Genomic DNA, 121,761 nt, shown 5'->3' with positions numbered 1-121,761 from the left:
ACACACTGTTTACTGGGCTAGAGTCTATCCGCATGCTTCTCATGCTAGCGCATGACAATATAGCCCGAAAAACCTACAACAACCCAGTGATTCCAGCCATGAAAGCCACCGACAATACGTCTTTAGCTTTCTTTGGCAAAGATGGCTGGTGCCTTACCAAATTCCACCTCCCAGGATTGCATAGCATTGAGCTATAACCTGTTAAAGGGAGGATCAAACTGTATTAATTTGCCAGTGTAGATGCACCCGGAGCCCCCGATGGCACAGTGGGTTAAAGCGCTGAGCTGCTGAAAGGCTGCAGGTTTGAATCCGGGGAGTGGTGTGAGCTCCCGCTGTTAGCCCCAGCTCCTGCCAATTTAGCAGTTTAAAAGCCTGCAAATGTGAGAAGATCGATAGGTACCGTTCCGGTGGGAAGGTAACAGTGTTCCATGCAGTCATGCTGGCCACATGACCTTGGAGGTGTCTATGGACAACACCAGCTCTTTGGCTTAGAAATGCAGATAAGCCTATACCCCCAGAGTTGGACACGACTGGATTTAATGTCAGTGGAAAGCCTATACCTTTTTAGATTTAAATTTAACTAATTTATGAGGCCATAAAGAAAGAAGACTCCGGGGAATGTGGAATGCGGAAGAACTTCATCGGTGTCGTTGATGGACGATGAAAAGCAGCAGCTCCCCCGGCGGCCAGAAAAAAGTTAAATAGCCTTTGTCTGTTAAATGTTGTTTGTCAAACTGGCATTGAATATTTGCCATATATGTGTTTACTGTAATCCGCCCTGAGTCCCCTGCGGGGTGAGAAGGGCGGAATATAAGAACTGTAAATAAATAATAAATAAATATTACACCCATAGAATCTCTTTTTCTTTAATAGGGGGATAATGATATTCAGGGGTGTCTGTGTTGGTAGAAAAGCGAAATACAACACAATCCTAAATCTGTGAGCAGCAGTACAGTTTTTAGAGTGGGCAGCTACAAAGCATAATATATAATCGTTCCTCCACATTTGAAGATTGAACTTTTGTGGGTTTGATTATTAATGAATTTGAGTTAATATGTTTTCTCTCGGTATCTCTAGAAGCTCCAGTTTTGTGCCATTCCAGTTAAAGTGAGATCAGAAAAAACGAAATTCAGAAAAAACGAAATGCAAAGATACAGAATGAGGGACGATGCCTTGCTTGAGAACAGTATGTGTGAAAAAGATCTTGGAGTCCTCGTGGACAGCAAGTTAAACATGAGCCAACAATGTGATGTGGCGGCAAAAAAAGCCAATGGGATTTTGGCCTGGATCAAGAGGAGCATAGTGTCTAGATCTAGGGAAGTCATCCTACCCCTCTATTCCGCTTTGGTTAGACCACACCTGGAATATTATGTCCAATTCTGGGCACCACAATTCAAGAGAGATATTGACAAGCTGGAATGTGTCCAGACTAAAATGATCAAGGGTCTGGAGAACAAGGGTCTGGAGAACAAGCCCTATGAGGAGCGGCTTAAGGAGCTGGGCATGTTTAGCCTGAAGAAGAGAAGGCTAGAGAGAAGATATGATAGCCATGTATAAATATGTGAGAGGAAGCCACAGGGAGGAGGGAGGGAGCTTGTTTACTGCTTCCATGGAGATTAGGACAAGGAACAATGGCTTCCAACTACAAGAAAGAAGATTCCATCTGAACATGAGAAAGAACTTCCTGACTGTGAGAGCCGTTCAGCAGTGGAACTCTCTGCCCTGGAGTGTGGTGGAGGCTGCTTCTTTGGAAGCTTTTAAACAGGGGCTGGATGGCCATCTCTCAGGGGTGATTTGAATGCAATATTCCTGCTTCTTGGCAGGGCGTTGGACTGGATGGTCCATGAGGTGTCTTCCAACTCTTTGATTCTATAAGCTGCACCCTCATATCTCCCTTCAGAAACTAATTTTGCAAAAATATATAGAGGGGCAAATCTGACCTCAGAGTGCATGTTTCCTATATCTAATCTAGAATGACCTCATTAAATGCTGCAAACTGAGGCCCAGTAGTGAGCTGCCCGCTGAAATCTGAGGCATCTGATGCAGCGATTGTGACAGGTTTCCCCCTCGAGAAACGGGTCCATCACTGAATCTAAGAAGCTGGAGGTGAAGACAGCTGAGGAGCTCTCTCTTTGAGTTGCTGGAAAATGAAGACAGATCCTCCTCCTTTGACGTCTGGAGAAGCGAAGGAGCAGTCCCATAGTGTCAATATTTCTTAACTAGCAAATAGCAGATTGACAACTGGAAAATAGAGGGAGAAAATGTGGAGGCCGTGACAGACTTTGTATTTCTAGGTGCAAAGATTACTGCAGATGCAGACTGTGGCCAGGAAATCAGAAGACGCTTACTTCTTGGGAGGAGAGCAAGGTCCAGTCTCGATAAAATAGTAAAGAGTAGAGACATCAGACTGGCAACAAAGATCCATTGCCTAGTCAAAGCCATGGTATTCCCTGTAGTCACCTACGGATGTGAGAGCTGGACCTTAGGGAAGGCTGAGCGAAGGAAGAGAGATGCTTTTGAACTGTGGTGTTGGAGGAAAGTTCTGAGAGTGCCTTGGACTGCGAGAAGATCCAACCAGTCCATCCTCCAGGAAAGAAAGCCCGACTGCTCACTGGAGGGAAGGAGACTAGAGACAAAGTTGAAGTCCTTTGGCCACATCATGAGGAGACAGGAAAGCCTAGAGAAGACAGTTGTGCTGGGGAAAGTGGAAGGTAAAAGGAAGAGGGGCCGACCAAGGGCAAGATGGATGGATGGCATCCTTGAAGTGACTGGACTGACTTTGAAGGAGCTGGGGGTGGTGACGGCCAACAGGGAGCTCTGGCGTGGGCTGATCCATGAGGTCACGAAGAGTCGGAGACGACTGAACGAATGAACAACAACAAACGCAGTTGGTATCCAGAGACGGGCACCTATTAATCTTGCATCAGCTGCTGGGAATGCTTGCTGTGCATATTCTGTCATCCCAGTGCTCGTGATTTATAGATGCTTAATAGGGCTGTGTGATCGATGAAAAAATGTTTCAAAACTCCTTACAAAAATAAGGGGCACTGGCATTTAGTTTCTAAAGTGTTTCTAAAGTATCTTTAGTGAAATTTCCATTACTATAATGAAAGCAATGAAATTTTGTTACTTTTTTGTTACAGTAACTCCACAAGTAGGGAAACTTCAGGGGTTCTTTCTCAATTTTTACAGCTATTGGGATGAAACTTGCTACAGTGGTAGAACACATTTACCACTGTTATCTCAGCAAGTTTCAGAATGTTTCACTTATTCACGAATTTCCACAGGATTTTGGCACAGCTGGCTGAGTGTCAGCTGCATTAAGATCACTCTGACCAAAAAGGTCATGAGTTCGAAGCCAGCCCGTGTTGGAGTGGGTTTCCAACCAATTATGTGTAGCATGTTGTCGACCTTTGCAACCCAAAAGACATTTGCATCTGTCAAGTAGGAAAATAAGGTACCACCTTAAAGTGTGGGGAGTCTAAACTAACTGATTTATGAGGCCATAAAGAAGACTCCAGCAAAGCATTCCAGCGGGGAAGCATGCGGGGAATGCGGAAGTGCTTCATCAGCGTTGCAGATGGACGATGAAAGCGACAGCTCCCCTGGCGGCCAGAAAAAGTTAAATAGCCTCTGTGTATGTCTGTATATGTTTGTATGTCAAAAATTGGCATTGAATGTTTGCCATATATGTGTACACTGTAATCCGCCCTGAGTCCCCTGCGGGGTGAGAAGAGTGGAATATAAAAGCTGTAAATGAATAAATAAATTTCTGGGGAATTTTCAAAGTTTTTATAAAAACATTTTTCAAAAAAACTACAAGAGCTATCTCCTTGAATTTTCTATACAATGACACAAGATAGCAGGGGATCATTACCCTCAACTTTCAGAAATATTTATACATCTACTGATTTTAGGGATTTTTTTAAAAAAAGTTTTGACAATTTTTTTTAAAGTCACAACACCTCTCATTGAATGTTTCTTTCATTAACCAGTAGAACTTCCATTGAGGGATTTATTCCTGGCCCAGCACAGAGATTAACATACTAGAAGTATCAGTTAGTCTTCCTCTTTGCAAATTCAACCATTTATTGGAACTCTGGCTGGCTGATGCTAGGGAGGGACACATCTCTCCCCTCTCCTGATTGGGGCTTTCTGATGCTGATAAGAATTCTGAGAAATGTAGTTTAGGGCAGGGCTTTTTGCATCCTCTGGCATAGGGCTCTTTGCCTTCCCAGACTACATTTCCCAGAATTCTGTGTTTTTTCAACCTCTTTCCCAGCAAACTATGATTTCTCCCTGCTACTTCCCTCTCCTAATGACAAGATGTCTTTAATTTAAAAAGGAAAGGCAGCCTTTTTGGCTTTACTTCCTTGTGCTGAAAATAAAACTGACTTTGGGAGGCTTCCAAAATTTACAAAAATCTAATGAAAAAGTATTGGATAAGTTTTGATTCTTAAGTTTTTGGCACAGGCCATATTTACATGTTGGATATGACGTCGTAAGTGTGAATTTAACGAATGTGATCCAACTTACAATGACAAATGAAAAATTTACAGTCCTAATGTTTAACCTCTGGACTGACTAGATTTGTTCTCCAGTGCAATTGTATGTAGTATTCTTCTGACAAATGTTGGCCATAGTGTTGCACAAAAGGAGCTAGACAAGCTGGAAAGCTCTTCTCTCTAGCCTTTTTCATCTCCTCCAATGTAATTTCATAATGGAATTTCTTCAGTTGAATTAGTACAGAATGTATCCCCTATAGTATTCTCGAAGGCTTTCATGGCTGGAATCACTAGGTTCTTGTGGGTTTTTTCGGGCTATAGGGCCATGTTCTAGAGGCATTTCTCCTGACGTTTCGCCTGCATCTATGGCAAGCATCCTCAGAGGTAGTGAGGTCACTACCTCTGAGGATGCTTGCTATAGATGCAGGTGAAACATCAGGAGAAATGCCTCTAGAACATGGCCCTATAGCCCGAAAAAATCCACAAGAACCTAGTTATCCCCTATAGATTTGGAGGTCATGCGGTATTTAAACATCGTGTTGTCCTTTTCTTTTTGCTTTTTCTTTTGTAGTGTCAGGAGCGACTTGAGAAACTGCAAGTCGCTTCTGGTGTGAGAGAATTGGCCATCTGCAAGGACATTGCCCAGGAGATGCCTGGATGAATTGATGTTTTATCATTCTTGTGGGAGGCTTCTCTCATGTCCCCACATGAGGAGCTGGATCTGATAGAGGGAGCTCATCTGCCTCTCCCCAGATTCGAACCTGTGACCTGTCAGTCTTCAGGCCAGCCGGCACAGGGGTTTAACCCACTGCCCCACCGACGGCTCCTCCTTTTGGCTTAATTATGTAGATATACAGCTTTGTGTGATGGCTTTTGGACCAACGGAGACCTTGCACCACCTTTCATCTGCATCTTGGATTATGTGCAAGACCAGGAGTGCATTGACTTACCTGTAGCTGCATCCTCTACCATAGAGCTCTCTCTTTAAACATCTGTTGCTTGCTGAGGGTGAAGGGTACATCCGGATTGTAGAATGAATGCAGATTGATGCCACTTTAATTGCCATGGCTCAGTACTATGGAATCCTGGGATTTGTGGTTTTACAAAATCATTGCCTTCTCTGCCAAGTGCTGGTGCCTCACCAAACTACAACTCCCAGGATTCCACAACAAGTAGCCATGGCAGTTCAAGTGGAGTGCATTAATAATGCATTAATAATTCTGGCCTTATTTCAAGTTAAAGTTGTTTTTCTATAAACTTGTTAATGTCTTCAGCATTGATCAAGACATCTAAAGAAGTGGTCAGACATTTTTTGTCCAATATTTAACATATGCATTCAGTGCATGGAAGTGCAGGTGAATATCTACTTCTAATGTGTATATGGATGAAAATCCATTTGTCCATTCAGTTATGTACTTAGGTGTGCATACAAAGATTTATGACATACTATTTTAAAGTATTTTTTTCAATTGACGTCAAATGATTTCAGAAAATGAGCTGTTTGATGACAGCTGTGTGTAGTTGGGATGTGAAAACATTCTAAAAAATTAGGAAAATGTTTGAAATACAAGTTTCTTAAGTGTTGAGGAACACTAATGAAAAGAATTCCAGACCGATGAAAATCTCCATTAGTATGTTGTCGAAGGCTTTCATGGCCAGAATCACAGGATTGCTGTGAGATTTCCAAGTGGTATGGTCATATTCCAGAAGCATTCTCTCTTGACATTTTGCCCACATCTATGCAGGAATCCTCACAATCTCTGAGGAGGCCTGCCATAGATGTGGGTAAAAAGTCAGGAGAGAATGCTTCTGGAACATGGCCATACAGCCTAGAAAACGCACAGAAGCCCAATTTCCATCAGGATCTTTAGAAAATGACATTTCTGAACAATTGAACTATTCTGTTCAAAATTTAAACATGGTTGTTTTGTGAAAGGGAGAAAATATTACTTCTGTACAGAAAACGCATAAAATGTTATGCTCACAATATATTCTGAGCAAAATTCCCATTTTTGGACAGAAAACAATATTATCTACACTGAAAAATAGCATTTCTGCACAGAAAATTCTCTCTTCTGTGGGAAATGCCTGTTTTGTGCAAAAATAGCACATGGAAAATTTGCACATAATATGGTTTGAATTCCAACTGGTCTTTGAAAACAATGCAGTTTCTCACAGAAGGTACAGGATTACTAAAATTACTCATTGCTTCTTTCCAGAAAATCAGCGAAGGATTACATCCTTGATGTGCAATGCCACCTCCTACCGCAAAACAGCGCATCAAAATGTACAAAGAATTATGGGCGACAATGGAAATATGTATGGTTGTTGTTGTTGTTTTGCAATGTAGACACTCAAACCAAAGTACAAAAAAGGCAATAAACATTTATTTGATACAGCTGTGGGTTTTTTTAAATACATACAGTACATAGATTTCTCCCTTCAAGGGTTTCAGTGGCGCTGATATTAATAATTATTTATTACAGTACTCAAGCTGAGGAATTTTTTTTAAATCAATGATTACCAAAAGGACAGATCGTCACAAATCAGGAGTGTATAAGATAGTTTACAATTAAAACATTTTGATTTTTTTTTGGATTATTTTTTGTTGGATTTTTTTTTGCAAATAAACACTTTTTAATATATATTTATATATATTTATTTATATATGGTTACAAGTGATAGACTGGAAATCTTTTTTTAAAAAGAATTTTTTTCAAAGTACACATATGCATTAATGCCTGGCATTTAAAAGAAAACGAAAATCAAACAACAACATTTTGGAAAGGTACCACAAAAAAAAAAAAAAAAAAAGAGGAAGGGACAGAAGGTTTTGTATACCAGTGTTCAACCTTTCTTTGCATGGGAAAGTGACATTTTTGGATTACAATGTCCAGAATCCCCACCCAGGGGATTTGGGGCATTGTAGTCACAAGTCATGTGACCATTCTCTGTTGGGATATTGACATGAAGGAGACTTATCTCAAATCACAGCTCAATAGAAGAAGCAAAGTTTTCTTACACATATTGAATCATTGACTTTGGCGGAGTGTCTTCTTCCTCCAATGGTGTTCTCAAGTCAGACGATTGTCAGTAGATCTGAATTGTATTACCTGGTCCTAGCTACAGTAGACACATGGAAAATATTGTCAAACTGTGAGTCAACATATGGGGAAAACTTGTCATGTGTTTATTCTGGTTGGAGAAGAGAGCCTGTATCTAAAGAGCCTAGATAAGGCATGGGCAAACTTTGGCACTCCAGGTATTTTGGATTTCAATTCCCACAATTCCACTTAAGGAAAGGGCCCGAGGCTAGGAATTGTGGGAGTTGAAGTCCAAAATACCTGGAGTGCCAAAGTTTGCCCATGCCTGGTCTAGGATCTTTAGATACAGACTCTCCTCTCCAACCAGAATAAACAAATGGAGGGCCAAAGCTTGCCCATGCCTGATCTGGGCTCTTTAGACAGAGTGGAATTGGGTTTCCATGGAAAACTTCAGTAGCCAAAAAGACTGTTGTACATACTCATGTAGACTCCAAGGGCAGATTTATGAGGTCATCACTGGTTCTAGGACAAGACTTTGGACTGGTTTGGGAGCCATCAATAGTTCTAACAAGACTTTGGCCTGAATTATATTGTCTGGCCTTAACTATGGTAGAAACATATGGAATAAATTGCTATAGTGAGTCAACATGTAAGCAAATTCCATTGATGCTATAGGTCTATTCTAGTTGGAAACCAGTAATAGTAATCAAGGTCTTTGGACTCTGTGGAACTGGATTTCCCATTGAAGCCATGGATCTATTCTAGATAGGGACCAGCAACAGACTTCAGGCTCTTTAGACCAGTGGTTCTCAACCTGGGGTCCCCAGATGTTTTTGGCCTACAACTCCCAGAAATCCTAACAGCTGGTGAACTGGCTGGGATTTCTGGGAGTTGTAGGCCAAAAACATCTGGGGACCCCAGGTTGAGAACCACTGCTTTAGACTCTGTGGAATTGGGTTTCCATGGAAAACTGCAGCAGCTAAAGGGACTGTCGTAGATACTCATATATAAGTCATGGGCAGGTTTTGGGGCCATCATTATGGATTTTATATGATCCATGGGTAAGTCAAGGATAATTTCATAAATTGGAGAAACGATGCCAGTGTTTCTCTGGAACCAAGCTCCTCTGGTTGCCACTGCAAACATTTTCTTACCCAGGCATTCAAAAAACTTTCAGAAGTGGCAGCATATTGGAGAGTATAATGGATTGGTGCATCTTTTAGGTTCTCTCAGGATGGACAATGTTCTCGCCTGTCACCACTCTACTTTGGAAAAGGGGATTGTTTCTTTTGGAAAGAGTTAAGACACAGTATGTACGCTGATCAGTGCAAATGACCCAAGCTTTTTGGGTTGATTTTTTGGACGAAAGATTCTAGACTTGTACATGAGTATACACAGGAATTTCCCTGCATTGGATCATCATCGTGCTGTTTGTAGACCAAACTTTACAGCAACATTGTCTTCAAGACCATCCAATATTAACTCTGCTAGTTCCTCCCTCCAATGCCCATTTTGCACATTTTGACTGATGCTTCTGTTTTCTCTCTCCTGCAACTCCTTTCACATTAAGCATATGTTTGCAATTGAAAGGCTAATCTTATGCACAGTTATGCCTACCAAAGGCCACTGAATCTGACTTTTTGTTTTCAGGTTAATCCTTAATTTAGAATTAGGATGGGACCTGTGCAATTTAGGCACATTGTTTTCATGAATTTTGGGACATGCAAACACTATTAGGGTCCTTCTTTGGAGGTCTGCCCCGGAGTGTGGTGGAGGCTCCTTCTCTGGAAGCTTTTAAACAGAGGCTGGATGGCCATCTGTCAGGGGTGATTTGAATGCAATATTCCTGCTTCTTGGCAGGGGGTTGGACTGGATGACCCATGAGGTCTCTTCCAACTCTTTGATTCTATGATTCTAATAGATGACTATTTGTCAAGAGGGCATGGCAGAATGGGGTTGGACTGGATGGCCCTTGGGGTCTCTTCCAACTCTATGAAGCTATGACTCGCCCAATGGAGAACCTGATTGTCAAAAATACACATAAAATATTGTATAGCTTCAAACAATTGCTTTCAACAGATCTTTGTAAGCCTCCTCCCCACTCAAAGTGAACATCTAACAGAAATGTGCCACGTGGTTTGTACAGGTTAAGTATCCCTCATCCAGAAACCCAAAACACTCCAAAATCATCAACATGGGTGTCTGAGATAACAATACCTTTGGTTTTTCATGAACCAACACACAGAAATTTTGTTTCTTGCACAAAAATATTAAAAACATTTGGACTATGTGTATCAGGTGTACATGACACAACAACGTTGTTTGTGTTCACACTTGGGTCTCATCACCATGATACCTCACTATGTATATACGAATATTCCAAAACTTGAAGTTCTCAGAAATCCAAAATATGTCTGGCTCAAAGCATTTTGTATAAGCGATACCAAATCTGTATGACTAGAATCCCACTGGAGTCTTACTCAGGTCTAACTTACCCTGCAGAAGACTTCACATTATTTTGGCTCAAAGTGGGATATCTACATTTGAGCTCAAGTTTGTGAAACCAGAGTTTCGAATATGGGCAAGTGTCATACACAAGTGCGGGCAGTTGTGCATATTTTTGACAATAAATAATGGACATATCTAGCTGATGATGGAGCAAACACAGTTGCATATGTGGCACTGCTGTGCATGTGCTAGCACATTATGTGTATGTGCCTTAAAGCTGCCTGTTGACTTATGGCAACCCCATGGATTTAATAGGGTTTTCCTAGGCAAGAAGGTGTTTTTGCCAGTTCCTTCCTCCGAAACATCACTTACAGCATTTGGTGTTCATTGGAGTCTCCCATCCAAGTACTACTCAGGATTGACACTGCTAAGCTGCCAGGTTCAGACCCAATCTGGAACTTTAAAGTACCAAATACAGCATCTAAATGCACTTTGCCTCTTTATTTTGCTATTGCACATTGGAATTGTACAAGGGTCACCAGCCATGTGAACTGACCACTAAAGTATATAAATTGCATCACGTTTCTATTCACTACAGTGGTTGCAGAAGAATGCAACTCTGCCGTAGGGTATCTACACTTTGCTGAAACAATGCATGATCTCATTCATGTCATTTATACACAAAGACACATGTCTTATGCTTGTAACCTCAGCAAATATGGAAAGTGGACTGTAGGTGCTTTAACAGCCTTAGACAGAATGAGCAAATGGCTACATTCACACCTATCCTTCTAAGAGCAGATAATTTCAGTCACATCAGTAATACAAAGAGATCCCCTCTCCACATCTGATGCTTCCTATTCTGTTAGGATTAACCTGCTGTTGTAATCTTTCTTTTACCTAAATGCAGAAAATAAAATGGTGGGTTTTTTTCCAACAAGACTTTTTTTTTGTCGTGTCAGGAGTGACTTGAGAAACTGCAAGTCGCTTCTGGTGTGAGATAATTGGCCGTCTGCAAGGATGCTGCTCAGGGGACGCCCAGATGTTTTGATGTTTTACCATCCTTGTGGAAGGCTTCTCTCATTTCCCCACATGAGGAGCTGGAGCTGACAGAGGGAGCTCATCCGCACTCTCCCTGGATTCGACTTATCCTATGAATCCTATAAATGAGTGACTTCGAAGAATCCCAGTTGCCAACTACCCTGCTCAAGTCTTACAAACTCAGGGCAATTGTAGTGGCGCAAGGTTAAACCATTGTGCCAACAGGACTGAAAATTGACAGGTCAGAGGTTCAAATACAGGGAGAGTGCGGATGAGCTCCCTCTGTCAGCTCCAGCTTCTCATGTGGCAACATGAGAGAAACCTTCCACAGGGATGGCAAAACAAAACATCCTGGTATCCCCTGAGCAACATCCTTGCAGACGGCCAATTTTCTCACGCCAGAAGCGACTTGCAGTTTCTCAAGTCGCTCCTGACATGAAAATAATAATAACAGGACAATTGTGGTTTCCTTGGTTGAACCCATCTACACATACTACGGTCTCCCTCTTTTCTGAGTGCCTTCCACTTTCCATAGCATTATGACATCTCAAAGTATGACAGCTTCGGTATGCCTATCCCATAATATTCCACCTTTGAAATGGATGCTCTCTCTCCAGTTTTTTATGTGCAGCAAGGCAGACAAATTATGCATCTGAATAGCTCATGCAATCTTTTACAAGTGCCCTTAGGGAAATAGCAGTAAACTGTCACTACTGGTAGTATGCTGCAGCAGTTTACTGGAGTGGTAAACAGTACTTTACTACAGTAATAAACTACCGCTAATTTCATGCAAGTTACCGCAGGTCAAATCAAAGCCTTAGGGCAGTAAAGTTCTGCTCACCCATAAATGACAAGAGTAAAACAGTGTACTCTTCTGCCAAAGTGTTACTAAACCCAATCAGGTCAACCTCTCTCAACCTATGTCTTGCTGGTATTTTAGATCACAACACTCATCATTCCTTCAGCCATTATGGTCATGGATGGATATAAACTGCAAGTACCACAGTCACTGGGAATAGGATGGCTTCATATCCTAAATGTCATGCTTTCCAGTTGGTTTAGCAATTCCTATGGCTATGACAATTTATGGAACACTGATGCACCTTCGTCTCAAAAATTATGACGATAGAGGACGATAGAGATTTTTTTTTTGTTGTATCAGGAGCGACTTGAGAAACTGCAAGTGGCTTCTGGTGTGAGAGAATTGGCCGTCTGCAAGGACGTTGCCCAGGGGACGCACAGATGATTTTGATGTTTTTATCATCCTTGTGGGAGGCTTCTATCATGTCCCCGCATGAGGAGCTGGAGCTGATAGAGGGAGCTCATCCACCTCTCCCCGGATTTGAACCTGCGACCTGTTGGTCTTCAGTCCTGCCGGCACAGGGGTTTAACCTACTGCACCACTGGGGGTGATAGAGATGCAAATATTTCACATTTTCATCCTTGCATATCAAGGTGAGTATTTTCCATAGCTTTCTTTCAACGGTGGAAGAAAACAAATACTTGCAGATTGTTTGCACATCCTGAAGTATGGCAAGACATTATTCTGTGAAGAAATACATGTCATAAAACCCAGGTTGTTTAGCAAAAAAACAACTTTTGATTTAAAAAAATATGGTAGCAATTTTTCAGAGATAGCCCCCATATAGTTCATCCTTGTGATCTCTTACAATCCTATGGTAGATTGGTGGTGGAGGCTCCTTCTTTGGAGGCTTTTAAACAGAGGCTGGATGGCCATCTGTCGGGTGTGCTTTGAATGCAATTTTCCTGCTTCTTGGCAGAATGGGGTTGGACTGGATGGCCCATGAGGTCTCTTCCAAATCTATGATTCTATGACTTATGGTGACCCTATAAATGAGAGAACTTCGAGACTCCAGTCACCTACTGTCCTGTTCATATCCTGCAAATTCAAGACAGCCATGGCTTCCTTGATTGAGTCAATCTACCTAAAATAATATGATAACTCAACATACAACTGAGTCTATTAAATTCTTAGAGCATCTAACCATACAAACATCATAGCCATTTAGGATAGCAGAAGCTGGAAATGGGTTGTTGTAGGTTTTTCTGGGCCATGTTCTAGAGGCATTTTCTCCTGACGTTTCGCCTGCATCTATGGCAAGCATTCTCAGAGGTAGTGAGGTAACCTCACTACCTCTGAGGATGCTTGCCATAGGTGCAGGCGAAACGTCAGGAGAAAATGCCTCTAGAACATGGCCATATAGCCCGGAAAAACCTACAACAACCCAGTGATTCCAGCCATGAAAGCCTTCGACAATACATTGAAGCTGGCAATGTTTACTTCCACAAATGCATCTTCCTTCTGTACATTTTATAGCAAAAAGAAGTGAGAGAAAGTCTTCTCCTGTTTCGAAAAAGGCCTTTCCTATGCATATTTTGGTCCAGGATATTCCCAAAAGATTGGTGCAAGCACCTTGTACATCCCGTTAGATCAGGGGTCCTCAAACTTTTTAAACAGAAGTCCAGGTCACATTCCCTCAAACGGTTGGAGGGCCGGATTATAATTTGAAAAATTATGAATGAATTCCTATGCACACTGCACATATCTTATCTGTAGTGCAAAAAAACCCCACTTAAAAACAATACAATAATTAAAATAAAGAACAATTTTAACAAATATAAACATTAGTATTTCAATGGGAAGTGTGGGCCTGCTTTTGGCTGATCAGATAGGATTGTTGTTGTTGTTGTGGTTGTGTGCTTTGAAGTCATTTCTGACTTAGGTTGACCCTGAGCAAGAGCCGGGTAAATGACCTTGGAGGGCCATATCTGGCCCTCGGGCCTTAGTTTGAGGACCCCTGCCTTAGATAGCACTTTGGGATCAACAAAATGTTTTTAAACCCCAGGAGCCACAAATCAGCCTATAGAACTATATAGTACAATATGGCTTCTGCATACCCTTAGGAGATATGATGCTGAATTTGCTTGGATATGCAAAACCCCAAATTATTGTGAGCTCTATTGGCCTAAGAACAAACTTTGCAATTCGGGACTTATTCTGTGTGGAAGCTTTGCCCATTTTTTGTGCAGAAAATGCTGTTTCTTGTGCAAAAAAAAATAAATCAATTTTATGTAGAACCAGTCCCAACAAAAGTATTTCCTATGCAAAAAATAAAATGTGCAAAATCTGCACAGAAGAAGTCTTGAACTGCAAACAGTATTTGAAAACTGAGATATGCAAAACCCAAAATTATTGTGAGCTCTATTGGTCTAAGAACAAACTTTGCAATTCAAGACTTATTCTGTGTGGAAGCTTTGCCCATTTTTGTGCAGAAAATGCTGTTTCCTGTGCAAAAAAAATATATCAATTTTGTGTAGAACTAGTCCCAACAAAAGTATTTCCTATAAAAAAAAAATGTGCAAAATCTGCACAGGAGAAGTTTTGAATTGCAAACAGTATTTGAAAACTGAGCCTTTCCTGCAATGGGAAGAATATTGCTAAAATTCCTCATTGCTTCTTTTCAGAACAAGTTGGGTGAAAAATTAGAATCCTGGGCAAGAATTTTTTCCTTCTGATTTTATGCACAATGAAACATTTTGTATTGTGAAGCCTTATATTGAGTGCTCTAGCCTTGAGCGCTCTAGCTGGAGGTCAGCTGTGACCAGCAGTGCTGTAGAATTTGAAGAGGCATGAACGGAGGGTGAAAGAGGAAAACATGCCAAGAGGAAGGCACATCAAGCCAAACCTGACTGGGACTGCCTTCCACATGGAAACCGATGCCCACACTGCGGGAGAACATGCAGGTCAAGAATAGGGCTCTACAGTCAGCTACGTACCCACAGCCAGGACACTGCACTTGGAGGACAATCTTACTCGGACAATGAGGGATCGCCTAAGTAAATAAGTAATATCCTCATAGCATTAAGTGGTACAGTGCTGATGAAGTTTTACAACTACAATGGGAACTAAGCACGTACATTTCCATAGCCAAACTCTGATGTTTTCCAAGGATGGGAAACAGCGCTCTTGGCTAATGCCAGAAACATTTTCTCCTAGAAATTTTCTGTGCCAGAATTATGACTGAACATATATACCAGGCAGTGCATACTGGCCCACAGTCATCTCATTCATCGTGTGAGTCGTGCAAGACTCACTGAAAAAGGTAACACCTTGGCTAGGCCACTGAAGCCTGAAAACAATGAATCAAGGAAACAGATATGCCAGGACATTGCCCACCACAAGCTCAGGATCCTATTCAGGAACATTTCCCATGCCCTATAGAAATCAACAGCTTTGAATAATTACTGTATATACTCAGGTATACTTCTAGGCATTTTAGTCATACAATCAACTCAGAAAATGCAGGCTTGTTTACCAATGGGTCAATGGGAATGCCATATCTTAACCCAGTGGTTCTCAACTTGTGGGTCCCCAGATGTTTTGGCCTTCAACTCCCAGAAATCCTAACAGCTGGTAAACTGGCTGGGATTTCTGGAAGTTGTAGGGCAAAACATCTGGCGACCCACAGGTTGAGAACCACTGCAGGCTTAACCCTTACCAAAGAGGAAATATTCCCTTCTCAGAGTAAAGGGAGAAATGTGAGGACTTTGATTGTCCTGGGAAGTCCTGAAAAAATAATTAGTCTCCTCTACTTTCTCTGTTGCTTTGTTTGTAAGTCAGAACAGGTACATTTTTAAGTGTAATCCTAGCCATGTGTGTATGTATATGTGTACACACATGCATGCATGCTCTTGCTAGCATAGTGAAGAGTGGATAGTCCTGAGGGGTTTCCTTTGCTGCCTGTGGCCCTGTTCACTTTCTGTTTCTGTGATAATTGGATTTTGAAAAATTTGGCTTGTTGCAGAAGCAAAGATTGGTGATAAAGCTTCTTTTGAGCCACTTTTTCCCCATAGTAATAACTCTGCCATGACTGAATTTCGCTCCCGAAGGGCAGATTTCTCTCATTCCCTGTTGTCTTACCCTCGTTCTTAACTATGAGTCGTTTATCAGTCGGATGTTTGCAACTTGGGACTGCCTATATAACTCATCCAAGTGGGTCAGTGTTTCTTTTAGGTTCTCCCTGGATGGATTAAGCTCTTGTCTTTCATCACCGTATTCAGAGAAGGAGATGGTCCCTTTTTTATAGGAGACAATACTGTGCCTTCACCAAAAAAAGGAACCATCTGCTTATCTCAGTAGAGTGGCAAAATGGCCTTTGTAAATGTCTGCCTGGGAAAATGTCAAGATCTGTGGTGACCAGGGGCTGCTGACCCTTTAAGGTGGGGCCAACACTTCCCCTCACCATGGAATGACCCTTGACTTACTATGGCTCCAAAATCCACCCTCAAATTACATATGAGGTCGACTTATCTATGGGTATATACAGAATTAACTTTTGTGGACAATTTAGTCCGCAAAAATCTGGGTTGCTGTGCGTTTTCAGGGCTGTATGGCCATGTTCCAGAAGCATTCTCTCCTGACGTTTCACCCACATTTAGGTTATGAGATCTGTTGGAAACTAGACAAGTGAGGTTTATTTATCTGTGAATGTCCAGGGTGGGAGAAAGAACTCTTGTCTGCTTGAGGCAAGTGTGAATGTTGCAATTGGACACCCTGTTTAGCATTTAATGGCCTTGTAGCTTCAAAGCCTGGCTGCTTCCTGACTGGGGGAATCTTTTGTTGGGAAGTGTTAGCTGGCCCTGATTGTTTCGTGTCAGGAATTCCCCCTTTTTTAGTGTTCCTTTTTAAATTCCAGGAGAGAATGCTTCTGGAACATGGCCATACAGCCCGGAAAACTCACAGCAATTCAATGATTCTGGCCATGAAAGTGTTGAAAATCCTTCCAAAAATATCTCAGTGCCAAAAGTCCACCCCTTCCCAAAAAAATCATTGTATTTTTGGGAAAAAGGCAGTTTGTCCACACTGAAACCCTGACATCCAAATTATAGCTCTCAAAACATTGGTAGCTGCTTGTCAATCAACCAGCAAATCAAAATGCAAAAGTAAGCTCAAAGTTAACTAATACAAGAAACAATAATCAACTCAATGGGCGGGGGAGGGAGAATTATTCTGAATTGTCCATTGTTAAACAATCTCATCAGACTTCTTCTTTTCTTTTTTTTAGAAAAAGCATTTCCTATGAAAATTATAAAAGAAAGCTGGTTCGTAACCACAATCACAACAATAATTTCATCATTCATAGATTTCCCACCAGCGCTACCTCCTAACACATGACTGCTACCTGAAAAGCAATCCACAAATAATAGTAATAAAAAAGGACGCGTATAACCAGCTTACACCTGGGTTCCTATTGCACTTTGCTCGCCCCTTTTGCACCCGTTTCCTCTCCTTTGTTGAGCGGAAGCAAGCAATGGACGCGGCTCCCCACCGGCAACCCTCTGATCCTTTTGACCCAACTGCGGAGGCAGCGTATGCGCCACAGGCGTGAGTACAGATACATATATACAATCTGTGGAGGTTCCCAAGAGAGAAATCATACCGGCCGTCTCGTTCGTTTTCCTCTTCCAGCGCGAAAACAAATGTCTGTGGTGATGCTGCAAAAGTGGTCTCTCGTGCTTTTTTTAAAAAAGGGGGGATGAGTAGATGGTGGAGGCATTGAGCAAATGGGGAGTGCTCCCCTCGCCCCCGTGACCCTGGGTTGTAAACTAATCCTTAAAGAGTGTTTTTACGCCCAGCTTCTTATTTCTCTGGCATTTTACTGGAACCCCCTTTCTTGCTCTGGGAGGGTTTGTTACCTTTCTCCCTCCCATCGGGGTTGCAGTCCACGGTCTGCCACAACTCCATGGCTTTCTTATGGTTAGTCTTTCCTGGCGTGATTTCTTTGATTTTGAGGGGAAACTCCGGGGGCCTTTCCTTTGGCTTCCGACCTCGTTTTTTCCCGTCTGTGCTTTGCTTTTTTTCTTCGCTGCCGGGAGGGCTGTGTTCCCCACTATCCTTCTTCTTCCGGATGGCCTCCGTAGATGTTCGGAACCAGTTCTGTATTTTGGAGAAGAGAAGGATGTGAGGACGTGAAAAGAGACACCATGATGTAATGCAGTGGTTCTCAACCTTCCTAATGCCGTGACCCCTGAATAGAGTCCCTCATGTGGTGGTGACCCCCAACCATAATATTGTTTTCGTTGCTACTTCATAACAGTCATTTTACTACTGTTATAAATCATAATGTAAATATCTGATATGCAGGGTGCATTTTCATTCACTGGACCAAACTGGACAAATACCCAATACACCCAAATGTGAATGCTAGTGGGGTTGGGGGAGGATTGATTTTGTAATTTGGGAGTTGTAGTTGCTGGGATTTATAGTTCACCTATAATCAAAGAGCATTCTGAACTCCACCAGTGATGGATTTGAACCAAACTTGGCTCCCATAACCAACGGAAAACACTGGAAGGGTTTGATGGGCATTGACCTTGAGTTTGGGAGTTGTAGTTCACCTATATCCAGAGAGCAGTGTGGACTCATGCAATGGTGGATCTGGACCAAACTTGGCACGAATGCTCAATTTGCCCAAATGTGAACACTGGTGGAGTCTGGGGAAAATAGATCTTGACATTTGGGAGTTGTAGTTCATTACAATCAAAGAACATTTTGAACTCCACCAACGATAGAATTGGGCCAAACTTCCCACATGGAATCCCCATGACCATTGGAAAATACTGTGTTTTCTGATGGTCTTTGGCGACCCCTCTGACACCCCCTTGCGACCCCCTCAGGGGTCCCGACCCCCAGGTTGAGAAACACTGATGTAATGGGTCAACTGGAAAGAAATGTGTCAGCAGCATGCCAGGGGCCAGAGTTCTGATTGGCTGCTGTCTCTGGCTTGCTGCTGAGACAAATGGTTTTAACTGTCATTTTCACTTTGGAGAGTGAAGGGAGTGCTGGCTGAAAACAGTCAGGAAGGAAATGGCTGCCAACTCTCTGAAACCTGATCATTTTTAAGGCATGAAGCATATTTTAAAGACTGTCCCACCTTCGTCACAAGCACGTTTGGCGGGGACGAGAGACGGCCTTCTCAGTGGTGGCCCCTCGGCTATGGAATGCCCTCCCTAGGGAGATCAGATCTGCGCCCTCCCTCTTGACGTTTCGGAGGCAAGTTAAAACGTGGCTATTCGAGCAAGCGTTTACAAATACAGAGTAGCTAATATAGGAAATCGAATGACCTGACAATGGAATTGAACAATGCTTGAGAATAATGAGACGCTGATTATGTTGCTTTTATTGCTTTTGTGATGTCTTACACTGTTTAATGTTTTTTATCTATTATGTTTTATGTATACTGATTTGTTGGAAACCGCCTTGAGTCGCCAATTGGCTGAGAAAGGTGGTATACAAATACAGTAAATAAATAAATATTGTTGCCGTGTTTGAACTTTTGAGTTGAAGTAAAGATACTATTACTTGTTGTACAAGCCCGACTGATACTTTATTATACTGCAGGCTATATCTTGGTTCAAAACTTTGATAATGCTTCTGTTTATTTACATTTACCAACCCCCACAAAGGCATTATTTTGATGAGCATATGAGGTGAACTATTGGATTATTATGCAAATGCTTAATGTACAGAAGACCTCAGCCACTTGTACCAAACCGTTTGACTTAGATAATCCCCCTTTAAAAAAGCAGTGTGCTTAAAAAGCCAAAGACAGGTACAACAGGAGGTAGAGCAAAGGTACACAAAAGGTAATGCACACAGGGTCTGAAAGCTTTATATCAACTACTAATCAAACAGCCACACCCATCAAAAAGGCATGCATGGAAATAATACTCAGAAACACCAGAATAACACAACAACATGAAACTTGCTTGAAGGAAAATCATACAGGCAAATCTTTAGTTGCAGGTATAAATCCAAAATACAGCAAGAAAAATACATGAGGCCTAAGGTGAAGAAGGAGGCCCCACCTAGAATGCAAACTACATTGCTCAAAATGGTAGCTCCATGCCAAATAGCAGGACTGCGAGGAGCAATAGGAAGTAGAAAGAGAAAAAGACGAATGGACAAGAGACAAAGCATTGCCTCTTCCTTTTATACATTTGTGCGATCAAAGAGCATGCCTATGTACATTGCCATCCACTGTCAATGGCGAAAGTTCCCCCAAACCCCACATGCAAAGTTTATGAGGGCCATAAACCTGTCAAGCACTCTTGCGATCCTACACAGGAACATACAAGGGCCTAACAATTTCAAATGTTTGCATGCAAGATTGCTAGTTTCTCCAACATGAACATATAGTGTGTTTTTGTTTTGTTTGTTTTGTGGTGTCAGGAGCCACTTCAGAAAATGCAAGTCACTTCTGGTGTGAGAGAATTTGCTGTCTGCAAGGAAGTTGCCCAGAGGATGCCTGGATGTATTACCATCCTGTGAGAGGCTTCTCTCGTGTCCCCTGGAGCTGAGAGATGGGAGCTCACTCCGCTCATAGAATCATAGAATCAAAGAGTTGGAAGAGACCTCATGGGCCATCCAGTCCAACCCCCTGCCAAGAAGCAGGAATATTGCATTCAAAGCACCCCTGACAGATGGCCATCCAGCCTCTGTTTAAAAGCTTCCAAAGAAGGAAGGCTCCCTGGATTCGAACCACCAATCTTTCAGTCAGCAGTCCTGCTGACACAAGGGTTTAACCCATTGTGCCACTGGAGTGAGGCATCCATATTATGGGTTTAACTCGTGTGGATTTTGATTAATGCGTTCTCTCTACGAATCTCTATAGTTAGCCACCCACAAAATAGCTTTAAAAGGAGGGGGCATGTTGTTGTTTATTCGTTCAGTTGCTTCCGACTCTTCGTGACCTCATGGATCAGCCCACGCCAGAGCTCCTTGTCGGCCGTGGCCACCCCCAGCTCCTTCAGAGCCAAGCCAAGTCACTTCAAGGATACCATCCATCCATCTTGTCCTTGGTTGGCCCCTCTTTCTTAAACTCAGCCAATTAATTTCCAGTGAACATTGGCGCAGGAAAGCTTTTTCAATGTTGTCTGCCCACAAAACCCACCACTTACCTCTGAGTGTGTCTTAATGATGTGGTATTTGACTCCGCTTTCCGAGCTAAACTCCTTCTGACACAGAAGACAACGATATTTCCCCACAGAGTGGTCTCCCTGCAAAGCAAATGACAGCGGTGAGAGTTCCCTTCTCCTACTGCAACCTTCATTTGTGGGTATTACAAAATCTTCTGGAGGTTATAATGTTGGCCTTAGAGCAGTGGTTCTCAACCTGTGGGTTCCCAGATGTTTTGGCCTTCAGCTCCCAGAAATCCTAATAGATGGTAAACTGGGTGGGATTTCTGGGAGTTGTAGGGCAAAACACCTGGGGACCTACAGGTTGAGAACCACTGCCTTAGAGAATAATAATAATATAATAGTAAAACTTTATTTGTACCCCACTACCATCTCCCCATGGGACTCGGTGCGGCTTACATGAGGCCAAGCCCACAGTACATCAATAAACAAAAGCAATAGCAATAATCAATACAACACAGTTAAAATAACTCAAAAACTGAAAATACACAATAAGCAATAGACAATAACAATATCAAAACATACACCATTTAAAAACCTATGGCCGGGCCAAATGTAATAATTCAAATTTAAAATCAAAAAGTGCTGGGCATGAACAAGGTAAGGCAAATTAGAATAGGGTTTTCACAGAAAGATAAGGGTGCGTAAAAGGTAAAGGTAAAGGTAGTCCCCTGACATTAAGTCCAGTCATGTCTGACTCTAGGGTGTGGTGCTCATCTCCATTTCTAAGCCGAAGAGCCAGCGTTGTCCGTAGACACCTCCAAGGTCATGTGGCCGGCATGACTACATGGAGCGCCGTTACCTTCCTGCCGGAGCGGTACCTATTGATCTACTCACATTTGCAAGTTTTCGAACTGCTAGGTGGGCAGAAGCTAGGGCTGACAGCGGAAGCTCACGCCGCTCCCCGGAATCGAACCTGCGACCTTTCGATCAACAAGCTCAGCAGCTCAGTGCTTTAACCCACTGCACCACAAGGGTGCGTAGACAATCCTAAGTCAGTATTAAAGTGCATTTGAGGACATATTGCTAAGAGTTTTCCTTATTCTGGGAAGGCACACTGGAACAACCACGTTTTCAGGCTCCTCCTAAAGACTGCCAGCATTGGGGCATATCTGATGTCCTTAGGGAGTGAATTCCAGAGTCGGGGGGTCTACCACCGAGAAGGTCCTCTCCCTTGTCCCCACCAATCACGCCTGTGAAGGAGGTGGGAGCGTGAGCAGGGCCTCTCCAGATGATCGAAGAGAATGTGTGGGTTCGTACACAGAAATTCGGTCACGCAGGTAGGCGGGTCCCAAACCATCCAGGGCTTTGTAGGTTAGAACCTGCACCTTGAATTGGGACCGGAAAATGGACGGCAGCCAGTGGAGCTCCTTAAATAGGAGGGTTGACCGCTCCCTGCAAGAAGCACCGGTTAGTAACCTGGCTGCCGTCCGTTGTACTAATTGAAATTGCCGGGCCGTTTTCAAGGGCAGCCCCAAGTAAAGTGCATTACAGTAATCCAATCTGGAGGTGACTAAGGCATGGACCATCCTGGCCAGATCCGACTTCACGAGGTACGGTCACAGTTGGCGCACGAGTCTTAATTGTGCGAAGGCCCTCCCGGCCACCACTGACACCTGAACTTCAAGCGTAAGTGAATAGCACTTTGGACTGTAGTTGGGTGAGCTTTCATGTCTATCTATCTATCTATTGTAAGACCTTTGGATCCATGGAGGATACATTCCATCCAGACCATGGTTACCTAAAACGGAATGTATTCCTGACTGGACCATGGGGGAAAAAGAAAGGGCCTGAGGCTGTTAGGAATTATGGGAGTTGAAGTCCAATACACCCGGAGGGCCCAAGTTTGCCCATGCCTGTGATATAAAGCAAATTAGCAGGTTCTAAGGCAAACTGGATATTTTGGTGACTATCCCCATGAAGTATCAGTAGAAAAAAATGATCACCTGAATAATCTGAATTCTACCTTTGGTACTTTGTATTCAATGCTGTTGGAAAAGGGAGACTGACAGAATCCGCAATCTCATTCTACTTTACAGATGTCTACAAGCTGCTGGGAGTTGCTCTAATTTACGACCACCACCTGATCAATAAAGCTTGGGTAATTTCTCTTTTAGGTTGTTGAGCACCTAATTAAAAGGCTGGATTCCCATTTCCACTGACCTTGTGAAAAATAAACTGCCTCAATCTACCGCTGAAAGAGCATGATCGATTCTTCATTGACAAGAATTTGATGTATGAGCTCCCAAAGGGAGTGGAGCCAAGGAACACACTTCAGGAATTGTTCTGCAGCTGGACTGAGACTATCAATCTCAACCAGACAAACTGGATGCATTTTCATGCAGTTTAAAGATATGATGGGCAAATTTATCAGAAGTGGGGAGTGATTTTTGTGACTGGAAGTGATTTTTCAGATTTTTTAGCCATTTTTTTCCCTATTTTGGAAGGGGAACTCATTGTGAGGCAAATCAACACAACCTGCCATGTTTCTGTTGGAAATAGGAACCTTCTTCAAGCCTCCACAAGTAATTTGTCTTATATATGATTCTGTTTGCTTACTATCTATATTTATAAAAATGCTCTGTGCATAATGAGTACCTTAAAAACAAAAGAACCAATGAACGAAACTTCCTCCTTTTTGATAGAATCACTGTGCCTAAGTACCTCCCCACTTTAACGTGGCACCTATTTATCTACTCATATTTCCGTTTTCGATCTTCTAGATGGGCAGGGAGCTGGGCTGAAGGTCAGGAGCTCACCCTGACCTGGGTTTCGAACTGCCAACCTTTCTGGGTTGTTGTAGGTCTTTTTGGGCTATATGGCCATGTTTGTGTTTGGGTGCTGTAGACTCCAGGAGTCTACTGAATACCATGCAGCTGTGGACAAGTCTACATAGGGACCACCAAACGCAGCAGCATTGCCCAAACGTGAACCAAGGAACATGAAAAGCACTGCAGACTACTTCAACCAGAGAAGTCAGCCATAGTAGAGCATCTGGTGAACCAACCTGGACACAGCATATTATTTGAGAACACAGAAATGCTGGACCACTCTCACAACCACCATGTCAGACTACACAGAGAAGCCATTGAAATCCACAAGCATGTGGACAATTTCAACAGAAAGGAGGAAACCATGAAAATGAACAAAATCTGGCTGCCAGTATTAAAAAAACCCACTAAAATTACAACAGCAAAACAACAGAGAGAAAACAATCAAGGACATCTGATCACCTCTCAACAAAAGATTGCTCCAGGCACTGCCAGGCCATCAAATGCTAATCAACGTGGTCAGTTGAAACATTCACACCTAGCTCCAGCAGACAAGAGTTCTTTGTTCCACCCTGGTCATTCCACAGATATATAAACCCATTTTCCTAGTTCCAACAGACCTCACTACCTCTGAGGATGCTTGCCATAGATGCAGGCGAAACGTCAGGAGAGAATGCCTCTAGAACATGGCCATATAGCCCGAAAAAACCTACAACCACCCAATGATTCTGGCCATGAAAGCCTTCGACAATACATGTCAACCTTTCGGTTGTCCAGATTTACTGCAGCTGGTGATTAACCTGCTGTGCAAAAGCCCAAGATGTAAAGAATTCATACAAATATTGTTGAGAATGGTGTCTTGACGCACCGAGACCTTGTATCAAGGCTCTGATGTCCCATCACAAAATGAAATTAAGTTTTTAAAAAATGCCCAAAAACAAAATGTGCAAAAAATAAAAGTCCTGACATGAGAAAAAAATTAGGAGAAACACATTAAAATTCTCAGGTATCTCTTCTAACAGGGAAATGCTCTAACGTTATTTTGACCTTAGAATTCAAGAATGAAATAAGTGAAGATTTATACTCCTTGACGAAGAGGGACTTCCAAGCTTTGAGTCAGTAGCTGGCATCAACCTTGGAGTTAGCTTACCTTGTTGCAATTGGCGAGGTGGGCTTTCAAACCAGAAACGCTGGAGTAAATGGCTGCGCAGCACTGAAACAGAAAAGAGGACAAAACAAAACAAGTGAGACAGATGGTCAATAGGAAACATATTGATTTATTGTATTCCTTATCTTGCTTTCCTCTGCCCCCAATGCTCCCATTAGCCACCTCCATGCTCTGATTAGCTAATAAATGTTAGTGAAAGCAAACAACAATAATGTAAAATTAGAGATCAATATTCATTGATTCACCTGTTATAATTGGGTGGGATCTTTATTAATCTTCTAAGCAAGTGGTCCGTAACTCAGTGGGGGCCAGGAGCCCATTCTTCCAAAATGCACTTATAGGCCATATCCCTCCAAAGCAAGCCGAAAATCTAAAATTGTGAAATTGACTCTCTTGCAGCTCGTGACATTTTTTAGGGGAAAACTGCTCAAAACTTGTACAATTTTTAAAACATGGACTAGGAGGAGCTGAAAGAACCATATAGGTGCAGTCCTATGGTAAATACAACCCATGGGCAGTACTATGCACACTCCTATTATACTATGTAAAAAAATTGAAGATTTTTTCTGTTCCTGGTTTGAAAATGTTGTTTCCTGTTTAATTGTGCGATACTTACTGTGAAAGAAGTTATTATACTCCATAAACTTAGTTTTCGCGGCTGCCACAAACTGTGCTGAATTGGTTGAGGCTCTATAAGATATTCACTGAGGTCATCTATTGGACAGATGGCAAGCTATTTCACCTCAGCAGACTTAAAACCAAGACTAAGAGGTCACAAGAATACCTATTATAGAACTCCAATATGCTGATGACAACGTAGTCTGTGCACATTCAGAAGAAGACCTACAAGCCACTCTAAACACCTTTGCAGAAGCATATGAGAAGCTCGGCCTCTCACTGAACATAAGGAAACCAAAGTGCTCTTCCAGCAGGCACCAGCCATTTCCTCTGCAATGCCAGAAATACAGTTTAATGGTGCAACATTAGAAAACATTGACCATTTTCGCTACCTTGGCAGCCACCTCTCCAAAAGTCAACACTGACACTGAAATAAAACACTGCCTGAGCTCTGCGAGTGCAGCATTTTTTCCAATGAAGCAGAGTGTTTGAGGCTCGGGACATCTGTAGGGAGACCAAGGTGCTTGTTTATAAAGCCATTGTCCTCCCAACCCTGCTTTAAGCCTGCGAAAAGTGGACGGTCTACACACGTCACATGCAACTCCTGGAACGATTCCATCATTGTTGCCTCTGAAAAATCCTGCAAATCTCTTGGGAAGACAGACGGACAAATGTCAGTATGCTGGAAGAAGCAAAGACCGCCAGCATGGAAGCAATGATCCTCCGCCATCAACTCTGTTGGACTGGCCATGTTGTCTGAATGCCTGATCACCATCTACCAAAGCAGTGATTATACTCCCAACTCAAGAAAGGAAAACAAAATGTTGGTGGACAGGAAAAGAGATTCAAAGATGGGCTGAAAGCTAACTTTAAAAACTGTGGCATAAACACAGAGAACTGGAATGCCCTGGCTCTTAAGCGCTCTAACTGGAAGTCAGCTGTGAGCATAAGTGCTGCAGAATTCGAATAGGCACGAATGAAGAGCAAAAGGGAGAAACGTGCCAAGAGGAAGGTGCATCAAGTCAACCATGACCAGGACTGCCTTCCACCTGGAAACCAATGCCCTCACTGTGGAAGAACATGCAGATCAAGAACAGGACTCCACAGTCGCCTACGTATCTACCGCCAAGACACTACACTTGGAAGGCCAACATACTTGGACAAGGAGGGATGAGCTTAGTCAAGTCATAGTGAAACGTAGTACAGGATGTCCCACAAAAACAAAGTTTTTGCAGTGTAATAAAGTTTTCCCCCATTTTTATGTCAGAACCAACTAGTAAATGACATTTATAGCTCAGAAACAAAAATTGTGTTACATAGTGTTATAAGCAGAGAAAGGGATGGGGTTTTCTAAGAGGAGCGAGAGATATTTTGACAGTTTTCTGTAGTCACCTCCTAGGTAATGTGGCCAGCATGACTGCATGGAGCACCATTTACCTTCCAGCAAAGCAGTACCTATTGATCTACTCACATTTGCATATTTTCAAACTGCTAGGTTGGCAGGAGCTGGGGCCAACAGCAGGAGCTCACCCTGTTCCACAGATTCTAACCACCAACCTTTCAGTCAGCAAGTTCAGCAGCTCAACAGTTTAACACGCTGCGCCACCACGACCCCCGCTTTCCCACATGCTGAAGCCAACCTCACAGCAAATAACATCAAAATTGGGCTATGCCAATCACATGACATATGGTTGAAGACTCGGGAAAGAACACTTTTGGTGGCTGCTCCCAGAGTATGGAGCATCAAGGCAACTTGAGTCCCATTATCAAGAAAAAGGAAGGATAGAAATGAATAAATATAAATAACAACAAGAGAAGATCACTTGTCCCCTTCTTTGCTCTGTTTTCGCTGGTAAGTTAAGACATTTTTATTGAAATGGACTTTCAGCATTTAACTACTTATTGGAGTCCAATGGGTGCATTGGATTTCAATGTGTACGACGTTTTAATATGTTCTTAATAGTTACAAATTAAGGTTTTTAAGTGGACTGTGGTTATTACAGATTGTTTTAGTTATGTTGTTTGAACATGTGACGGCACAACTGGTGCCACCTGTATGTAAAACTTTAAGTTGCAAAGGTTTGAACTGATGTAACATGCCCAGACTTGCCTGTTTACCTTGTAAATGTATAGTTGAATTGATTGGTTATCTACAACTGTCAATCAATGTTGTTTTACATCAATTGGCTTGCTCCCCCAGCTCAATTGTTTGGCTCCACCCTTCTTAGGGAGAAAAAAAACACTTTCGTTTTCATTCTTACCGCCAAAAGCTCAATAGATGGACGTGCGAAAGGTTTGGCTCAAAGCCGTTGGTCAAGTCATTTCTTACCACCAATTCTCAAGTTTATACCCTTAGGATTCATACTTCATGCGCAGCTCATCTGGACAACATTAAGGAATCTTAAGTGCCTTCAAACCAGTCTTTTGGCATCAAGAGGAAGACTTTGTGCCTTCAATATAGGCCATTGGACTGGGGTTCGGAGTGTTTTGACCTCATAGCCATTGAGAAAGAGGAAACTTGGAAGCTACTCAGCTGGAAAACTCCTTGGACCCAAGACAGCCAGAGACTGCAATGTATATTTTTTTTACCCTTTTTGGAACATCAAGTTTAATGCCTCAGAAAGAGAACTCTTTGTAAACAATAAGGCCTATTTTGAGTTATCCTCGAGAGATCTAGTTCTCTAAAGGAAGGCAAGAAGCAATCCCCTGGGGAAAAGTTGCCACGTCCTTGTTTTTTCACTAAGAACTATAGTTCCCCAAGCAGCGACGGCACAGAACACATTCTAATGTTTATATTTATAAGGAGCTTTGAATCCCATATGAGAGAAAAGTGGGGTAAGAAAGAGAGAAGAAAAGAAAGCTTGTAAACTGCGTTTGTTTTGGGTTGCTCTTCATCTTTTTTGATCTGGGAAATGACCCTGAAAATGTGTGTCAATTCTTCTCCTACCCAAATCCCAAACATTTCTTCCTCTATTCCAAATCCAAAGGGAATATCCCAGTCCTGGGAAAGAGGAGAGGTTGACAATTTAAACAGCTAACAAACAGCTCTTCACAGACGTCACACTAAGTAAGTGATGTGGCCTGGATGAGCAGAGAGCCTGGGAAAGTTACTTTTTGGAAACAGAATTCAAAATCCACCAACTAGCACTGCTTCTGGAATTGAGGACTGCTGCTGTTTCTGCAAAGCCATTTCCCCAGCTTTTCTGTCCGCAGCAGCAGCACGGATGATGCCAAATGCTGGAGAGAGCCAAGTGTGAGAAAGTTTTGTGAACTCCCAATTGGCTTTTTTCACAGTAATTAAAAATCACAGACAGGGGAGGAGATCTGAGTGGCAGAAAGCTGATTTGTATGTTTCTTTTCATCTTGTGTGTGTGTTTTTTTTCCTCTTGGCGAAAGCAAAAGGTGTTTGACTTGCTGGGAAGATTAAATGCAAAATCCCTTGAAAAGACTGGGGCTTTGAGCATGGAAAAGCAGCTAATCAGGAGAGCTTACATGCCAACAAAAGCACTCGATTTGAATAAGCAGCTCCTCTAATTGCATCCCCTGGATTTAACTAGCAATGCCCCCCCCTTTTTGCTTAATTAGAACGTTTGCATGCAATTTGTTGCTCAAAAGCATGTCGTTTTCACAGTGAGAAATGAGACCGTGAGCCTTCAGAGCAACTTGACACAATTCTGACGCAAACAGACTTCTCCCTGGCTCCAAAAGTTCCCCTTTTTGCACTACAACTCCCAGAATCTCTGAGCCATCAAGATCACAAAATGTGCCAGCTGGGGGATCTGGGGAACTGCAATCAAATTAAGTAATTATATTGAGCTTGATCACTCACACTGAAGACAGAACAGGCAAGGGAGTGGATTCCCAGGGAACCTCAGATGTCACAAACAAGTTACGTTTTAGCTTTGATTGTCTTGCCTTATGAACTAACATGGACCCCAAAAGATGCACCCTAACTCTTGCTCTAAGCCTTCTGGGTGAGTATAGAAAAGGTGTCCTCATGGCATCACTAGTACATTTTCTGCCTTGTATTGTCGAAGGCTTTCATGGCTGGAATCACTAGGTTCTTGTGGGTTTTTTCGGGCTATAGGGCCATGTTCTAGAGGCATTTCTCCTGACGTTTCGCCTGCGTCTATGGCAAGCATCCTCAGAGGTAGTGAGGTCTGTTGGGAATAGGACAATGGGTTTATATATCTGTGGAATGGCTGGGGTGGGGCAAAGAGCTCTTCTCTGCTGGAGCTAGGTGTGAATGTTTCAACTGACCACCTTCATTTGCATTTGAAGGCCTGCCTGAGCCTGGGAAAATCTTTTGTTGAGAGGTGTTAAGATGTGCCTGGTTGTTTCCTCTCTGCCGTTTTGCTGTTGTAATTTTAGAGTTTTTTCTGCCTTTTTCCGACATCCAAGGGGTGCAGCTGCCTTTTTGGGTACAGTGCAGAGATGGAAATAATATGCAATAATATGTGGAAAATGTCAAAATAAAAACCAAACAATTTCTTGAGTTTCAGAAAATCAGACAAGAAGAATTCTAAATGGACAGGAATCTTCACAGTTCAGAGTTTATTGGGTGCAAAATTGACTCAGGGTATTTTTGTGCAGAAAACAAGATTTTTCGAATAGGAAATGATAATTTTCTGTGCAGGAAATAATGACTTGATAAGAATACCATGTTTGGTGCAGAAAATATTATTTGATATACAACAAGATTAGTAAACAGCAAACAAGATTGATCACACATCTATGTATTTGATCACACATTGGACACTTCCCAAGTGACCAAGACTGTGTGATGTATTGGCGAATAATGCATACAGATCTGAGTAGGGTGGCCTTTAGCAGCTGACAGATGGTAATTTTGTCAGTGCCAATTGTTTTTAAGTGCAGATCAAGGTCTTTAGGCACTGCACCCAGTGTGCCGATCACCACTGGGACCACCTTGACTGACTTGTGCCAAATCCTCGTATTTTCCAGTTGCTTCTCATAAATTCTGCTGTCACCTGGGATTGCAACATTGATAATCCATACTTTATTGTTTTGTTTCCATGATCATGAGATCAGGAGTCCTGTGCTCCAAAACTCTGTCAGGCTGAGTTTGGCAGTACCAGAGTAGTTTGACGTGTTCATTTTCTGTAACTTTTTTCAGGCTTGTTATGATCCCACAGTTTTTTTGTTGCAGGCAGATAGTATTTGTGGCACAAGTTCCAATGGATCATCTGAGCAATGGTGTTATGCCCCTGTTTGTAGTCCGTCTGCTTGACCTTCTTGCAGCAGCTGAGGATGTGATCCGTAGTTTTTACTGCTTCCTTGTAGAATCTACACTTGCTTCTTCTTATCATCATCATCACTATTATTATCATCATCAGTAGTAGCCACAGCATTCATATTCCCCCTTTTCTCTCCCAAAGGAGATTCAAAGCAGCTAACACTAAAAATCATACAAAAATATTGTTTTCTGCACAAAAATGCTCTGTGTAAATTCTGTACAGAACAGGTCCCATCACTTTCCTTGAGAACAGAATTAATGAAGAGTGACACCCTTAGTCCAGGGGAAGTATTCTGGCTTCTTGGGCGAGATTTGGCAGGCCTCAATATCTGGCACTTGGGAAAAAAACCCAAACGGAAGCCCTGAAGCTCTCATTGCACCATAGCTTGGAAAAGCTTTCAGAATTAAAATCCTCAGAATCAAGTAGGGTCATCTGGTTGAGGATGTTGGGAGTCATAATCCAAAGGGTAACTTTTCCAAGTATACATTGCATACTATTTCTTTTTACACCTAAAATGGCACCAGAGTGCAGTTATCTTTGCCCATTGTAAAAAGCTATCTACCTATAACACTGAGAAGGCATCCTAGCTACCTAAATGCATTGGATTCTGATAAATTTTGCAAGGGAACAGAGATTTAAAAACTGGAAGGTATTTCAAATTACATCACAATTTACCTGCAAAGTCTAGTCCCGATTAGTATAAAACAGATGCATTATCTTCTATGTATATAATAAAAGTCAGTGTTTGTATGCGGAGGGAGGACGGTGTATGTGGCAGCTTTCTGAATGGCTGCCACTTTCATAGGCCACTTTGACCAGCACAGGTGATGAACCTGATTCAAACTTGGCACACATAACCCCCCATGACCCCCTTCACGTCCTGGTGAGGTTTGGGGGGGAGGATGGACAAAGGTTGATGTAATTTGTAGTACTTTCCCACCCTTCGGTTCCCACAGACTACTGTGGCCCCAAACAAAAACCGATAAAGACCAAACTTGGCACACAGAGCCCTCATGACCCACTCTACATCCTGGTGTGGTTTGGAGGAGAATGTACCATGGATGATGGGACTTGAAGTACCTTCACTCACTTCCCGAGACCGCTGCGACCCTCCCACGATGACTGATCAAGACCAAACTTGGCACACAAAGCCCCCATGAGCCACTCTACCTCCCGGTGCTGTTTGGAGGACGATGGACCATGGACGATGGGACTTGCCTTATCTTCACTCACTTCCTGAGAGCACTGCGAGCCACATAAATAACTGATAAAGACCAAGCTTGGCACACAATGCCTTTCTCAAATTACCCGGGAAGCGCCGGGTCCCCATGCTAATTATAAATAAAAATATAATGTTCGTTTTTAGGATTAACATAACTCCAAAACCACTGGTCAAATTGACACCAAATTTGGACACAAGACACCTATCAGGTTAACAAGTGACCATCACTCATAAAAACACTGAAAACACAGCGAAAGGGACTTAAAAAGCCAAAAAAACCATTACAACATATTCACAAAACCACATATATACGCAAACACACACATATACACATAACGTAAACATACAGAACACATACACAGACTGGGCCACAACAACGTGTGGCAGGGGATGGCTAGTATAATTTTAAAAAGCATAAAACACACACACTTTGGAAAAAAATAACTCTTAACATTCAACATCCTTTACTTTGTTCATGCCCATCAATACCCTTTACTGATTCAAACGTTCTCAGAGGAACTGTCGCCTAAATTTCATTCCTGCTAAAAACACGAAACTTACATTATTGGGGCAGTTGATGTGACCTTTTTCCTTGACTTCATTTTTCCAGGTTTCTAGGAGCCTCGGATTCAACTTTGGGAGTCCAGGACGAGTGTAATTTAGCTGCCAAAGAGACAATATTGTTATTAATTGGGAGAAGATAACACTAATTATTCCAGATCTCTTCTGTATCCTGATCTATCATATGGATCAATAGTTTGATAGCATTCTCCTAGTTATATACTGGGCAGTGTGCTGGTATGGCTGAACCAGGAGCTCCAACTTTATTTGCTTTGTATTAAATGTTTGCTTGCAGTCCAAGGTTTCAGGGATTCTGCAGAAAGGTTGCTGTCCTTTGGTTGCTGTCGTAGGGCAAGTCACTTGTCCATTATCGTTAAGTTTTGGTTCCGCCCCTTGTTCAGGGCAATTGGGAAGGGAAGGGAACCATTTTTAGTTAGTCTCAGTAAAGAAAGCTAATTTAGAGGACATGTACAAGCTTCTCCTGTACAAAAGCTTCAACCCTTAAGACTTTCCGGGAGAGAACAGTCTTAAGAGCATCCAAAGATTTCCAGGGAAGCAGCCCTAAAGCTTTGAGGAATTTCAGAGGGTAAACAGTTTGGAAGACCAAAGAACTCCAGCTGGAGAATCTACTGGCCTTAATGGTAGGTCCACTCGGTGCTTGAGACACAGTTTGACCCGGTAGCGGAGCCCACATAAGTAAAGATTAGATTACAGTTAGCATGGGAGAAGTTAAAAAGGATTTTTCCTTTAAAGTAAAGAAACAGTTATTGAAGACAATTGCCTGTCCCTCGTGGACATGATTAGGAAGCCAAAAGTTGCATAAAAGCCTGGAAGCATTTGTTTAACTTTATTGAAGACAAGAGAACTTTCTGTTTGATTGTTCACTAATAAAGGACTTTGTTATACTTCACAAGCCATTTAAAGACCATTTGTGGTGGAAAATCCTTGAGAACTTCTCTTCGGGGGGCCCTGGCTTCCTGCTGGGCAAAAGTTGCACGTCCTATTTTAAAAGCAATTCTGTACAGACCCAGCGCGTGACAGAACAGACAGTGTACTTCCATGCAAGGACCATAATCATGGTTCAAAGTGACTTAGTTTTGTTACAATAGGACACATCTATTCTGTAGAAATAATGAAGTTTGGCACCATTTTAACTACCGGGCTTAATGCTCTGAAATCATGGGAGTTGTGATTTTTCAAGGTCTTTGGTCTTTTTTGCCAAACAGTGCTAATGTTTCACAAAGCTACAACTCCCAGGATACTGAGCTGTGGCAGTAAAAGTGGGATCAAACTGCATTAATTCTGCAATGTAGATGGACCCAGAGTCTAAAATCCTGATCTTATGAGCCCCAACTGGATTAGAATTTTGGATATCTCCTTTAAAGTTTGTCCTGAAGATCAGAGGAGAGGCTGACCATAGAGGAGTCACACTGGAGGTCTATGAGAGCATTTTAATCCAATCCACAAATAATTAAATCCACAAAAGTCAAACCCGCAAATGTGGAGGGCCAAATGTAATGTGCTTCCTACTCATGCTTTTATTAATTTACCTCCTATGCCTGCAGGGGACTATTTCTGGAACTTCTCTAGGATCCCAACCTCTTTAGATTATTAAATTCAACCTTGTTCCTATCAAAATAAATCACACGTGCTCACTCACCCGTTTTGTTTCAGGGACCAGGTCATCCTTCATCCTCCGCTTGGTCCAATCCTTGGCCAGCTCATCTTCCGCTATCTCTTGCAAATGGAAGACGGCTACCTGGGCAGAGGTGCGCCGGATCCTGCCACTCGGAGTCCTCTCAAAATCTTCCATCGGGTTGGATTCAGGCTTTATTTCTTGCTTTTCAGGAGGCTGAGAAGGCAACAAGAGAGTGTTACCAGTATAAAGGCAGAAGGAGTAATAACTGCAGACACTTCAGTATAGACAGCCTTCCACATTCACTGGGATTACAGGCACAGGAAGTGAAAATGCAAATGAAATACCTGCTATTATTTTTACCCAAGAGAACACATCTCCAAATAATTTCTAGGTTCTCCAAGCCATACAACTGCATTGGAGGGCCTAGAGAGGTAGTCTATTGGGGCTGGAGGTTTAGCACAGCTGGTAAAGCAATTATAAGATCTATCAACCAAAAGGGTTGCAAGTTCAAAACCCCAGGTTGGCGTGAGCTGCCAACTGTCACCCTAGGTCACTGTTTACCTAAGCAATTCAAAAACAGCTCTAGCTGTAATTAGCAAAATTAGGTACCGCTAAAAAGTGGGGGAGGTGTTTTACGATGCCATAAAGAAAGAAGATCAGAAAATGCTGGGCAACCAAAAAGAAGGAGGAAGTCGTGACGGCTCTTCGTCATAGAGGATAGAACAACAGCACTCCCTGGACTCAAGCCCAACCTTCCATGGCACCAAAAACAGCTGAAACAAACCACTTCTCATTCTGTCTGCCTATATACTGTCTATACAAAAGTGACATTGAATGTTTGTCGAGCATATGTACTGTGATTTACTATTTCAGGCCATGGGTTGGTTGCTCGATTGTTGTTTTTATACTGTGTTATAAGTTGTTATTTTAGAGCTTTATGATGTTATTTTATGAATTCTATTGTGTGATATCATTTTTTTTTTACATTGCTGTAGTTGCTTGGTCAGTTTCTTTTTTTTTTTAACATTTTATTTTTTATTTTTCAAAGGACATTTTTTTTCAATACATCCAATCACCCAGTGCTAACCCTTCACCCCCGACCAGCCAATTACAATATTTATTCCCAAAAATCAGTTGTTTCTATTACAGGTTTGGTCCCCTTACCTTCTATATATACATATTCTATCAATTTCCCCCAAATCTTCCCAAAATCATCTTTTTTTGATAATCCTCTTTTAAACTTAATGTTTCCTGTCAGTTTATCATTTATTGCGATGTCTCAGATCTCCCTATACCACTCTTCCAATTGACACTCCCCTCCTTCTTTCCATTTTTTAGCTATTAATAATCTTGCTGCTGTGACCAGATTGGCAATTAATTCTTTTAGTTCTTTTGGTATTTTAACATTGTCAATAAATGACAGCAGTGCTATCTCCGGTGTTCCTGTTATCTCTATTTGGGTGATTTTTCTTATTTCTTGAAATACATTTTCCCAAAATTTTTGAACATATTTGCAAGACCACCACATGTGTATATATGTGCCAGTTTCTTGACAGCCCCTCCAGCACTGCTTAGAATGTTTCTTGTCAATTTGATTTAATCTGATTGGTGTGAGGTACCACCTCCACACCACTTTATAATAGTTCTCTTTTATTCTTATTGACATATTTTTTAAAATACGCATATTCCACATTCCTTTCCAGTTTTGTGGGTCTATTACTTTATTACAGTCTAACTCCCACATTCTTTTAAGGTGGTCCTCCTCCTGGACTCCTTCCAGCAGCATTTTGTAGATATCACTTGTTATACCTTTTGTTCTTTCTTTTCCTTCCTTACTTCCCCTTTGGTTAATCATTTCTTCAAATTTGGTAAGTTCTCTCTCTCCTTTATATTTCTTTCTTATTTCCCTTAACCATCTTTCAAGTTGTAGAACTTTGTACCATCCAATGTTCCCTCCTAATAACTGGACCTTTATCTCATCTATATTTTTCATCTTTGATTCCCAATCTTTTAATTTCGTTATTCCTTTTTCCTTAAATTCACTTTCCAACTCCTTTTTGAGATTTATGGGGAAATTATTTGTAATCAACACCGGTGTTAATGGGGATATCGATGGTATTAATTTTTCTTCATATTTAGACCATATTCCCAGTATGTTTTTTAGAAAAGGGTTGTCTATTTTGTTATACCATTTCTTGTCTAGATTCCTAGTTTTCCCTATAAAGAAAATATATTCTAGTTTCTTATCTATATCTTCACTCTCTTCTTCTAACCATTCTAAATCCTTTTGACCCATAATCCCTTCAACAATATACCTTAACTGGTTTGCTATATAGTATAGTTTTAAGTTTGGTATCCCCAGACCTCCCTTCTTTTGTAGTTTATACCATTTTGCTTTGTTAATTCTAACTCTTTTATTCTCGTTGCAGAAGGTGTTTATCATATTCTGCCACTTTGTAATTTCTCCGGCTGAGATTTTAATAGGTAGCATCCTAAACAAAAAGTTTATTTTAGGTAAAATTTTCATCTTTATTAGAGCTATTCTACCAAACCATGACAATTTGAGCTTAGCAAATTTAGCCAGAGTATCCTTCACATTTTTCCTTAATTTGATTAGATTCTCCTCTTCTAATTTATCAATTTCTTTAGAAATATTAATTCCTAGATACTTTATTGAGTTCTTTATTTTTAATCTGCCCAATCTCCCTTCTCTTAATTTTACTTCCTCATCTTTAGTGTGGTTAAATAATAAGATTTCCGATTTATCCCAATTAACTTTAAGGCCTGTAATTTCTCCAAACTCTGTTAAATGTGCTTCTATTCTTTTTATCTGTTCTAATGGATTTCTGAAGGTTAGTAGTGTATCATCTGCAAATAAACATATCTTGTATCTTCCCTCCTTCCCTATCCCCTTTATATGTTTATCCTCTCGTATCATATTTGCTAGCATTTCTATGACTATTGCGAACAGGGTAGGAGAGAGAGGGCATTCTTGTCTTGTTCCTCGAGTCAATCTTATTTTCCCAGTAAGGCCATCGTTTACTTGTATAGTTGCATAGTTGGTTGAATATAGTCTCTCAATCAGTCCTCTAAATCTCTCTCCTAAACCAAATTTTTCTAATATATATATATATATATATATATTTTAAAAAAATTGTGTGATATCATAACTATGTTGATTAGGCTTGTCCACATGGAAGCCGCTCCATGTCCCTTTGGGGAGATGGAGACGGGATACAAAAATAAAGGTATTATTATTATTATTATTATTAACAGTGCTTAAAACAATATAGAATTTAAAATCTAAAGACTATACACATTAAAACAGAATTAAACCAAACACTATTTAAAAGCAATCCATTAAGACCTGCTTAAAATACGTAAGACATCCAACCCCACACCTTGACTTTATTTTACAAACTTCCTTCTTCAAAATCTTGTCTGAAAAGAAAGATTTTAGGATGTTGGTAGAAGGATTTCATTTTCCACTTGATTTTCCATAGAAAAAAGAACACCGAGACCACCTTAGGAAATTGCACCTGGTTCAACCTAGATCGATCTTTTCCTTCTACAGAAACATTCCCTGTTTATTTCCAATTTATTTATAATTTATCTGCTTTGAAGGAAAATTTCGAGAGCTGTAGGTCCTCAAAGTGTTACTTGCCCAAGTTCAAGGTCAATAAAAACATGAGTCCTGATTCGGGAGAAAAGCGGGCTAGAAATAAATAAATAATAATGGGGAGCAAAGATGAGACAGAAAGTTCAACTCACAGCAGAAGGATGCTCAGACCTCAGGTGGTAATCGTGCCCAGCTTTTGACTTGTAGGTCTTCCCACAGTGCGGGCAGGTGAAAAGCGGCTTCTCGACTTCGGATGGTTGCTTCCCACACCGTTTCTGGTGGTATTGGTAGCCCATAAGGCTAGAGAAGGTGGCCGCACAGCCCTGGAATAAGAAGAACCAGAAGTTAGTTGGGGAATAGTAGGATTGTGATGTAAGCAAACTGACAATGGTATTGAAAACTTGCCTTTCAACCTTCCCCACATTTTGCAGCTGAAGGTTAAGGAAGCAGGAAGCTTGATTTCGCTGTATTTTCCTAAATCCCACTGTACTCAATTCTTCTATGGTTTGCAAGAGTTTGAGTTTAAATCCTGTATGGATTTAAATGGCAATAGGACTTTGAGACCACGGTTTAAATTCCTGCTCAGAAATGGAAACGGACTGAATGAGCTTAGGCAGGTCATGCTCTCTCAGCTTTAGAGAAAGGCAATGAGAACGACAAACTCCCTTCTTGCCAAGAAAACCATATTATAGAGCAGTGTTTCTCAACCTTCCTAATGCTGTGACCCCCTAATACAGTTCCTCATGTTGTGGTGACCCCTAACCATAACATTATTTTTGTTGCTACTTCATAACTGTAATTTTGCTAATGTTATGAATCATAATGTAAATATCTGATATGCAGGATGTATTTTCAAATCCCAAATACGCGATATGCTCGAATTTGAATACTGGTGGGATGGGGGTGATTGATTTTGTCATTTGGGAATGTTGGAGTTGCTGGGATTTATAGTTCACCTAAAATCAAAGAGCCTTCTGAACTCCACCAATGATGGAATTGAATCAAACTTGGCACACAGAATTCCCATGACCAAGAGAAAATACTGGGAGGGCCTGGTGGACATTGACCTTGAGTTTTTGGAGTTGTAGTTCACCTACACCCAGAGAGCACTGTGGACTCAAACAATGGTGGATCTGGACCAAACTTGGCACAAATACTCAATATGCCCAAATGTGAACACTGGTGAAGTTTGGGGAAAATAGACCTTGACATTTCGGAGTTGTAGTTGTTGAGATTTATAGTTCACCCACAATGAAATGGCATTCTGAACCCCACCAATGATAGAATTGGACCAAACTTCCCACACAGAACCCCCATGATCAACAGAAAATACTACATTTTCTGATGGTCTTTGGCGACCCCTATGACACCCCCTCTCGACCCCCACAGGGGTCCCGACCCCCAGGTTGAGAAACACTGTTATAGAGAGTCATCAGCATGTAGTTGGTCTTCTTTAGCACAGTAAGCTAATCATCAGCTGCAGCTGCAGTAAATCTTGCCAACCAAAAGGTTGACAGTTCACAGCCGGGTCAGGGTGAGTTCCTGACCTTCAGCCCACCTAGCAGATTGAAAATGGCAATGTGAGTAGATGAACGGGAATCACATTAAGTGGGGACGTATTTTAGGCACAGCATTCGGAGGAAAATTTACAAACAAAGGAAGCTCTTTGGCAAGGAGAGGGAGCGACAGCACCCCCTGTGGCCAGAACCGAGCACAACCTCCAAAAGATGCCAAATGATGAGAAAAGGCCTATATATACCCCTATCTTTTGTCTGTCTCGTCATTGTATAATCGGCATTGAATGTTTCCCATATATGTGTTCTGTGATTCTCCCTGAGCCCCTTTCAGGGTGATAAGGGTGGAATATAAGTACTGTAAATAAATCTATATAATTAAAAATGTAATGTTCGTTTGTGGGATTAACAGAACTCAAAACCACTGGACGAACTGACACCAAATTTGGACACAAGACACCTAACAACCCAATGTATGTCCTTCACTCAAAAAATTGATTTTGTCATTTGGGAGTTGTAGTTGCTGGGATTTATAGTTCACCTACAATCAAAGACCATTCTGAACCCCACCAACGTTTGAACTGAACCAAACTTGGCACACAGTTCTCCCATGATCAACAGAAAATACTGGAAGTGTTTGGTGGGCAGTGTCCTTTGGTTTTGGAGTTGTAGTTCACCTACATCCAAAGATCACTGTGGACTCAGACAATGATGGATCTGGACCAAACTTGGCACTGATACTCAATATGCCCAAATGTGAACACTGGTGGAGTTTGGGGAAAATAGAATCTTGACATTTGGGAGTTGTAGTTGCAGGGATTTATAGATCATTTACAATCACAGAGCATTCTGAACCCCACCAACAATAGAATTGGGACAAACCTCCCACACAGAATCCCCATGTGGGCCACAGCAACACGTGGCAGGGGACGGCTAGCAAATAAATAAATAAATAAATAAATAAATAAATATAGTGTTGTTTGAGTCTTTTACTTCGGAGTATGAATCTCCACTTGGCCACTGAGTGACTTCGGGTAAGTTGCACACTCTCAGCCTCTGAGGAAGGTAATGGCAAACCATCTCTAAAGAAATATTGCAAAGAAAACTCTGTGATACCTTAGGGTTCCTCAAGTTGGGAACAAGGTGAAGCCACAAAAGCACAGTAATGGACATCTGCATGCATTTTCCATACAGGTAAAACAATTATACACACCCCTCTTGAAAGAAACATATTATTGCATGTTTTTCAAGCATAATAAGACCCCCACATCCATGGGGCATATGTCCTCAGCTGGGCCATGATTACATGAACCTGTATATATGAACAAATACCATGCTTCCAGACCTTGCATGCCACAGAGTTGAGGTGGAATTTGCTAGCTTCTCTAACACAACCCTATGGCAACTTTCAGGGCACGTATACAATTTATTTATTTGTCGTGTCAGAACAACCAGTCAAATTATATTACATTTCTAACAGAACAGAGCAAACAAGCAGATTACAAAATTTGTGAGTATGAGAGTTGATTAAATGTCCTTTGACCAGTATCTGGCCACTTGGAGTGCTTCTGGTGTTGCTGCAAGAAGGTCCTCCCTTGTGCATGTGGCAGGGCTCAGGGTGCATTGCAGCAGGTGGTCAGTGGTTTGCTCCTCTCCACACTCGCATGTCGAGGATTCAACTTTGTAGCCCCATTTCTGAAGGTTGGCTCTGCATCTTGTGGTGCCAGAGCGCAGTCTGTTCAGTGCCTTCCAGGTCGCCCAGTCTTCTGTGTGCCCAGGAGGGAGTCTCTCATTTGGTATCAGCCATTGGTTGAGGTTCTGGGTTTGAGCCTGCCACTTCTGGACTCTTGCTTGCTGAGGTGTTCCAGTGAGTGTCTCTGTAGATCTTAGAAAACTATTTCTAGATTTAAGTCGTTGACGTGCTGGCTGATACCCAAACAGGGGATGAGCTGGAGATGTCACTGCCTTGGTCCTTTCACTATTGGCTGCTACTTCCCGGCGGATGTCAGGTGGTGCAATCCCGGCTAGACAGTGTAATTTTTCCAGTGGTGTAGGGCGCAGGCACCCCGTGATAATGCGGCATGTCTCATTAAGAGCCACATCCACTGCTTTAGTGTGGTGAGATGTGTTCCACACTGGGCATGCATACCATTGAAGCTCCTGGAGGACTTCTCAACCTCCAGAGATACCATTCTCTGTGAACCTCTTCCAGGAAAGTGAAACAGCAAATATAGGTTCTGGGTTTATAGGGTTATTGAAATAGCCACCACCATAATTTCATGATTATTTTTATATCCATCTCTCTCTTTCTGTTGCCACACATGGATTTCTGTGAACATTTTGAGATCTGTTGAAATGCACAGATGAACCTTAATTGTTTCAGACACATTTGGGGGGGGGGGCAGCCCCTCCGAGGCAATGTTGACAGTCGGTTAAATGTGACAGCCAACCTCCCACTCACCTGAAAAAGTGGAGAGCAGAAGATGCCACATTTCAGACAATCTCTGAAGCTGTCAGGAGGCATATGCACATGCCAGCACACATTACAGTTGGGACATCTGCTGTTCATATATCCACAGACACAAAATAACAGCGCAGCAGCTGAGACAATTTGTGGCTAACCCAGATGCTACAGTATTTATTCATTTATTTACTATATTTCTGTCCCAATCTCTCTCATCCCGAAGGGAACTCAGAACGGCTTACAGTTTGGCAAATTTCCATGCCACATTGCAATACAAAATACATAAATATATAAATATATAAATGCAACAAATTAAACAATAAAAACATATAAATACAGTCACCCTATTAAAACATAGCCTTGTAAATAGCCATCATTTATACTACTACATTTATGTCGGTTTGATATTGCTCTATTCCCCAGACGCCTGGTTCCATAGTAGTTTGTTAATTTTTCCTGAAAATCAGGAGGGAGGGGGCTGATGTAATATCACTGGTGAGGGAGTTCCATAACCAAGGGGCCACCACTGAGAAGGCCATGTCTCTTGTCCCTACCAGTTGCGTCTGCGAAGGGGGTGGGGACCAAGAGAAGGGCCTCCACGGCAGATCTTAACACTCTAACCAGCTAATAGGGAGATACACATTTGGACAGGAAAGTTGGGCCACAGCTGTTTAGGGCTTTATAGGCTAAAGCCAGCACTTTGAATTGTGCTCGATACCAAACTGGCAGCCAGTGGAGCTGACGTAACAGGAGGGATGACTTCTCCCTGTACACCACTCTGGTAGGCAGTCTGGCTGCCGTCCAGTTGACTACTTGGAGCTTCCGAACAGTCTTCAAAGGCCGCCCCGCATAGAGCACATTCTAGTAGTCTATTTGAGATGTAACAGGAGCGTGGACTACCATGGCCAAGTCTGGCTTCTTAAGATACAGGTGCAGCTGGTGCACAAGTTTTAATTGTGCAAAAGCTCACCTGGCCACCACCAAAACCTGTGGTTCCAGGCTTAGTGAAGAATCCAGGAGGACTCCCAAGCTGCATACTTGTGCTTTCAAGGGGAACGTAACCCCTTCCAGCACAGGCTGTAGCCCTATAACCTGCACAGCCTTTTAACTGACCAGGAGTACCTCTGATTTGTCTGGATTCAATTTCAATTTGTTCATCCTCATCCAGATCATCACAGCTGCCAAGCATCGGTTCAGGATCTGAACAGCCTCCTTAGAAACAGGTGGAAAGGAGTGATAGAGTTGGATGTCATCTGCATACAGATGGTATCAAACTCCAAAACTCTGGATGATCTCCCCCAGCAGCTTCATGTAGATGTTAAACAACATAGGGAAAAGAACTGAACCTTGTGGGACCCCACAGAATAAGGCCTGCGGTGCCGAGGAGGTGTCCCCCAGCAACATCTTCTGAGAGTGATCCTTGTGCTGTCGCACGCTGGGCCTGTGCATAAGACTGTAGACAGGACATAAATTCTGTGTGCCCAACAGGACGCTGGGGCTGCCTCAGATTAAAGGCCCTTGGATTTCCTTAAAACAGAGTCTTTAGATTGCTTAAAGGTTCGACAAAGTTCTTTATTAATGAAAACAAACAGGTACTTTAAGGCTTTCTTAACAGTCTATTGGCTCTCTCTCAATCTTGTCCACAGGGAACAGGCACTATCTTCTTAACTGTAACTAATGGGGAAATCCTTAACTTCTAATCTGGGCAGTCTGTCTTTGCCTCTGTTGGCGTGGAGCCCCTGCACCCGGTACCAACTGCGTCTGACTTCCGCGAGTGACCCTTACCAAGCAGAGCTTTGTAGACGTCCAGGGAAAAGGGAGTTCAGGTTTCAGTGATGGCTAACTGAAGTCCCGCAGTGAAGGAGCTGTAAGGCTGTATAACCCCGGTCAGGCTGTAGGCTGTATATCTCCCCGGCCAAGCCGTAGAAGACAAAGCTTTCTACAGGAGCTCTTGGTTTCATGTCCTGTGAAAGGCTTCTCTGTTTGGACTGAACCCAAACTGGCTCCTATTCCCTCCAAAACCCAAAAAGGGGCCGGGACCAGGGAACCTAATTATAATTGACAGGTGGCTTGCCCTATGATTGCAGACAAAAGAAGCCATCTATCTGCAGAGTCCCTGAAACTTAGGACTACAACAAACATTCAATGCAAAGCAAACAAAATTGGAGCTCCTGGTGCAGTTGTACCTGCACATACAATCCTCCAGGAATGAGGATCCTCCAGTAAACATGCAATTAATCTTCTCTTATTTCAAAAAGTCTCATCTACCATTGTTTCCGTTGTCAGTAGAGAAGTGAATCCATTCCAAGTTTTAGTCTAAACCAGGTTTGGGCAATCTATGGCTCTCCAGGTGTTTTGGACTTCGATTCCCACAATTCCTAACAGCCAATACACCTGGAGGGCCAAAGTTTGTCAAGTCTCGTCTAAACATAAACAGCTTTCAAGGTGGCAAATTCTATCCTTCCAAATAGAATCAGGTCTGGACTAAAACTCGGAGTGGATGTAGAATTTTACTGGCACAGGGAGACAGCAGAAACCATGTACGTGCTACTCAGACAACCATACTGCTTTAAAATAGATATTTAGTCATCCTCAGCAAGAAAAAAAAAATCTGAACAAAAGGAAGGTTTAAACCTCTCCCAATTGTGCATGATGCTCCTGACCCAAATCAAAATTGCCCAAATATGCATAACTGTACAAAAAAGGTTAGGAGAGCTATTTATTTATTTACTTACTACATTTATATCCTGCCCTTCTCACCCCAAAGTGGCCTTTAAAAAGGCAGTAATTCAGTGCCATAAATCGACTGCAGTATCATGCTGGGTGAGTACCCTGGAAAACATTGGTCAAATCGCTCCTTTGCTGCAGAAACCCAACTGGCAAATCTTGCCAATAATATATAGTGATAGATTTGCTTTAGGGATGCCATAAATCAGAAACAACTTGAAGGCACACACAGCAAGAACAATAAGGTTAGGAATGCAACAAACTACATGTTCTGTATTTAATTTAGTGGATAATTTCACTCTAGGAAGAGGTGTTTTGAAGGAATCCAGTGCCCAGTGTTTCTCTCTCTGGAGAGTTTACTGCACAGTGAGGAGGTGCCTATGACCATGAAGACCCACTTCCAGTATATTATTAATAATAATGATAGAGGAGGCTGATTTCAAACAGAGTCCCAGCAGGCAGGCTGTACGCCTAGCGGAGATGGCGGTGAGCCCAGACACTACCCAAAATGCGCCAACACTTCAGGCAGACATACCAAGCATCAGTTATAAACAGTCAATACAATACAATACAACACATATTTCTTTTTCTAATTTGTTCCCTTGGTTCTTCCACATATCTTGGAGCAGCACTCAGAGCATTCCCTAAACCACTCCTTTATCTTCACAATAGGGTTGCCAAGTTGGCTTCCTGAAATTTTATCCCTGACTAGATTGTGGAGCAGGATGGGGTACCATAAAATTCTGACAAGAAGAAGAAAGGCACCTGATCTGCCTTACCTTCCTTACTCCAGCTTTGAAGATCAGCTGCCTCCCACCCAACAATGCCTTCTGCATCTAGACAAAAAGAGTCTGGAGGAGTGCCCAGCTCTATTCTTGTTGCTGGTGACTCTGTGCCGCTACGCCAGCCTCTCCATGTGGCAAAGCAATGGCTATATTGTGAAGGGACCATTGAGACTGAACACTGCAATTTGGAAGATAAGGGAGGACAGGTACCTTCACCTAGATGACAAGGGTTTTATGATACAGTAAGATCTCCATATCTGTGAGTCTTCCCAACCTTGGTAACCTGAAACCATGGATATGGCTGAATGCCTCACTTTAATGCATTACACAGTTGCACCGGAGAATTTACAGATCCAAGAGCAGCTTTCTTGTCAGCAATCTAATTGCTGGGTTTTACACTACCATTGTCTTCAAGAGCAGCTCCACATACAGCACATTGCAGCAGTCGAAGTGAGAAGTTACTACAGGTTGGAAGCGTGAAATTCACTCCTTGTTGCCTTTCATGCATGCACACCATCTGTTGAGACAGTGGCGGATTTTGGTTTCTAAATACATGTGATGTTAAATTTTCTGGGTTTTAGTCTGGACTTGTAGGAGCTATCCACTGAAACCATTTTACTGCAATTTTGCCTTTTCCCACTGAAGTGGTACCTATTTATCTACTCATATTTGTATGTTTTCAAACTGCTAGGTTGGCAGGAGCTAGGGCTAACAGTAGGAGCTCACCCTGTCCTGCGGATTTGAACTACCAACCTTCTGGTCAGCAGTTCAGCAGCACAAGGGTTTACCCATTGCACCACCATGGCCCAAACCAGGTGAAAACCAGAGAGGAATATCCACAGTTTCCACTTTTCAAAACACGCTTTGGATAAAAGGAAGTACAGCTTTGTCTTCTCAAACCTGGTGCCTGGTTACTCTTGCTCTCCAAAACCCTAGTCAGCAAGGCAATTGCCACAAGTAAATTGGGGAATAATGGGAGTTGTGATTCAACACAGCTGGGGGTGTTAAGTCAAGAAAAAAACAGAATAAAGGGTTTGGCCACAGTTTAGCAAGACACAGGATTGTCCTGCAGAAATGTCCATGCTTTGCATTTCTTCCCGGACTGTGTTGACCATTTCTGCCTTTTGCTGACTAGGGTTTTGAGGAGCAAGAGTTGGACACATCTGAGTAGGTCCAGAATCATTGAATTCTGCATGCTTTTCTGCACCATCCATTGTTCACTGCTTTAACTCTGCATCAACATATACTTTATAGATGTATAGAAGTCAGTCTTAAGACAACATATTCAATGTTTGCAAGATTCAACTTTTTTGGGTAGATCGTTATCATGTGCAGAACATTGTTATTACTGGGAGTGTGAACTTAGTTGAAACTTAGTAGAAAAAGTGCAAAAGGCAATACCTCATTGGGGCATTTGAGTTTTCCCATCTGCTTTAGCACTTTCCTCAGTCTCTCCCGCTCTTCGTGTTCGGTCAGAGGAACAGCTGCTTCCACAGGAGGAGGCTGCAAACAAAGAACCAAAACAGGTCACAAGGTTATCTGGCCACTCACATTTTCCCAAAACCCATTTCCGTTTCCCAAAAGTCTGCTTGCAAGACGGCAAGCATCATTGCCTATGTGTCCAAAGGATTATGGGTTTGGACACTTGTTTTATCATTAAAAAGAGAGATGTGATCAGCAAAACATTTTAAGTCCTTCCACTTTTAATTATTTTTTTTCAGGCACAGTATTAACCATTGGAAAATGATCCTGGTTTCAGTATCTATTTATTTATTTGCTATTTTTATTTCCCACCTTTCTCAAGGCAATAATTCAATGCCTTAAAAACAATATACATCCAATATACAATTTAATAAACATTTCAATTAAAATGGTTGTTGTAGGTTTTTCGGGCTATATGGCCATGTTCTAGAAGCATTCTCTCCTGATGTTTCACCTGCATCTATGGCAAGCATCCTCAGAGGTTGTGATGTCTGAGGGCGCTTGCCATAGATGCAGGTGAAATGTCAGGAGAGAATGCTTCTAGAACATGGCCATATAACGCGAAAAACCTACAACAACCCAGTGATTCCAGCCATGAAAGCCTTTGACAATACATTTCAATTAAAAATTTAAACAAGATTAAGAGAGCATTAAAATTTATAAAACATTGCAATTACAATTATAAAAACCACATTATTCACAATCATAGGCTATTCTGGTAATCATTACACATAAATCCAAGACCATCTATTGCGCTGTGTTTTTTGCCAAAGGCTTGATCCCAAAGCCACGTTTTCACCCTCTTTCTGAAGGTCAGGAGGGAAGGGGCTGATCTAAATATCACTGGGGAAGGAGTTCCACAGCCGAGGGGCCATCACTGAAAAGGCCCTGTCTCTCATTTCCACCAATTGCAGCTGCAAAGGAGGTGGGACCGAGAGCAGGGCCTCTCCAGATGATTTTAATCTCCAAGATGGTTCATAGAGGGAGCTATGTTCAGACAGGTAAACTGGGCCGGAACGGATTAGGGCTTCATAGGCTAAAACCAGCACTTTGAATTGTGCTCGGTAGCAGACTGGTAGCCAGTGGAGCTGACGTAATAGGGGACTTTTATGCTCCATATATGACGCTTCGATGAGCAACTGGTGCACAAGTTTTAATTGGGAAAAAGCCCCCCTGACCACTGCTAAAAACTGGGGCTCCAGGCTCAACAATGAATCCAGAAGAGCTCTCAGACTGGAAATCTGCATCTTCAGGAGGAGTGTAACCCCATCCAATACAGGTTGTAACCCTATACTCTGTTTGGCCTTATGAATGACCATGAGGACCTCTGTCTTTTCTGGATTCAGTTTGAATTTGGTCGCTCTCATCCAGACCATCACAGCTGCCAAGCACCGGTTCAGGACCTGAACAACCTCCTTAGTAGCAGGTGGGAAGGAGTGATAGAGTTGGACGTCATCTGCATACAGGTGATATCACAGAGCATTTGGCCCAGCAAAAGATGGATTTTTCAAGTGTAATCCATACTGTTACATCTTTTTCCAAAATAATATGTTTTCTCCAACTAAACATTGACACACTTGAGCGGTGTAATGTTGGCTTCTTCAGCTTTACTCCTTTCATAACACACTAGCTGTGCCCTGCCACGCGTTGCTGTGGCCTATAGTAAAACTTATCAAAGTTGAGGTAGATATCTGGACTATTATGAAAGAGAGGTCCCTACCTATTCCTTCCCCCTTTTCCTCCCCCTTTTCTCTCCTTTCTTCCTTCTCTACCTCTTTTTTTCTTTCCTTCTTTCACTACTTGGTTTCATCCTTCTCTCTTTCCTTCATTCCCTCCCCCTTTCTTCCTTTGCCTTTCTTCCCTCCCTGTTTGCTTCCTTCTTTCACTTTTTATTTCCTTTTATTTCACCACCATCATAACAATAACAATAATGCAATGCATTGCCTCTGGGACCTGACACCTCTCCCATTCCCCCTAAAAGGGCCTCATAGGAACAATAGCATAATAACAATAATAGAAATAACAACCTTTACCCGCCACGTGTTGCTGTGGCCAACCTTCCCTCTTTCTCTCCTTCTTTCCCTCCTTCCTTCCTTCCTTCCTTCCCATCTTTCCTTCTCCTCTTCCTTCTCTATCTCTTTCCTTCCTTCCCCCTTTTTCTTTCTCTTCTGCTGTCTCTCTTTTCTTTCCTTCCATCTTTCCTTTTCTTTCCTTTTCTTCTTCCTCTAACTTTCCTTCCTTCCCCCTTTTTCTTTACCTCCCTTTCTCTTTCTTCCTTCTTTCCTTCCTTCCTGTCTTTCCTAGATTTTGACAGGGCGGGAAGGGGCGGGGTGGGGTTTGGAGGTGGCCTGAAGTAAAAGGAGGTAAGATTGGGGCAGGGGAGTGATGGAGCGTGGGGTTGCATGTGTGTGCGGCGGCGGGGGGAGTGATGGAGCCTGGGGTTGCGTGTGTGTGTGCGGCGGCGGGGGGAGTGGGGTTGCGTGTGTGTGCGGCGGTGGGGGGAGTGATGGAGCGTGGGGTTGCGTGTGTGTGTGCGGCGGCGGGGGGAGTGATGGAGCGTGGGGTTGCGTGTGTGTGTGCGGCAGGGTGTGTGTGTGTGCGGGAAGCGGCGCGGCGGGGCTTGGAGTGGGCATGGTTTCCGCAGAGGGAATGTTGGCCGGAAGGCCATGTGCGCGCGTGATGGAACTTGCAGCTGGGAGCCAATGCGCATGCTCAGTTGTTTTGCCGTTGTGAGTGTGTTGTGTTGTTTTTCATTTTGAGTAGATATGTTTGTACCTTGTGGGTTGTGTTATGGGCATGGGAATTTTGGTTAAGTTTCGTTGGGGTTTTTTTGAGTTTTGTTCTTTTGCCGTTTTGTGAGTGTGTTGCTGTGTTGTTTTTCATTTTGAGTAGATATGTTTGTACCTTGTGGGTTGTGTTATGGGCACGGGGATTTTGGCTAAGTTTCGTTGGGGGATTTTTGAGTTTTGTTGTTTTGCCGTTTTGTGAGTGTGTTGCTGTGTTGTTTTCATTTTGAGTAGATATGTTTGTACCTTGTGGGTTATGTTATGGGCACGGGGATTTTAGTTAAGTTTCGTTGGGGGATTTTTGAGTTTTGTTGTTTTGCCGTTTTGTGAGTGTGTTGTTGTGTTGTTTTTCATTTTGAGTAGATATGTTTGTACCTTGTGGGTTGTGTTATGGGCACAGGGATTTTAGTTAAGTTTCGTTGGGGGATTTTTGAGTTTTGTTGTTTTGCCGTTTTGTGAGTGTGTTGTTGTGTTGTTTTTCATTTTGAGTAGATATGTTTGTACCTTGTGGGTTGTGTTATGGGCACGGGGATTTTAGTTAAGTTTCGTTGGGGGATTTTTGAGTTTTGTTGTTTTGCCGTTTTGTGAGTGTGTTGTTGTGTTGTTTTTCATTTTGAGTAGATATGTTTGTACCTTGTGGGTTGTGTTATGGGCACAGGGATTTTGGTTAAGTTTCGTTGGGGGATTTTTGAGTTTTGTTGTTTTGCCGTTTTGTGAGTGTGTTGTTGTGTTGTTTTTCATTTTGAGTAGATATGTTTGTACCTTGTGGGTTGTGTTATGGGCACAGGGATTTTGGTTAAGTTTCGTTGGGGGATTTTTGAGTTTTGTTGTTTTGCCGTTTTGTGAGTGTGTTGTTGTGTTGTTTTTCATTTTGAGTAGATATGTTTGTACCTTGTGGGTTGTGTTATGGGCATGGGAATTTTGGTTAAGTTTCGTTGGGGTTTTTTTGAGTTTTGTTTCCTCATTGGATGCCCCTAACAAATTTATATATATAGATTAATTTTGTATAATTTATTTATTATTTATTTCCAACATTTGTACCCCGTCCTTCTCAACCCCCGAAGGGGGACTAAGGGCAAATTACAATGGCAACAATTCCATGCCACACATACAGAATACATACACAATATATCACAATATTACACATTAAATAAAACCATTAAGTTAAAATCCATTTAAAAAACATTATTAACAACCATTTAGCCAAATCCAATGTAATTCAACATCTGAAGACTTTCTCAGAGACTGTCCATTGGCAGTTCATGTAAATATTGCAATTGCTATCAAGCCTGCTCTCCAAATGCCTGGCCCCAGAACCATGATTTAGCTTCTTCCTGAAGAAGAGGAGGGATGGAGCTGACCTGATCTCACTGGGGAGGGTGTTCCAGAGGTGAGGAGCCACCACCAAGAAGGCCTTGTCTCTTGTCCCTGCCAACCGCATTTGCAAGGAACGTGAGACCAAGAGTAGGGCCTCCCTGGAAGATCTTAAAGTCTGAGGTGGGACGTAAAAGGAGATACGTTCAGACAGGTAAGCTGGGCCGGAAATATATAGGGCTTTATAGGTGAAGACCAGGATCAGAAAATCTTTGGTATTTCTAGATGGACATATTATTGTAAATTATACTTCTGTCATATGGAATTAAGCTTAGGTCATTGAATCCTGCATGCTTTTACTTCTGCAAAAATATCTACACTCTGAAACATTCACCATCCATCCATTGTGCAGAGAAGCTCACTGCTTTAACTACACATAAATGTGTATTTTATTGACGTATAGAACTCAATCTCAAGACAACATATTCAACATAATGCATTGCAGGATTCAACTTTTTTGTGCAGATTGATACCATGTGTAGAATGTTGTTATTACTGGGAGTGTCACCAACTTGAGTTTTGGAGCATTGATGAGGATGATTGAAAACAGGGAATTGTTCTCTTACTTTGTTGACATGTTCCGCCATGGTGTGATAATTCAATCCGGCTTTGGACTTGAACTGCTTCTTGCAATGCTGGCATTTCAAGGCATCCTGCAGCTGGGGAAAAACGCATGGAGGAGAATCAACTCATGTATTTCAAAAGGAGAAGCTTCAGGATTGATGAGATGAGCCTTGGGCGGAGGTTATAAATACAAACAAGAGACACTGCAGATTGAAATCAGATGAGGGGAAAGTCCGTGTAGGCAGCAGGAAGCTCACTTAAACATCCTTGCTAGTTCCCCACAAATGATGCAAAGGCATGAAGGGTTGTATTTCAGAACACCCAAAAACTAGGAAATGTTTGAAGACTGCAATGCTCTGGGCATTGTAGTTTTGCAAGGCACCATCACTCTTTGGCAGAGGAGGCAAAAGACCTTGTAAAATTACAACTCCCCAGAGTCCAGATCACTGAGGTGTTGCAGTTAAAGGGGTGTCAAAATTTTATTAATTCTTTTAATATTATTTTGTATTCAACAAAAAGACCAACAATGTGACGGCACGAGTGGCGCCACCTATGTGTAGAACTGTTAGTTGCAAGATTTAAACTGTTGTATCATGCTTAATCCCGCCTTTTTACCCTGCTTATGTATAGTTGGTTTGATTGGTTACTTATAGCTGTCAATCAGTATTGTTTGGCCCCACCTCTTCCTGGAGGAGGGGAGTGCTTCCCTTTTCATTCTGCCATCAGAGTTTCTAACGGATGGACATGAGTAAGAGACCTGGCTTTAAAAGCCCCTGCTTAAATTACCTCTCAGCACCAGTTCTGAGGGTTTTTTTTACTCTTGAGACTTATGCTTCATGTTCAGACTATCCTGAACGACGTTGGAAGTCTCAAGCGCCTTCAAACCGGTTCTTTTGGCACCAGAGGAAGGTCTTGTCCCTTCAACATAAGCCATTTGAACTGGGGTTGTGGTTTGCTCCGGCATTCACAGCCATTGAGGAAAGAGGAAACAGGAAAAGCTTCTCAGCTACAAACTCCTTGGACTTCAGAGACTGTAAAGTATATTTCCTTTATCCCTGTTGAAACATCAAGCTTATGCCTGAGAAAGATAACTCATTGTGAACAATAAATACCATTTCGAGTTATCTGTTGTGTTTTGGTCTTTGGGAGTTCCAGTTTCCTATAGGAGGGCAAGAAGCAATCCCCTGGGGAAAGATGCCACGTCCATGCCTCTCTCATTAAGAGTTATAGCCCCCAGGCGCGATGGCACAAACAAACATACAAACGACCCAATATATAAAACACCATATAATAATACAAATAATACAAGGAGTCTATGATATTTTTATATGTATTATTTAGATAGTAGACTGTGACCTCTTAAAGGAAATATCAGATACATAATTATGGAACATTAATAGATAGAAAGTATTGCACTGTATGCAACAAACACTTGCAAATGTATGTCTACTTAAATAAAATTCTAATAATAATAATAATAATAATAATAATACAAAACATTATTTCTAGACAGCCCTCTCTCCCCAGAAGGACTCAGGGCGGTTGACTCATAAAAAGACAAACATTCAATGATTCAAAATATGTACGGACACATCATAATAATATAAAATAATATAGAGTAACAACAGAAAATTTACAACAGAGGAATTAAGTATCAAAATAGAAAAAGTACAGTCACAAAATGTCCCTCCAGCCACAAATCAAAACCAAACCAGTATTTTCTTAAAAGAAAAAGAAACAACTAGAGCAGCATAATCTACAACAATTATCCTCACGATGACTATCACAAACCTTACCACTAAACATATGCTACACATATAAAAGCACACCTACTCTGTTGGAGCATGCAAGGAATCACTTAATGTATGTGTGTCAACTGTAAAATAAGATGCATGAAGTTGATTGGTTGAGCAATGCCCAGGGAGCAGGCTGAGCCTGGGACTTTTGGTTACCATTACATTTTTGTTCAGGCTTAAGCTATGCAAGTGCGGAGAGAGAAGAGAGACGCAGAGAGATACAAACTGATGTAGAGAGAGACTAACTGATTTGCTTCTTGGCTGCTGAAAGGTCTCTCATATGGACACAGAAAGGACCATTTAAAATCTCTCATAAAAGGACATTTAGTGAGTTGATGAAACTGATCATACTGTACAAATATTGTTCTGAATTAAGAAGAGTAAACTACTTGTTCTTTACTGTTCACCAGCATGGCATATTTTCTTTTCCTTTGCATGGCAGTGTGTGGGCTGATCCAACATGAACGACATGTGGTTTATTTTACATTATGCCACATACTCCATGAGCCTTACACTCTCTGTCTGTTGGTTTAAACTTCTCCACTTTTCTACACCCATAAGATATCACTAATACCACCCTTTTACTATGTGTGCTGTTGTTCATTCATTCAGTCGTCTCCGACTCTTCGTGAACCCATGGACCAGCCCACGCCAGAGCTCCCTGTCGGCCGTCACCACCCCCAGCTCCTTCAAGGTCAGTCCAGTCACTTCAAGGATGCCATCCATCCATCTTGCCCTTGGTCGGCCCCTCTTCCTTTTACCTTCCACTTTCCCCAGCATAATGGTCTTCTCTAGGCTTTCCTGTCTCCTCATGATGTGGCCAAAGGACTTCAACTTTGTCTCTAGTATCCTTCCCTCCAGTGAGCAGTCGGGCTTTATTTCCTGGAGGATGGACTGGTTGGATCTTCCCGCAGTCCAAGGCACTCTCAGAACTTTCCTCCAACACCACAGCTCAAAAGCATCTCTCTTCCTTCGCTCAGCTTTCCCTAAGGTCCAGCTCTCACATCCGTAGGTTTCTACAGGGAAGACCATGGCTTTGACTATGCAATGGATCTTTGTTGCCAGTCTGATGTCTCTACTCTTTACTATTTTATCGAGATTGGACATTGCTCTCCTCCCAAGAAGTAAGCGTCTTCTGATTTCCTGGCCACAGTCTGCATCTGCAGTAATCTTTGCACTTAGAAATACAGTCCGTCACGGCCTCCACATTTTCTCCCTCTATTTTCCAGTTGTCAATCATTCTTGTTGCCATAAAAAATAGTAAAAGTTTGTCTCCTTCATTGGTGTACAAAAGGTAATAAATAAGTCCCATTCTTTCTTAAAGTTGGGCAAGGATTTCAACTGTGCTGATGCACCCTAAGTGGCAAAGACTAATCTACCCCCTTTTAGTCTCCCGCTCAATCAAGCTGCAACTGCTGAAGGGGATCCGGTTGGCATATTCCTTTCAGAGGAAAAGAGCAGGGAGGAAGTATGCAGGAAATGCAGGTTCCTACCTTTTGGCAGACTTCCATGTGCTTCTTGAGCCCCAGGATTGTCTTCCGGCTGATCATGTTACATGTCGGGCAGGCGATCTCTCCCTTTTCATTGATTGTCCTCTGCCACTGCTCCTCGGGGCTCACTAGAGGAAAAGGAAAGACCAGATGTGGATATTATTATTACTACTACTACTACTACTATGCCACTTTTTGTCTCTTAAAAGAAGCTCAAGGCATTTAACATTCTAAAATGCTAAAAACAACACAATGTGTAATTTCTAGGGTGTGCAAAATTTCATTGGTTGATTTAGATTTTGGATAATTTTGGAGATGCTGGAACCTTTACTTATTATTATTATTATTATTATTATTATTATTATTATTATTGAAAACTGTGAGAAGTGTTGTTGACAGAACTGTCTTACGGGGAAATGTCAGGCTATCACTTCACCATCAAGCATAGTCTATGCATGTACCTTCAAAAATGGTAGGATAATATAAAAGAAAATATATTGACCAAAATGCTACACAAACTCTCTCAAAGAATGAACTTTAGAGCGAGAAAATACAGAGCTTTGCAGGGACGTAGTGAGCAGTTCAGCAGCTCCCTGAACAAACGCAGGCGGCTGGATGATTTATGCCGCTTCTGGGAGCCATGTGTTTTTCTCAGAACGGCACAATTTGAGGAGAATGAGCTGAAACAGGCCAGGATTCATTCTCACAAGCAAAATGTGGGTCTGGCAGCACAGCAAGTCGAGGCTGAAGCCAAACCCTGCTGAACTGTTTATTGGAACTATATCATATTTGATCGCAGCTTGGAAAAGCTGGGAAATATGGTCTGAGCTGGAAGAGCCTACAGCTGTGTTTATTTGGAACATCCTGCCTTATACTCAAGCCAGAAAGAGATATTGGGAGAGGAATGTGTCTATCTATCTATCTATCTATCTATCTATCTATCTATCAATAGGTCAGTGGTTCGAATCTGGGGAAAGCAGGTTGAGTTCCCTGTCAGTTCCAGCTCCGCATGCAGGGACATGAGAAAAGCCTCCCACAAGGATAGTAAAACATCAAACATCCAGGCATTCCCTGGGCAATGTGTTTACAGATGGCTAATTCTCTCGAACCAGAAGCGACTTGCAGTTTCTCCTGACACACATACGCACATACACACACAAACAAACAACTTTAACTTCCATTGCTCGATGCTGTGGGATCCTGGGAGCTGAAGTTTGCTGGGACACCAGCAAACTTTGCAGAAGAGACCAAAGTTTGCAGAAGAGACCAAAGTTCTTGAAAAACTATAACTCCCAGGATTCAACAGCACTGAACCATGGCAGTTAATGTGTTGTCAAACTGCATTAATTTGACAGTACAAATGCATCTTTCAAGAAGACAGGAAAAGATGCCATAAAGGGAAGAATATCGATCAGAGGAGGAATATAACATTGCAAAAAGTCAAAGATCCAAGAAAAAGCTTTGGCAAAATCACCCACTTGTGACTGAAAGAGCTGTGGCTGTAGATGTAACTCCCATCGAGGAAGCTTCCTTTTTCATACTGGATCCCAGCAGTTTTTTCTTCTGTTCTTCACTGTTGTTGTTGCCGCCGCTGTTTAGAGCAGCCTCCAGTTTCTTGGCTCGGTGGGCTTTCGCCTTGTCCTCTGCTTTTGCCAGCCCTGTCAAAGAACATGGTTGTAAAAGAGAATGAAACAGATCACACAATTGTTTCCATAGAAGACACTGGCACAAAATTGTGTACTCTTAGCCCCTGGGTAAGTCAGCCTCAGAGGAAGGCAAAGCCAAACCCTGGCTGAACCAACCTTGCCAATAAAGCCCCATGACAGGTTCCCCTTAGGGTTGGCATAAGTTGTAAATTACTTGATGGCAAATAACAACAGCAGAAACAGATATCTCGATGAAAAGGATGAATGTCACATCCAATTTTACAAGTTTGCTCATGGTCCAACTTTGCCACCTGGCTCAAAAAAAGAAACCCATCTCTTGCATTAAGAAGGATAGGATCACAACTACTCAAACACAACTAATATGTATTGTCGAAGGCTTTCATGGCTGGAATCACTAGGTTCTTTTGGGTTTTTTCGGGCTATAGGGCCATGTTCTAGAGGCATTTCTCCTGACATTTCGCCTGCATCTATGGCAAGCATCCTCAGAGGTAGTGAGTATGTATACTTTGGTTTGGAGAAAACAAAAACATTAAGTGCATGAAAAGGACCATCAAAGGACCATCAAAGGACCATCCTAATTCTGAAGTTTGAAAGGATTTTAAGCCATTCGAGCAGTGGTTCTCAACCTGTGGATTCCCAGGTGTTTTGGGCTACAACTCCCAGAAATCCGAGCAAGTTTGCCATAGATGCAGCTGAAACGTCAGGAGAGAATGCTTCTCGAACATGGCTGTACAGCCCGAAAAACTTCCAGCAACCCAGGTTACCAGCTGTTAGGATTTCTGGGGGTTGAAAGCCAAAACATCTGGGGACCCACAGGTTGAGAGCCACTGCTTTACAGGTACTCAACTCAAGACTATGGATATATCAATCTTCTGAATCTCCTCTACCAATTGGGAGATTCTGGGAGATGTAGTGAAAATTATTATTGTTATGAAGTTCAGCAGTGACAAATGCAAGATACTCCACTTTGGCAGGAAAAATGAAATGCAAAGATACAAAATGGGGGACACCTGGCTCAAGAGCAGTACGTGTGAAAAAGATCTTGGAGTCCTCGTGGACAACAAGTTAAACATGAGCCAACAATGTGATGTGGCGGCAAAAAAAGCCAACGGGATTTTGGCCTGCATCAATAGGAGCAGAGTGTCTAGATCTAAGGAAGTAATGCTACCCCTCTATTCCGCTTTGGTTAGACCACACCTGGAATATTGTGTCCAATTCTGGGCACCACAATTCAAGAGAGATATTGACAAGCTGGAATGTGTCCAGAGGAGGGCGACTAAAATGATCAAGGGTCTGGAGAACAAGCCCTATGAGGAGCGGCTTAAGGAGCTGGGCATGTTTAGCCTGAAGAAGAGAAGGCTGAGAGGAGATATGATAGCCATGTATAAATATGTGAGAGGAAGCCACAGGGAGGAGGGAGCAAGCTTGTTTTCTGCTTCATTGGAGACTAGGACGCGGAACAATGGCTTCAAACTACAAGAGAGGAGATTCCACCTGAACACGAGGAAGAACTTCCTGTCTGTGAGAGATGTTCAGCAGTGGAACTCTCTGCCCTGGGGTGTGGTGGAGGCTCCTTCTTTGGAAGCTTTTAAACAGAGGCTGGATGGCCATCTGTCAGGGGTGATTTGAATGCAATATTCCTGCTTCTTGGCAGGGGGGTTGGACTGGATGGCCCATGAGGTCTCTTCCAACTCTTTGATTCTATGATTCTATGATTCTAATGTAGCTTACATAATATGAGGATTTAAAGATTGAACTGGAAAAACTCTGGCACAAGCCAGTCAAGGTAGTCCCAGTGGTGATCGGCACACTGGGTGCAGTGCCTAAAGACCTTGGCCTGCACTTAAAAACAATCGGTGCTAACAAAATTACCACCTGTCAGTTGCAAAAGGCCACGCTGCTCAGATCTGCACGCATTATTTGTCAATACATCACATAGCCCTAGACACTTGTGAAGTGTCCAACGTGTGATCAAATACAAAGGCCAACATAGTGATCTTGTATTGTCGAAGGCTTTCATGGCCGGAATCACTGGGTTGTTGTAGGTTTTTCTGGGCTATATGGCCATGTTCTAAATGCCTCTAGAACATGGCCATATAGCCCGGAAAAACCTACAACAACTAGTGTTCTTGTTTGCTGTGTACTCATCTTGTTATGTATCTAACAACAACAACAACGACAACGACAACAACAACTTTATTTGTTGACTGCCCTATCTCCCCGAAGAGACTTGGAAGAACCCCTCTGCTCCCCTACTCCATGGAGAGGACATCCACTGAGGTTTGGAAGAGAGTGGGAAATGGCAAGCATGTTTTGGGATGGCTTGTTGGAGAGGTTTTCTTGTGCTGATTTTTTCCCTAAATGCAAGGGGATCAAGCAAATGCTGGAGACTTTTGGAGGCTACAAATCAGTGCTCAGGGGCCACATACAACTCTATGAACAGTGACAGGAAAGCTTGCAATGGCTCAGACACAGCTCTGTGACCCATGAATGCCTACAGACTCCAGCTGTCTGTTCAGATCACAAACAGCTGTCAGAATCAAAGTCTGGGAATGGCCAGCGCAGTGGGAAAGCTACAGCAAGGAGAAGAGTCAAAAGGCAGAGCGTTTGCATTGGCTCATGTTCACCTCTGCTCTTGCCACAAATATCTGTTGTCTTGGCCTCACCTCTTTGCCACCACAGCCTCCTCCTCTCTTCCCCTCCTACCTCTCTTCTTCCTCCGTCAGTGTCAACACTAAGTCTGTAGAGTCCTTGGAGAAGGAAGCTGCCTATATTGCTTAGGCTACTCTGTGAATTGCAATGCATACTGACAGCCCTGGAACCATTTCTAAGTCTAAATGTAAAGAAGCAGTGTCTGAGGTTAGTAATGGACCGGAGGAGAGGGAATAAATGGAAGCTTAATTCGGACAAGACCAGAGATCAACTGAAAGGCAATGTTGCCGTGATTCCACAACATTGAGCCATGACAGTTAAAGTGATGTACGTGTGAAAAAGATCTTGGGAGTCCTCGTGAATAGCAAGTTAAACATGAGACAACAATGTCATGCGATGGGGAAAAAATCAATGGGATTTTGGCGTATAGTGTCTAGATCCAGGGAAGTCAAGCTCCTCCTCTATTCTGCTTTGGTCAGACCACACCTGGAATCACACTGTGTCAAGTTTTGGGCACCACAATTGAAGGGAGATGTGGACAAGCTGGCATGTGTCCAGAGGAGGGCAACTCAAATGATCAAGGGTCTGGAGAACAAGCCCTATGAGGAGCGGTTTGAAGAGCTGTGCATGTTTAGCCTGCAGAAGAGATGGCTGAGGGGAGATATGATGAGGGCCATGCATAAATGTGTGAGGGGAAATCATAGGGAGGAGGGAGCAGGCTTGTTTTCTGCTGTCCTGGAGACTAGGATGCAATGGAACAATGGCTTCAAACTACAGGAAAAGATATTCCACCTGAACATGAGGAAGAACGTCCTAACTATGAGAGCTGTTCAGCAGTGGAACTCTCTGCCACAGAGTGTGGTGGAGTTTCCTTCTTTGGAGGCTTTGAATGCAATTTTCCTGCTTTTTGGGAGGGGGTTAAACTGGATGGCTCACGAGGTCTCTTCCAAGTCTATGATTCTATGATATCAAACTGTGTTAACCCTGCAGTGAATATGCACCCTAGTCTTTACAGCCATTTTTGGGTGTTCCATATAAATAAATAACTGCTCCAAATCTCAGTTTGTCCTTCTGAGAACTCTGGAGCAAATTTATTTATTTGTTTGTTTATTTATTTATTTACAGTATTTCTATTCCACCCTTCTCAACTCGAAGGGGACTCAGGGTGGATCACAGAACATACATATGCAACAAACATTCAGTGCTGTTTTATACACAACTAGACAGACAATTATACATAGATAAGAGGCATATATATCAGCTTTCCCCATCTTTTGGCACCTTGGAGGGTGTTGTGCTCAGTTCCGGCCACAAGGGGTGCTGTCACTCCATCTCCCTACCAAAGAACTAGTTCGTAACTTCCTTCCTTCTTTTGGATTGAATTGCCAGCATTCCTTCTGGGTGTCTCGGAATACCTCCCTTGTCTTTTCACGCGCGGTATCTATTTATTTAATCATTTTTGCTTTCAAACTGCTAGGTAGGAGGAAGCTGGGCTAAAGGCCAGGAGCTCACCCTGACCTGGCTTTGAACTGGCAGCCTTTTGACCAACACGATTGTCTACAGCTAGCGTTTAACCTGCTGTGCTAAAGCTGGCCCTTTTGACAAATGATGAATAGCAAGAAGCTTTGCCATCAAAGCTAAGGTTCTCTTAAAAAGTGTTTGGACTGATTAGCAGTAACATCCAACTGGCACACTTGCACCGAGCTTGAACCAATGGTATGGCCTAGGATATTTTCTGGAATCCTCTGTAACACACAAAGGGCTCCACGGCAGCAATGCTGGTTTGGAAGCCATTCCCTGATAGCAGAGAACCTGAAGCAACCCACACTAGAGATTCCACAAGCTGGGAAGACGTTCGTACTTTACCTTTCAATCCAAACGTTCCTGAGATGGATGGCTGTTCCCCAGTAAACTTCTTAGGGGTTTTCTGTTTCCTTCCTAACTCAAAAAGGAGAAAACAGAAACAAAAGTTTGGTGAAACACCTGCATGCTACATCCAGGCAAATGTAACTACTCCAGGGAATCTCTAGGTCCTCTTGAGTCATTCTATGGTCAACTTCCAATAGTGTTTCTGTACCAAAATAAGTAAGGGTTGCGCAGAGAAAGCAGGTGTTATTTCTGCACAGAACAACTCCCTAAAACAATTGAGAAAATAAGGGGAGAGTAATTGCACAGAAAGATTTTTTCCCCCACAGCAGGTAGGAAACTTTGGAAATTTGGAGACATTTAGGTAGCAAACTCATGCAGAAACCAGAATGAGACCCTTTTCAAAGGAGTGTTTACATCTTCAAGGATCAAAAAGTAAACTATTTTTCTGGTATAAGACCAGTGTTTTTTAAAAAGCATATTTTTTTGGAAACTGTAATTTCCAAACACATCCAGTTTTGAGAACCGTTTTGGCTTTTTGTGTGTCTTTTAGCTTTATCATTCGCATTTTAATCTGCCTTGAATCTCAATTTTGAGAGGAAGGTTGGATCATCATCATCCCTGGCTATGTCCTAAGATCCTTGGAACAAGCTCTTCTTATATTCAGCCATCAACAGGAGAAAATTGAGTAAGATGGGGCCTTTTGAGTGGCTGCTTAGAATGCCTTACCAAAAGAAACAAAGATTTCCAAAGGGTGCATCTACAGTTTGGAATTAATGCAGTTTAACTGCCATGGCTCAATGCTAATTATTCATAGAGAGTAGTTTGGTGATGCACCAACACTCTTTGGCAGAGAAAGCAGAACACCTTGCAAAACTACAACTCCCATGATTCTACAGCATTAGGCCATCGCAGTTTAAAAGTGGTGTCAAACTATATTAATTCTGCAGTGTAGACGCACCCTAAACCCTTAGACCTTTACTTCTGATTTTGAAAAGCACTGGGGAATATCCAAGCCTGACATCTGGAAAGTTGGGGAAACGAAACTGGGGCCTTACTGTGCTTCATCCTTTCGGGGTCTTCTTCCTGCTCGACAACCTTCCTGCTTGACTGCTTGGACCCGCGTCCACTGGATGGCTGAGTCAAAGGCGTTGCCGCCACGCCACTCACTGTCACCTGGAACTCTTTGTTGCGTTGCTTGACAGGTGCACACTCGCCGTTCTCGGGCCGCTGTAAGACCATTGCCTTCTCCATCTTTGCCTGTTTGGGATGGATAGTGGGGGAAGCCGAACCCTCAGCAGCTCTAGGGCAAAGCACACAGGGCTGGTTGAAACAGGAGTTTAAGACATTGGGGACTTTCTGTACATCTCAGTGCTTCCTCCCCTCCCCGATCCATCGAAAAGCACTCTCTTTTTGCAACCAGCTCATACCTTTTCTTTCCACCGCCTTTGCTGGAGGATTTGGGCACTTTGTTTTCCACCGGCGGAGGAGTCACAACTGGCAGCCGCCTCTCCAGGTGGTTCCAAAGATGGTGTTTTTCCAGTTGGGTTTTGGAGGTGAAGGTGGCTTCGCAGTACGGACAAGGAAAGGTCCGTTTCTCCACCACCGCACTCTGTGAAAAAGATCAGAAAGAGAGAAGATGAAGTAGGACCAGGAGGAAAAGGCAAAGAAACACTGTGGGTTTCTAGCCAGTGCTGGGAAACATAACAAGGTTTTCACAGAATCATAGAACTGGAAGAGACCACAAGGACCATCTATCCCAACCCGCCATGCAGGAAAACACAGTCAAAGAGCTCTTGACAGATAGCCATCCAGCATCTGCTTAAGAACTTCAAGAAAAGGAGATTCTACCTTGCTCCCAGGCAATACATCCCACTGTGGAATAGCTCTCACCATCAGAAAGATCTTCCTAATGTTTAGGTGGAATCTCTTCTGCAATTTGAATCTATTGCTCCATTGTGTCCTCGTTTCCAGAATGCCAGAAAACAAGCTTACCGCCTCTTCAAAGTGACATCCTTTCCAATATTTAAAGATGGCTATCAGGTCTGTTCTCTGCCTTCTTTTCTCTGAGCTAAACAATAAACATACTTAACTCTCTAAGCTGCTCCTCATAGGGCTTGGCTTCCACAACTTTAAACATTTTGGTCACCCTGTTCTGGAAATGCTCCAGTTACCAATATCCTTCTTGAATTGTTGTGCCCAGAATTGCTTCAGTGTAAGACTAGCCCAAGTGTGTCCCACAGGGGCCATTTTTGTGGTCTACAAGTGTAGAGTTACTGGAATGAAAACAATCATCTATATTGCTTACAAGTATGAAAGAGTAGCTAATACTCCAGAAGACAGAATCAACATTCATAATGATCTTTGGTCATTTGGCACATAATGTTGAAACTAGTTATAAGGGGCATTCATTAAAGATTTCCCCTGACCCACTTCCTGTGGACTGAGAGCAATGAAACTTGGCACAGTTATGAGTCCTTCTCTCCATAGGTGCTACTTAGGGACACACACACTTCCCCCATCTTTTTAAGCAACTGTAAACACCTCACTTGTTGAAGTCAACAGGTTGCTCCAAAAGCCATGTTGTGACTTCAGAAATCACAGTCTCATCATCTGAAAAATGCTTGCCCTTCAAAAATAACTTCACTGTTGGAAAGAGGTGGAAGCCCGATGGTGCGAGGTCGGGTGAATAAGGGGGAGGGATAGAATTTCAAAGTCACAGGAGCATGCTTATTTATTATGCTTCCGTTTGGGCTGTTTGTGACTCACCACCACTAAAGAAGGCACGTATCCAACTCTTGGCAGGCAGGTCATGTTCACAGTGTTTTGAGACCAGCATGGAGTAGTATGGAGTACCATTATCACTAGGGCATACTATGCTTAATTGCTGCGGAAATTGAGGGAGGCCATCGAAACGAAGAGATGTGGCATGCTTACCAAAGGTGTCTGCCTTCTGCAAAACAATGCACCAGCTCACAGCTCACAGCTCACATTTGCAGAAGGCAGACAGCTTTGGTGAGCATGCCACATCTCTTGGTTTTGATGGCCTCCCTCAATTTCCGCAGCAGTGAAGCATAGTATGTCCCAGTGATCATGGTATTCCATACTACTGCATTCTCGTCCAAAAATACTGTGAGTGGGACCTGCCTGCCAAGAGTTGGACACGTGCCTTCTTTGGTGGTGAGTCATGATGCTTCCATTGCATCGACTGGACTCTAGTCTCAGGATCATAGTGATGGACCCAAATTTCATCCGGTGTGATCGGTCTGTTGAAAAAGTCCTCCCAGTTTCCATGGCACATCGTCAATGGAGTCTGAGAGCATTTGACACCTTCCTGCTTCTGGAAAGGTGTGAGCAGGGAGCAGATACCTTATGTATGTGAAGATAGTCTTGGATGATTTTTCCATGGACCGCACACTAATCTTGATATTTTGGGCTAGGTGGCGAATGGTTACGTGGCGACCTCAACTTGCTGGATGGTGTGTTCATCAACAGCAGAGTGGGGTCACCCTGGAATTGGAGCTGTTTCCACCAACGTCAACTACAATTGAATTGTAGTTCACCCAGCCCAACTTACAAAAGCCTTTTGTCTCACCCTGGTCATTCCACAGATATATAAACCCCTTTTTTCCCAGCTCCAGCAGACCTCACCTCTGAGGAAGCTTGCCATAGATGCAGGCGAAACGTCAGGAGAAATGCCTCTAGAACATGGCCATATAGCCCGAAAAAACCCACAAGAACTGAGTACAATTGAATTGACGGTGCCAGTTCTTGACTACATCATATGATGGGGAATCATCACTTTAAACCTCTTTCATCTCATCAAACATCTCCTTTGGTCTGTGGCCTTGCAAGTAAAGGGTTAGGACTGCTCTGTATTCCACTGGGTCCATTCTCAAACCTCACACCACTTGAGGACTTGTAAAATCAAGACTGTTATCAGTTCTGAGTTGTAAATTGGAATGGAACTTATAGAGACTTATATCATTACACATGTGCAATTTCAGCATCCTGTGATAAATGGAAGTGGGTCAGGAGAAATCTTTAATGAACGTCCCTTGTAAATGCACTTTGAGAGGTGAAAGTCCCATATTTACATGCAAACAGAAAAGATACACAACCAAGAAAAAGCTTTGCAGTTAAGTGCAAATATATAAACAAATAAAAGCAAGACTTCAAATGATAGGATCTTTGGTTGATTATAAACTGAATATTTGCCAACAGCATTAACGAAGACTGCTAATGAAAAAAGAAAAGAATCTAACGCAAACGTCAGCTCCACTAATAGACCATGGGAATAAGAGGTCAGCTCTCTTCTGTTCTGGCTAAACCACAACTGGAACACTGTGTCAATAAAACTATCCAAAGGAATACAAATGTGTTGTCATAAAACAACACACAGAAAAGGACTCCCAGTGGCTATCCCTTAATGCAGAACTTCAAGATTTACAAAAAACAAACCATGACGCAAAGTGGATTGAGTCAGACTCAACGAGTCTCATCTGGAAGCATGGAGAGACACAATTAAGGATGCATCTACACTGTAGAATTAATGCAGTTTGATACAACTTAAACTGCCATGGGGAGTTGAAAGTTTACAAGGACTTTGACCTTCTCTGCCAAAGAATGATGGTGCCACTCCAAACGATAACTCCTGGGATTCCATAGCACAATTCTTTTGGCCAGCCCAGATGCAACCCCGTTGTGTCCTTCAATTGTGAGGTGATTTTGCCCAACTGAAAATTACAGGGCATTCTTAAAGCAACAATAAAACACTGAACTATCAAAAGGTGCATAGGGTGCATCTGTCAAATCGTAGATGCACCCTAAGAAAACTACACCAAGTTTTCCATCTTTCTTTCATAAAGTGGTGATACCAGGAGCAAAGGGGACAACTGCACTAGATTCAGGGACCATTTTATTCTGCCTTGGGGACCACATGTACACAAACAGTGCACAAGGAATGTAAGCGTGCACATGCTACAACCTACTGAAAAGGTGATTTACCATTTAAAGATGCTTCCTGCTCACAAAGAGTGCTCTGCAGAACTTAGAATCATAGAATACTAGAGTTGGAAGAGACCTCATGGGCCATCCAGTCCAACCCCCTGCCAAGAAGCAGGAAAATCACAATCAAATCACCCCCAACAGATGGCCATCCAGCCTCTGCTTAAAAGCCTCCAAAGAAGGAGCCACCACCACACTCCAGGGCAGAGAGTTCCACTGCTGAACAGCTCTCACAGTCAGGAAGTTCTTCCTAAGGTTCAGGTGGAATCTCATTTCTTGTAGTTTGGAGGAATCAATGGCTACACAAACAGCTTGGAGGTGCTTCATGCAAGGGCTTCATGTTGCCCGCCCCACAAGTTTGTAGAAAAGATGCTGTTTATTAAGCTACATTTGGAAAGAGGCAAAGTAGGGCTTTTGAATAACTGGAGACCCACAAGCAAGCAACACCTGGCTAATTAGATTAGCATGCCTTGATCATCCAACCCTGTTAGGCAGGAGGGTTCCAGCTGCCGAAGTTGGTCATTGGTTTCCAAAAGTAAAACTTAAGCAATTAGAGCTACTGCATCTCCCATTCTTTGCTTTTATCAGTTCCAAGACTTTAGTTTTAATTCCTGCATTGATGTTTAAGGGAATCAATGTGATATAGTGGTTTAAGTGTTGGACTGAGACGTATTTATTTATTTTGTGTCAAAAGCATTGCATAAAATAGTTTACTTAAAACTGAAAAAATAGTTTATCTAAAACTGATAAAACAAAGGGATCACAAGCTGCTACTTTTAGACCAAAAATGGGCACCAGTGGCTGCATTGTCTGTAACTTTAAACAGTTCTTCCTCTGTGCATGAGGCAGGGCATTGTGGGCAACATAGAGATGTGGAGTTGTTTGTTCTGCTCCACAGTCACACAAGGTGGAGGATTCAACTCTACTTCTGAGTCTGTTCAGGGACTTCCAAGTTGCCCATTCCTGGTTTGCCCCTGGAGGCAGACCCTCGTTGAGAGGATCCAGTTGGAATTGCCTGATTTTGCTGCTGAGAAGGATATTCTTGCTGTTGCTGAAGGAACTTTTAGAGGAGTGGTGGTTCTCATGAAGCTTTTCTTTGATTTGAGTCTACTGGGAAAGGCTTATAGTGGGTGGCTTTCACAATGTTCATCCTTATTTCTCTCACAATTGGCAGCAACATACCATACCACATCGGCCGGGGGGGGGGGGGGGGGGGGATGCCAGCTCACTTATAGAGTCTATCAACAGGTGTAGGTTTAAGACATCCTGTGATTTTTCTACATGTCTCTCTTCCAATGGTCCTCAAACTTCCTAAGGCTGTGAAGCCCTTAATACAGTTCCTCATATTGTGGTGATCCCCAATCATAACATTTTTTTTGTTGCTACTTCATAACTGTAATTTTGCTACTGTTATGAATCATAATTTAAATATCTGATATGCAAGATGTATTTTCATTCACTGGACCAAATTTGGCACAAATACCTGATACACCCAAATTTGAATACTGGTGGGGGGATTGATGTTGTCATTTGGGAGTTGTAGTTGCTGGGATTTATAGTTCACCTAAAATTAAGAGCATTCTGAACTCTACCAATGATGGAATTAAACCAAACTTGGTACACAGAATGCCCATGACCAACAGAAAGTACTGGAAGGGTTTGGTGGGCATTGACCTTGAGATTTGGAGTTGTAGTTCACCTACATACAGAAAGCACTGTGGACTCAAACAATGAGGGATCTGGACCAAACCTGGCACAAATACTCAATATGCCCAAATGTGAACACTGGTGGAGTTTGGAGAAGACAGACCTTGACATTTTGGGAATTATAGTTGCTGGGATTTATAGTTCACCTACAATCAAAGTGCATTCTGAACCCCACCAAGTATAGAATTGGGCCAAACTTCCCACACAGAACCCCTATTACCAACAGAAAATATTGTGTTTTCCTATGGTTGTTGGCAACTCCTCTGACACCCCCTCACAACCACCTCCCCTCAGGGTCCCAACCCCTAACGCTTCTCTACTGAGATGTAGAGACCAGGCTTCAAAGCCCCAACTAGCCTTACAAGTTCCTTTGAGGCCTTGGGCAAGTGGCATTCTCTGTGCCTCAGAGGAAAGAAATGGCAAATCTGAACAAATCTTGCCCAGAAAACCCCAAGATAGGGTTGCCGCAAGTTAGAGCTGACTTGGAGGCGCATAATTCCAATGTAGCAAAGACACTAAGAGAATTCCAACCAAGGTCTGGCCACTTCACATCTTTGGACACTGACAAAGCTTCATGCCAGTGGTCCACAAAACTTTAGGTCTTTAAGTTTTTTGGACTTCGGCTCACAGTATTTCTGACCATTGGATAAGCTGGCTGGAGCTTCTGGAAATTGAAGTCCAAAAAGCCTAAAGTTTGGAAACACACCAAAATGTGTTAGACTCTTAAACCATCTGCTTTTGAAAGAAAGACATATTTGACATTGATCATATCACAGTTATAAATGTGGATCACCAAAATGGAACACCGACCTCTGTCTTCCTTGCCCCTTGGCAGCGCTGGTAATGGTACTTCAGGCCATAGATGCTGGGGAACTCCAGCCAACAGCCCGAGTTAGGGCATTTCACCCTCGAATGGGCCTTGAACTCATCCTTCCACTGGTTCATGAGAGGCAGCTGAGTGAAGAAGGAAAGAATCCACAAGTCAAAGGCGCTGAACAGACTGCGCTTTGGCACCACAAGATGCAGAGCCAATCTTAAGAAATGGGGCCACAAAGTTGAATCCATGACATGCGAGTGCGGAGTAGAGCAAACCACAGACCACCTGCTGCAATGCAACCTGAGCCCTGCCACATGCACGATGGAGGACCTTCTTGCGGCAACACCAGAGGCACTCCAAGTGGCCAGATACTGGTCAAAGGACATTTAATCAGCTACCAAGTTTGCAAAATTTGGAGGGGGGGGGGGGGGTTATCTGTTTGTTTGTTTTGTTCTGTTAGAAATGTAATATAATGTTCTGGTTGCGGATTACACGATAAATAAAAATAAAATAAAGGCAGAGGAAGAAGGCAAATCCGACATCCCCAGGGACCTAATTTCCCTTCACTTGTAAATTTGCAAAAAATAAGGCACAGCTCTGGAAGTGACCAGATACCCATTTCATTAGGACATTGGAAGAGTTGGGAGGGCCCTGCAAACCAGCACCCCAACAAAAACATTTCTCTTGGTCTCATCGTTGTGTTGTACACATCTGGTGGGAACATAGGAGAGTGGGCCACAAGCCACAAAGGGGTATTTTATATCTATAATGCTATGGTATTGCACACCATTTATGAGATTAGATTTTTCACATGTAATATATAAGTTTACTTCCTACATATACTGTATAGCATGTTATTTTATTGTAAATTAAAAAATAAATAATTAAACCTTTTTGTGACTTTTGGCCCACCTTACAGTTACATGATTGTAAGCTGGACTTGCAGTCCACACTTATGCTTGGGCTTTGACTGCTAAAATCCCAGCCAGCTTGGCCATTAGTCAGGAATTCTGGGAGCTGAACGCCAAAACATCAAGGACACCAACATTTTGGAAATACTGTCTTAAATGTTTTTCCCCTATCAATATCCAAAAGTGGTTCCAAGATTATCTTTCCAGCTGACTGTTCTCAAGATGCCCCGTAACTGTGATATCAGTACAGATGTTGGACAGATGCTTGTTGGGGAATTATAATTTCTTCATAGAATCATAGAACAGTAGAGTTGGAAGAGGGCACATGGGCCATCTAGTCCAACCTCTTGCCATGCAGGAAAAGCACATTCAAAGCACCCCATCCAGCCTCTGTTTCCTTCTGCAGAACCTCAGAAATCCATTAAAATACTGCCAGGCTGAATTATGTTTTTAGAGGTGGTAAAGTCAGATGATGTTGTAGGAGGTTCAAGCTTGTTTTGGACCCGGAGCAATGGTTTCAAACTCTAGGAGCCTTCCACAGAGCCTTTTAACCCCGAATATAAAAGCAGATAATTCACAATAGCAGCTTTGAGGTCCACACTGCCATACTTAGGCGATCCCTCATTGGACGAGTAAGACCGTCTTCCATCATGGGTTTCCTTGTGGGTTCGTGGGTGGCTGTGGAGCCCTATTCTTGACCTGCATCTTCTCCCACAGTGAAGGCAATGATTTCCAGGTGGAAGGAGGTCCCGGTTGGGGTTGGCTTGACGTGCCTTCCTCCTGGCATGTTTCTCTCTTTCACCCTCCACTCGTGTCTCCTCGAAATCTGCAGCACTGCTGGTCACAGCTGACCTCCAGCTGGAGCGCTCAAGGGCCAGGGCTTCCCAGTTCTCAGTGTCTATGCCAGAGATTTTAAGGTTGGCTTTGAGGCCATCTTTAAATCTCTTTTCCTGTCCACCAACATTCCGTTTTCCGTTCTTAAGTTCAGAGTAGAGCAACTACTTTGGGAGACGGTGGTCAGGCATCCGGACAACGTGGCCGGCCCAGCGGAGTTGATGGCAGAGGACCATCGCTTCAATGCTGGTGGTCTTTGCTTCTTCCAACATGCTGAAGTTTGTCCGCTTGTCTTCCCAAGAGATTTGCAGGATTTTCCGGAGGCAGCGCTGATGGAATCGTTCCAGGAGTTGCATGTGATGTCTGTAGACAGTCCACGTCTCACAGGCATATAGCAGGGTTGGGAGGACAATGGCTTTATAGACAAGCACCTTGGTATCCCTACGGATATCACCAAAGTCAACATCGACACCGAAATTCAACACCGCCTGAGCTCTGCGAGTGCAGCATTTTCCCGAATGAAGCAGAGAGTGTTTGAGGACCGGGACATCCATAGGGATACACTACCATATCATCCAGTTCAATGTGGATTTTATACAGCTGTGTGGAAGGGGCCTTGGAAAGAACTTCATTGGGAAGAACTTCCCAATGGTAAGAGCTGTGTGACAGGGAGGCATGCTGTCTCAGAGTATGTGCCTTCCACAATTGACATAAATAACAAATTTGATTCAGTGTAAAGTAGTTTTCCACACTAAAATTTCCATTCTCGGTTCCCTCTCTGCCCTCCCCTTCCCTCAGTTATCAGAACGGATGAAGGACATTATTCAAGACATCTTACAGGAATATCTTTCAGGGCCTGGCTGTCCACTTTGGGCCTCCCTTTCCGCTTGCCTTCAGTTTTGTCATTGGTTGCATTTCCTGCGAAAGATACGAAGACAAGAAAGGTGAAATCAAGATATCTCTCAAATCTGGCATCTCTTTGGATGCCCATTGATTTAAATTCCCTTTCCATTCTGCAATCAACAGAGCTTGCAAGGAAGACAATTCAAGCACTGGTATTTATATTCGTTTCATTCATCATACAGGTAGAGAATTCCTTATTCGAAGTATTTAGGGCCAGACGTGCTTTGAGTTCCAGATTTTGGAATATTTGCACATACATAATGAGATACCTTGCAAATGGGATCCAAGTCTAAATCCAAAATTCATCTACATCTTATATACATAGCCTGAAGGTAATTTTATACATGACATTTTTAATACATAAAGCCAAGTTCTGAACCAATAGAAAAAAACCAGTGATTCTTGTCGATAATTTTGGATTTTGGAGCATTTCGGATTTTGGAGTAAGGAATACTCAACCTGTATTCATGTATTGACTAAAAATCATGAAAGGGCAGAAAAAACTCATTTAAACTATGATGGTGATTACATACACTTCCACACAAAATACAAAACTCATCGAATTCAGCATTTAGAAACCACAAGAAGAGAAAGTTGCTTTTTCTGGATGACAATTCCTGAAATCTCCCAACCACCATAGACACTAAATTACAATTAGATCAGAGAGCTAAAGATTCCAATGAATCCAGTTTCTGAATCCAGATTATCTGCTTTGAACTGGTTTATATGGCAATGTGGACTCATATAATCCAGTTCAAAGCTAATAATCTGGATTCAGAAATGGGATTTTATGGCAGTGTAGACCAGCCCAAGAACTATCTATCTAGGCAGAACACTTCTCTAGGGATATTTGTGTCCTTTAATGCAATTCTGTGGCCAGATTCCATTGGGTCATGCTGGAAGACCTATTATTATTATTATTATTATTATTATTATTATTATTATTTACAGCATTTATATTCCACTTTCTCACCCTGCAGGGGACTCAGGGCAGATCACAATGCACATATACATGGCAAACATTCAATGCCATAGACACACAACATATATAGACAGAGACACAGGGGCTATTTTAACTTTCCAGCTTTATGAGGGTATAATTTTTGAATTCTGGCCACTGGGGGAGCTGTCGCTTCACCATCCACTTGTGACACCGATGGAGTACTTCCTCATTCTTTTGCACCCTGGAGAGTTTTTATGGTGTAGTAAATTAGTTAAATTAGCCTCCCTGCATAAGCAGTACCTAAATTTCTTACTTGAAAGATGCAAATGTCTTTCGGGCTGCAAAGGTCAACAGCAAGCTAGACAAATGTCCGGAAGCTCACTCCAACCCAGGCTGGCTTTGAACTCATGACCTCTTAGTCTTAGTAGTGATTTTAATGCAGCTGACTCCCAAACAGGTGCACCACAAGGTAGAGATTTTGAAAGAGAATACCTTTCCAGGATTATCTCCAATGCAATCCTGCGGTCATATTCTAGCAGGAGTTGACATGCTGGAAGACCTAGAAATTCCTAGAGAAGTGTTCTCCCAGGTAAAATAATTGCAATTTATTTATTCATAGTTTTTCACTATCACATGGATCTTGTGCCCCTAACTTCAGCAAATATGGAGGGCTGACTATAGTGCCAAAGGTCCACAGGAAAGCATCAGCAAAAACAGCCCCATCAAGTGCAATGGGCTTCCTTACCAAGCCTTGACTGTTCATATGCTGGGTTAAGCTTCATCTCTGCCTTGCTGCTCTCTTTGTCCATACTGGTCTTACTCGATCCACCAACTTTCTTTCCAACTCGGTAGGAATAGGAGTCTGCCATAGCTGAAACCAAAGGGGAGAGGGTCAGGCATACTACAATTAGACATAAGACATAATTAAGTTGATCTTTCAATACTACAACTGTCAGGGTTCCTCAATCCATTATTTTCTTCAAGATGGCAATAAATACATTTTTTTCCAGCTGTGGGTTAAGAATAAAGACTTACCCCGCTTTTGAATGAAATTTCTCTAGGATAGTGGTTCTCAACCTGGGAGTCGGGACCCCAGAGGGGTCATGAGGAGGTATCAGAGGGGTCACCAAAGACCATGAGAAAACATAGTATTTTCTGTTAGTCATGGGGGTTCTGTGTGGGAGGTTTGTCCCAATTCTATCATTGGTGATGTTCAGAATGCTCTTTGATTTAAGTGAATTATAAATCCCTGCAACTACAACTCCCAAATGTCAAGATCTGCTTTTCCCAAACTCCACCAGTGTTCACATTTGGGCATATTGAGCATCCATGCCAAATTTGGTCCAGATCCATCATTGTTTGTGCTCTCTGGATGTAGGTGAACTACAACTCCCAAACTCAAGGTCTATACACACCAAATATTTCCACTATTTTCTGTTGGTCATGGGAGTTCTGTGTGCCAAGTTTAATTCCATCGATGGTGGAATTCAGAATGCTCTTTGGTTGTAGGTGAACTATAAATCCCAGCGACTACAACTCTCAAATGACAAAAGCAATCAATCCTCCCTAAACCCACCAGTATTCTAATGTGGCTATATCGGGTATTTGTGCCAAATTTGGTCCAGTGAATGAAACTACATCCTGCATATCAGATATTTACATTATAATTCATAACAGTAGCAACATTACAGTTACAAAGTAGCAACAAAAATAATTTTATGGTTGGGGGTCACCACAACATGAGGAACTGTATTAAGGGGTCGCGGCATTAGGAAGGTTGAGAAACACTGCTCTAGGACATGGAAACATATTGAGAGCGAAGTGGGCCAGAGAGATGAAAGAAATATTCAAAATGTTTTTTAAATGTTTGGAAAATGCAATAGACCCTCAATGAACCAACTCCCATAGGAATTGGCAAGATAAATATAATTTCTGGTTGCTTGAGTGTTACTATGAAAAATAAGTAAAAGTAAAGTTTTCCCTTGGCATTAAGTCTAGTCAAGTCCGACTCTGGGGGGTGGTGCTCATCTCTATTTCTAAGTCAAAGAGCCAGCGTTGTCCATAGACACCTCCTAGGTCATGTGGCCAGCATGAGTGCATGGCGCGCTGTTACCTTACTGCCACAGTGGTACCTATTGATCTACTCAAATTTGCATGTTTTCGAGCTGCCAGATTGGCAGAAGCTGGGGCTAATAGCGGGAGCTCACCCTACTCCCCAGATTCAAACCACTGTCCTTTCGGTCATCATGTTCAGCGGTTTAGCCCACTGCACCACCAGGGGCTCTACTATGAAAAATAGAAATAAGTCATACTATGCTCCATACTATACCATAACATGAACCATATTGATTTGGTATTAATATTGAATTACATTTCTTAAAATTAAATAAAAATAAATAAAGACAAATTTAATGTAGCCATTTTAATGTAACTATTTTAAATTGGGTTGTTGTAGGTTTTTTCGGGCTATATGGCCATGGTCTAGAGGCATTCTCTCCTGACGTTTTGCCTGCACTTTGGCAAGCATCCTCAGAGGTAGTGAGGTCTGTTGGAACTAGGAAAAGGGGTTTATATATCTGTGGAATGACCAGGGTGAGACAAAGGACTCTTCTCTGCTGGAGCTAGGTGTGAATGTTTCAACTGACCACCTTGATTAGCATACAATGGCCTGACTGTGCCTGGGGCAATCTTTTGTTGAGAGGTAATTAGATGTCCCTGCCTGCTTCCTCTCTGTTGTTGTGCTGTTGCAATTTTAGAGTTTTTTAATACTGGTAGCCAGATTTTGTTCATTTTCATGGTCTCTTCCTTTCTGTTGAAATTGTCCACATGCTTCTTGTGTATTTCAATGGCTTCTCTGTGTAGTCTGACATGGTGGTTGTGAGAGTGGTCCAGCATTTCTGTGTTCTCAAATAAAATGCTGTGTTTTAAATTGCTTTCAGGATATTTGTAATGTTTGCTTTGTTTTAGTTAATTATGTCTTATTGGATTGGTTGGTTTTATTTTTCCTCACAACGCTTAATTCTTTGTCGTAAGCTCACTGTTATTACTTCTGCTTTATTGTGTATTATTTTGATATGTTTGTGCTCACCTGAGGCATTGAATGCTTGCCTTTTCCTATGTGTAAACCACCCCAAGGTATGTTGTTGTTGATTATTATTATTATTATTATTATTATTATTATTATGTATCAAGATTTTATGGTAGTATAAAAACAGCTTTTAAAAAGTTATTTTCTTCATTTGTTTGTTTATTTTGCCAGTTGCTTGAATTCCCATTAACTAAGGGGAGCCCCCGGTGGCGCAGTGGGTTAAAGCACTGAGCTGCTGAGCTTGTTGATTGAAAGGTCGCAGGTTCGATTCCGGGGAGCGGCGTGAGCTTCCGCTGTCAGCCCTAGCTTCTGCCAACCTAGCAGTTCGAAAACATGCAAATGTGAGTAGATCAATAGGTACCGCTCCGGCGGGAAGGTAACGGCACTCCATATAGTCATGCCGGCCACATGACCTTGGAGGTGTCTACGGACAACGCTGGCTCTTCAGTTTAGAAATGGAGATGAGCACCACACCCCAGAGTCAGACATGACTGGACTTAATGTCAGGGGACTACCTTTACCTAAGAGTCTACTGAATCATTATCAACAATATTCTTTATTAATACAGTGCTACCAAATGTACAGGTAAATCCAATGGACCTTGACAAAAGTGTGCAATCTAAAATATATGTGTGTACATATAAATAAACAGAGGGAAGGGAGGAACAGTAATTCACATGACTATATACTACAACTGCCAAAAATTTACCCAGATAAAATCCAAATAATACAACAACATAATGTAGAACAAAGCAAACTGAAAACACATGTAATCAAATACAATACTACACAACAATGGCAAACTACAATTTCAAATGCTTTGGAAAATAATAAAGTTTTCCAGAAGTAACTTGGGTTGATGAAAATCTTCATAGATTAGAATTTACCATGCATATTTTGTATACAGAAATATTTTATGTGCAGAAATCACTGTTTTCGCTGCAAAACAATCACAATCAAATTTTACACAAAAATAAGTAACTTTTCTGTGCAGAAAGCTATTTATCTGCACAGAAATTTTTTTCCACATAAAATATTGTGTTGCATGAAAAACAACCACATGCAAATGTCATGCAGAATAAATTGCAAAATGCAAATACTTGGTGAGACACCAGACCTCTTAGGCAGAGAAAGCTGAAGACCTTGTAAAACTACAACTCCCAGGATTCCATAGTGTGACGGTGCAAGTGGCACCACCTATATGTAGAACTGTAAGTTGCAGATTTGAACTGTTGTATCATGCCTGATTTTGATTTTTACCCTGTAAATGTATAGTTGGATTGATTGGTTATTTATAGCTGTCAATCAATGATGTTTGCACCAGTTGAATTGCTCCTCCTGCTCAATTGTTTGACCCCACCTCTTCCTAGAGAGCAGGACAGTGTTTCCTTTTCCATTCCACCATCAAACTTTCTATCAGATGGGCGTGAGAGAGAGACTTGGCTCTGAAGCCCGTGAGTAGTACGTGTGAAAGAGATCTTGGAGTCCTCATGAAAAACAAGTTAAACATGAGCCAACAATGTGATATGGTGGCAAAAAAAGCCAATGGGATTTTGGCCTGCATTAATAGGAGCATAGTGTCTAGATCTAGGGAAGTAATGCTACCCCTCTATTCTGCTCTGGTTAGACCACACCTGGAATATTGTGTCCAATTCTGGGCATCACAATTCAAGAGAAATATTGACAAGCTGGAATGTGTCCAGAGGAGGGTGACTAAAATGATCAAGGGTCTGGAGAACAAGCACTATGAGGAGCGGCTTAAGGAGCTGGGCATGTTTAGCCTGAAGAAGAGAAGGATGAGAGGAGATATGATAGCCATGTATAAATATGTGAGAGGAAGCCACAGGGAGGAGGGAGCAAGCTTGTTTTCTGCTTCCCTGGAGACTAGGACGTGGAATAATGGCTTCAAACTACAAGAAAGGAGATTCCATCTGAACATGAGGAAGAACTTCCTGACTGTGAGAGCCATTCAGCAGTGGAACTCTCTGCCCCGGAGTGTGGTGGAGGCTCCTTCTTTGGAAGCTTTTAAACAGAGGCTGGATGGCCATCTGTCAGGGGTGATTTGAATGCAATATTCCTGCTTCTTGGCAGGGGGTTGGACTGGATGACCCATGAGGTCTCTTCCAACTCTTTGATTCTATGATTAAGTTACCTCTCAGCACCAATTCTGAGGTTCTTACCCTTTAGACTTATGCTTCATGTTCAGATCAACCTGGACGACTCTGAGAAGTCCGAAGCGCCTTCAAACCAGTTCTTTGGCACCAGAGGAAGGCTTTGTGTCTTCAAAATATAGGCCATTGGAATTGGGGTTGTGATTATTCCGATATTCACAGCCATTGAGAAAAAGGGAACTTGGAAAAGCTTCTCAGCTATAAAACTCCTTGGACCCAAGACAACCAGAGACTGTAGAATCATAGAATCATAGAATCAAAGAGTTGGAAGAGACCTCATGGGCCATCCAGTCCAACCCCCTGTCAAGAAGCAGGAATATTGCATTCAAATCACCCCTGACAGATGGCCATCCAGCCTCTGTTCAAAAGCTTCCAAAGAAGGAGCCTCCACCACACTCTGGGGCAGAGAGTTCCACTGCTGAACGGCTCTCACAGTCAGGAAGTTCTTCCTCGTGTTCAGATGGAATCTCCTTTCTTGTAGTTTGAAGCCATTGTACCGTGTCCTAGTCTCCAAGGAAGCAGAAAACAAGCTTGCTCCCTCCTCCCTGTGACTTCCTCTCACATATTTATACATGGCTATCATATCTCCTCTCAGCCTTCTCTTCTTCAGGCTAAACATGCCCAGCTCCTTAAGCCGCTCCTCATAGGGCTTGTTCTCCAGACCCTTGATCATTTTAGTCGCCCTCCTCTGGACACATTCCAGCTTGTCAATATCTCTCTTGAATTGTGGTGCCCAGAATTGGACACAATATTCCAGGTGTGGTCTAACTAAAGCGGAATAGAGGAGTAGCATGTAATGTATATTTTCCTTTACCCCTTTGAAACTTCCAGCTTATTACCTTAAAGGGATAACTCTTTGTGAACAATAAAACCTATTTTGAGTTATCTACAGTGTTTTGGTCCTTGGGAGTTCCAGTTTTCCTAAAGGAGGGCAAGAAGCAATCCCCTGGGGGAAAGACGTCACGTCCATGCATCTTTCACTAAGAGTTAAAGCCCCCAGATGCGACAGCATACATAGCATTCAATCAAGGTGGTGTCAAACTGGATTAATTCTACAATACAGATGCACCTTCTGAAAGCTCCAATAGTGAAAAGTCTCCACTGGGTAGTTTCTTTGCTCCTTTTCACTGAGATATCAGGACAGGAAAAGGAGTGAATTTTAATGAGCAGACCCAAGCGATAACTTTCTAATTTTCCTTACTAATGGGAAGCTGTTCTAAAACAGCAAAATGTGAATCTTATCTAAATTCCCAGTATTAATAATTCAAGTGGTTCTCCCTATAAAGCATCAAGGGGAGAGCCATACGGGAAGCTTTCCCCTTTCCTCCTTTGCATAAAGCCGTGGCTGAGGGATGCCTTAAGCCAGTAAATCATTTGCACAAAGAATTACTAAGTTAACCCTGTAAGTGAGGCAATGCAGAAGGAGTTTTCAGCGCAGAACACTGTAGCTCCTGGCAGGGGATGTCACAATCTGGCATTGCCATTTAAACAAAGCGACTGTGAAATCCTCATGCTGCAAAGCAAACAGATTGTCCATTTTTATCTTGCGCCCAAGATAAATTCAGACCATGCAGTTTTGTTTTGAAGGGTGGCTACTAATTCCAACAGACCTCACTACCTCTGAAGATGCTTGCCATAGATGCAGGCGAAACATCAGGAGAGAATGCCTCTAGAACATGGCCCTATAGCCCGAAAAAAACCCACAAGAACCTAGTGATTCCAGCCATGAAAGCCTTCGACAATACGGTGGCTACTTTCATATAACCACATGTGGCTTTGAACCATATGCATCCACTTTATCATCACATGTAGTAAACAAGAGGGAATATCTGTTTGAGCCAGAGATATGTGACCCTAAAGCAACCTTCCACATACCACGACCCCTTAATACAGTTCCTCATGTTGTGGTGACCCCCAACCATAAAATTATTTTCATTGCTACTTCAAAACTGTAATTTTGCTACTGTTATGAATCGTAATGCAAATATCTGATATGCTGGATTTATTTTCATTCACTGGACCAAATTTGGCACAAATACCTGATATGCCCAAATTTGAATACTGGTGGGGTTGATTTTGTCATTTGGGAGTTGTAGTGGCTGGGATTTATAGTTCACCTACAATCAAGGAGCATTCTGAACTCCACCAAGGATGGAATTGAACCAAACTTGGCACACAGACCTCCCATGACCAACATACTGGAAGAGTTTGGTGGACATTGACCTTGAGTTTGGGAGTTGTAGTTCATCGACATCCAGAGAGCACTGTGGACTCAAACATTGACCAAACTTGGCACAAATTTTCCATATGCCCAAATATGAACACAGATGATGTTTGGGGAAAATAGACCTTGGCCTCTGGGAGTTGTAGTTGCTGGCATGTATAGTTCACTTAGAGTCAAAAAGCATCCTGAAGCCCACCAACAATAGAATAGGGCCAAACTTTCCACATAGAACCCCCATGAAATATACTGTGTTTTCTGATGGTCTTTGGCGACCCCTCTGACACCCACTAATGATCCCCTCAGGGGTCCCGACCCCCAGGTTGAGAAACGCTGCCCTAAAGCTTAAAATGCCTGAAATTTCGCATACAGTGTGTACTTGGACTGGGCTTTGGCACAGCTGGTTAATCACCAGCTGCAATAAATCTTAACAATCAAAAGGTTGGCAGTTCGAAGCCTGTATCAAGATGAGCACCTGACCTTCAGGCCAGCTCACTGTCCACCTAAACAGTTCAAAAACAGCTGTGAGTAGATAAATCAGGCACCATTTAAGTGGGGAGGATTTTTTTCCAGCAATATAGGTTTCGTTATATAATTTGTAAATACAATTATTTTTGAATGCATGGCTATATTCCTATATTTAGGAATTTAAGATCTTCTGGGGAGGTCCTACTCTCGATCCCGCCTCAATCGCAGGTGCGCCAGGTGAGGATGAGAGACAGGGCCTTCTCAGTGGTGGCTCCTTGGCTATGGAACTCCCTCCCTAGGGATATTAGATCGGCCTCCTCCCTCCTGACATTCCAAAAAAAAAGAGAGTAAAAACCTGGCTCTTTGAACAAGCCTTTGGTAACGCAGCGTAATAGATGAATATGGAACCAGGAAAGAGTGAACATGGAACGGCTTAGACAATGCTTTTGGAAATTGAGTTAACAGGAAGTTACTGGTGATTTTATATGTTTTTAAATGATTTTACATGGCTTTATAATATGTGTTAAATGTTTATAATTGTGTTTTATGTCCGTCATGTCATGGAATGGCTGCCAATCTGTAAGCCGCGTTGAGTTGCCTTCGGGCTGAGAAAGGCGGCATAGAAAGACCATAAATAAATATAATTAGTTTAAAACTAATTTCCCCTGCTATCCCTAAATACAATAATCACAAACTTTAAAAAAAGAAAGAAGTGAAAATAGACTCTCTACCTCCTACCTTAAAAACATACGATGAAAATAAAATTATCCTCCCACTAATGTCTCATCTTAGACAATGGCTATAATTCTTCCTGGCTGTCTCAATATTTTCCTTCGTGAGCATTTTTTCATTTTCTTTTTGTATATAAATGATACAAATGGTTCCTACTCTCTCTCTTTTTAAGCCTGTTGACTTTATAAAACAAGACAAATTTCTTCCAGTTGTAGAACTTCTATAATCCAATTTTTTTGAGGATAGGTATTTATTTTTCCATTTTGGCACATCAGGAAGATAATTTGAGTTTTTTAAAAAAATTATGCATTCACAAACTTACTGTGAAAAATTGAAACAACAAATAACAAGCCGTACTGGAAATAATAATAATAATAATAATAATAATAATAATACACTTTATTTATATTCTGATTTATCCCCCCAGAGGGACCCAGAGCAGATTACAGAACACATATAAGGCAAACATTGGGCTTTTGATGCAAACAATGACATACAATACAAATATAAGTTGAGGTGATGCTCAACTTCCAGCCATGGGGAGCAGCTGCTGTTCTATTTTCCATGCTAAAGGAGCGTGTTATCCATAGACATCTCTAATCTTTTTGCCAGCATGTCTGCATGGGGTGCCCTTTTACCTTCCTGCCAAGGCAGTACCTATTGATCTACTCACATTGCATGCTTTCAAACTGCTAGGTTGGCAGTAGTTGGATTGACAGTCAAGAGCTCACCCTGACTTGCAGCTTTGAACTGTTGACCCTCCAGTCAGCAGCCTTTCCTGCAGTTAGCGGCTTTAGCCACTGTGCTACCGCAGCCCTATGTAAACCACATCCACTGGAAGTTATCATGGAATCCTGGGAGTTGGAGACAAGGACTTCTGCCTTCTCTACCAAAGAGCGCCAATGTCTCACCAAGCTTCACATCCCATGATTCCATTGCATTGAGCTAGGGTAGTTAAAATGGTGTCAAACCGCATTAATTCTACAGTGAAGGTGCACCCTTTGGTGGCCAAATAATGTTCATCCTTGGCCAAAACTGAGATTTTACAGCCAAAAGGGCAGCTGGTCTATAATTCAGCAAGGAACATTAAACATCAACCACAGGGACTCAGAATATGCAAATTATTTTTTTAAACACTAATCTATACACATAATAAAAGTGAAAAATGTGTATGTGGCGGAGGTGTCCACTTGCACAGACATCCTCCCACCTTAACCAAACAGGGTTCCAAGTTTCAAGTGCTGAGAAGTCTCCAAAGGCACTCCTTCATCTGACATTGCAGGTTATAGTGAACGTCATGAACATGTAGCCCAAACCCTGCCAATGTCCTCCCCAAACACGACGGTCCACCATCCAAGGAATGTTTTCATTCAGGAAGAATTTCATCCTAGATTTGACATGTTTCCTCCACCATGGGCAGGCATCCTAGGGTTCCTTGTGTTGAATTTGAATGACCCCACCCACTGCCTCTCCCTTAATTACCCCTTTCCTACCCTTTCCTATGGCACACAGCAAACACAGAGAAACTGATCAGCAACTGAACAGATTGGAGTGGTTTGGGGGGGCTTAGGTCAACTGTAAATAGTGGCAGAATTTGGGGGTGACTGCCCTTTCCATATGGGAGTTGTAGTTCACCCTTATCCAGAGAGCACTGAATTCAGCTGACGACAGCTCTGGACCAAACTTGGCACACACACACCCAACATGGCCAACTGTGCATACAGGCGGGGTTTGGGGGTGATTGACTCACGATTCTGGGAATTGTAGTTCACCCACATCATTATGTATTTTCTAATGGGAGCATTCATTAAAAAAATGAAATCAAAGACTGGCTTTTCCCCAATAAATCATTTTACTAATTAACTAAGTGATATGACCGAACACCTCAAAACAATGTTTTTCTTTTTCAAATAACCCGGGCACCGCCGGTTACCCAAACTAGTGTCTAATAAAGGAGGAATATGAACATTTTTCAAAGTGGGTTGTTGTAGGTTTTTTCGGGCCAAATGGCCATGTTCTAGAGGCATTCTCTCCTGACGTTTCACCTGCATCTATGGCAAGCATCCTCAGAGGTTGTGAGGTCTGTTGGAACTAGGAAAATTGGGTTTATATATCTGTGGAATGACCACAGTTTGCCCTCAGTTTCCTCTTCCTTGTCTGCAAGCTTTATGAAACAATTGATTCTCGAATGCCAGAATGCAATATGCAAAGATTTGTGTCCTATCTGTGAATCCATACCATCTCAGTTCTAACAGCTGATCCATCCTGGCTCCTGCCATGGTTCTAAGACACTCCATGCTTGGTTTCAATAGATTCAAAGAAACCAAAGAAAAAATCACCGACAACCAAGAGGCCTTTCATTAATTCTCTGCACTCTTCCTGGTGCAATCCGTGTTTTTCCGCTTCAGGTCAGCTTCACAGGTCTTATGCCGAAAATGGCATTCGGCAAAGAGCCAGTCTGCCATTATTAATTAATAGCCAAGTTGCTGAAAATGGGCCCAACTGCAAAACCTGCAGTGAGAGGTCAAGGGAGGGAGGTCACTCATTGCAAAAGTATAACAGGAATTCTGTCCTGAAAAAATGTTTAATGCAAACCTTTGGCTGCTGTTGCAATCTAGAAGGCAATCTGGTTGCTCCTTAAATGCTGAATGGAACAGTTTGCATTAAAAAAACAACAACACTTAAACAAAGCCTGTGTATTAATTAACTCAACCATTTACTGTTTGCATGAAGAGTTCTTGATATATTACAGAAAAACATGTTGGTTGGTGCCAGTATAGTTGAACCAGGACTTGCTGAATCAAAGGCATTGACTTTTAGAACACCGATTAATTTTTCTATCCATATCATAGTGCCTTGAGTTCTCTCTTTTGCAATGATTTGGAATTGGTAATGAAGACCTATAAGCCTTAAAAACACGCTGGCTCCTTTCAGAGATGAAATCTGCTGCCACTGCTTTGCTGATGGGTGATCAACACATCTGCTGTACTCTGAATACTCTTACAGAGGGAATGGCTACGATATCCCTCTAACATCCTATGGCATATCCTGTGATTTGGAGTTTGGATGTAAATAAAGGTGTTTTTTCCTACACAGAAGTGCTAGGCGTATTTCAGAGGCAACACAACCAGGGGAATTTCAACCCTTTCCCAAGGACTATAAAGACCAAGCTGTAATACATTTAAAAAGTCTACAAATATAAAGCCATGTATATCATTTCCGCTATCTTGGCAGCCACCTCTCCACCAAAGTCAACATCGAAACCAAAATACAACACCGCCTGAGCTCTGCGAGCGCAGCATTTTTCTGAATGAAGCACAGAGTGTTTGAGGACCGGGACATCCGTAGGGATACCAAGGTGATTGTTTATAGAACTATTGTCCCCCCAAACCTGCTCTATGCCTGTGAGACGTGGACTGTCTACAGATGCCACATGCAACTCCTGGAACGATTGCATCAGCGCTGCCTCCGGAAAATCCTGCAAATATCTTGGGAAGACAGGTGGACAAACGTCAGCGTGCTGGAAGAAGCAAAGACCACCAGCACTGAAGTGATGGTCCTCCACCATCAACTCTGCTGAACCGGCCACGTTGTCCGGATGTCTGACCACTGTCTCCCAAAGCAGTTGCTCTACTCCAAACTTAAGAACGGGAAACGGAATGTTGGTGGACAGGAAAAGAGATTTAAAGATGGACTCAAAGCCAACCTTAAAAACTCTGGCATAGACACTGAGAACTGCGAAGCCCTGGCCCTTGACCACTCCAGCTTTAGGTCAGCTGTGACCAGCAGTGCTGCAGAATTTGAAGAGGCACGAATGGAGGGCGAAAGGGAGGAGTGTGCCGAGAGGAAGGCGCGTCAAGCCAACCCCGACCGAGACCGCCTTCCACCTGGAAACCAATGCCCTCACTGCTGGAGAAGATGCAGAGCAAGAATAGGGCTCCACAGCCACATACAGACCCACAAGAACACTGGAAGACAATCATCCTTGGAAAACGAGGGATCGCCTAAGTAAATAAAGTAATCTAGATAGCATCTAATTTGGGTAAATGTATAAGGTTAAGTATATATCCTAAATATTGTTGGAATATCTGTGCAAGTATATCATTTAAATAAGATTTGATCACGTTGAACAGACATGATTGCAAGTATTTCATCTATGTATCCTCTAGTCTTTGTAAGTACAGGTGGGTAAGTGTGTTATTCATGTATGGCTGATTAAGTATATCTACCAGCTGTTAGGAATTGTGGGAGTTGAAGTCCAAAACAACTGGAGGGTCAAAGTTTGCCCATGCCTGGTATATGCATACATATTATTGTATGTTATTGTGCTGTATTGGTTTTAATAATGCGGAGCGGAAAAGACAACTCCGCATCTGTATGCTTGTCCACTATGCCCTGCCTCCCGTACAGAGGAAGAATTGTTGGAGACTACAGACAATGTCATTGCTGTTGCCACACTCCTTTCTGGACTACAGCTCCCAGCAGCCCCTATACCGGGCCCTTAAGGAGAGGAGGATGATCCAAATGTACTGCTTCCAAGCTGCAAGCTTTCTTCTCCTTGAATTTCTTTGAGAGCATCCCAATCCCTTCATATTTCCAATTTGCTATTCCTGGACTGCAACTCCCAGCAGTCCACCAGATAGATAAGGTAGATAGATTAGAGATAGATAGATAGGTAGATAGGTAGAGATAGATCAATCTCTGGGAGTTGGATTCCAAGAATAGGTAGAGAAGGAAGAAAGGGGAGAAAGAGGAAGTGAAAGAAAGGGGGGAGGAAGGGAAGAGGAAGAGAAGGAGAGATAAAAGGAAGGAAGGAAGGAAGGAAGGAAGGAAGGAAGGAAGGAAGGAAGAGAAAGGAGGAGAGAAAGAGGGAGGGAAGGTTGGCTACAGCAACGCATGGCGGATACAGCTAATTATAATAATAATCATCATCATCATCATCAATGGTCAACTGGAAAATTATGATAGATAATATTATTATGATAGATAATATTATATAAACAATGGCTTCAAACTACAAGAAAGGAGATTCCATCTGAACATGAGGAAGAACTTCCTGACTGTGAGAGCCGTTCAGCAGTGGAACTCTCTGCCCTGGAGTGTGGTGGAGGCTCCTTCTTTGGAAGCTTTTAAACAGAGGCTGGATGACCATCTGTCAGGGGTGATTTGAATGCAATATTTCTGCTTCTTGGCAGGGGGTTGGACTTGATGGCCCATGAGGTCTCTTCCAACTCTTTGATTCTATGATTCTATTGACTAGAGCAGACCCCTTGAAATAACTATTATTTTGCAATTGCAATTGTTAGGAGTCCCCCCCCCCCTCCCTATTCTCACTTCCTAAAGCTTTTCCCCTTCCTTAAATTATGGAACTGTAAGTGACATATAGCTGCCTTGCATTAAAATGGATTAAAGTGGTGGATTCTGCCAAACCCTTTTCTGTTGTTAGTACAGTGTACAAACACGTCAGGTTCATGTTGATTTTTAAATGGAAATACTTGCAACTTTACTGATCCCTTGCACTGATACCTATAAATCCCACTCTTCCAAACCTACACAGCAGATTTGCACAAAATGTGCTCTTTTCCTCATTAGGAATTCTGAGAGTAATCGGAGATATATGAGAACACGCACCAAAAAATATTATTATTCTCTACCCACACCGCATTGCTTCCAGTGACACATACACTAAGACATCCTCCCCCAGCAATATTCAGATGCAAATGCTCATAAATAAGAACCTTTAAAAAAATATAGGGAGGCATAATCAAGAGCTGAATTATGCAGGCTAAGGATCATGCTATCACACTGCAATATTAGTACAAAGAATGGCAAACTAAGTCCTTTTCCGGTGCAATTCTTTTTTTGGGTTGTTGTAGGTTTTTCCGGGCTATATGGCCATGTTCTGGAGGCAATTTTTCTCCTGACGTTTCGCCTGCATCTATGGCAAGCATCCTCAGTGGTTGTGAGGTCTGTTGGAAGTAGGAAAAATGGGTTTATATATCTGTGGAAATTCTTTTTTTGTTACAGTGTAAGATTATCAAATGGTGGAATCATAGAGTGGGAAGAGACCCCCATCCCGGTCAACCCCATTCTGCCATGGAGGAAGACACGGCACAAGATATATTGTACAGGCATGTTCTAGAGCAGTGGATCCCAACCTGGGGTCCATGGACCACCAGTGGTCCAGAAGAACTTAAATATGTATTGTTGAAGGCTTTCATGGCTGGAATCACTGGGTTGTTGTGGGTTTTTCGGGCTATAAGGCCATGTTCTAGAGGCATTCTCTCCTGATGTTTCATTTGCATCTATGGCAAGGATCCTCAGAGGTGATCTCACCACCTCTGAGGATGCTTGCCATAGATGCAGGCGAAACACCAGGAGAGAATGCCTCTAGAACATGGCCATATTTATTTATTTATTTATTTATTTATTTATTTGGGGGTTCTTTTACCCCGCCCTTCTCACCCCGAAGGGGACTCAGGGCGGCTTACAGGAGCAAGGCACAATTTGATGCCTGCATCATAAACAATTGTACACAAAATTACACCAAATTACAACAATTCGCAGTTGACATGCATGCAATATAACCATAAAATCAATAAAATCATTAAAATCAAATACAAACCCAGTTTCTCCTCTTACATGGTCAGTGTTTGTTAGCACCTAGATCTAGTTTTTCCTTCCATTCATCCATCCTGCTGGTCTTACTTGCCTGATTGACTGATTTAATTGCCAGAGTGCCCAAAGGCCTGGTCCCATAAAAACCTACAACCCAACTAAAATATGGTCTGCGCCATATTTCACTGTTACTAAACCGTTGCAACAAGAGTGACTGATCTAGTGAAACTCTCGTATGGTGCTGAGGCTTCTTCAATGTGGCTTTCTGTGAATGAGCAGATGGTGATTACTGGCTGTTAGGAATTGTGGGAGCTGTCCAAAACACCCGGAGGCCTGAAGTTTGCCCATGCCTGATCTAGACTGACCTTGGGGTACCTTCAACTCTCCCATCCTATGATAAGGGAGTATCAGAGGGGTCACCAAAGCCCATCAGAAAACACAGCATTTTCTGTTGGTCATGGGAGTTTTGTGTGAGAAGTTTGGCCTAATTCTATTATTGGTGGGATTCAGAATGCTCTTGATTGTAGGTGAACTATAAGTCCCAGCAACTACAACTTCCAAATGTCAATGTCTATTTCCCCCAAACTCCACCAGTGTTGACATTTGGGCATATTGAGTATTTGTGCCAAGTTTGGTCCAGATCCATCACTGTTTGAGTCCATAGTGCTCTCTGGATGTAGGTGAACTACAACTCCAAATCTTAAGGTCAATGGCCACCAAACCCTTCCAGTATTTTCTGTTGATCATGGGAGTTCTGTGTGTCAAGTTTGGTTCAATTCTATTGTTGGTGGAGTTCAGAATGCTCTTTGATTGTAGGTGAACTATAAATCCCAGCAACTACAACTCCCAAATGACAAATCAGTTCTCCCACTATCCCACCAGTGTTCAAATTTGGGCGTATCGGGTATTTGTGCCAACTTTGGTCCAGTGAATGAAAATACATCTTACATATAAGATATTTACATTACGATTCATAACAGTAGAAAAATTACAGTTATGAGGTAGCAACGAAAACAATGTTATGGTTGGGGGTAACCACAACATAAGGAATTGTATCAAGAGGTTGCGGCATTAGGAAGGTTGAGAACCACTGCTCTAACATCACATTTCAGGTGTGTTTTTCTTCCTATCTGATTTCACAATGAACCACAGAAACAATTACTATAATGGCATGGACTATTCTAACTTTAGAGATGCATCTTTACCCTTCTGGTTCTTGGTAAGTTCCTTTGTAGCTGCCCTTCCAAACTTTAAAATGCAGATATTTATTCGAGGTTTTGGGCTTGAGTGTTATCAGTATGCCAATGACACTCAGCTGGTGCTGAAGATGGAAGGCCGACCGGACTCTGTACCCGATTGTTTCCATCAGTGCCTCGAGGCCGTTACTGGATGGCTGCGTGCCAGCAGGTTGAGGGTGAATCCAGCAAAGACGGAGATCCTATGGATGGGTCGACCGGGCAGTGGGGATATCCAGCTGCCAACCCTGGATGGTGAGGCGCTACGCCCGTCATCACTGGTAAAGAGTCTGGGAGTCCTTTTGGACCCTCTGCTGACAATGGAAGCCCAGGTCTCCGCCGTGAGCAGAACCGCCTTCTTTCACCTGCGGCAGGCTAGACGGCTGGCCCCCTCCCTGTCCAGGGACGACCTAGCTACGGTGATCCAGGCTCGGTCATCTCAAGACTGGACTACTGTAATACCCTCTACATTGGCCTTCCTCTGTCGGTGATCCAGAAGCTCAAGTTGGTAAAAAATGCAGCTGCTCCGCTTCTTGCAGGAATTCCAATGAGATGCCACATAACACCAATCTTACTACAGCTACATTGGCTACCAATTGAGCACCGGATCACTTTCAAAGTGATGGTACTTTAAGGCCTTGCATGATCTGGGGCCGAGGTACCTGAGGGACCGCCTCACCCCCTACCAACCCCAGAGATCCCTCCATTCTGAGGACCAAGATCTATTGGAAGTGTCCAGTGTCAAGACCTTGTGTCTAACAGCAACCATATGCAGAGCCTTCACAGTAGTGGCACCATCACTCTGGAATACTCTGCCACCTGAAGTCTGTGCCTTGCGGGACTTACCAGCTTTCCACAGGGCATGTAAGACATACCTGTTTCGACAGGCTTTTAATGTTTGATAGTGTTGTTTTTAAATTGTTTTAAATTGCTTTTAAATTTTGTTAGATTTTAGCTAGTCCCGTCTTGACTACTGCAACACTCTGTACGTGGGGCTGCCCTTGAAGACGGCCCGGAAGCTCCAGCTAGTCCAGCGCGCGGCAGCCATGTTACTAACGGGAGCGGGACGCAGGGAGCACACAACGCCCTTGTTGTCCCAGCTCCACTGGCTACCGATCTGCTACCGGGCCCAATTCAAGGTGCTGGTGTTGGCCTACAAAGCCCTAAACGGTTCCGGCCCAAAATACCTGTCTGACCGCATCTCGGCCTACGAGCCCATGAGGACCTTGAGATCGTCTGGGGAGGCCCTTCTCTCGATCCCGCCTGCCTCACAGGCACGCCTGGCGGGGACGAGGGATAGGGCCTTCTCGGTGGTGGCCCCCCGGCTGTGGAACTCCCTCCCTGTAGACATCAGACAGGCACCCTCCCTTATGGCATTCCGCAAGAGCCTAAAGACGTGGTTGTTCGAGAAGGCGTTTGACTAAGTGCTACAACAAATTGGCAATGATAAGTGGAACGGAATATGGATAACGAGATTGGATTGTGATTCTAGGATGAGACGTCGCGAATGATTTAGTGTAATGGTATTATTAATAGTGATGTTGTTATTGTTGTTATGATATGGTTTTATTGTAAATGGTCTTTTATATGTTGTACACCGCCATGAGTCGCCCTAGGGCTGAGAACGGCGGTCAACAAATGCAGTAAATAAATAAATAAATAATAGTCTTGTAAGCCGCTCCGAGCCCCAGGGGAGTGGCGGCATATAAGTTTAAATAATAATAAATAAATTAATTAATAAATAAATAAAATCTTTAAATGTTCTACAAAACCTAAGGGCATTAGCACTCCTTCTAAGGGGCCACAACAGTGTCACAATGGGTTAAACTGTTGAATCTGCTGAACTAAAGGTTGGCAGTTTGAAGCCGCGGGTCAGAGTGATCTCCCATCGTTAGCCCTAGCTCCTGCCAACCTAGCAGTTCATAAACATGCAAATGTGAGTAGATCAATAGGTACCATTTGGCCTCTCAAAATGAAACAGAACAAAACAAAATATACAAGAGATTGACGTGGCTACTTCTTTCAAAACAGCAACAATCTTTCTGTTCCTTATCTTTCCATAGTGCCACGGACACATACAAACATCCATTCACATAAAAAGAACAGAGCTGCACTTTAAAATGGCAAATACACCTACTATTCAAAGGATGGATTAAACAAAAACATACCCATTTCTTTTTCTCGCTTCCGTAGGCATTGTATGTTTTATATTATGTAGCAAAAGGGGAGGAGGGGGTCATTTTATGTATTCTATGAGGAACAGCTTTCTTATGTGCCATTTTAAAATGGGTAAGCTTTCAAATGGAGATAATTCCCCTACATCACGGCAACAGCAAATTTGTTTGTGCATTTGCTGATTTGGAGATGGCTTTCATCCCCAGAGGATTAACAAACTTCACTAAAACTGTGCTGCCAGCATGCATAAATGCAAATGTGAATGCAGAATAATGATCATTTTTAAATGACAACAAATCCCATTGATCAACCAACCCCCTCCTGAAAAAGACTGTATAGTGCTGGCCACTCCAAAAATCTCTATTCTTACCCTCCAAACAATTTCACATTAGAAAACTAAGAATTGAACCCAAGAGTTCAATATCTCACTTGGCTACTTGCTCATTATGAGTGTATCCAGAGTGTAGAATGAAAGCAGGTTAGAATAATAGAATCATAGAGTTGGAAGAGACCTCATGGGCCATCCAGTCCAACCCCTTTCTGCCAAGAAGCAGGAAAATTACATTCAAAGCACCCCTGACAAATGGCCACCCAGCCTCTGTTTAAAAGCCTCCAAAGAAGGAGCCTCCACCACACTCCGGGGCAGAGAGTTCCACTGCTAAACAGCTTTCCTTACAGTTAGGAAGTTCTTCCTAATGTTCAGGTGGAATCTCCTTTCTTGTAGTTTGAAGCCATTGTTCCACATCCTAGTCTTCAGGGAAGCAGAAAACAAGCTTGCTCCCTCCTCCCTATGACTTCCTCTCACATACTTCTACATGGCTATCATGTCTCCTCTCAGTCTTCTCTTTTTCAGGCTAAATATGTCCAGCTCTTCAAGCCGCTCCTTATAGGGCTTGTTCTCCAGACCCTTGATCATTTTAGTTGCCCTCCTCTGGACACATTCCAGCTTGTCAACATCTGCCTTCAACTGTGGTGCCTAGAATTGGACACAGTATTCCAGATGTGGTCTAACCAAGGCAGAATAGAGGGGTAGCTTGACTTTTCTGGATCTAGACACTATAATCCTATTGATGCAGGCCAAAATCCCATTGGCTTTTTTTGCCGCCACATCACATTGTTGGTTCATGTTTAACTTGTTGTCCACGAGGACTCCAAGATCTTTTTCACACGTACTGCTCTCAGGTCATGCGTTGACACCACTTTCACCACCATGACTCAATGATATGGAATCATGTAGTTTTACAATGTCTTTAGTCTTTTCTCCCAAAGTTTCCTCAGTTATCTGCCCTGCAGGAAAACACAATCAAAGCACTCCTGACAGATGGCCATCTGGCTTCTGTTTAAAAATCTTCAGAGGAGACTCCACCAGATATCAAATTAGCATATTCCACTTTCAAACATCTCCCACTGATCTCGTTTACACTGCTCATTTAATGCAGTTTGAAGCTAGCCAGCCAACACACTCCCACACAAGAAAGTCCTTAATACACGTCAGTGTTTTGTTGCTTGTGCAACGACCTTCCAAACTGATTCCAGTATTTCCTATGTAATACTCTATACAACTTTCTTCGACACTGGCTTGTCTTAAGTTGGCATAGATGGTTGAATCTCTTTTCCTTTTATTTCAATCCATAGTTCCATGGTGTTTGGAGCAGCAGGAAACAAACTTGCTTCATCTCCTAAATGGCCTTCCTTCAGTTATTTAAAGATATCACCTTCCAGCCCTCTATTCTCCAAGCTAAACTCATCCAGCCCCTCACCATCTTTGTTGCTATTCTCTGGACATGTTCCAGTTTATCCATATTGCCTTGAACTGCAGTACCCAGATTCCCCAACCAGCATGTCCAATTGAGGATTTGCAGAGTTGGAGTCCAAAAAGAAACCCTAACCACTTTTCCCAAAATGGTAAGCTATCCAGTTTGGAGCTCTCTCTCTCTAAGACCCTACAGCAGAGATATGCAGTGCAAATCTCATCCTATGGAATTATGCATTGTGCTATGCAAACCTTTTGCAAGTAATGTGCATTCATGAAGCAATCACAACTCCACAACTTAAAACTCAGCTTTGTACCATACCAATCAGGAGCCCCTAGTGGTGCAGTGGGTTAAACCCCTATGCTGGCAGGACTGAAGACAGACAGGTCGCAGGTTCGAATCCAGGGAGAGGCGGATGAGCTCCCTCTATCAGCTCCAGCTCCTCATGCAGGGACATAAGAGAAGCCTCCCAGAAGGATGATAAAAACATCAAATCATCCAGGTGTCCGCTGGGCAACGTCCTTGCAGACGGCCAATTCTCTCACACCAGAAGCGACTTGCAGTTTCTCAAGTCGCTCCTGACACGACAAAAAAACCCAAAAAAACCCCAAAAACAAAAACCATACAAGAATTGTGTTTTATGCTTTTAAACTGAATATTGTTGTTTTTTAAGTGTTGTAAACCGCAATGAGTCACCGATTTAGGCTGAGATATTAGCGGTATACAAGCGCATTAATAAATAAATAAATAAATAAATAAATAATAAATTTCCCAATTCCTTCCATAATGGTATTTGCACATCGAGAAAGCACCAGTAAATTTTCACCATTCAATTACACACAGCAAATGTCTCACTAGCCCTGAAATCTTGTGTAATAAACAGGGATGGGATACAGATTCTGTCCCAAGGAAACACACTACAATCTCCAATTCCCATTTCACATCTCCAAACCAGGCAGGATAATGAACTGGGGGAGAAGATCTGGAGCATCCCAGGCTGTATCCACACTGCAGAATTATAGCAGTTTGACACAACATTAATTACCATGGCTCAATTTTATGGAATTCTGGGGTTTGCAGTTTTATGAGATCTTTATCCTTCTCTGTCACAGAACTGTGATGCTACAAGTCAAAAATCCCAGGATTTCACAAGCAGGAGCTCTGGCAGTTAAAGTGGTGCCGAAGTGCTATAATTCTGCAGTGTGGATGGTCTCCCAATGGCCCATAAAACTGTATAGCGTTGCACTCTCTCCCACAGATGCCGTAATGATCTCATGGAACACTGGAAGTAAACCAAGGCAAAGGCCTTAAACTTAGAGACACCTCTATGAATCTCTGATTTATTTTACATTACACACATACTTCAGTTGCATCTACACAAAAATTAATCCAATTTGGCACCACTTTAATTATCATAGCTCAATGCTGTGGAGTCATGGAATCACAGCATTGTAGTTTTACAAGGTCTTTGGCCTTCTTCATCAAAGAGTGCTGGTGCCTCACCAAGGCACAACTCCCAGGATTCCAAACATAGAGCCATACCAGTTAAAGTGTTGTCAATCTGCATTAATTCTATGGCATCGAAACACCCTCAGACACAGTTCAGTTAACAAAAAGTAGGATTCTATTCTAGCCGATCCTAGCTGTGTGTGCTTGCTACAACAGGCAAGGTAAACAGCAGCTGTGCCCAGAATCCCTAATCGAACATACGTGAAAGACAAAATAGAGGGGGAAAGTTAAAGTAGATAAACTTGTCTTACCAGGTTTTTTATGTCGGAAGAGACTTGAGAAACTGCAAGTCACTTCTGGTGTGAGTGAATTGGCTGTCTGCAGGGAGGTTGCCCAGGGAACACCTGGATGTTTTACCATCCTGTACAACAGGGATCCTCAAACTAAGGCCCGAGGGCCGGATACAGCCCTCCAAGGTCATTTACCCAGCCCTGTCTCAGGGTCAACCTAAGTCTGAAAAAACTTGAACACACAACAACAACAACAACAATCCTATCTCTTCAGTCAAAAGTAGGTCCACACTTCCCATTGAAATACTAATAAGTTTATATTTGTTAAAATTGTTCTTTATTTTAATTATTTCATTGTTTTTATGGAGCCCCTGGTGGCGCAGTGGGTTAAACCCCTGTGCCGGCAGGACTGAAGACCAACAGGTTGCAGGTTCGAATCCGGGGAGAGGCGGATGAGCTCCCTCTGTCAGCACCAGCTCCTCATGCGGGGACAAGAGAAAAACCTCCCACAAGGATGATAAAAACATCAAATCATCCAGGCGCCCCCTGGGCAATGTCCTTGCAGACGGCCAATTCTCTCACAACAGAAGCGACTTGCAGTTTCTAAGGTCGCTCCTGACATGACAAAAAAAAGTTTTTATGTGTTTTTTGCACTACAAATAAGATATATTTAGTGTGCATAGGAATTCATTCATTCTTTTTTCAAATTATAATCTGGCCCTCCAACAGTTTGAGGTACTGTGACCTGGCCCTCTGTTTAAAAAGTTTGAGGACCCCTGCTGTAGAAGGCTTCTCTCATGTTCCTGCATGGTAAGCTGGAGCTGACAGACGGGAGCTCATCCTGTCTCGTAGATTCGAACTGCCGATCTTCAGGTCACTTACTTACTTACTTTCTTACTTAGGCAATCTCTTGTTTTCCGAGGATGATTGTCTTCCAATATTCTTGTGGGTCCGTATGTGGCTGTGGAGCCCTATTCTTGCTCTGCATCTTCTTCCGCAGTGAGGGCATTGGTTTCCAGGTGGAAGGCGGTCTCGGTCGGGGTTGGCTTGACGCGCCTTCCTCTTGGCACACTTCTCCCTTTCACCCTCCACTCATGCCTCCTCAAATTCTGCAGCACTGCTGGTCACAGCTGACCTCCAGCTGGAGCGCTCAAGGGTGAGGGCTTCTCAGTTCTCAGTGTCTATGCCAGCATTTTTAAGGTTGGCTTTGAGCCCATCTTTAAATCTCTTTTCCTGTCCACCAACATTCCGTTTTCCGTTCTTGAGTTCGGAGTAGAACAACTGCTTTGGGAGACGGTGGTCGGGCATCTGGACAACGTCTTCAGGTCAGCAGTTCATCCGGCACAAGGGTTAAACCCACTGCAATGCTAGCTCCTGTATTACCAGTTACCCCATAAATAGGTCAACAAATCTGGCTAACAACATGGAAATAATAATAAACATGGAGGCAATGGAAGTTATTTGGAAGACGTTTTCAAATAGTCTCTAAAAGTTCAAAATCTTTTTACTTACAGATGCAAGGTATTTCTGACCCTGCTGTTCCGTATCACAAATGCATAATATTCATTCTGAATAAAATGTATAAACTTGAATACAAATGCAGAATAACACTTCCCTTTTTGTAGTTTTGAGAACCTGTCCCTATTCTTTCCATGCTATTTCGTTGTTGGTACCAAATTTTCCGCGACAGAAGCAATGCCCAGCAATACAGCCGATCTGATAAGTCAAGTATACTTGGATTTCATTAGAGCGCTTAAATTCTACTTTAAATGCCTCACCATGGCTCCATCCTATTAGAGCTCTCCAGCAGAGTATTCCAAATCAAGTCAGGTTTCCTCGTTCGTGGATTCCGCATCAATGGATTCAACTGTCAATGGCTTGAAAATATTCCAAAAGGAAAATTCCAAAAGCAAACCTTGTTCTAGTCATTTTTTTGGCAGGGGGTTGGACTGGATAGCCCATGAGGTCTCTTCCAACTCTATGATTCTATGAATGTGTTCTTCCCGCTCAACACCAAGCTCACCCCGATATAGAGATTGAGCATTCCTCATCTGGAACTCCAAAATACTTCCAAATTAACCACACGGGTGGCTGAGATACTGACACCTTTGTCTTGTGATAGTTCTATGCGCACAAACTTTGTTTCATGCTCAAAACTATTTCATAGAATCAAAGAGTTGGAAGAGACCTCATGGGCCATCCAGTCCAACCCCATTCTGCCAAGAAGCAGGAATATTGCATTCAAATCACCCCTGACAAATGGCCATCCAGCCTCTGCTTAAAAGCTTCCAAAGAAGGAGCCTCCACCACACTCCGGGGCAGAGAGTTCCACTGCTGAACGGCTCTCACAGTCAGGAAGTTCTTCCTAATGTTCAGATGGAATCTCCTCTTTTTTAAGCAATTTAAAATATTGCTTATAAATTCACCTTCATGCCATAAGGCAGGGGTCCTCAAACTTTTTAAACAGAGGGCCAGGTCACAGTCCCTCAAACTGTTGGAGGGCCAGATTATAATTTGAAAAAAATACAAATGAATTCCTATGCACACTTCACATATCTTATTTTTAGTGCAAAAAAACACTTAAAAACAATACAATTATTAAAGTGAAGAACAATTTTCACAAATATAAACTTATCAGTATTTCAATAGGAAGCGTGGGCCTGATTTGGCTGATGAGATAGGGTTGTTATTGTTGTTGTTGTTGTTGTTGTTGTTGTTGTGTGCTTTCAAGTCATTTCAGAAGGGCTGATAAATGACCTTGGAGGGCCGTATCTGGCCCCCGGGCCTTAGTTTGAGGACCCCTGCCATAAGGTGTAGAGGAAAAGTCATATCTAGGCTTGGGGCCCATCTCCATGATATCCTGTTATGTATATGTAAATATTCCAAAATATAAACATTTCTGGACTCAAGCACAAGGGATACTCCACCTGTACTTTGGATTACAATCAGGGTAACTCACAATGACTAGGAAAATCCATTTCCTTTCCAGGTAGTATGGGGAAATGCAGTGAGAGCATAAGGGAATCCAACCTGACTGGCAGATGATATCATGGTCTCTTCCCATAAGTGGGCCTCAAGGCCATGACTCTACAAACCTTGGTTCTACTACATCAGGCATGGGCAAGCTTAGGCTCTCCCAGGTGTTTTGGACATCAACTCCCACAATTCCTAACAGCTGGTAGGCTGTTAGGAATTGTGGGAGTTGAAGTCCAAAACAACTGGGAGAGCCCAAGCTTGCCCATGCCTGCACTACATCCTTACTTGAGCAATGTGATTGACCAAGTCATAGGATTTGGAGAGAAGAGCCAATACTCCAAGACTGACCATTTAATACAGTTTAAAATGAGCTTCAAACTATGGTGACTATACAACAAATACCTACAGAAACATGTGAAAAAAGCCCATACTGCACATCAATGCTCTGTGATTGAATAATTACTATTTGGGCCTCAAACCAATTCCAGGATTTCCTATGCACAGCGAGACCAATTTCTTCAAATCTGACTTACTGGTAAATCCAATTTAAGTGGTGACTGCAAGATGTACTCATCATCCTTGCCTGTGCAAAGGTGTCAATGTCATGATCCTAAATGCCCTGGTTGCATTACTTCCTTTCTTGTGCAACTCAGGGTCCTTCCGCACAGCCTTCTAACTCAGAATATCAAGGTAGAAAAGCCCACATTATCTACTTTAATTGGAATATATGGCAGTGTGGACTCAGGTAACTCAGGGCCCTTCCACACAGCCATAGAACCCAGAATATCAAGGCAGAAAATCCAAAAATATCTGTTTTGACCTGGAATATATGGCAGTGTGGACTCAGATAACTCGGATGCCCTTCCACATAGCCATAGAATCCAGAATATCAAGGCCAAAAATCCCACATTATCTGCTTTGAACTGGAATATATGGCAGTGTGGACTCAGATAATTCGGATGCCCTTCCACATAGCCATAGAATCCAGAATATCAAGGCCGAAAATCCCACATTATGTGCTTTGAACTGGAATATATGGCAGTGTGGACTCATATAACTCTGGGCCCTTCCACACAGCCACAGAACACAAAATATCAAGGCAGAAAATCCCACATTATCTGCTTTGAACTGGAATATATGGCAGTGTGGACTCAGGTAACTCAAGGCCCTTCCACACAGCCATAAAACCCAGAGTATCAAGGTAGAAAATCCCGTCTTATCTGCTTTGAACTGGAATATATGGCAGTGTGGACTCAGGTAACTCAGGACCCTTCCACACAGCCACAGAACCCAGAATATCAATGCAGAAAATCCCACATTATCTGTTCTGAACTGGAATATATGGCAGTGTGGACTCAGGTAACTCAGGGCTCTTCCACACAGCCACAGAATCCAGAATATCAATTAATCAATTTGCCCAAAAGAAATGGGAAATTATTGTTTCCATTTAATGTTTGATGTTTTGTCCTATGTCTGTTATAACAGGCTGTGGTTTTTATTTAATTTTAGTTGTTAAGTAATAATTCACATTTATATGTTAGGTTGTATAATTTTTGTTAGTATGGATGTATTATTGTTGTATTTGGGCATTATTATTATTATCATGGCAGAAAATCCCACAATATCTGCTTTGAACTGGAATATATGGCAGTGTGGACTCAAATAACCCAGTTCAAAACAGATATTGTGGGACTTCTGAGCTATATGGCTGTGTGGAAGGGCCCTAAGGCAGATGATAGGGTTTGGAGAGAAGAGTCATCCATTCCTTCATCTATCCTTGATCCAGGGACACTGTCAAATGTCCCTGACTTTCCCTCCTTTGTCTCCTTTCTGTAGGCCATCAGTCTGTTGTCCTTGCATTGACACAATTACCAACCTTGACCTAATTTGCCCCCATGCTGCCCAACCTCTCCAGCCTTTGGATAACCCCCAAAATCTTCCACCTGACTGACAAGTGACCTGCTTGGATAGATAGAGCACCAAATTCACCCTTTTCCATTGCTGCTTCCCTTCCCCCTCACTTCCCACCCAAATCATCCAGTTATTGAGCATGACTTGAGTAGTGGAATGTGGGATCCACCACTTGTTGCTTCGAAAGGCCTAGTCTTGACTTTGCAGGCATGTGGATTTGCTGCAAGGGTTCAGGGCCAGACTTGACCTCGAAAAGATGCAAACCAACCCTAACTATCCAAAGCAAATCCTAGTTTCCAACAGACCTCATGACCTCTGAAGATGCCTGCCATAGATGTAGGCAAAACGTCAGGAGAGAATGCTTCTGGAACATGGCCAGATAGCCTAGAAAACTCACAACAGCCCAAAGCACAAATGCTTCCTGCCTGTCTTTCCCCATTCTTCCCTCTTCTTTGCTTGCTTTCCTTAAAGTGCAGATTGCTTGCATTTTGAGAGGCACCATGTTTGATTGTTCCCTTCCAGCCATTACAAAAAAGTAACCACAAAAGCATGAATAGTGACTAATAATATCTATTCCTAGGTAAAGGTAAAGGTTTTCCCCTGACATTAAGTCCAATCATGTCTAACTCTGGGGGTTGGTGCTCATCTCCATTTCTAAGCCGAAGAGCCGACATTGTCCACAGACACCTCCAAGGTCATGTGGCCGACATTTTTTTTCTCGTGTCAGGAGCAACTTGAGAAACTGCAAGTCACTTCTGGTGTGAGAGAATTGGCCATCTGCAAGGAGATTACCCAGGGGATGCCCGGATGATTTGATATTTTTATCATCCTTGTGGGAGGCTTCTCTCATGTCCCCGCATGAGGAGCTGGAGTTGATAGAGCTCATCTGCCTCTCCCTGGATTCGAACCTGTGACCTGTCGGTCTTCAGTCCTGCCGGCACAGGGCTTTAACCCACTGCGCCACCGGGGGCTCCGACATGATTGCATGGAGCATTGTTACCTTCCCGAAGTGGTATCTACTGATCTACTCACATTTGCACGTTTTCAAACTGTTAGGTTGGCAGAAGCTGGGGCTGACAGTGGGAGCTCATGCCGCTCCCCTGATTCGAACCTGCAACCTTTTGTTCAGGAAATTCAGCAGCTCAGCAGTTTAACCCACTGCGCAACCGCGGGCTTCTATCTATTCCCATCTGTATCTATTATTTCTATTTGGGATTTTTTTTTTGAAGACAGGAGAGAGAGGGGAGGAGGAAGAAAAGCAAGAAAGAGATACAGAAACTGCTACTTTCACCAAATAATAATCTGTGAATTGGGGGAAAGAAGGGAAAGGAGGAAGAAAAGCAAGAAAGAGATACAAAAACTGCAACTTTTCAGCAAAGAATAATCTGTGATGTGGGGAAAAAGAAGGAAAAGGAGGGAAAAAAGCAAACAAGCGATATAAAAACTGCTACTTTTCACCAAATATTGATGTGTGAATTGGAGAAAAGAAGGGAAAGGAGGAAGAAAAGCAAAAAAGAGATGCAAAAACTGCAATTTTTCACCAAATAATAATCTGTGAGATGGGGAAAAGAAGGGAAAGGAGGAAGAAAAGCAAGAAAGAGATACAAAAACTGCTACTTTTCACCAAATAATAAGCTGTGATGTGGGAAAAATAAAGGAAAGGAGCCTTTTGTCTCACCCTGGTCATTCCACAGATATATAAACCCCTTTTTCCCAGCTCCAGCAGACCTCTGAAGATGCTTGCCATAGATGCAGGCGAAACGTCAGGAGAAATGCCTCTAGAACATGGCCATATAGCCCGAAAAAACCCACAAGAACTGAAAATTTGCTACTTTTCACCAAATAATAAGCTGCGAGGTGGGGAAAAGAAGGAAAAGGAGGAAGAAAAGCAAGAAAGAGATACAAAAACTGCTACCTTTCACCAAATAATAATCTGGGAGGTGGGGGAAAAAGGGAAAAGAGGAAGGAAAGCAAGAGAGAGACACAAAAACTGCTACTTTTCACCAAATAATAATCTGTGAGGTGGGGGAAAGAAGGGAAAGGAGGAAGGAAAGCAACCAAGAGATACAAAAAATGCTACTTTCACCAAATAATAAGCTGTGAGGTGAGGAAAAGAAGGGAAAGGAGGAAGGAAAGCAAGAAAGAGATACAAAAACTGCTACTTTTCACCCAATATTGCTGTGTGAATTGGGGGAAAGGGAGCGAGTGAATGGAGTGGCACAAGGCGGAAATGGAGACTGCAGGCTTGTGACTGTGTTGCAATCTTGTCTACACTGTGCAGATTGGGCATAGATTTGCAAAAAGAAGGAAATAGAGAAGAAGACCTCCTTGCCAGCCCCAAGGACCCTGAGATCCTGCCCTCCCTCCTCTGGAAATAAAAGGGGAAAGAGAGAGAAAGAGAGAGGAGGAGGAGGCCAAAGGACTCGGGCGCCGCGACCTCCTCCTCCTCTTCTTGGGGTGCCCAACCCCGACAAGAACCCACAATTTCCATCTCGAGACAGGCATGCAAAATAAATAATGAAAGCCACCCAAGCCTTGGGAAAGCAATGAAGCAAAATGGCGACTTTTTTATGTAGAAGGAGGGGAAAGAGAAAGAGGGATGGGAAAAAGAGAGAGAGAGAGGAGAAAGGGAGGAAGAGGGGAAAAGGAAACGCGATGGCTCTCCTTCTCGCTCTGCTTTGGAGACGTCTCCCCAGCCCGGGCTTGTGTGTCCAAATCGTGGTTGAAAGGCAAAAGGGGGAGGGGGGGGAGAGAGGAAGGGGGAAGCCAAGGCGGAGGAGGGCCCGGGCTTGGGCAAAGGCCGCAGGGGGCAAGGCGAGGCCGAGCCGGGGCTGGCGAGCGAGCAGGGCAGGGGGCTGGCTGGCTTGTGCCGGGAGGAGGAGGGGGCTCTTCGCCTTACCTGGCCGGGTGGGCGAGCCAGGGCCCTCTCCCTCTCTCTTTGCTCGGCTCCAGGGGGGCCCCAACAGCGCCAACGCGCACCGGCGACGACGCCAAAGACGCCCAGGCGGAGCGGCTCATGCGCGGAGGACCCCCCCCCCTTTCTTCCTACACACACACACACACACTTTGCTCCAGATCCTCTCTCTCCCTTCTCCCTTCCTTTTTCTCCCCCACGCTCTCTCTCCTTCCTCCTCCTCCTCCTCCTCCTGCTTCTTCCTTTTCCTCCTTCTTTCGTTTACCTCTGACAGCCTCGCAGGAACTTGTACTTCTGGCCTCCTCTTTCTCTTTCTCCTTCAAACCCAATCGAGGATAATTAGAGGCATAGGATCTTGGAAACACAAGGGACCCCCCCCCCCCCACTGTCTTCTTCCCCATTCCAGCCCCATTCTGCTAGGCTGGAAGGCACAAGCCAAGCCCTCCCAACAGAGAGCCACACAGCCTCTCTTTAGTAAGTTAGCACTGATACAATGCTGGCCTGGGCCAACTTAGGCCCTCTTGATGTTTTGGACTTCAAGTTAACATTGATATAATGCTGGCCTGGTCATACCCAACCTATTCAACTCGTATGCAGAACACATCATGTGATGTGCGGGGCTTGACAAATGCAAGGCCAGGGTTAAAATTGCTGGAAGAAACACTAACAACCTTAGCTATGCGGATGATACCACTTTGATGGCCAAAAGCGAGGAGGAGCTAAGGAGCCTTCTAATCAAGGCGAAGGAAATTTATTTATTTATTTATTTATCCTAACAGCCTCAGACTCCTTCCCTTTCTCTCTCACTCACTTAAGCAGCTGGGGGGGGGGGGGGGGAGGAAAGGGACTGAAGCTATTAGGAATGGTGGGAGTTGGAGTCCAAAACACCTGGAGGGCCCATTTGCCCATGCCTGATCTGCAATGACCACATTAGTCAGTTTCAAACCAGTTTGTATTGTGTGTGTGTATGTGACAGGAACGACTTGAGAAACTGAGTCCTTTTTGGTGTGAGAGAATTGGCTGTCTGCAAGGACGTTACCCAGGGAATGCCCTGGTGTGTTACCATCCTTGTGGGAGGCTTCTCTCATGTCCCTGCATGGGAAGCTGGACCTGGCAGATGGGAACTCATCCCGCTCCCTGGTTTCAAACCACCGACTATCAGCAGTCCTGCCGGCACAAGGGTTCAACCTATTGCGCCACTGGAGACTCCTGTTCAAACCAGTATTTTGATACAAGAAAGTAGTTTCGCTGTGCAGAGGATTGCAGAGGAAATCGTGGAACCAGTTTGAGATCCAGGTGGTGATTACACAAACCCCAAAGCACTGGTGAACATGAAGGTCCTTTCTTTTGTGCATTTTCATTGGAGTTTGTTTCACCACTGTAGGTTGACTCCGAACTGCTTCAAAATCCAAATAGGAGAATGCACCAAAAAAAGTACAGACTTCATACAAAAGAGACAAAACTTCAGTTCCTGGGTATACTAAAGCTATCAAATATTAGAAGAACTGGGGAAGGAAAACTCTTGCAGTACAAGATTTATGGGCATATTCTTTCCACACATTGCAGTAGATGGTTCCTCTGCCAGGCAGCAGCCACTGTTTATTTATTTATTTATTTCGGTTGCTTCTACCCCGCCCTTATCACCCCGAGGGGGACTCAGGGCGGCTTACAAAAGCAAGGCACAATTCGATGCCCGCATTACATAACAGCAAGGACAATAACAACAGTTAACAAACAGCAGTTTTAGCAGTCACAATTAACAGAAAGCAATAATTATTAATGGCAAAAACAACCATAAAACCAATAAAAGCAGTAAAAGCACTAAAATCAATACAAACCTCAATTGATGGTCAGCGTTTCGCAGACTCATAGTTTAAGTTCCAATTTCCACAAATTGGAACTTTGGATTTCCACAAAGCTGGCAGTTCCCATCTGCCAGCTCCAGCTTCCCACGCGGGGACATGAGAGAATACGGTCCTATCCATCTGGTTTCCGTATCTAATTGTCAGGGTGCCCAAAGGCCTGGTCCCACAACCACGTCTTTACCTTCCTCCTGAAGGCAAGGAGGGATGTTGATGCCCTGATTTCCCCTGGGAATGAGTTCCACAGGTGGGGGGCCACCACTGAGAAGGCCCTGCTCCTCGTCCCCACCAGCCTTACTTGTGATAGCGGTGGGGTCGAGAGCAGGGCCTCCCCAGATGATCTCAGATTCCGGGGTGGGACGTAGAGGGAGATATGTTTGGACAGATACGCTGGACCGGAACCGTACAGGGTTTTGTAGATCAGAACCAGCACCTTGAATTGTGCTCAGAACTGAATCGGCAGCCAGTGGAGCTGACACAACAGGGGGGGTGGTGTGCTCCCTGTATGTCGCTCCGGTGAGCAATCTTGCTGCCGCTCGCTGGACCAGTTGAAGTTTCCAAACAGTCTTCAAGGGCAACCCCACGTAGAGTGCGTTGCAGTAGTCTATATGGGATGTAACAAGAGCGTGGACCACTGTGGCCAAATCAGGCTTCCCGAGGTACGGGTGCAACTGGTGCACAAGTTTTAATTGGGCAAAAACTCTCCCACCCACCGCTGAGACCTGGGGTTCCAGGCTCAGCGATGAGTCCAGGATCACTCCCAAGCTGCGAACCTGAGTCTTCAGGGGGAGTGTAACCCCATCCAACACAGGCTGTAACCCTATACCCTGTTCGGCCTTACGACTGACCAGTAGGACCTCTGTCTTGTCTGGATTGAGTTTCAATTTGTTAGCCCTCATCCAGTCCGACACAGCAGCTAGACACTGTTTCAAAAGCTCCAGAGAAGGTGACCCCTAAAAGGCAGCACATTCTACTGCCAAACAGGTTTTCCCTTCCTAATGTTTAAGGGGAATCTCTTTTCCTGCAGTTTGAATCCATTGCTCCACTGTGTCCTACTTAGGTGATCCCTCATTGTCCAAGTATGATAGCCTTCCAAGTGCAGTGTCTTGGCAGTGGGTATGTACGTGATTGTTTAGCCCCATTCTTGACCCGCATGTTCTTCCACAGTGAGGGCATCAATTTCAGGGTTGGCTTGATGCACCTTTCTCCTGGCATGTTTCTCTCTTTCACCTTCCATTCGTGCTTCTTTAAATTCCACAGCACTGCTTGTCACAGCTGATCTCCAGCTAGAGTGCTCAAGGGCTAGGGCTTCCCAGTTCTTGGTGTCTATGCCACAGTTTTTAAGGTTTGCTTTAAGCCTCTTTTTCCTGTTCACCAACATTCTGTTTTCTGTTCTTGAGGTTCTCCCACAAATCCTGCAACAACAAATCAGGGATGAGCCTGCAGCACTGCCTAGTTTGGAGGAAGTCAGCAACACCATCAGCCAACAACAACAAAATAACAAAGCCAGCGGACCTGATGGGATCCCTGCTGAAATCTTTAAAGACGGTGGACCTGAGCTGACACAACTCCACCAGCTCATTCAAAAAGTGTGGATGATTGATAATAGTAATAGTAATAATAATAATAATAATAATAATAATACACTTTATTGGAAGTCAATAAACTTTTTTTATTTTTTATTTCTATTCTATATTACTTAACTATGTGTGTGTGTGTTCTCTTTTTCTTTTCTACCTCTTTCTATCCATTAACTTTATTCTCTTTGCTTACCTTCTCTTTTTTTCTTTCTGTATTTTCTTTGTCTTTTACCTTTCTTTTCTTTTTCTCCTTTCTCCATGGTTTTATTGCTTTTAACGGAAACTCTTAATAAAGATTACTTTTAAAAAGTGTGGATGACTGAGATAATAATAATAATAATAATAATAATAATAATATACTGTATTTATATTTTGCTTTATCTCCCTGGACTCAGAGCAGATTACAGTACACATATCAGGCGAACATTCAATGCCATTTTACATTTGACATAAACAATGACATACAATACACAGATAAGGTAAAGGACTTCCCCTTTTCCATCTCTGGTGTCTGGAGGTGATGCTCAACTTCCAGCCATGGGGAGGTGCTCTTGTTCCATTTTCCATGCTGAAGGAGCTTGCTGTCCATAGACATCTCTGATCTTTTTGCCAGCATGTCTGCATGGGGCACCCATTTACATTCCTGCCGAGGTGATACCTATTGCTCTACTTGCATTGCATGCTTTTGAACCGCTAGGGAGACAGAAGCTAGGACTGACAGTCAGGAGCTCACCCCAACTCGCGGCTTTGAACTTTTGACCTTCCGGTCAGCAGCCTTTCCTGCAGCTACCAGCTTTAACTGATGTGCTACCATGGCCTCTTTCTATGCCAGTGGTTCTCAACCTGGGGTCCCCAGATGTTTTTGGCCTACAACTCCCAGAAATGTCAGCTAGTTTACCAGCTGTTAGGATTTCTGGGAGTTGTAGGCCAAAAACATCTGGGGACCCCAGGTTGAGAACCACTGTTCTATGCTGACCATTAATTTGGGGCCAATCCAATGTTCTGGACATCTGAGTGGCCCTGCATAGCACCCAAGAGGAACTCCCTCAATTGTAGCCTTATCAATAATGCGACTTCAGCCTTCACAGATTTCAGGATCCATGGGAGGGGTGGGTGTCCCAGAACCAAATCCCAGTAAACACCAGTAACCTACTTTATTTAAACTAGAATAATACAATTGTGGCTTAAGGTCACATATGGGCTCTATTGCTTTTTTGTAGCCCACCCCTTGGACTTCTTGGATAGGCATCCTTCACTTAATCATCTGTCATCTGTGTAGGTGGATGTATCTGCATTTCATATTCACTTTTTTTGCATGTGTTTGATCACAAGCGCACAGACGTTTTGTTGGCTGCTTCCATAGCTGTTTGCCAAAATTGTCCTTGATATTGGCATTTAAAGCAGAGGTGGGCAACTGTGGCCTTTCAGAAGATTGACATCTCCCAGAATTCTTTACTAGGCATTTTAGGATGATGAGAGGCCTAATGCCCAAATTTGTCTTCAAGACAAAGAGCCAACCCAGACTTGAAGCAATGGCAAAAGCTTGCCAATCAATAATACCCATCCTTGCTGAAGCCTGTGGGATTTTAGTCCACCAATGATTTAATTTGGGGTTTGTCCTGCAGACTTAATCTTCTAACTGCTTCCCACTCCATCCCCCATTCTGGCAAACATCTCCTCCTTAATGCACATGGATGCTGATGTCCCCAGATAACCCGTTTGGTTTTGTTGCTGCTACTACTTTTGATTCAAGAGGGTCTCATAGGGAGAGGAAAAGAGGCAGGCACAGCTCCATCATGCCTACATTCAGAAGCAGATGAAATGACCTCCCTCTACACAAACTGCCACTGTCCTGGCTTCAGAAAGAAGAAAAGGCAGGCATAGCTTCAGCATAGCTAGGGTCAGAATCAAATGCAAGACGCTGCGTCACCCCAACTGCCACTGCCCTTTCCTTAGAAGGAGGGAAGAGGCAGGCACAGCTCCATCGCGCCTATATCCAGAAGCAGGTTACAAGCTCTCCATCCCAACTGCCACTGCCCTGGCCTCGGAGAGAAGAGGCAGGCACAGCTTCATCTGCCTACATCACACAGCAGATGGCGGATCTTCTATCCATCCCAACTGCCACTGGCCTGGACTCGGAGACAAGAAGTGGCACAGCTCCATCTTGCCCACAACGAGAATCAGATGAAAGGTCCTTCCTCTACCCAAAACGCCACTGCCTTGCCTCAAAAAGAGAGAATAGGCAAGCACAGTTCCATCATGTCTATATGCAGAAATAGTTTACAGGCCCTCCTCCAACCCAACCATCCCAACTGCCACTGCCCTGGCCGCAGAGAGAAGAAGCTGGCACAGCTTCATCTGCCTACATCCACCAGCAGATGATAGGTCTTCCATCCATTCCAGTTGGGTCCTTCCTCTTTCCCAACTGCCACTGCCCTGCCTCAGAAGGAGAGAAGAGGCAAGTACAGCTCCATCATGTCTATATCCAGAAACAGTTTACAGGCCCTCCTCCATCCCAACTGCCACTGCCCTGGCCCCGGAGAGAAGAGGCCAGCAGCACAGCTCCATCTGCTGACATCCACCAGCAGATGTTAGGTCTTCCATCGATCCCAAATGCCACTGCCCTGGACTTAGAGATAAAAAGAAATCTGCTCCATTGTGCCCACAACCAGAATCGGATGAAAGGTCCTTCCCTCTATCCCAACTGCCACTGCCCTTGTCTCAGAAGGAGAGAAGAGGCAGACACAGCTCCATCATGCCCATATCCAGAAGCAGGCTACAGGCCCTCCTTCATTCCAATTGCCACTGCTTTGGACTCAGAGACAAGAAATGGCACAGCTCCATCATGCCCACAGCCAGAATCAGATCAAAGGTCCTTCCTCTATCCCATTTGCCACTGCCCTGGCCTTGGAAGGAGAGAAGAAGAGGTAGTTCTATCCTTAACTGGGAACACAAGAGATAAGAAGTCATCCTCCAGAGCAGTTGAAACTGAATGGCCACTAACAAAGACTGAGAATTCTTTTGAGCTATACTGTCTATTATGGCTACTGCCAAATAAAACTTTGCTTTCTTGTATGTCCTCTGAGAAACATTCAGCAGCCCACATTTAATGCAGCAGCTGTCTAGGAACCATAGAAAAAGGATTCCAAATACTTGTTGGGTATCTATGCCTATTTTCAATGTCATTAGGAAACTCCCTTCCTGGTGGCATGAAGTTGGGTGTGTGTGAGTGTGCCTTTGAGGGAAAAGTGGATTTATTGGAGGAACCAGATATCTGCAGGAATCTGAAAGATGGGGAAAAGGAAGTTTGATTGTCCCAGAGGAGAAGACTTGTTTGTAGAAATAAATAAAACCCCAACACAATGTTTCTAGTTTGACTGAACTGACTGGGAAGGGCAAGATTTGACCCCTTCTTTGTTGATGAGTTAATTGAGCACAAACTACTTTTGCAATTTGCAGTCAATTTGCAGCAACTAAAGCAAAGGGGAAAAGGGGGAGAGAGACACTGGGACATTTCAAAGCTCTGCAAAAGTGGGTTTGCAGATGATTAATTGGGAGTATCCTTTCCAAATCGGGACAGTTGGATGGTACGTATTAATGGTATCCATTATTTGCAATACAAGTAGTGGCAGATTATAGTTTCTGTGAAAGCAGCCAAGAAATCTGCTTCAGCTCTAAGACATTGTAGATCAGGCATGGGCAAACTTCAGCCCTCCAGGTGTTTTGGACTTCAACTCCCACAATTCCTAACAGCCTCAGACCCCTGCTTAGCTGAGGGGGAAAAGGAAGGGGCCTAGGGCTGTTAGGAATTATGGGAGTTGAAGTCCAAAACATCTGGAAGGCTAATGTTTGCCCATGCCTGCTGTCCATGCACTTAATTGCTACGGTTATGAATCGTAATGTAAATATCTGATATGCAGGATGTATTTTCATTCACTGGACCAAATTTGGCACAAATACCTATTACACCCAAATTTGAATACTGGTAGAGGGTTTTTTGGGGTGGGGTGGGGGGAGGGGTGGGGAGAGATTGATTTTGTCATTTGGGAGTTGTAGTTGCTGGGATTTAAAGTTAACCTAGAATCAAAGCACATTCTGAATTTCACTAATGATGGAATTGGACCAAACTTGGCACACAGAACTCCCATGACCAACAGAAAATACCGGAAGAGTTTGATTGACATTGACCTTGGTTTTGGAGTTGTAAGTCACCTACATCTGGAGAGCACTGTGGACTCAAATAATGATGGATCTGGACCAAACATGGCACGAATATACAATATATGATCACTGATGGAGTTTGGGGAAAATAGACCTTGACATTTGGAAGTTGTAGTTACTGGAATTTATAGTTCACCTACAATGAAAGAGTGTTCTGAACCCCGCCAAACTACCCACACAGAATCCCCATGACCAGCAGAAATTACTGCATTTTCTGATGATCTTTGGTGACACATCTGACACCCCCTCATGACCCCCTCCCCCAGGAGTCCCAATCCCCAGGTTGGAAAAAGCTGATCTACAATATAGAATCAATGCAGTTTGGCACCACAATTGTTCAGTGTTATGAAATCATGGGGTTTTTACTTTTACAACGTTTGTAACCAAAACATTGTAAAGAGAGATGGGCCAAAACTAACAAAATGAAGTTCAACAGTGACAAATGCAAAATACATTCCAGGCAGAAAAAACGAAATGCAAAGACACAGAATGGGAGACAATGCCTGGCTCGAGAGCAGTACATGTGAAAAAGATCTTGGAGTCCTCATGGACAACAAGTTAAACATGAGCCAGGAATGTGATGTGGCAGCGAAAAAAGCCAATGGGATTTTGGCCTGCATCAATAGGAGCCTAGTGTCTAGATCTAAGGAAGTAATGCTACCCCTCTATTCTGCTTTGGTTCGACCACACCTGGAATATTGTGTCCAATTCTGGGCACCACAATTCAAGAGAGATATTGACAAGCTGGAATGTGTCCAGAGGAGGGCGACTAAAATGATCAAGGGTTTAGAGAACAAGCCCTATGAGGAGCGGCTTAAGGAGCTGGGCATGTTTAGCCTGAAGAAGAGAAGGCTGAGAGGGGATATGATAGCCATGTGAGAGGAAGTCACAGGGAAGAGGGAGCAAGCTTGTTTACTGCTTCCATGGAGATTGGACAAGGAACAATGGCTTCAAACTACAAGAAAGGAGATTCCATCTGAACATGAGGAAGAACTTCCTGACTGTGAGAGCCGTTCAGCAGTGGAACTCTCTGCCCTGGAGTGTGGTGGAGGCTCCTTCTTTGGAAGCTTTTAAACAGAGGCTGGATGGCCATCTGTCAGGGGTGATTTGAATGCAATATTCCTGCTTCTTGAGAGGGGGTTGGATTGGATGGCCCATGAGGTCTCTTCCAACTCTTTGATTTTATGATTCTATGAAAAAGTCCTGGTGCCTCGCCAAATTGCAAACCCAAGAATTCCATAGCATTGAGCCATGGCAATTAAGGTAGTATCAAACTGCATTAATTCTACAGTTTACATGCATCGTTTTGAAAGAGCTATCTAAAGTTCTGCAACTAGAATAGCACTTTTAAAGTCTAAACCAGGAGTGGATTAATCATCCCACCAATGTGGAAGCCACGGGCCACCACTGAGTTCTGTGGGGAACAAAAAAAAGGCCTTCTTCTGATCTTGCAAGCAGAAGTGCGGTTTGAAAGCGAAGGAGGAGCGCTTACTTGGACAGCAGCTTTCATCTCTCTCTTTCCATCCATCTGACAGCCACCTGCTACTCAATCCCTCACTGAAGTCGCCAGGTTTCCATGCAGTGGACCTTGAAAGGAGAAACAAAGGGATGGAAAGATTAAAGGAGAAGAAGAGAGGGACTTAGGAACTATACAGAGAGAAAAGCTGGCATCCTATGTACCCTTACTTGCAAGTTATAGCTCACTTAACGTAACGGGGCTTCCTTTTGAGTGAGCTTCTGTAAGTTTCCTTTAATGATGTGAGTGAAAAATGGCTATACATTGTTGGTCTTTAAAGTCACTTATCAGGAATGCTTAAATTATGGACTCCTTCACAGACAATGGGGTAGGCTAACCTTTGGAGTAATAAGCATCTATGTATGTTGTAGAATCATAGAATCAAATCATAGAATCATAGAATCAAAGAGTTAGAAGAGACCTCATGGGCCATCCAGTCCAACCCCCTGCCAAGAAGCAGGAATATTGCATTCAAATCACCCCCGACAGATGGCCATCCAGCCTCTGTTCAAAAGCTTCCAAAGAAGGAGCCTCCACCACACTCCGGGGCAGAGAGTTCCACTGCTGAACGGCTCTCACAGTCAGGACGTTCTTCCCCGTGTTCAGATGGAATCTCCTCTCTTGTAGTTTGAAGCCATTGTTCCGCGTCCTTGTCTCCAAGGAAGCAGAAAACAAGCTTTGTAGTTGGAAGGGTAACTTTTCCCTTCTTTGAATTCTTATTTCTTAGTATTATAGTGTTAATAGTGCAAAAGTGCAATTTCACAGATTTAACAAGAAAGGAAAAAGAGAAGGGAACATGGTTCTGATATATTTTGTTGGGTTTCATCCCTTGACTGCACAAGTCTCCAGTCCTCAATGAGTAGCTAGACTAGGACTGGGCTGTGGCATAGCTAGTTAGCAGCCAGCTGCATTAAATCACTATTGACCGAGAGGTCATGAGTTCAAAGCCAGCCCTGGTCAGAGGAAGCTCCTGATCATTAATAGTCTAGCTTGCTGTCGACCTATGCAGCCCGAAAGGTAGTTGCATCTGTGAAGTAGGAAATGTAGGTGCCACTTTATGCGGGAGGGTAATTTAACTAATGTATGATGCCATAAACCTTCCAGCAATGTGCCGAAGAATGAGGAAGTACTCCATCAATGGATGTGGTGTCACAAGTGGATGGTGAAGCAGCAGCTCTTCCTGTGGCTGGAACCAAGCATACCCTCATGAAGTCGAAAACGCTGGCATGTTAAATTGCCTCTATGTCTGTCTATATATGCTGTATGTCTAAATGGCATTGAATGTTTGCCATGTATATGTGCGTTGTAATCCGCCCTGAGCCCCCTGTGGTATAAGAATAGTGGAATATAAGTACTGTAAATAGATAGATAGATAGATAGATAGATAGATAGATAGATAGATAGATAGGATTAGACTCCAGCAAAAGTACTCCAGCAAAGCATGCAGGGAACGTGGAAGTACTTCATCAACGTCACAGATGGACAATGAAAGCGACAGCTCCCCTGGCGGCCAGAAAAGTTAAATAGCCTCTGACTGTCTGTCTATATGTGTTGTGTGTCTTTGGCATTGAATGTTTGCCATATATGTGTACATTGTAATCCGCCCTGAGTCCCCTGCAGGGTGAGAAGGGTGGAATATAAATACTGTAAATAAATAAATAATAGAGTGAGGAATTCCTCCCCACACATCCCCATGTATGCTTATTCCAGAAGGGGCTTTGTTTTTCCTCTTCTTCCTTGCCACTATCTCCTCCCCCTTTGAAGATGTAGCAATGGAATTTCTGTGAGGGATGAGATACCTTCCTCTTTAAAGATATTTTTATTGCCATGGGTTTGGCCATGTGGGCATTCTCCATTCTGCCTTTGTCTTTCTTCTGCCTTTGTCTTCCTTCCAGTGAGGACGCATTTTGCCTTTCTCCAGGCAAAATGTAGCTGCATGGGTAGTTTTGATATTTTATCCTTTTACCTTCCTTGGAAGATGAGCTTAGTTAGCTAGTTAGCTTCAAGACCCTTCTCTATCTAGGAAAAAGCCTGAGGCTGTTATTAATTGTAGGAGTTGAAGTCCAAAACACCTGGAGGGCCAAGGTTTGCCCATACCTGGTATAGATGCAGGGGCGGCTCAACCCATTACGCAAAGTAAGCATTTGCAGTATAGTTGATTTTGCCCAGGGGCGCTCTTGAGGCACTCTTGGGGGAAAAATAGACCTTGACATTAGGCTTGGGCAGTTTCATTCGTTAATTTCGTAATTCGTTATTAATTCGTATTTAAATTAGCTTACGATCCAATATTGAGCCATGCAGGACTACTGTGAGGAGTAATTAAAAATCGAAACACTTTTTCCAATTTATTTCGTATTGTTTCATAATTGTTTCGAAATTGTTTCGTAATTGTTTCGTAATTATTTCCGTATGTCTGGTGCAAGTTTTATAGTTGTTGTTTGTTTTATCAATGATAAAAAATAAATTATCACACCAACAGTCAACAACAGAGGGAGAGGGAAGCTTCAGAAGTTCCCCCTGTCCCATTTGGAGGGTTTTTTAGCATATTGCGCAATTGTGTCCGCCATTAACGAATCGATTCGTAATTTTATGAAATTTCGTATATTTCGAACTTTTTTAAAGGAAAATTTCGGAATTCTTTAAAAAAACGAAACGCAAGGGCCCCCCTAAAAACGAAACAAGTTTAGAACCAAATTTTTCCATTGTTACCCAAGCCTACTTGACATATGTGAGTTGTAGATACTGGGATGTATATTTCACCTACAATCAAAGAGCATTCTGAACTCCACCAATGATGGAATTGAACCAAATATGGCACACAGAACTCCCACAACGAACAGGAAATATATATCAGTGATTGGTGGGGGGGGGGGGAATACTGTTTGCTTACCATTGAAAATTACCTAGGGCCGCCTCTGTATAGATGCACCCAACATCTGTCAGCTCACCACAGGAGACGAATTGCAAAATACTGACTCTATTAAACCCTATTCATTCAATTAGCAATACTGAGATAAAATAAGCTGCAGAACTTAAAGTGAAATTATGTACTGATCTTTGCACAGTTCCTCTTATTTTAATGATACTTATGCGGGAAATATATCCATACTCATGAGATGGACATTTTGGTCTTTAGCTCGCCTTCTCTCCACTAAAGTGGCCATCCTAATGGTTATTGCTCTTGAAACAGCTGCACTTTAGCAAGTGTCCCAGAATCCTCAAGAGATTTGGAAATTGGCACAGGTAACTAGGTTAATGTGCCTAACCTGCCTGCAGAGGTTCAAGATAAGTACTTTTAATGCACAGGTGCCTGGCAGAGCTCAGAAAAGCACTAAGATTCAGCTGTTCCTTGAATCCCTTGGAAAAGCTGTCTCTCTAAATACAGAAATGGGAGGATTGGCTGAGGATTTATACATTTTCAATTAATAATATATATTTTTGACTTGGCTCCTGGCAAATCTGAATTTTAAATTCAGGGGAAGAGTGCAGACCACTTTAGTCTGTCAGGCACAGCTTGGAAAAGTTGTCTTTCCTGAATTGCAGGTCACAAAAACATGGAAGATGTTTATTAAAACAAGATATCCTGCAGCACATGGGATCTTATTGTTGAGCAGAAGTGAAACAATGACCTTTAAACCCTTACATGGTTTGGATCCAATCTGTCTGAAATATTGTAACTTGAATTCTCAATCATAGTTGTGGATGTATAGGATGAGTTCCGCATCTGTAACAGATTTACATTCATGGCCACAATTGTAAAACTCTCCCAATCCTCCTTTAGTGGGTAGCAGCTGCTATTGATCGGAATGCAGCTATGAAGTGTATCTGGTGAAAGGAAGAACTGCAGCAAGGATCCTGTTTCTAATGGCTGCAACAATGATCAGTGAAAGGAGGGATAGGCCCACTGAGATCCAACTGGTAGGTAAGTGGACCTCCATCTCCCAAATTGGCTGATTCCTAGTAATACATGATGGCAGGAGTACAGGTGAGGGGACAGTTCAGAAGGCACAACTTAAGTTGACCTAACTCCATAGCTGATATAGGATCTTGGCCAGCATCCCCCAAGTAGACCTAACACCATAGCTGATATTGGATCTTGGCCAGCATCTCCCAAGTAGACCTAACTCCATAGCTGACTCCTAAGTAGACCTAACTCCATAACTGATATGTGATCTTGGCCAGCATCTCCTAAGTAGACCTAACTCCACAGCTGACTCCTTAGTAGACCTAACTCCATAGCTGATATAGGATCTTGGCCAGCATCTCCCAAGTAGACCTAACTCCATAGCTGACTCCTAAGTAGAGCTAACTCCACAGCTGATATAGGATCTTGGCCAGCATTTCCCAAGTAGACCTAACTCCATAGCTGATATAGGATCTTGGCCAGCATCTCCCAAGTAGACCTATCTCTATAGCTGACTCCTAAGTAGACCTAACTCCATAACTGATATAGGATCTTGGCCAGCATTTCCCAAGTAGACCTAACTCTATAGCTGACTCCTAAGTAGACCTAACTCCATAACTGATATCGGATCTTGGCCAGCATCTCCCAAGTAGACCTAACTCTATAGCTGACTCCTAAGTAGACCTAACACCATAGCTGATATAGGATCTTGGCCAGCATCTCCCAAGTAGACCTAACTCTATAGCTGACTCCTAAGAAGACCTAACTCCTTAACTGATATCTGATCTTGGCCAGCATCTCCCAAGTAGGCCTAACTCCATAGCTGATATAGGATCTTGGCCAGCATCCCCCATGTAGACCTAACTCCATAGCTGATATAGGATCTTGGCTAGCATCTCCCAAATAGACCTAACTCTATAGCTGACTCCTAAGTAGACCTAACTCCATAACTGATATCAGATCTTGGCCAGCATCTTCCAAGTAGACCTAACTCCATGGCTGACTCCTAAGTAGACCTTAATCCATAGCTGATATAGGATCTTGGCTTGCACCGGCCTTGGAATATGACCTGGATTGTGTGATTTTAATGGATGTTATAATGTTTATGTTTTAATTGGTTAAGATTTTTAATGCATCTTAATCAATACGTATATGTAGCATTAAATTGCTGCCATTAAAAGGCTGCCTTGACTCCCTTTTGGAGTGAGAAGGGCGGGATAGAAGTGTAGAAATTAGGCCTATCAAGTTTTAGGATCTTGCAGGAAGGGTTTTCTCTGGTTCAGCATCATTAGGACATGGGGGAGAGCCTTCTCAATTGTTGCTCCCAGTTTGTGGTTGGTCCCCTCTACTTTTTTTCACCAGCAGGCAAAAAACTTTTGTTTTGTAGGCAGGTCTTTGCCCATACCTGATCTACATTTTAATGCCATTTGGCACTACTTTAATTTCTTTGGCTCAATCCTATGGAATCCTTTGAGTTGTAGTTTGGTGATGCACCCACGTTCTTTGGCAGAAAAAGTTAGAAACCTTGTAGAACTATAACTCCCATAATTCCATTGCATTGAACTATGGCAATTAAAGTGATGTCAAACTGCACCCACTCTTTTTGTTTGTTTGTTTTTGGTGTTTTAAATGTGCCATAAATTGTTTTCGGTTTAAAATAGAATTCTTCTTTTTTGTCTGAGTAATACCTTAGTTGTACTTTGCTCTCATTTATTGTCAGACACTTCGGGTCCCATATCTGGACAAGGAGTGATACATTCCTACATTTAGCATACCCTTTACATTTCACAAATGAAAATTGGGACATGTCTGACCAAGGAATCTCACGATGTGGAGTGTCTCTGGTGTTGCTATAAAAAGGTCCTCCATTGTGCATGTGGCAGGGCTCAGGTTGCATTGTAATAGGTGGTCTGTGGTTTGCTCTTCTCCGCACTCACATGTCATGGACTCCACTTTGTGGCCCCATTTCTTAAGGTTGGCTCTGCATCTTGTGGTGCCAGAGTGTAGTCTGTTCAGCACCTTCTAAGTTGCCCAGTCTTCTGTGTGCCCACAAGGGAGTCTCTCATTTGGTATCAGCCATGGCTTGAGGTTTCGGGTTTTTGTCTGCCACTTTTGGATTCTCGCTTGCTGAGATGTTTCTGTGCAGGCCTGTAGCCGGGGGGGGGGGGGGGTGTTAGGTGTTCGACTGCAGGCTATTGAAGGCTGCTCTGCCCCCTGCTGTGCTCTTTGCTTCAGCGTGACCCTAAGCTCCCCCCCGAAATTTTCAAAGCCCCCCTTCCAAAATTTTAAACCCTCCCCGAATTTTTTTCTGGCTACGGCCCTGTTCCTGTGAGCATCTCCGTATATCTTAGAAAACTAGTTCTTGATTTAAGGCATTGCCGGGCTGGCTGATATCCGAACAGGGGTTGGGCCGGAGAAATGACCAGAAGTGACTTCCCTGGTGATGTAATGATGTGCAAAACTAGTTTGGCACTTTCTCAGTTTGCAGCCGTAGAAGTAAGCACAGGAGGAAAGTGGGAGGCAGAGATATGTAACTTGTTTGTTTTAATTGTTTTATAATTGCTATTGAGCAATTCTATTTCACACGTACGGCTCGAGAGCAGTACTTGTGAAAAAGATCTTGGAGTCCTCGTGGACAACAAGTTAAACATGAGCCAACAATGTGATGTGGCAGCAAAAAAAGCCAATGGGATTTTGGCCTGCATCAATAGGAGCATAGTGTCTAGATCTAGGGAAGTCATGCTATCCCTCTATTCCGCTTGGGTTAGACCACATCTGGAATATTGTGTCCAATTCTGGGCACCACAATTCAAGAGAGATATTGACAAGCTGGAATGTGTCCAGAGGAGGGCGACTAAAATGATCAAGGGTCTGGAGAACAAGCCCTATGAGGAGCGGCTTAGGAGCTGGGCATGTTTAGCCTGAAGAAGAGAAGGCTGAGAGGAGATATGATAGCCATGTATAAATATGTGAGGGGAAGCCACAGGGAGGAGGGAGCAAGCTTGTTTTCTGCTTCCTTGGAGACTAGGACGCGGAACAATGGCTTCAAACTACAAGAGAGGAGATTCCACCTGAACACGAGGAAGAACTTCCTGACTGTGAGAGCCGTTCAGCAGTGGAACTCTCTGCCCCGGAGTGTGGTGGAGGCTCCTTCTTTGGAAGCTTTTAAACAGAGGCTGGATGGCCATCTGTCAGGGGTGATTTGAATGCAATATTCCTGCTTCTTGGCAGGGGGGTTGGACTGGATGGCCCATGAGGTCTCTTCCAACTCTTTGATGCTATGATTCTATGATTGATACATGTTTTATCTTGTTGTTGTTGTTGGCATCGAATTGTGCCTTTTGTAAGCCGCCCTGAGTCCCCCCTTGGGGGTTGAGATGGGCGGGGTAGAAATGCGCGAAATAAATAAATAATAAATAAATAGAAACCAAGACATGAAAAAAAACCAAAACACAACAACAACAGATGAAAACGTGGGATGACAAAGGATTCATCGGGAATGTCCTGGCCAGATTGGGACAGTTGGAAAGTATGCATCCAGAGATCTCAAGGAAGTCAAATCCTGTGCTGTAATGAGCACTCAATTGCATGTTCTTTCCAAGACTTTGGCAGCCCTTTCCAACCCAGGAAAATCCTGAGCCATTCCCTGGCTTCCCCAAGTGCTGGCACGTGTGCTCCCTTTGGAGAGGGGAGGCATGACTTATGGGAGGCAGGTGGGAAGGTTAGCCTCTCTTGCCCTCTCCGCTGGATAATTGTCAGGAAATGAATGGCTTGTCTTTTCCCCTGTAAATGAATCAACCTCTGGCTGTTAGGATAAATTGTGTTTCTGCCTCGTGCCGCCAGGTCCCCCTTCAGTGGGGGCTCAGCTGCGGGTGTAAATCAAGCGCTCGGCCTGTTCCAAAGCAAGGCAGGGAAAAATGCCGGTGTCTCATTGAGATTTATGGGGCTGTAAACTTGGGCTTGTTGAAAGGACGAAGGGCTCCCCTTCAATGAGGAAAGCAGGGGGCGGCTTTTCACCTTTGCTAGGAAACCCATAATTGCTTAAGAAACCCACTAAAGCACTCCAAAGAGAGGGTTGGGTTACATGGTGCAACCATTTGAGTAATGGACTCCAACTCTGTTAGTTCAGGGTTTGGAAATGACCTGAAGGCATCGGCAACCTATGGCGACCTCAACATCGGATTTTATTGGCAAGAATATGGCAATTAAAATGCAGTATAGGTGATATAATGCTGCCACCACATTTGCAGTTTTGACTTTTTTGGTATTTGTTTGTTTATAGTAAAGGTAAAGGTTTTCCCCCAAATTAAGTCCAGTCATGTCCGACTCTGGAGGTTGGTGCTCATCTCAATTTTTAAGCCAAAGAGTTGGCATTGTCTATAGACACCTCTAAGGGGAGCGTGCTTGTTCCATCCATGTTCAACATCTACACAAATGACCAGCCACTGCCAGAAGGGACAGAGAGTTTCATCTATGCTGATGATCGTGCCATTACCGCTCAAGCAGGGAGCTTTGAGATGGTAGAACAGAAGCTTTCCGTAGCTCTAGGTGCTCTTACTGCCTATTACAGGAAAAACCAGCTGATCCATAATCCATCTAAAACACAGACATGTGCCTTTCATCTCAAGAACAGACAAGCATCCCGAGCTCTGAGGATCACCTGGGAAGGAATCCCACTGGAGCATTGCAGCGCACCCAAATACCTGGGAGTCACTCTGGACCGTGCTCTTACCTACAAGAAGCACTGCCTGAACATCAAGCAAAAAGTGGGTGCTAGAAACAATATCATACGAAAGCTGACTGGCACAACCTGGGGATCACAACCAGATACAGTGAAGACATCTGCCCTTGCGCTGTGCTACTCTGCTACTGAGTATGCATGCCCAGTGTGGAACACATCTCGCCACACTAAAACAGTGGATGTGGCTCTTAATGAGACATGCCGCATTATCACGGGGTGTCTGCGCCCTACACCACTGGAAAAATTACACTGCTTAGCCGGTATTGCACCACCTGACATCCGCCGGGAAGTAGCAGCCAATAGTGAAAGGACCAAGGCAGAGACATCTCCAGCTCATCCCCTGTTTGTGTATCAGCCAGCACGTCAACGACTTAAATCTAGAAATAGTTTTCTAAGAACTACAGAGACACTCGCTGGAACACCTCAGCAAGCGAGAGTCCAAAAGTGGCAGGCTCAAACCCAGAACCTCAACCAATGGCTGATACCAAATGAGAGACTCCCCCCTGGGCACACAGAAGACTGGGCAACTTGGAAGGCACTTAATAGACTGTGCAGAGCCAACCTTCAGAAATGGGGCTACAAAGTGGAATCCCCGACATGCGAGTGTGGAGAGGAGCAAAGCACAGACCACCTGCTGCAATGCAACCTGAGCCTTGCCACATGCACAATGGGGAACCTTCTTGCAGCAACACTAAAGGCACTCCAAGTGCCAGATACTGGTCAAAGGACATTTAATCAACTACCAAACTCACAAATTTTGTATTTTGTCTGTTTGTTTGCTTTGTTCTGTTAGAAATGTAATATAATTGACTGGTTACCCTGACACGATAAATAAATAACCTGTAAGGTCATGTGGCCAGCATGACTGCATGGAGTGCTGTTATCTTCTCACCAGAGTGGTACCTATTGATCTCACATTTGCATGTTTTTGAACTGTTAGGTTGGCAGAAGCTGGGGCTAACAGCGGGAGCTCACCCCGCTCCCCAGATTTGAACACTTAACCTTTTGGTCAGGAAGTTCAGCAGCTCAGTGGTTTAACCCACAGCAGTTTAAACCACTGTGCCACCAGATCAAACTACAGGAAAGGAGATTCCACCTGAACATGAGGAAAAATGTCCTGACTGTGAGAGCTGTTCAGCAGTGGAACTCTCTGCCCTGGGAGTGTGGTGGAGGCTCCTTCTTTGGAGGCTTTTAAGCAGAGGCTGGATGGACAGATGTCAGGGGTGCTTTTCCTGCTTCTTGGCAGAATGGGGTTGGACTGGATGGCCCACGAAGTCTTTTCCAACTCAATGATTATATGATTTGATAAAAAATACAATGTTTAGAAATCTCTCTATCCTCTAATGTAGGCATGGACAAACTTTGGCTCTCCAGGTGTTTTGGAAACTGCATTATATGGTCAGTATACACTCATATAATGCAATTTCAAAATGCATCATATGGCAATGTAGATGGGCCCCCAAGAATTCTCCATCTGCATAACTCCATCTGCTAGAATCTTCAGCATGGCTTTTAGTTCCCAAAATGAACTTTTCTAGGACCCAGTCCACTACTTGACCTTAGAGTTTGCTCAGCATTTGATAAGGTTGTTAAAGGAGGTGGAGGAAGAAAGTTCTTCCCAACCGGGTGATTATGCAGATATCTTTTTTAAAAATGAGGACCTCGGAGAGAATGCAGTCTTTTTTAAATGAAGGAATTAGCCTCGCTTCAGTAGATTTCAATTAAGGAAGCTCACCTATATTATTTACCAATT

At 43.0% G+C, this 121,761-nt stretch overlaps 1 protein-coding gene across 2 annotated transcripts; it reads right to left on the bottom strand.

Moving 5' to 3' along the window:
* Positions 1-13,202: 13,202 nt before the first annotated feature.
* ZNF512B (zinc finger protein 512B) lies at positions 13,203-102,530 on the bottom strand. 2 transcript variants are annotated; one of them, XM_060771919.2, is made up of 17 exons: positions 102,450-102,530; positions 72,928-73,053; positions 71,175-71,254; positions 68,585-68,728; positions 62,491-62,672; positions 62,119-62,363; positions 61,061-61,132; positions 56,354-56,533; positions 54,879-55,003; positions 51,592-51,684; positions 46,785-46,886; positions 38,046-38,216; positions 34,296-34,487; positions 32,636-32,737; positions 24,959-25,021; positions 21,020-21,118; positions 13,203-17,996 (listed from the first exon to the last, which is right to left on the bottom strand). In XM_060771919.2, exons 2-17 carry the CDS (start codon positions 73,049-73,051, stop codon positions 17,700-17,702), a joined length of 2,271 nt encoding a protein of 756 aa, XP_060627902.2. In that variant the 5' UTR covers positions 73,052-73,053; positions 102,450-102,530; the 3' UTR covers positions 13,203-17,699. The 2 variants fall into 2 exon arrangements, with proteins under 2 accessions (XP_060627902.2, XP_060627901.2); XM_060771918.2 differs by lacking the exon at positions 102,450-102,530 and adding an exon at positions 102,170-102,389.
* Positions 102,531-121,761: the final 19,231 nt, after the last annotated feature.

This window comes from Anolis sagrei, chromosome 4 (genome assembly GCF_037176765.1).
Source record: "Anolis sagrei isolate rAnoSag1 chromosome 4, rAnoSag1.mat, whole genome shotgun sequence".
NCBI classification, from domain to species: Eukaryota; Metazoa; Chordata; class Lepidosauria; order Squamata; family Dactyloidae; genus Anolis; species Anolis sagrei.
The sequence above is the reverse complement of the archived record's forward strand: the minus strand, read 5'-3'. Positions and strand labels throughout refer to the sequence as shown.

Bases quoted from the DNA above. Each gene is read 5' to 3' on its own strand.
- ZNF512B (XM_060771919.2), bottom strand. From the start codon at position 73,051: ATGGCAGACTCCTATTCCTACCGAGTTGGAAAGAAAGTTGGTGGATCG. The intron at 62,364-62,490 runs GTATGAGCTGGT...GCTTTGCCCTAG, and splicing joins AAAGGCGGTGGAAAGAAAAG to AGCTGCTGAGGGTTCGGCTT. The intron at 21,119-24,958 runs GTAAGCTAACTC...TTTGCTTTGCAG, and splicing joins ACCTCGCCAATTGCAACAAG to GGAGACCACTCTGTGGGGAA.